This window comes from Lepus europaeus, chromosome 15 (assembly GCF_033115175.1).
Source record: "Lepus europaeus isolate LE1 chromosome 15, mLepTim1.pri, whole genome shotgun sequence".
Taxonomy (NCBI): Eukaryota; Metazoa; Chordata; class Mammalia; order Lagomorpha; family Leporidae; genus Lepus; species Lepus europaeus.
Genome location: NC_084841.1, coordinates 33,423,588 through 33,567,766, shown reverse-complemented (window position 1 = coordinate 33,567,766; position 144,179 = coordinate 33,423,588). Strand labels below are relative to the sequence as shown.

Genomic DNA, 144,179 nt, shown 5'->3' with positions numbered 1-144,179 from the left:
GTGTTATTTTTATTTATCCCAAGTTTTCCCTTTTAAGTCAATCATGTAGCCATCATTTTATTCATTTTTGAATACTTTTGTTCTATCATTTGTGAATCAAAGAGAAATTGCCTATAGATACTGAATATAGAGATCCAACTAGAGCAAAATATGCAGAAAAGAGTTTCTTTTTTGGAATATTTATTTATTTATTTACTTAAAAGGCAAAATGGGGGCTGGAGCTGTGGTATAGTGGGTAAAGCTGCTGCCTGCAGTGCTGGCATCCCATATGGGTGCAGGTTCAGGTCCCAGCTGCTCCACTTGGTTCTTTTACCTTTTCTGGTTCTAGATTGTGTTCTATCAAGAGCAGATCCTAAGACAATGAAGGGAACGGTATGTGTAGTTTACTGGGAAGGTGATCCCAAGAAAGATTGATAAAAAATGAAAGAAAAGAATGAAATCAAATAACCACAGTTGTCAATGTGGGCAAGTTTGTAATTCCCCTATGGATCTTTATAAAACAATATTGAGCGCATTTCAGAGATACTCTAGCTTAAAGAGATAGTGGGAATACTTTTCTATCAACTCCCCAGCTGTCCAAGGTTGAGTGTTAATCCTGCAGCATTATCTCTCTGGTGTTTCTGGCTTGGTTTTTCCATAACAGTTTTCTCAAGGCTATAAAGATCTCCAAGGTAGAGGGTATAATAGATTTCATTAAGAAGGCATGAGAGCTAAAAAAAAAAAAAAAAAAAAGCCACCCATAGCTATCACTACACCCACATTCAAGATGGAAAACAGACAAAACAGACTAAATAATGATGGCCATGTCTAGTTTAGTAAACACTCTTGTTGCTCCTAAAGCAGCTTTATAAATCAAAAGAAACTTCAAAAAGTACATGAGAGTTAAGACACCAGAGTCCCACTTTTGAGTGCTGGGGTTCAATTCCCAGTTCCAGTTCCTTCCTCTCACTTCCTGTCAATGCAGAACCTGAGAGGCAGTGGTGATGGCTCAAGAACTTAGATACTTGACATCTAAGTACAAGACCAAGCTTGTACTCCTAGCTTCTGCTCTGGCTCATTTGCAGTCATTACTGGCCTTTTGGGAGTGAACCAGCAGGTTAAAGGACTCTATCTCTCTGTGTCGCCCCCTCTCTCTTCATCTCTCTCTCTCTCTCTTCTTCTCAAATTAATAAATTTAAAGGGTTTTAAAGTTGCAAGTCATGGTACAGTGCCGCGGACCGGCTCTCGCGGAGTCACCAGACCCGAGGGAGAACGAGGGGCGAAAGCACAGGAGAAACAGGAATCGGCGGGGAAATGACAGACAGACACACACACTTCTTTGAGTATGCTGCTGCTGCAGTTGTCTGCCTGCAGTTTATTGGCGGGAAAACCAGAGTTTATATAGGGAAGCTTACATTGCTGAAGACAAAAGAAATTCTAAGATTACAAAAACTTGTTAAGGCTAATGGGGTTACATGATTAACTTTACAAGGGACACAGGGAGACATTGTAGTGATGATTCACAGTCCTACTTTTAAGAAAAGGTAAAGGTCAGGTTACTAGTTAACCTCTCATTAGGAGAACCTGGGACAGGGGAGTTATCAGATGGTGGTGCTTGTTAGCCCAAGTCCCATATATCACCTATGTAAGATTGAATGTAGTTTTCTCATCCCCATGCTGCCTAAACCTTTTGATAACCTGGAACCTAAATTACACCTCAGCTCTCTAAAGCTCACACCTCAGCTCCCTTTGTTTTATCTTGTCTAGGGTGTGCTGTTTCTTGTCAGTGTTTAATGCCTCCTCATAAATTGCCCTAATGACTGGTGGGCCAAAGTCTAAAGTGTTTTTTGTTGATTTTTGTGAAATGCTTATTGGCACTACTTGACTCCTTTGTCTCTAATCATGGTGCACTTGTCCTGACACACTACGTGGCATAACTACTAAATACAAAATCACTATTAATGTTGAGACACATTGCCTTATTAACCAGCAGTAATTAGGTCTTCCACTTCTTGTTACGTGCGTGAGCCGAGAGTCTTTACAACCCTGGGCTACACAGAAACCGCTCGAGGTTACACTCCACAAAAGTTCTCACCTCGTCCCTGCAGCGTGGACCCCCCAACGCAACAAAAGTTTGCTACGCGGGTGTCACAACAGCTGTGGGTCCAGCAGCTCCCCCTTTTTTTTTTATTTTTAAGACGAAGTTCGAAGACCTCCTGCTGGACATCCTGCAATGAGCTAAATAGAAGCTTTAAGATTCCAGGAAGAAAAAGAATTATTAGCAAAACTACTAATGCCACTATCCCCATATTTATGAGGTAGTTTTTCCAAGTTATGGGGTTTAAGTTTCTGATTCCTGCTTCTAAGCTTGTAGCTATATTCTGTAAATCCCCTATTTGCAACTTAGATTGACTAACGACAGCTATCTCCTTTTGCAAAGCATGTAAATCATGTGTAACCTCATTAGCCTTAACAAGTTTTTGTGATCTTGGAATTTCTTTTGTCTTCAGCAATGTAAGCTTCCCTATATAAACTCTGGTTTTCCCGCCAATAAACTGCAGGCAGACAACTGCAGCAGCAGCATACTCAAAGAAGTGTGTGTGTCTGTCTGTCATTTCCCCGCCGATTCCTGTTTCTCCTGTGCTTTCGCCCCTCGTTCTCCCTCGGGTCTGGTGACTCCGCGAGAGCCGGTCCGCGGCAGTACAGTCCATGGTACCACTACCAAACATGGAAGAATTACTTACAGAACTAGCTGGTTGAGTGAAGACAGGAAATAAAAGATTAGATATGGACACACTGCTCTGGAGGTGACAGGAAGGAATCAATAGATTTCTTAAAGCTTCGCAAGGCTAAGACATGTATTTAAAGGAAAATTCTTAGCTAGAAATTTACTTAGATAAGAAACATTATTCAAATAAGATTTTTCCAAACATTCTTCTCTTATATTTCTCAGAAGTGTGTTCTGACTCTAGAGGAACTGAAATTCACCTGTTAGAGTGCAGATAGATCTCAAAACTGTAACTTAATTTTCTGTGAGTACTTTTTTGACTTTTTGCCCATATCCCAATGCTAAAAGAATTTTAATTTTTCAGTTAATAGTGTTCAAACTATTGTATCAACTCAACATTTAAACTCATGTTTGGGACTGTTTTTAGCCTGTACTTGTTTTCTAAGATAACCCTTTATTTTTCAGGATCCATCAAAATGCTGACGGAGACAGTGAGGAGGAACCACTGACACACAGACTGCCATTTCCCACAGTGCTGGTTGCTATTGTGGTGTGATTCATCATGCTCACACACCAAACATCCTCAACCTGTATTCATCTTGGACTGGTCTTACGATCTGGTCTTCTGAGGCTTCACAGTAATACTCATATTGAAACCCATGTTCCCACTCACAGCATCTACTCAAGACCTCTTCTATTCTATATGCTTTCTCAACAGTTTCTTATCACCTCATCTGTTCACACAGAGCTTGTGACTACCACAAATGGGCTTCATATAATTGGGAAAATTATTCCAGATCCATCCATTTGATGACATTGCTGTAAGCCATCTTGTTTGATATACCATAGTGAATTCAAGGTGTCTCTGCAGTCTGTAACTTCTTCAGTCTTTATCCAGAGACTTTGAGTTTAAGGTTCAATATGTTTGCATCATTCCAAATTTATCTGGATGTATTTTCTTGCTCCCAAGGATTCAGCTCTAGGAGAGAATGTGAAGCCAAAAGATCTAATAACACATGACAGCCAGCTCCTACTAACTCATGAAAGTCATTGCTTGACTTCTTTAGGAAACTGTTCAGCCAGTTGTTAGAAAACCTAAACAGATCCATAACGGAGTCAGAAACTGAATCAGTAATACAGACCCTCCAAATAAAGAAAAGCCCAGGACTGGATGGCTTCACTACTAAATTCTACCAGACATTTAAAGAAGAGCTAACTCCAATTCTTAAGTTATTCAAAACAAGTGAAAGGGAGGAAATCCTCCCAAACTCTTTCTATGAAGCCAGCATCACCTTAATTCCTAAACCCAGAATAGTCACAACAGAGAAAGAGAACTACAGACCAATCTCCCTGAAGAACGTAGATGCAAAAAATCCTCACAAAATTCTAGCCAATTGAATCCAACAACACATTAGAAAAATCACCCACCCATAGCAAGTGGGATTTATCCCTGGTATGTAGCGATGATTCAGCATTCACAAATCAATGTGATATATCATATTATAAACTGAAAAACAAAAAAAACATATGATTATCTCAATAGCTGTAGAGAAAGCATTTGATAGAATACAACACCCTTTCATGATGAAAATCTTAAACAAATTGGGATTAGAAGGAACATTCCTGAACACAATCAAGGCAATTTATTACAAACTCACAACCAGAATCTTATTAATGGGGAAATGTTGGAAGCATTCCCACTAAAATCCATAACTTGACAAGTATGCCCACTTTCACCATTGCTACTCAGTATATTCCTAGAAATTTTAGCCAGAGTCATTATGCATTAAAAGAAATCAAAGAGATACAAATTGGGAAGGAGGAAGTCTAAATATCCCTAAATGCCAATGATATGATTCGATATATTTGGGTTCAATAGACTCCACCAAGAGACTACTGGAACTCATAGAAGAGTTTGGTAAAGTAGCATGATATAAAACCAATATACAACAACCCACAGCCTTTTTATACATAGAAAATGCCAAGGCTGAAGTTGAGCTTCTGAAATCAATCCCATTCACAATAGCTACCAAAAAAATCCTCTATCCTAGAACAAATTTAACAAATAATGTCAAAGATGTCTACGATGAGAATTACAAAACATTAAAAAAATAGAAGAAAATATTAAAAAAGAAACAATATTCCATTTTCATGAGTTGTAAGAATATCATCAAAATGTCCATTCTTCAGAAACTAACTTACAGATTAATGAGATACCAATCAAAATACCCAAGATATTCTTCTCAGACTCTGAAAAAATGATGGTTAAAATCATATGGAAACACAAAATACCTTAAATAACTAAAACAATCTTATACAACAAAAAAACCAAGCTGGAGCTATAACAATACCAGATCTCAAGACATACTACAAGGCAGTTATAATAAAAACAGCCTGGTACTGGTACAAAAACAGATGGATAGACCACTGGAACAGAATGGAAACATGAGAAATCAAGCCAAGCATCTATAATCAACTTATATTTGACCAAGGAGATAAAACAAATCCCTGGAGCAAGGACAGACACTTCAACAAATGGTGTTGGAAAAACTGGATTTCCACATGCGCAAGTATGAGGCAAGATCCCTACCTTACACCTTACACCAAAATCCACTCAAAATGGATTAAAGATCTAAATCTATGACCAGACACCATCAAACCATCAAATTATTAGAGAACATTGGGAAAACCCTGCAAGACACTGGCACAGGCAAAGAGTTCTTAGAAAAGAACCCAGATTTTTTTTTTCATTTTCAATTATCTTTATATACCGAAGATCGATTCAGTATATACTAAGTAAAGATTTCATCAGTTTGCACCCACACAGAAACACAAAGTACAAAAATACTGTTTCAATACTAGTTATAGCATCACTGCACATTAGACAACACATTAAGGACAGATTCCACATGAGATGTAAGTACACAGTGAATCCTGTTGTTGACTTAACAATTTGACACTCTTGCTTATGGCGTCAGTAATCTCCCTAGGCTCTAGTCAGGAGTTGCTAAGGCTATGGGAAGCATTTAGGGTTCGCCGACTTTGATCTTATTCCAATTGGGTCATAGTCAAAGTGGAAGTTCTCTCCTCCCTTCAGAGAAAGGTACCTCCTTCTTTGATGGCCCCGTTCTTTCCACTGGGATCTCACTTGCAGAGATCTTTCATTTAGGTCTTTTTTTTTCCAGGGTGTCTTGGCTTTCCATGCCTACAATACTCTCATGGGCTCTTGAGCCAGATCCGAATGCCTTAAGGGCTGATTCTGAGGCCAGAGTGTTGTTTAGGACATCTGCCATTCTATGAGTCTGCTGTGTATCCCGCTTCCCATGTTGGATCGTTCTCTCCCTTTTTGATTCTATCAGTTAGTATTCACAGACACTAGTTTTGTTTGTGTGATCCCTTTGACTCTTAGACCTATCAAAGTCATCAATTGTGAACTGAGATTGATCACTTGGACTAGTGAGATGGCATTGGTACATGCCACCTTGATGGGATTCTATTGGAATCCCCTGGCACATTTTAACTCCACCATTTGGGGCAAGTCTGATTGAGCATGTCCCAAATTGTACATCTCCTCCCTCTCTTTTTCCCACTCTTGTATTTAACAGGGATCACTTTTCAGTTAAAATTTAAACACCTAAGAATAATTGTGTGTTAATTACAGAGTTCAACCACTAGTACTAGAACAACAACAACAACAACAAATACTAAAAAGGATAAAACCTGGTGTTAAATTGGAAATTGCATAGAAAATTAATTAATTTTTTAAAAATATCATGTAGGATCTCTGTCTTTAATGTGCTGTACACTGTTATTTAATGCTATAACTAGTACTCAAACAGTATTTTTCACTTTGTGTTGCTATGTGGGGGCAAACTATTGAAATCTTTGCTTAATATATACTGAACTGATCTTTTGTATATAAAGAGAATTGAAAATGAATCTTGATGTGAATGGAAGGGGAGAGGGAGCAGGAAAGCGGAGGGTTGCAGGTGGGAAGGAAGTTATGGGTGGGGGGGGGAGCCATTGTAATCCATAAGCTGTACTTTGGAAATTTATATTCATTAAATAAAAGTAAAAAAAAAAAAAAAGAACCCAGAGACACAGTCAGTCAAAGCCAAATTAACAAAAATCTCATTAAATTAAGAAGTTTCTGTACTACATACAAATTATTAGAGAACATTGGGAAAACCCTGCAAGACATTGGCACAGGCAAAGAGTTCTTAGAAAAGAACCCAGAGACACAGTCAGTCAAAGCCAAATTAACAAAAATTACATTAAATTAAGAAGTTTCTGTACTATATACACACACACCCAGGAAACTGAAGAGGCAACCAATAGAATAGGAGAGATTATCTGCAAACCACACAACTGATAAAGGATTAGTAACCAGAATATACAAAGAAATCAAGAAACTCCACAACAACAAAACAAACAACCCAGTTAATAGATGCGCAAAGGACTTAAACGGACATTTTTCAAAAGAGGAAATCCAAATGGGCAACAGACACATGAAAAAATGTTCAGGATCACTAGCCATCAGGGAAATGAAAATCAAAACCACAATGATGTTTCACCTCACCCCAGTTAGAATGGCTTTCATACAGAAATCAAAAACAACAAATACTGGCAAGGAGGTGGAGGAAAAGCTACCCTAATCTACTGTTTATCGGAATGTAAACTGGTAAAGCCACTGAGTATGGAGATACCTCAAAAATCTGAATATAGACCTACCATATGACCCAGCCATCCCACTTCTGGGAATTTACCCAAGGGAAATGAAATCAGTAAACAAAAGAGCTTTCTGTACCTCCTTGTTTATTGCCGCTCAATTCACAATAGCTAAGAAATGGAATCAACCTAAATGCCCATCAACAGAAGATTAGATAAAGAAATTATGGGATACGTATACTATGGAATACTACACAGTGGAAAAAAATGAAATCCGGTCATTTGCAACAAAATGGATAAATCTGGAAAACATCATACTTAGTGAAATAAGTCAATCTATAAGGGACAAATACCATATATTCTCCCTGATCTGGGATATCTAATAGAGCACCTAAAAGGCAGTCTGTAAAAGTGAAATTGACACTTTGAGAAGGGATGACTTGAGCTGCCCTTGTCTTGACTGCCGAGCAACAGTTTCATTTTTTTGTTTTTTCATACTATTAAACTCTTTACTTAACAAGGAGTTAATCATATGTGTATAAATTCAATTGAGGATGGATCTCAGTAAAAAAATAAGAGTGAGGGAGAAATCCAAGATGGCGGAATAGGAAGGGAGCACATTGATATTCTTCGGCAAGACACAGGTTAATAAAAGTGGAGATACTGCAGGGTCAAGGAAGAGTAGGGGAAGAAACAGCAGAGGAAACTCTTCTGGAACTAGTGATTCACAGTGGACCTGCGTGGAGAGCGTGGGAGCCCAAGTTCGGGACACCAGCAGCAGACTCAACGCACCAGCGCTGGAACGCGAGGTGAGCCGAACCTCCATAGCCTGAGACACCAGCGGGCAAGCGGAAAGAGGAGGCTAGAGGGAACGAGGCTTGAAACTCCGTGGGGAAAAGTTCACCAGGCTAACTAGAAGAGAGAGAGGGGAAAAAAAAAAGTGACCGAAACGGACACGAGTTTCTCTCTCTCCGCTCACCCCTCAAGGGCGAGCAAGACAAAGAGCAGGAGCCATTTTGGACATACGTCATAAGCAGGGCGACCTCAGGTCTGCACCGGCCCTGAGCCTAGCAGAAAAACCTGACTCTGGGGGGAGGGGTAAAATAACTGGAGATTAGCATCTAACTTGGCAACCCAGTGGGAGACTGCAGGAGAATTGGAGCCCACACCGAGGGCAGCAGAGATTCCCTGTGTGGTCCTTGGGAAAGAGCTTCCAATCTCTGGCTCCTGTGGGTATATCATTTGCCTGCTAACTACCTCCAATTACATTCAGCTGTGCGGAATTACTTCCCTTTTGAATCAACAAAAGAAAGAGACATTTACCACACCTAACCTGGGAGTGTCATCTTGACACACCCTCAACCCTGAGGAACCAAACACAGCTCTCAGTCCACACCCATCTCAAGCCTCTAAGGCTCCACCAAAAGCAGACAGTCCACTTAATCTAGAGTCATAGTATAACAAGAAAAAAAAAAAAAAACACCACAGTGAAGAAACCAAATATCTCCAACATGCCATACAACAAACGCAAAAACTGAGGTAACAAGAACAAGGAAGACACTATGACGCCCCCAAATGAAAAAGACACCCCAACTCAAGATTATGAAGATGATGAGATAGAAGAAATGCAAGAAGCAGATCTCAAAAAATTGATAAGAACATTAAGAAGTTCTCAAAAACAAATTCTTGAACTACAGAAATCCTTAAAGGACAAGATAGAAAATCTCTCTCGTGAAAGTGAAATATTAAGGAGGAATCAAAATGAAATGAAACAACTAGTGGAACAAGAAATGGTGATTGTGACGAGAAATCATAATGAAATGAAGAATTCAATAGATCAAATGACAAACACATTAGAGAGCCTTAAAAACAGAATGGGCGAAGCAGAAGAGAGAATATCAGACTTAGAAGACAGAGAACAGGAAAGGAAACAGGCAAACCAAAGAAAAGAAGAAGAAATTAGAAATCTAAAAAATATTGTCGGGAATCTACAGGATACTATTAAAAAATCTAACATTCGGGTTCTAGGAGTTCCTGAAGGCATGGAGAGGGAGAAAGGATTAGAAGGCATTTTCAGTGAGATACTAGCAGAAAATTTCCCAGGTTTGGAGGACAGAGGCATCTTAGTACAGGAAGCTTATAGAACCCCTAATAAACATGACCAAAAGAGATCCTCACCACGACACGTCATAATCAAACTCACCACAGTGAAACATAAAGAAAAGATTCTAAAAGATGCAAGAGAGAATCGTCAGATTACTCTCAGAGGATCTCCAATTAGACTCACAGCAGACTTCTCATCAGAAACCCTACAAGCTAGAAGGGAATGGCGAGACATAGCCCAGGTACTAAGAGAGAAAAACTGCCAGCCCAGAATATTATATCCTGCAAAGCTCTCATTTGTGAATGAAGGTGAAATTAAGACTTTTCATAGCAAACAGAAACTGAAAGAATTTGTTGCCACTCATCCTGCCCTGCAAAAGATGCTTAAAGATGTGTTACACACAGAAACACAGAAACATGGTCACCAATATGAAAGAAGGTAAAGGAAGGAAACCTCACAGCAAAAGATCACAGGAAGCTCAATTTCTCTTTGACATAGAATTAAACTCTGATGCTCTGTTAAAGCAATGTGTTAAAGTAATCTATTATGTTCTCTTGATGTTTGTTAAATTCTAATTGTTCAAAAACAGCTGAATTTTTATTAAGAGCTATGGGTTATTTAACTATGTGCTTATTTTCAAAGACTTGAATAATCACCTTGTAACAATGATCAAATTTGGTCTATGTTATGTCATGATTTTAAGGAATCTTAGTTCAACCAGATATTTTGGATTTTGATATTGGTCTACTATGCTATGTTATATGTGCGTACATATTGTATGTCCACATGGGGAAATTTTATTAAGAGTTTTATTTTAAATGGCTTTTAGATAAGATTGTCCATAAATTTAAGCTGCTAAAATCAATCAAAGATACATTTTAATTTGTGGGACCTGAATCTGTGTATCATATGTTTTAAACTTGTTGGTAGAAAGAAACTAAAAACATTTTATATGGTTGTGCTTAAGTTTACTGGTTAAACAAACTACACCATCTTAGATATTTAAGAGGTGTTTTCAAATACATGATTCTTAAAATTTATAGAAGGCATTGGACCTTCTGGTAAATGTTTTATTAAGTTCTTATCTAAGGGTTGAAACGGTTTGCTAAGTATTCATGTAATATTGCTATTGTCAGCAAGTGATCTAGGACTTGCTCCCTCATTTCTCTATTCTAAGCCCAACTTGTTCTTTCATTTCTCTATTCTCTTCAAGGTAGGGAACTAATTCTATTATGAAGGAATCTGTAGGACGCACAATTTAATCTTTAGACCTTATAAGAGATGGCTAACATTTTTCTGTAATAGCATAGCCAAAATAAGAGCTTAAATAATAATCTCATAGCTAGATTCACATCGCCATCAGCGAAGTATACAGTAAGTAGAAAAAAAAAACCCTCCCTTTCAGACCAAAGGGAAAGAAAGTTTTAAAGTGAGAATATAATTTTCCTCATGGGCATTGTCTACCTTAGAAAAACTACTACAGAACATGCCTGTGACTATAGACTTGTAGTTCAGGCCACCGAAGATTAGAGATGGGACATGGGCACTCCCTTGACTTGCATCCTCTGGTCTGCTTTAACACAAACCAGGAGGAAAAGAAAGCTAGGCATCAGAAGCAATGGGTGGCAGGCCTATTAATGGCTGATCTGTACGGTGATCTGCCCTCAAGGAGACCCAACAGGCCAGTCCACTGCAGTGGCTTTCCATGTGGTAAGTCTGGGCTTCAGCAGAAGTCAGCTTGTGAAGAGCCCTGGCAGCTCTGCCAAGAGTTGGATCACTGGAAATGGACCTGCCCTGGAGTCGAAGGATGCCCAGGTCAGAGCCACAGATCTTATTGGCTCCAAGCTGAAAAGCCCTTCACTCAGCCCAACTTCCAAAGTGACCACTGCAACTGAGGGTATGGTCAAGTAGGGTCAGCAACATTGCAGGCAGAACTGTAAATTTCTTGTTAGAGATGCCCCCTGACTTTACCTGGCCAGCTCTCCTCCCAGGCCAGCCAAGTAATGAAAGTCAACAGAGTGCCTTCCCCTAGGAGGTTCACACCTCCCTTAGGATATACCCCATGTGAAGAGATAGATAGGTCTGGGCCTCTTAACTTACAAGGCCTAAAGCCCACCAGATTATTAGCAAGCCCCTTCTATCAGGTTCTATTTGCCTCTCAATCAGAAAACTTAATTGTAGCTTAGACAGCACCTTTCTTAGCTCCTCTAATAATGACTCTGTCCTTTGTTCTAGACCCTGTCTAGTGCACTTGGGCCTCATTCCTTTGTAATCATAACCTCTACTCTACCACCAATGGCTCTACTCCCAACCTGTGTGTACTGATGGTCCTCTTCCCCACTTAATGCTGTATAATTGTTCAGACCTGGTAAATGCCACTCTTAGGATCATTGGTTACTATCTTAACCCTGTCTTTTATGACCTTGTCTAAATATGATCAGAGTCGGGGAACTTGGAAGGCTTCCATAGCCTTGGCAACTCATGACGACAGCCTAGGGTGGTTACTGGTGCCATAAACTAGAGTGTCAATTTGTTGGGTCAACAACAGGAGCCACTGTGCGCTTGCTCCTGATGTGGGATCTCTGTCCTTAATGTACTGTACATTTTGATTTAATGCTATAACTAGTACTCAAACAGTATGTTTCACTTTGTGTTTCTATGTGGGTGCAAACTGTTGAAATCTTTACTTTATGTATACTAAATTGATCTTCTGTATATAAAGAGAATCGAAAATGAATCTTAATGTGAATGGAAGGGGAGAGGGAGCGGGAGAGGGGAGGGTTGCGGGTGGGAGGGAAATTATGGGAAGGGGAAGCCATTGTAATCCATAAGCTGTATACTGGAAATTTATATTCATTAAATAAAAGTTAAAAAAAAAGAAGTGAAATTAACTTCAAGATGCAAAATGAAAAAAAAATAATAAGAGTGAGAATAAGAGAGAGAGGAGGAATTTTGTAACTGTAAAGTTGTATAATTCTAAATGTCTTCCTACAAACTTACTTCTATGGGGACAGTTTAAAAACTTGTCAGGGGTTCCCAAATCCCATTAAGCTGGGTGGTAAAAATGCCACCTTAAGTGTTTAAGTGACCCATATTAAATGTTAAAGTGCACATATAGATGGTATTAAGTAATAAAGAGATCATATAAATAGGATCAAGTGTCTGGTAATAATATTAGATAGAATTAAAAAGGAGAGAATGTTCCAACATGGGAAGCAGTCCACACAGCAGACTCAGAATGACAATTGCTTTGAGTAATATTCTCACCTCAGGATCAGCCCTTAAGGCTTCCTGGTCTGGCTGAAAAGCCCATGAGAGCATTTCAGGCATGCAAGCCAAGAAACTGTGGCGAAAATTGTTACACATGAAGGATCTCTGTGAGTGAGACCTCAGCAGAAAGAAGTGGCCATCAAAGAAGGATGTACTTTTCTCTAAAGGGAGGAGAAAACTTCCACTTTGCCCATAGCCTTGTCTAAATACTGATGGAGTTTGTGAACTCAAAAGGCTTCCATATCCTAGGCAGCTCATGTTAAGAGCCTCTGGTGGTCACTGACATCATACATAAGCATGATAATTGTTAAATTAACAACAGGAGTCATTGTGTGCTAACTCCCCATGCAGGACCTCTGTCCTCAATGAGTTATGAGAGTTAACTGTAAAACTAGTTTTCAAAAAGTTTTGTGTGTGTGTGTGTGAAAATTATTAAAACCTTTACTTAGTACAGAGTTGGTCTTCTGTGTATAAAATTAATTGAAAATGAATCTTAATGGAGAATGGGACTGGGAAGGGAAGAGGGATGAGAAGGAGGGATGGGAGTATGGGAGGCAGGGCAGGTATGGTGGGAAGAATAACTATATTCCCTCAAATTGTACTTATGAAATTTGTATTGCTTAAAAAATAAATTAATTTAAAAAAAGAATTGTACCTATGAAGTGCATGAAATTTTTTCTCTTTATATTACTAAATTAAAAATATATATATTGTCCCCAAGTGCTTGGGCCCTGCACCCCGTGGGAGACCAGGATAGGCACCTGGCTCCTGCCATCGGATCAGCGCGGTGCACCGGCCGCAACGCGCCTACTGCGGCGGCCATTGGAGGGTGAACCAACGGCAAAAAGGAAGACCTTTCTCTCTGTCTCTCTCTCACTGTCCACTCTGCCTGTCAAAAATAATATATATATATATATATATATATATATATATATATATATATATATTGTCCTCGGGGCTGGTGCTGTGATGTAGCAGGCAAAACCACTGCCTGCTGTGCCAGCATCCCATATGAGTGACAGTTTGAGTCCTAGCTGTTCCACTTCCAAATCCAGCTCCCTGCTGTGTTTGGGAAAACATGAGAAGATGGCCTAAGTGCTTGGGCCCCTGCACCCATGTGAGATACCTGGAAGAAGCTCCAAGCTCCTGGCTTCAGATCAGCCCAGCTCCAGCCATTGCAGCCATTTGGGGAGTGAGCCAGTAGATGGGAGATCTCCCTTTCTGTCTATAACTCTACTATTCAAATAAATAAATCTTTAAAAAAATATTGTCCTCATATCTCAAATACTAAATTTCTTTCCAAACCTCATCTTCATAGTGAATAGAAGGACAAATCTCAGCCAAGACTCCAAGCCATCCAAATTAATGGAGTTCCATTAGTGAAGATTTATCATAGCACTAGTAGCAATAAATTTTCTATCTTAGGTTCTGAATAATTCACAGCCACAAATATGCCTCTATATTTTCCTACCTTGACATTATTGGTTCCTCCTAACTTTCTTAGCTTCTCATAGTAAAGCTGGTTTGGTTTAATTAATGATAAGTGAACATAAGTAGTTGTCTGCCATTCGCATATATAACAAGTGGAATCACCTCAGTACTGCCATCTCAATGCAGAGAATTTTCTGCTTTCCATTTTCCACAAATGGTATAGAGGAGGTAGGTTATTGCTTCATTAGTCACTAATAATCATTTATAAAATTGTAGAAGCCATAGACTAGTGAATGCTTCAACTTTTCCCAGCTCTTACACTCAGTCTTGGCCCAATTAAACTGTGTATTAAATCTCTGTTTTCTCACTCTGTTGATTAAATGGGCACTTTACCAGATAGAATTTAAAACAACAGGCATATGGGAAATATATTCCTTGCCAAATTCCTTGATAAAATGATTCTAGTTCCCGGAGTTACGCAACATTTCCAAGCAAAATAAACTTACAACAACAAAGCTTCCCACATTGGAAAAATCCTACATTTTTCTGAATGCTATGGAAAGTGGAATCTCTATTCTTAAGACAAAGAATCTAGTTAGCCTAAAAATATCAATATTGATACCACAGTACTACATTGCAGTATTACTTACTTTTCTTCTTCAAAACCAAGAATGTGACATTCACATGGGGTTGTTTCTTGTAGGAAAGCATTCTATAGGTGATATCACCCATGTAACTAGTTTTTGCAAATTCTGGCTACCAAATCCTTATCGTTAATGGTTAAGAAATCATTCCATCCAGATACCATATATCTGGATATGTTTCATTTTAATCTCAGGATTTTATCATGGAAACAAACATTTTGTGGGAGTTATTGAAGCAATATTTCATACTGATAATGTTACCATATGCTTACTATGACCCAAGGAGAATAATAAAACAATTTAATGAAAGAATAAATAAACTGTCAATGTATCCATGGAGTAGGTTCTGAGATCACCCCAAACTAACCCAGCAAAGATAGAAGCCATGAGGTGGCCTCATCTGGACTTTGAGGATTGTCTCACATTGCCCTTCTAAATTTTCTGAGACAGGATAGCTCTTTTTCCTTCTCAGCTCTTATTAGTAACTGCACCTGTTTGTGCTCGTGCACTTACTGAGAAGCAGCTGTTTATTACATTTTGGCAGATGCATCTGCTGCCTTACAGAATGCTCTCAAAAAACCTAATTTCCTACTTTGCCGTAATAGGAATAGCAACATCATGTTTTTATCTCCATATTGGCTTTAAAAAAAAAAGAAAATTTCTCCATGACAGCCATCCCCTTGCTATGATATAGTCTTTGTATGAAGAGATTTGCCACCTATGATGGGAAGGGAGTTATATCTTCCATAGAGATCTGAGAGTAGCATGGATTTCACACCAAACATATCAGTTATACTTTGTGCGGACCATCCCTCAAGTGCCAATGATGGCAACAGACTTAAGGCATCATTGCTTAACCATTTCATGTTCAGTGATTTTCACTCCACAAGTTCCTTTCAGATCAGTGATCTCATTTACTTTTGAAAATGATCAGAATGAGTACTGAGCAATTATTAAATGACTGATATTGACAGCAGAAAATGTTAATAGATATTTCCAAGATCAAATAATTGGTAGTTCAGGTAGCATTAGAAACAAAACCTCACATGTATGAATGGCAGAGATATGTTGTCAGATGAATTTTTAAAACACAGAAAATGCAAAATTACAATTAAAATTATATCCATATTAATTTAAAATATATACATACAAAGAAGAAATACTGGTACTAAAGCACATTTTATAAGTACCAAACACTTGGGGTCGGCATTGTGGTATAGCCAGTAAAGCTGCCACCTACAATGCTGGCATCCCATATGAGTGCTCGTTTGAGTCCCAGCTGCTCTATTTCCAATACAGCGCTGTTCTATTGGCCTAGAAAAAGCAGCTGAAGATGGCACAAGTATTTGGGCCCCTGTCACCCATTTGGGAGACCCAGATGGATTTCCTGGCTCCTGGCAGCAATCTGGGAAGTGAACCAGCAGATGGAAGATATTTCTCTCTCTGTAACTCTTTCAAATAAAATAAGTACATCTTTAAAAATAAATAAATAAGTGCCAAACATCTGCAATAGCCCAGGTTGTGATAGATACTGGGTTACAGAGATGAGATGTGTTCCTTGATACAGCAAAATTAAAAAACTAATGAGACAAAGGCTAATCAAGTAAACACAAAAATACATACATAATTACCCTTTGTGAAAAGAGTGAACAAAGAACCAAGGTTCTATGAATAGAGTCTAATTAATTAAATTAGGGCTGATTTGACTCTTAGGAAGTTAATTGAGGCTGAAAACAGAACAATGACTAGGAATTAACCAAGTGAAGACAGTCAAGAAAAAGGTGGATTTTTAATTTTTTTAGTCTCTTGAATTTCCAAATTTCTAAAATAAACACATTTATTTTACTAACCAGGAACAATGCATAGCAGCTACTTTTTTTTGTTGTTGTTCAAATTAATGGTTTTATTTCCACCCTTAACACTAGCAGAGGAGTCCAAGACAAACTGATGTTCGTGGATACAGTTTAAACGCAACAAAGAGTGAGCTGAACTATGTACACTGAAGATGAGAAAAGGGTTTTCTCACACCAGCTTTTTCCTGGTTTGCAGTTTCGGAAGAAACGAAACAAATTTTCCTCCAACTGAATTTAGGAAGAAGTAACACAACTTTTATGACCAACCACTTAAGTTGTAAGGATAAAACTTAAATTCTGAAATGGGTGTTACTGTATCAGTTAGTCAGCTGGCTGTATGGTTACCTTGACTCCTAGGTGTATCCTTCCAACACAACAAAGGAGCATTTCCATGAAGCCCAGAGGGAACTTAATGGCAGCGGCACCCAACCAGGGTGCTGACGAGCTACATGTCAAAATAATGGGTGCTGTGATCCCGTGCTCATTGACTCCAAGTAGAAAATTATTACTTTCATTCACACTAACTGCCAAGTGAGCCAAAAAGTTAAAAAGTCAGAAGGAAGAGTAAAACTGTTTTCTTCATACACAGGAGGGACACTCCGTCAGCCCCATAAAGTGAGTTCTGTACTGAGTCCCTGCTCCTTCAGAGCGGCGATCTGAAGGCCAGTTATTGCTAGCAAAGCCAGAATGGCCCCTCTCTCATGAAGACGTTTCACACGAAAAGGCTGTGGGTCTGGCTTGAAGCCCTCTGAGGAAGGGGAGGTACACAGGTGGAGGCAGACTGGCACTGCCAGGCCTCTCCCCTACCAGCTACCCCCATGCCCTGTGCTATCGGGCTGCTCAGGCCACACTGCTGCCCTCTGAGAGGACCTGAGGTCCCCACACGCCCGTGCACTGTTGTTACCTTGGTGTCTTGGGACAGATAAGTCGCCGTGGTTTGCCACCCAAAGTCTGTGTAGCAGTCAGAAGCCCAAGGACCAAAGCCTGCTTAGCCAGAAGAGCAGCTTCTGATATAAACACCAGCTGGTGGGGGTTGATGGGCAAGCCAAGCCAGTGCCAAGTCAGGCGGGCCACGGTCCTTGAAACAGGGAGTGACAGTGCCTTGGACAGGATGGAAGTGAGCGGCTGGCTGATTAAGGCCACAACACTGCCACCACCTCCCAGAGTCTACTGAACTTGGGCAGACACAGGCAGCTGGAAGCGAGGACTGGAGGACACGTGGTGGCAAACACAGGACAGATTTTATCAGAAGAGAGGACACCCAAATACGTGCCTGCCCTATTTACCTCCTAGTCCTGTGCCAGGTGACAAACTTTGGAGCATGGGTAAGGTTCCTGAGAAGAGTTGGTGAGCAGAGATAAGGTGGATGGGCACTGCTCCTCAGGAGACATCAGGCCTCTGAGGAGGACACTAACAGTGCTACATCTCCTGGGCTAGCAGCTACTTTTTAAAACCACACTTTGAACAATGAGTAGAAAACCAATATGGAAAGAGAATATTTGAACAACACACTACAGACCAGATAGACCTAACAATGCATTCCACTGAACAACATAATGCATCCTTCTCAAGGACACACAAAACATTCAATCATTAAGTCGTGTGTCAGGACACAAGAAGTCTTAACTCTTTCAAAAATATTAAAATCACTTGGACTAGTGAGATCACTAGTCCAAGTGATCAACTACAGTTCACAATTGATCACGCTAATAGGTCTAAGAGTCAAAGGGATCACACAAACAAGACTAGTGTCTGCTAATACTAACTGATAGAATCAAAAAGGGAGAGAACGATCCAACATGGGAAGCAGGATACACAGCAGACTCATAGAATGGCAGATGTCCTAAACAGCACTCTGGCCTCAGAATCAGCCCTTAAGGCATTCGGATCTGGCTCAAGAGCCCATGAGAGTATTGTAGGCATGGAAAGCCAAGACACCCTGGGGGGTAAAAAAAAAAAAGATCTAAATGAAAGATCTCTGTGAGTGAGATCCCAGTGGAAAGAACGGGGCCATCAAAGAAGGAGGTACCTTTCTCCGAAGGGAGGAGAGAACTTCCACTTTGACTATGACCCTGTCGGAATAAGATTGAAGTCGGCAAACCCTAAAGGCTTCCATAGCCATGGCAACTCATGACTAGAGCCTAGGGAGATTACTGACGCCATAAACAAGAGTGTCAAATTGCTAAATCAACATCAGGAGTCACTGTGTACTTACATCTCATGTGGGATCTGTCCTTAATGTGTTGTCCAATGTGAAGTGATGCTATAACTAGTACTAAAACAGTATTTTTACACTTTGTGTTTCTGTGTGGGTGCAAACTGATGAAATCTTTACTTAGTATATACTGAATCGATCTTCTGTATATAAAGATAATTGAAAATGAAAAAAACAACTTGGTTTTAAATTGGAAATTGCATAGAAAATTAATTAATTTTTAAAAAATATCATGTAGGATCTCTGTCCTTAATGTGCTGTACATTGTGATTTAATGCTATAACTAGTACTCCAACAGTATTTTTCACTTTGTGTTGCTATGTGGGTACAAACTGTTGAAATCTTTATTAATATATACTAAACTGATCTTCTGTATATAAAGAGAATTGAAAATGAATCTTGATGTGAATGGAAGGGGAGAGGGAGCGGGAAAGGGGAGGGTTGCGGGTGAGAGGGAAGTTATGGGGGGGGGGCATTGTAATCCATAAGCTGTACTTTGGAAATTTATATTCATTAAATAAAAGTTTTAAAAAAAAACTCCACTGCCACCAGCCACCAGGTTTTTTCCTCCCTCGGAGCCCCCTTGCATGTCGCTCTGGCTGGAGGTCTTTGGCTCTAATAAATCTCGCTTTTTAAAAAATATATATATATATATTAAAATCAAATATATTTTCTGAATAAAGTGATAAAAACCTGAAAATCAGTAACAGAAACAACATTCTGATGATATTGATGCTTCCAATCCATAAACGTGGAAGGTTTATCCATGTTTTTGTGTCTTCTATTCCTTTCTTTAATGTTTTATAATTTTTATCAGATTTTTGACATCTTTGATTAAATTTATTATAAGGTATTTAGATTTTGGGGAGCTACTGTGAATGAGATTGATGTTAGAAGTTCTTCCTCAGCCATGGCATTGTCTGTGTATACAAAGGCCATTGATTTTTATGTGTTAATTTTATATCCTGCCACTTTATGAACGATTTGAGTTCCAATAGTCTCTTAGTGGAGTCTTTTGGATCTCGTATATAGAATCATGATATCTGCAAATAGGGATAATCTGACTTCCTCCTTCCCAATTTGCATCCCTTTAATTTCTTTTTCTTGCCTAATGACTCTGGCTAAAACTTCCAGGACTATGTTGAACAGCAAATGTGAGAGTGGGCATACTTGTCATGTTATAGATCTTAGTGGGAATACTTCCAACTTTTCCCCATTCATAAGATGCTGGCTGTGGGTTTGTAATAAATTGCTTTCATTGTGTTGAGGAATGTTCCTTCTATACCCAATTTGCTTAAGATTTTCATCACAAGGCCGGCGCAGCAACTCAATAGGCTAATCCTCTGCCTGCGGTGCAGGAACACTGGGTTCTAGTCCCAGTCGGGATGCCGGATTCTATCCCGGTTGCCCCTCTTCCAGTCCAGCTCTCTGCTGTGGCCCAGGAGTGCAGTGGAGGATGGCCCAAGTGCTTGGGCCCTGCACCTGCATGGAGACCAGGAGAAGCACCTGGCTCCTGGCTTCTGATCAGCATGGTGTGCCGGCTGCAGTGGCCATTGGAGGGTGAACCAATGGCAAAGGAAGACCTTTTTCTCTGTTTCTCTCTCTCTATCCACTCTGCCTGTCAAAAAAGATTTTTTTTCATCATGAAAGGGTGTTGTATGCTATCAAATGCTTTCTCTACAGCTATTAAGATAATCATATGATTTTTTTTCAGTTTATAATATGATGTATCATGTTGATTTGTGAATGTTGAATCATTGCTGCATACCAGAGATAAATCCCACTTAGTCTGGGTGAGTGATCTTTCTGATGTGTTGCTGGATTGGATTGGATTGGCTAGTATTGCTAATATTTTGTTGAGGATTTTTGCATCTATATTCTTCAGGGATTGGTCTACAGTTCTTTTCTCTGTTGTATCTTTTTCAGGTTTAGGAATTAAGGTGATTCTGGCCTCAAAGAATGAGTTTGGGAGGATTCCTTCTCTTTCAATTGTTTTGAATAACTTGAGAAGAACTGGAGTTAGCTCTTCTTTAAATCTCTTGTAGAATTCATCAGTGAAGCCATCTGGTCCTGGGCTTTTCTTTGTTGGGAGGGTCTGTATCCCTGATTCAATTTCTTTCTGGATTAAGTGTTTGTTTAGGTTTTCTATGTCTTCATTGCTCAATTTAGGTAGTTTGTATGTGTACAGGAATCTATCAATTTCTTCTAAGTTTCTCGATTTGTTGGCATACAGCAATCTGTGGTAGTGAAACTGACACTGAGAAACAATGACTCTGAATGGCCCTGTCTTTACTGTGGAAGAGCAATTTTTTTCCATATCTTCATATTATTTGTTGAACTTTTTACTTAACATAGTGCCAATCATATATGTATGAAGTTAATTGAAGATAGATCTCAGTTAAAAAATAAGAGTGGGAAAAGAGAAGGAGGAGGAAGAAGGGTGGGAGTGTAAGTTTTAGGGCAGGCATGGTGGGAAGAATCACCATGCTCCTAAAGTTTTAATAATTAAATTTATGAAGTTTATACCTGTAAAAAAACAAAACAAACAAAATTGGCCTTTATTCCACAGAACTTTCAAGACCTTGAATGGCAATAAATGTTTAGGAATTGTTCCATATATCAAAGGAGATAGAAACAGTAATTAAATGGAACATGTTCTTGGGCTATATCACATGCAAGAGAGAAAAAAAAATAAAGTGTATTCTGGAAATTATTCACAATGTTGAAACATGAACAATATGAATGGTACATTAAGTAAACATACTGTGTTGGTTGCTACCTTTTCTAAATTTGATTACTTAGATTACCAGACTATGTAACAAGCTGTGTAATTCCTGCAATGAGGGGCCAGCTGTGTGGTGCAGCCAGCAAGGCTGCCTCCTACCACGCTGGATTCCCTTGTTACAGCTCTAGTTCAAATCCTGACTGCCCTGCTTCCCATCTAGTACCCTGCTAACATGCCTGGCAAGGCAGCAGAGGATGCCCAAGTGCATCCTCTCCCAGGGAGAAACCCAGATGGAGTTCTGTGCTCCCGGCTTCAGCCTGGCCAGCCCAGCTGCTGCAGCCTTTTGGGGAGTAAAACAGAGGATGAAAGATCTCTCACTCTCCCTCTAGCACTCTGCCACTCAAATTTCAAATAAATAAATAAATAAATAAATCTTTTTTAAAAAAGAAATCCCTGCAAAGAGGCCTATCTTTGTTGTCTTCTCTACCTGTAAGACTAAAGCAATGTAGTTTTTGTTACAATAAACTGCTTCTCTTCCACTTTCAATTTCCAATTAGAAAGGATTGCACCAATACAATTACAGAAAAGGGCCAATCAGATCCCATAATGTTGAGTAAAAGCGTTTTAAAAGCTCCCTTATCATGGGGTAGGATGATGAAGGTACCATGTCCATGCCATCCTGGGAGTTTTGCTTGGTGAGCTTGCCCCCAGGATTGCCTACCACTCAGCCTGTTACTGGTTTTCTTTTAAATCATTCCAGGGGAATGAACAGAAAAAGTATTTTTATTCAAGCAAAAATTTACTCGACCCTCCCCTGTAGAATAATGAAATCAGTTTTGTGACTCTAAATCATCAGGCTCTCCTGCTTTCCAGCTTCTTCTGATAATATATCTCCCTGGTGCCCAGTGTGGTAATGATACCTTTTAATCTCTAAACGTCACTTATAGGAGAAACCATAGAAACCAAAGCATTTGTTTATTATGGTAGAGCCTGAGGCAAGTTCAGTACCAGGCTGAATGCAAATCTTTCCCTCAAAGTAATAGAAATTGCACTTTTTAGTCCTGTGATCAAAACAGATTGGAAGGCTTAATTTACAATAAGAATTCAAAAGAATTCAAACACATTAATGTTTAGTGTTCATAAAATGGTAGGAGGAAAAGGAAATTATTAGGTTAAATGAATGTGATTAAGAAGTTAAATTTATTCCAATTTGAAAAGCTACATGAGTTTCTATGAAACATAGTGGTGGGGCATATGGGTTTATTTCATCAATTACCCTTTACAACAAGAAGAAAGAAAAACGGGGGGTGGGGGGAGTAGATGTTTGACTTAGCAGTTAGATCACCACTTGGGATGCCCTCGCCCCTTATCAGAGTGAGTGGTTCGAGTCCTGGCTATTCCACTTTTGATTAGACTTCCTATTAATGTGCACCCAGGAAGATAGCAGATAATGGTTCAAGTGTTTAGGTTCCAGCCACCTGCATGGGAGTCTGCCTGCAGTGCCAGTATCCCATATGGGTGCTGGTTCAAGTCCTGGCTGCTCCACTTCCAATCCAGCTCTCTACAATGGCCTGGGAAAGCAGTAGAAGTTGGCCCAAGTTCTTGGGCCCCTGTACCCAGGTGGGAGACCAGGAAATGGCTCCTGGCTTCAGATCAGCTCAGCTCTGGCCTTTGCAACCATCTGGAGAGTGAACCAGCGAATGGGAGACACCTCCCTTCCTCTCTCCCACCTTCCCTTCCTCCCTCCCTCCCTCCTTCTCTACTTCTGCCTCTCTGTAACACTGCCTTTCAAATAAATAAATGAATCTTTAAAAAATAAAAAATGATGTCGTAAACCCAAAGGACAAGGAGATAAGAGACAATCTCAGAGAAAGCAGATGAAGGCATAGAACCTGACTTCTAAGAGCTGAAGAAGAAGCTGTAAGGTAAATGGCATGCAGCAGTGAGTACGAAATCAAAACACAGTCTATTTTCACGTGTAGAATCCTGTAAGGCAGAGCACTGGAGGCATTGGTTTGTCACACTTAGGTGACTATTCTTCATCTACCCTGACCTGGAATTGCACACTCGAAAGTCAGATGTTACCTGAAAATGAATGGCATAAGAAAATGCACATGTGGAAACTCATAATAAACTATCCTCTAGTTTAAATCAAATTCTCAACCACTTTTTCATTATTAATCCAAAGAAGCCTTTCGGTCACTTTTTCACCCATTCATTCCATCCTCCCTTGAAATTCCTATACTCAAGATATTTTGTACGTTTGTGAACGTAAGTTCAAGAAAATGTAATTAAGAGGTAAATTTATTTTGTCGCAGAAAATGGAGATCCATGCATAGTTTTTTATGTAATCTGTTTCTCATGAACTTTTTGAAGACCCCTCACACATGCTTCATACATAAAAAGAAACCAATATAAAACTTAGCTTCTTCTTCAGTGCAGCATTCGGAATGACTAAAGTTTTTTAAGGTTTAAAGCTGCATTTGGACAGCACCGTGGCTCACTAGGCTAATCCTCTGCCTATGACGCCAGCACCTCAGGTTCTAGTCCCGGTTGGGGCGCCGGATTCTGTCCCAGTTGCTTCTCTTCCAGTCCAGCTCTCTGCTGTGGCCCGGGAAGGCAGTGGAGGATGGCCCAAGTGCTTGGGCCCTGCATCTGCATGGGAGACCAGGAGGAAGCACCTGGCTCCTGGCTTCGAATCGACGAAGCACGCTGGTCATGGCGGCCATTTTGGGGGATGAACCAATGGAAAAGAAAACCTTTCTCTCTGTCTCTCTCTCACTGTCTAACTCTGCCTGTCAAAAAAAAAAGCTGTATTTGAAAAATTTTAAACCTATGTACTTTTGTAACTATGATTATTGTAGAGCAGATATTAATGTTATGTATTTACTTATGTAAATTATAACTATATAATTATATATCAACATTACATATATAATACAAATATATATAGTATAATATATACAAATATATATAGTATAATATAGTATATATAGTATAAATATAATTATATAATATATAAATAATATAAAATAAAATATATAAATATAACTACAAAATTATATTTATAGAATATATAATTTATATTATATAATTTATAATTATATTTATACAATATTTTAAATATTTATGTAATATTGACATACAATTATATAGTCTCATATAGACTCATTATATAGACTCATAATATAGACTCATAAATTAGAAACAAATACACAGGGACAGCTTTAGAAAATATTTCATTTTGAGCAAAAGTAATAGAATTTAAATGTTACATTTAATAAAATTATTTTTAGTGAGCATCTGTGTTTGATATGAAAAGCAACTAGATGCTAGCTACTCATATAGATATTGTTGACACTGTTTTCTTTTCAACACTTGACTTAATGATGGGTTGGATTATTTATTTATTTATTTAAAAGGCAGAGCGATAGAGGAAGAGAGAGACATGGAGAGAGCAATCTTCCATCTGCTGGTTTACCCCCACAATGATCACAATGGCCAGGGCTGGCCCTGGCCAAAGTCAGTAGCCAGGAGCTTCATCTGGTTCTTCCATGTGGGTGCAGCAGCCCAAATACTTGGACCATCTTCTCCTGCTTTCCCAGGCACATCAGAAGGGAACTGGATTAGAAGTAGAACAGCTGGGACATGAACTCTGCCTATATGGGATGTCAGTGTTGCAGGCTGCAGCTCAACTGACTATACCAAAACACCGGCTTGAATGATTTTATACACTAGATTAACTATTCTGAAAATTTATTGAATAATTATCAAGTAATTATTTCCACTTAATTCACAAAGCTAATGCCACACAAAAAAACACTGAGTATTGGGGCAGGTATTTACCCTATGACAAAGGAACTCACATCTTTATCATGGTATCTGGGTTTGATTTCCAGCTTTGGTTCCTGCTTAGCTTCTTGCTAATGCAAACACTGGAAAGTAATGCTAATGGCTCAAGTAATTGGATTCTTGACATCCATGCAGGTAACCTGGGATCCTGGCTTTGGCCTGATCTAGCCTTGGCCATTAGAGGCATCCGGGGAGTAGATCAGTGGATGGAAGCTTGCTTATTCTCTGCCTCACTCTTTCTGCCTCTCAGATAAATAAAATAAAATTTAGTAAAAAAAATAAAAAAAGGGGAAAAAAACTTTGAGAATCAAACATAAACATCCACAAGGTAGGCAGTTGCAGTCAGTAAGCATGTGCCTTTGAGATGGGGCAATCAATTAAAAATAGAAAGGCATCCATTTTCTGTAATTTTTTTCTTATGCCAAGTACTTTATTGTTTATGTGGTTGCTTCTATTTTCAATTAACATAGTCATACATATTTATGGGATATATTGCGATGTACATAATGTACAATGATCAAGTTAGACTTAATTAGCATATCTATATTTCTTTGTTCATCATTGTTGTATAGTGCTGATCTCATATTAATTTTGTGAACTTTCCATGAACTTGATGTCAATGTTGCTTCTGTGCTATAAGACAAAATTTAACAAAATAAATTACATTTTAAGGAATAAGATTGCACCATGTAGGGCTGAGCTTTATAGGGCCCCTCCATTGTCACATTTAAGAATTTTTTTTATCATTTCCCCCTGGCAAATAATTTTCTGCCTTTTGAGGGAGATATCATCCTTGTTGTTAATGCATAAAGATTATATCAGTGTATTGTGGAGTCTCCACGAAAACCATAGCCTAAAAGCTAAAGATAAATTCAGTTACATGGCAGCAAGTACTAAGACATATGGAGATAGAAAGAAAACAAAATCCAGCTCTTGAAGGTGAGAGGTTTTGGAGAGTAGATTGGAGGGGAGAAGATGAAATAGTGATTCAGCTTTGCTGCTTTAAGTCTCGGGTTTCTACTCTTTTAACCTAGCTAAATAGAGGAATTTAATAAAATACAGGAAATGCTTTAATGAGTATTAAAAATTAAACTGCCAAGAACACGTATTAGATCCTTGCTCTTTGTAAAATCTAGTTTATACAAAGGCTTAACGTCTGATTAGACACAAAACGTTTTAAGTCTGTTGAAGGAAAATATGCATACCAACGTGTCTGAGGTGACCAGGGAATATTCAAAGATGTTAAGAAAGTCAAGCAAGTTCCAAGGGAGAGAGAACACTTCTGTAATTCTTTTCTAACATTTGTTTGTTGCACTTGGCTGATTGCTTATTTAGGGCAGTAAAACATAACCTGCATAAAAATGGGGGCTGTCACACTGAGGATTTCAATGTTCTTCATCGCAGGAGGAAAATACTTCTATAGCTCCCACTCTTTACCAGTCTCTCCACTCTGATTAGCTTTTTTGTTGCCTAATAGGTCTTAGAGTTCATTTATTTCCATTCTTTCAACCTCCAGATCTAATTGTATATCCCTTATATTTTCTTATAACACCCTATTATTTCTGCAGAACTTATATTTGTTAATACATATTTTGTGTATATTTAATATTATTAGTTTTACTTAGTATACTATAAGTATGCATGTGAGTTATCTTGTTTTATTCTCAATTATATTCCAGATTCAAGATGAATCTGAGAAATACACTTTCAAAATACTTCTAATTTGAAGGTGGATTGAAAACTATGTAGGACCTTCAAAAAGTTCATGAAAAATATGTGTTTTGAAAAAAAATAAGTGTGGATTTTAAATTTTTTGTACCAAAAAGAGCTTACCTTTTTTAAGTTAATTGTAGATTTATTGGTTGATAGGTAGAGACAGAGAAATGCTTACAATGGTCAAGACTGCGGCCAGCCAAAGCCAGGAACTCAACCTAGGTTTCCAATGCGGGTAGCAGCAACCCAATCACTTGAGCCATCACTACTGCTTCCCAGGTTCTGCATTAGGGGGAAGCTGGAGTCAGGAGCCAGACACTCTGATGTGGGACTCAGTCCATCTCCACCAGTGTCCGGGGGCCAGCACTGTGGCACAGTGGCTTCAGCAGCTGCAAGTGATGCTGCCATCCCAAATTGGAGCACTATTTGAGTCCTGGCTGCTCTACTTCAGATCCAGTTCTCTGCTAGTGTCTGGGAAGCCAGAAGTTGGCCCAAGTGCTCTGGCTCCTGCCACCTACGTGGGAAACCTGGAAGGAATTCTGGCTGCTGGCTTCAGCCTGGTCCAGCTGTGGGGGTTGCATTCACTTGGGGAATGAAGCAGCAGATGGAAGCTTTCACTCTCTCCCTCTCCCCACACCCTTTGTGTGTGTGTGTGTGTGTGTGCGCATGCACACACACATGTGTCACTTTGGCTTTCAAATAAAATTTTTTAAAAAATGGCATCTTAACTTTAAGCTGTTTGCCCTGAACTAATCTTTTTAATTCTAATTTCATAAACTTCTTGAAGCTCCTTCATAATTTGAGTTCTTTTTCTACTTTCTTGGAATATTTTGATAAATTGGTAAGGAGGAGTTGCTTTCCATCAGGTCAAAAAGAGAACAAATATGACTAAATGAATAGCTTAAGCTTTTCAGGTCTTGTTTGTTTTTTAAAAAGTAATTAGGAAACTCTCTGTGCTTGTATCACAGTTTTCTATGTCAACAAAAGATGAGGTTTTTATTACTATAAAACTGTTCCATCTTTATTTCAAAAGTACGACTAGCCATTAGCTTGGTTATTTTAAAAAAGTGACCTCCTCAAACACTTTTCAATTTATTCTGTTCTTTTTTCCTCTTTTTAAAATTAATTTACTTATATAAATGAATCGATCTCGTGTATTTTGTTATACCGCTTTAAGAACATAACGATAGTCTTTCTCCTCTTTGGCCAGTTCTGGTACTGTGGAGGGTGACTGGGAACTGCTCTGCTTCAGTGCCAGATTAAATATGCTGGACAAATGCTGCTGGTGGAGCTGTCAGGCCTCCGAGCATTTAACTGGGACAATCTCCCTCCTTGAAGAATTTGGAAAAAAAATGATCATTATTTTTGTTATCTATGTTTCAGAGAGAGGTTATGTTCTAGCTCTCACTGCCTCTCTCCCTTACAGTGCTGTAACATTTGGAGTTGTTTACATGCCCCAACAGAGCCTTTCCTGCTTTGCCTGGCAGCCACAAACCCAGCCAAGACTCTACTGATCTCTGACCTGGATTTACTTCTCGCTTCCCTTGCTTCAGGTATTGTCCCCTCCCCAGGGGAACACGTCACTGCTATCACTGACATTCAGGAGTTTTCCACAATGTCAGAATTCAGAATAAAAATTTCCCCTCCAAGCATTTCATCAGAGCTATTTCAAGGACCTCACAACTCCTTTCCCTGCTTTCATTGCCTCATTTATTAGCTACTCACACCCACCACCCAAATCTCTCTCAAAAGCCATACTTGAAAAATGTTAGCCATCTCTTTTATAAGGTCTAAAGATTAAATTGTGCATCCTACAGATTCCTTCATAATAGAATTAGTTTCCTACCTTGAAGAGAATAGAGAAATGAAAGAACAAGTTGGGCTTAGAATAGAGAAATGAGGGAGCAAGTCCTAGATTGCTTGCTGACAATAGCAATATCACATGAATACTTAGCAAACCGTTTCAACCATTAGATAACAACTTAAGAAAACATTTACCAGAAGGTCCAATGCCTTCTATAAATTTTAAGAATCATGTATTTGAAAACACCTCTTAAATATCTAACATGGTGTAGTTTGTTTAACCAGTAAACTTAAGCACAACCATCTAAAATGTTTTTAGTTTCTTTCTACCAACAAGTCTAAAACATATGATACACAGATTCAGGTCCCACAAATTAAAATGTATCTTTGATTGATTTTAGCAGCTTAAATTTATGGACAATCTTATCTATAAGCCATTTAAAATAAAACTCTTAATAAAATTTCCCCATGTGGACATACAATATGTACACACATATAATATAGCATAATAGACCAATATAACAATTTTAATAATAGTTTTTAAAATCTTTAACTTTTTTTGTAGATTAAAATAGCATAGCCAAAATAAGAACTTAAATAATAATCTCATAGCTAGATTCACTTTGCCATCAGCGAAGTATACAGTAAGTAGAAAAAACCTCCCTTTCAGACCAAAGGGAAAGAAAGTTTTAAAGTGAGAATATAATTTTCCTCATGGGCATTGTCTACCTTAGAAAAACTACTACAGAACATGCCTGTGACTATAGACTTGTAGTTCAGGCCACCGAAGATTAGAGATGGGAAACGGGCACTCCCTTGACTTGCATCCTCTGGTCTGCTTTAACACAAACCAGGAGGAAAAGAAAGCTCGGCATCAGAAGCAATGGGTGGCAGGCCTATTAATGGCTGATCTGTACAGTGATCTGCCCTCAAGGAGACCCAACAGGCCAGTCCACTGCAGTGGCTTTCAATGTGGTAAGCCTGGGCTTCAGCAGAAGTCAGCTTGTGAAGAGCCCTGGCAGCTCTGCCAAGAGTTGGATCACTGGAAATGGACCTGCCCTGGAGTCGAAGGATGCCCAGGTCAGAGCCACAGATCTTATTGGCTCTAAGCTGAAAAGCCCTTCACTCAGCCCAACTTCCAAAGGGACCACTGCAGCTGAGGGGATGGTCAAGTAGGGTCAGCAACATTGCAGGCAGAACTGTAAATTTCTTGTTAGAGATGCCACCTGCCTTTACCTGGCCAGCTCTCCTCCCAGGCCAGCCAAGTAATGAAAGTCAACAGAGTGCCTTCCCCTAGGAGGTTCACACCTCCCTTAGGATATACCCCATGTGAAGAGATAGATAGGTCTGGGCCTCTTAACTCACAAGGCCTAAAGCCCAACAGATTATTATCAAGCCCCTTCTATCAAGTTCTATTTGCCTCTCAATCAGAAAAATTACTTGTAGCTTAGACAGCACCTTTCTTAGCTCCTCTAATAATGACTCTGTCCTTTGTTGTTGGCCCTGTCTAGTGCACTTGGGCCTCATTCCTTTGTAATCATAACCTCTACTCTACCACCAATGGCTCTACTCCCAACATGTGTGTACTGATGGTCCTGTTCCCCACTTAATGCTGTATAATTGTTCAAACCTGGTAAATGCCACTCTTAGGATCATTGGTTACTATCCTCACTCTGTCTTTTATGACCTTGTCTAAATATGATCAGAGTCGGCAAACTTGGAAGGCTTCCATAGCCTTGGCAACTCATGACGACAGCCTAGGGTGGTTACTGGCGCCATAAACTAGAGTGTCAATTTGTTGGGTCAACAACAGGAGCCACTGTGCACTTGCTCCTCATGTGGGACCTCTGTCCTTAATGTGCTGTACATTGTGATTTAATGCTATAACTAGTACTCAAACAGTATGTTTCACTTTGTGTTTCTATGTGGGTGCAAACTGTTGAAATCTTTATACTAAATTGATCTTCTGTATATAAAGAGAATTGAAAATGAATCTTGATGCAAATGGAAGGGGAGAGGGAGCGGGAGAGGGGAGGGTTGCGGGTGGGAGGGAAGTTATGGGGGGGGGGAAGCCATTGTAATCCATAAGCTGTACACTGGAAATTTATATTCATTAAATAAAAGTTAAAAGAAAAAAAAAAGCCATACTTGAACTTAGCATGGCCTTTTTTCTCACCTCTTCTCTTCCATCCTCTAGGCTGTTCCTAATGACACCTACTGCAAGGAAGCTGTCCCAATTTAGAGCACAGTTTCTAGCTTCCTCTTTCCATGAGGTGGAGTAGAACATTTTTAGTAAATGTTTAAAATGTTAATTACTTTCTTTCTTTGTTGGTAGTTGTGTGTAACTAAGAGGCAGCAGATCAAGTGCACCTCTAACATAATTGTGCACAGAAGTCAGGGCTGACACAGATGGGACATGTGATTTGCATAAAGTGCACAGCGGTGCCATGCCACAATTTGAAAGTGCTTGAGTATCTTCTTTGAAATTGTTTGCAATTGTTTGAAAACTATAAAATATATCTTCATTTGGGATCACTTGTTTGTGATAAAAATGTATTCAAAATATCATGAGCAAGCAAAGATAAATTCATGAAAAGAATACGGAATACAAGGGAAGGAAATACAGCTGGGCCTCGTGAGGCAGAACATTTTTTTTTTTTTTTTTTGACAGGCAGAGTGGACAGTGAGAGAGAGAGAGACAGAGAGAAAGGTCTTCCTTTTGCCGTTGGTTCACCCTCCAATTGCCGCCACGGTAGCGCGCTGCGGCCGGCGCACCGCGCTGTTCCGATGGCAGGAGCCAGGTGCTTATCCTGGTCTCCCATGGGGTGCAGGGCCCAAGGACGTGGCCATCCTCCACTGCACTCCCTGGCCACAGCAGAGAGCTGGCCTGGAAGAGGGGCAACCGGGACAGGATCGGTGCCCCGACCGGGACTAGAACCCGGTGTGCCGGCGCCACAAGGCGGAGGATTAGCCTGTTGAGCCACAGCGCCGGCCTGAGGCAGAACATTTTTATTCTCAGGGGCCACATGGTCTCATGTTTTTTTTCAAGTTCCCCATCTCATTCTTCCTGCACAAAGGCATTCTCTGCTTCCCTCTGCATGTGGCTTTAGTGCCAAATTATGTTTGAGTAGTCTGAGTCCCACTCTCTAATCTTGGCGCAAGAAATCCAGTTGACCAACCTTTAAGCCTGGCCTCTTAGCCCTGTTCAAGAGCCAAGATCCTGAGACCTGGAGCCAACTCAGCAGGTATGGTAAGATGAGATTTTCTGAGATCAGACTGGATGTATTTTCACATAGGGTCAGCAGAAAACAGCAATAGGGAGAATTGCTTGCATTTTAGAGGACACACTATTTTAATAAAAATGGAATATATACTTCTAAGAAACAGCATTTGTTTATTTCTTTTCACCCCAATAGACTTTAACACATGGCAGTTTTTTGTTACTTCATTTACTAAAGCGCCTATAATAGTGCCTTGCAGTAAAGTTTTTGCAAAATGAGTGAATAAAAGTCTCTGGATAATGATAATGGTGGCGATTATAGTGGATGTGAAAAAAGAATAAGTTGACTGCATGCCCAAGGGATATTTTGATTTCTGTGATCAGTGTCTTACAATGTTTGGGTACTTCTTGCTTTCAATTTCTTCTCTAGCCAATTTTTGTTGCTTTTGAACTGAATTTCATGAAAGAACTAATCAAACTTACTTATCAAGATATCCTTGCTCCTATCTCACATTGAAAGTACTTTGCAAGCCATGAAATGCTACCCTAATTTTAGATTACTACTTTCATCATAGTAGAGATTTGGGGAAATTACCTTGGTAACCCTATTCAAGATCCAGGAGATAATTGGAAGTCAAGAAGAAAGGTTTGACTTCTTCTATCTCAAACTAGATTTCTATTACTCTGTATTAGACCCATTTTAGATTAAGATCGGAAATAATCTATTTTCTTCTCATTCAAAAAAATCAACAAAAGTTTATTCAATCTACTATCATGATACATTGTTCAACAATTCAGTAAACATGAAAATAAAAACAGTTCTTGGAGCACTATCCTGCAGGAAAGATTGCTGTCTCTTTTGCCAAACATGAAAATCAACATTGTGGAATTTAGTCAAGGCACTTATGTACTCAGATGGCCAGAATGCAAAACTCAGCAATTTGTGTTGGCTAAATAGCAGGCATATTATTAATCTCACAAATTCTTTATGTGTACACTAGTCAATATTTGTTAGCTTCTATATTTAATCAAATATAAATATGAATATTATTCAGGCCTGGTTATCACAGAACTTTGAATCTACTAGGTAGAGTGAGAAAGAATAAGCTTGTAATATAGTTTGTAAACATCATAATACCTAACAATATTAGGTGAGTTTCATATGAGATGTAAAAAAGAGCTATGTAAGTTTAACAGAGGAGTAATATAATATATGAATTACAGTCTGAAAGTGGTTATATTGTATAGAAAATATTTAGGAGGAAATAAATGTGGAATGTCCCTTGAATAAGCGATATACAATACACTAACATTTTAAAACTTGGGATTAAACAAAGAAAAGTTTCAAGAAGGAAATAGAATGGCAAAAGAAACTGTATCCCATTTTAGGACTAGTACATTTCCTGATTTGGGTGAGAGTAGAGTATGAACCAGAAAGGGAAAACATTTGAAAGAAGAAACATGGGGTTTCAGCGTTGTGGTGCACGGGGTTAACAGCCCCTGCTTGTAGTGTCAGCTTTCCATACCAGGGCACCTATTTTCCAATCCAGGTTCCTACTAATGTGCCTGAAAAGGCAGTGGAAGATTGAAGCAGAAGATGGTTTGAGTACTTGGGACCCTGCTACTAATGTAGACCCCAGAATGGAGTTTCTGGCTCCTGACTTTGGCCTGACCCATAAACTGGCTGTTGCGGCCACTTGGGGAATGAACCAAAAGATGGAAGATCAAGTGATCTGTGTGTATGTGTGTGTGAGTGTGTGTGTCCTTCTCTGTCACTCTGCCTTTTGGGTAGACAGATAAATCTAAAAGAAAGAGGAAGTATAGGATCAAATCAGTTCAGGGTATCAAATACATAGACTGTTCCTAATTTGGTGATTTTCTTAAAACAACAACACTGAGAGTTTGAAGAGAGTTGTGCCACTGAAAAGTAAGCTCTAAAATGAATAACTGGGCAAAGCAGTGTAGGAGGAATTATAGGAGGGGCCTCAGGCTCAGAGATCAATGAAGCAGATGATGTGATCTTCAAGACTTGAGTTCTTAAAGACCGGAAATGGAGCAGTAGCCACAGACATGTTGGTGAGATGGAGAGGAGTGCATAGCAAATAGAAACTTCAGAGATAATAGCTGTAAGATTTAGCACCTAGATGGGTAGGAGAAATAGGAGAGAGAGAGAAGATGTGATATCTGTGATACTGTGTTCTACCAGGATATTATCAGTGAACATTAGAATATTGAGACAGGTGGTCTAGGAAGCAATCAACATACAGGTGATGGAGAAACCCGTAAGGGTGGATAAGCTCTCTGATGAAAGTAAAGATACAAATTATAGGATCCCAGAGGTGTTTAAAAGATAATCATAGAGAAAAGCAAATTGTCCAGAAAAACACAAGCATTGTATTATGCTCAGGCAGTACCTTGCGTGTTCAGAGAAAATCATGGGCCCTAAGACGACGATAGTAGATAGAGAAAAGGTCATTCAGGCAACATGGGGGTTAGTGGTGATCACTGAGAGAGTATGTCATGTGGACTGGTTGTTATTTGTCAGCCAGACTGCAAAGAATGAAGTGAGTGAGGATTTGATAGCAGTATATTTAAAAATCAATTTAGAGAATCATTTTAATACATTTACTGGAAAAGGAAAAGAGAAAAGAAGCATGGTAGCCTGTGGTCCAAATCAACTTCCATTGCTTCCATATTTGATAGTTTTGATCAGTGATTCCCCAGGTGAAAGAGTTCAGTTTGCCATTTCTCTGAATCTACTCACATATTGAGCTGACAACGGTATACTCAGTATACTCTAAAGGGCTTGTGAAATAGACTGGGTCAGTAGTCTTGGCTCTAATGAGAAATTATAGTTTTACTGTAATGATCAGTTGGCATGTGAACACTTAGCATGTGAAAAAGCCTTCAGACAGTCAACAGCCTCCTCTGTTCATTATCTTATATCTGGGGAAGTTTCTTGGCAGAAAAAACCATTTGGCTATAAATCTGTCTTCATTAAAAGAATAATGGTTTGTAGCAAAATACATATTCTCCTTCCGGAAAAATGATAATTGCTCCATCTTAACTTTTCATGTCCTGGCTCTAATTTTCTCCTATACTCTTCTATTCCTTTATAATTATAGGCTTTTCTACTGGTCAGCCACTAGAAGTTTTGCTCTGGGAACATAGAGCATTTGTGTGTGTGTGTGTGTAAAGGCATTCCTTGTCACCAGCAAATGCTTTAAGGAATCCTGCAGTTCTTGAAATAGATGGTAAAGTTCATAGCATGCTTTGTTTCTCAACAGCATACATCCAAGTACTGTTTTGATGTCACCTATATTCTTTACATGCCCAGAAGCAGACCTGAGCACAATTGCACACAAGTACTTGCTTCCTAGCTCTGGAACAGTCACTACTCTTCAGTCCCATGTAGGACTACTCCTTCCCAAAGTCTAGGCACTGTAGTTGTATTTCTTAGACCAGAAATTCTCTTTGGGTTGCAACATTTTCTGTAAAAAGCAAGATATTAAAATAGCTTTAAAAGATCTAAAAGGTTTAACATATATTAAAGCTACTCCATTCTAGTGTTGTAGAGTGAAAGTAGCCATATGCCGTGACTAACTGTGTGACTTTATTCCAAGAGAACATTATTTACAAAAACAGACAGCAGGCCAGATTTTCGTCACTGGTTTGTGGTTTGCAAATCCCTGCTCTGGAAAAGGAATCATGATAGGCTATGTCATTTAGTCACCCGTGAGGACCTGTATGGATAACTCAAATTCATCATGGAAAAGATGCTAGATTCTCAGTTGATGCCAGGTTAATTTTGGTATTTGGATCACAGACATTTGTGCTCAATAATTTATCCATGCCACAACCAACTCCATCCCTCTGTGTTTCTCCTGTGTCATGACATACAACTTTCCCCCTTTCCTGTCATCTTCATAGTCCTCAACAGTCCTGTAGAAGCTCATCCTATTGGTTACTGACTGCATCTCTCTAGGTTATGACTCCTAGAATTTGCCTTCAGCTCCAAACACCCTGATCTCAGAAAAGAATGCATCGTATCTTAGGGTCTCAAAGATAACCAGACAAAGAAGTATACATACTTCAGTGATGCATTTGCTTGTGCAGTCATCACAGAGTCATTCTCTTATTTACCTTCTAAGATACTCAAGGTTGAAACTGCTTATGTTAGCCCTGCAGTGTCTGCAATACTGGTCTTAGCACATCATTCTGCTTTCATCCTTAACCTCGAATTGCATCAACATCATGAAATATTATAGAAGACAGAAAATAGACTACAAGTCAGATCATCTATGCTCTGGCTCTGACTCTGGCCTCGGCAAAGTTCCTGCCGTGCAAGTTGAAGTACGCACCTTTGAGTGGTCTCCTAGCTGTGCTTCAAAGAGTTCTTAGTTCTGCTGAGATCACTTCCTACCGCACAGTGAAACGTTGCCTGAGGAATATTTGTTTTAGCTAAGTTCTATATTGAAGATACAATGAATACATTTAAAAGGAGTTCTCAATGGCTTTTTAAGAAGTTTAAAAAACACAGTTTACAAATAAAAGATAAAAATACAATGTAGGAAAGCAATTTATTGACAACTTCATAGCTGCTTAATATACAATCAAAACTAGAATACAACTCCACATTCTAAACCTCCATAATTTTCTCTTTTCTATTGTACAATTTTGTTCCATTTCACTTTAGTATAATATCTATACTAGTCAGTCTCAATATATGTTGTGACCCTTTCAGAGAAGCATATTAGATATAAATATTCAAATTTTTCCAAATTAAGTTTTCTAATTGGTTCTGGTGGTATAGAGAAATATTTTCTTGTAACAAACTTGAATCCAGTAATATTACTAATTCAATTATTAATGCCTGTGCTTCTCTGTATATTCTTCTGAATTTGCTACATATAGCATCATGTCATCTACAAATAACATCTTCTATATCTTTCTCAATAAATATTCTATAATAACTCTCTATGTGCTAAAATAAGACTCTATGTATTTTAATTAAAGGTACACATTCCTAAGGATGAAGGCACTCTTAAGCAATTATTCTAACAGGTCTTTTAAGATGAAATCAGATTTATTTTCTCTACATTAGCAATGGCTATTACAATAGCCTTTCAATGGAAAAAATCACTAAAAATTCAGAACTCTGTGTAACAGAATTTCAGTTATTGCTGATTGAAGTAATCATTCAGAAATTCCAAACTTCCAAAGACTGTTTATTTTGACAACTTTCTAAGACTTATTGGGTCTCTATGATATACCAACATTACTGTTACAGAAACCTCCAGTGGGAAAACTCCCTCCAAACAGGCACCAGAGACAGTGGAGGATCAAGCAGTTTATTACGCCAGTGGGCTCACCTGGAATCACTCCCTGGGAACTGAGCAACAATCCCAAGTTTCTTATAATATTTATAGGTTCATCAGCATCATGCCTTAGCTGTTACAACATTGATGGGTTTAAATTGCAGCCTACATGACTTAGGACTATACCTCAATGGTCGGTGTATCTGGTATGTTTGTAGAAGAGATACCAGGGGCAGATTTATTAGGACAGATTTGACTGGAGTTTGCAGAAGCAGAACTTAGGACTTCTTCCCCCTCTAGACAACATAGCAGTGGGCAGCTCTGCTTCACTAGTTAATTGTAAGCAGCCACTGTTCAAAGTCTGTGTTTCGAGGAGGGTCTGCTTTTCTTTCTTTGTCTCAAGTTGAGGCTGTATTTCCTCTGCATTACCACTATACCTCTTGTTTGCCAATAATATGGAAAAAAGCCTTCTTTGAATTATCATAGAAATATTTTGCATACCTATTGTTTTCTTAGTCATTTGCAGGTTAAGTGTCTGAACACCACAAACTTTTTAAAGCTAAGGGGTATAATAATTGCATTTTCAACCTTAATATTTCAAAATTATAGGTCATGTTTCCAAAAAAGTTATCACTTCATGCATGGGAATATGTAATTCAGACTAAGGCCATTTCTTTTTCTTTTGAAATAAGAAGTAAATACTAACTGTTGAAATCTTTACTTAGTATAGAGTTGATCTTCTGTATATAAAGATAATTAAAAATGAATCTGATGGAACAATGACATAAGCCTCAGCCATTCTCCCTTATTGCCCAAAATAAACACTGGAATGTACTCCTTGCCCTTGAGATTCAGTTGGGTCTTATACCCTATTGCCTTCATACCCTACCCCTTACAGCCACCTCAAAGACCAGTTGCTCTGAACACCTCAAAGACCAGTTCCAGGAATTCCCCTCTGCCTGCTGCCCCCTACCCCAACCCCAGCCCCAGCCCTCCTAAAATATAAAAAGGCCTGGCCCCTGGGAGTCAGGGCCTTCTGCCACATGTTCCATCATGGGTACATGAGCAGTTAGTCACCCACCTCTATGGATTTTTCTCTGAATAAATTCGGTCTGGCTATAAATTTGTACACTGCCTCCTCTCTATTCTGCACTTCTTTTCCTAACATTTTGCACCCCATGTAATGAAGCACCAATCTGCAACTCTTCCCCTAACAGAATCTTAATGAAGAATGGGATGAGAGAGGGACTAAGAGGTGGGATGGTAGTGGGGGTGGGAGGGTGGGTATGGGGGGAAGAACTGCTACACTCCAAAAGCTGTACCTATGATATTTATATTTATTAAATAAAAGCTTTCTAAAAAAATTACTAAGAGAGTTACCTGGTTAAATAAAAAAGGTAAATACTTTGCTTAAACCTCCAAAAACACAAAGGTTCATGTAATTCATAGAAATGTTCTTTCAGAAGACATCTGAGATCAAGTTTCTCTATGAGTTAAACTACAGTTAAGAGTAAAACAGGGCCGGCACTGTGGCTCAATACGCTAATCCTCCGCCTAGCGGCGCCAGCACCCCAGGTTCTAGTCCCGGTCGGGGCACCGGATTCTGTCCCGGTTGCCCCTCTTCCAGGCCAGCTCTCTGCTGCGGCCAGAGAGTGCAGTGGAGGATGGCCCAAGTGCTTGGGCCCTGCACCCCATGGGAGACCAGGAGAAGCACCTGGCTTCTGGCTTCAGATCAGCGCTGTGCGCCGGCCGTGGTGGCCATTGGAGGGTGAACCAATGGCAAAGGGAGACCCTTCTCTCTGTCTCTCTCTCACTATCCACTCTGCCTGTCAAAAAAAAAAAAAAAATAGAGTAAAACAAACATACTCTTTAGTCAAGGGCAGTCATAGCCTGGACTTCCCAGCCTACTCAGGCACTGGTAAACATCACTTCCTGAGCCCCTGGGGCATGTACAACAGAAACAAACAATAGGAAATAAAAGATTCAAGGAGCATACAAGGAGAAGAAAAGAAGAACCTACAGCTGGAGATAAACTAGAGCTTCTGTTGAAACCTGCCAGGTAAGAGGAGCTGAAACTCCTTGCAGGCAAATCACTCCTGTGAGTGCAGCACTTCTGAACGTGACAGGTTCTATAGAGTAATTGGACTTTACTCTTCACTCAGATTCTTTAAATGCTCACAGAGCCATCTTCAGTGGTTCAGTGGGATCAATGATTTCTAGACAATTCAAGAGAGGATGAAAACTGCAAGAAAACAGGAATTGCTGCTCTACTACTATGGGACTAGAGTGGAAAATTTTCCCAACTACATTCCTCTATTCATAGAACATTCTTTTGTCCCAAGTTTGCATGCAAATTATAATATAATTGATAAAATGCTTGCATGAAATTTTAGATCCCTCCAAAATGCTTAGAGATGTTGGAAATTAATAAAGAAACAATATTGTATGCTGGGCCATAGTTAAAAAAATTAGGAAATAATTATCTTCATTTGAATGAAAATTATCTTTTTAACATAAAATAGTTTTCCTTGTAACAATAAAATGTTATAAAAGAAGCTACCAATCAGTTCTTTCATTAGCACCTCATCAAATAAGTTTTTATGTTACATTTTCATTTATATTGTTTTCCACCTTGCTTCAGAACAGTTACAGGAAAAGAAGAAATTGGAATGTTCTCTAAGGGTGCTGTTCTTGCAGTTTTTGATGATAATTGGAATAAAATTCACCTCTACTTTTTAAGCCTTTGAAGCAGTTAAAACAGGTAGCATCTGCTGAGAACTAAGAGTTGGTGGTCTCTAGCAATTAGACTTTTCTCAATCATTAACATGCTGATTGCACCAGTTGCCTTAATAAATGGTTTCTCTCTACAATGGAGAAAAGTGTTTGGAAAGTATTTATCTCTTCCATTCTCTAAGAAAAGTATAAACGATAGCAACAATCTATTTAGTTTCCTGGCTGAAAATGTCCCGGTATGGGAAGATCTCTTTGGTACTAGGGAAACGCGGGACTCTAGTCAGTCTAGTGATTGACCGGGGAGCTTCAGAGTATTTAGGAGCCTCATATTCCCAAGTGCCCTGAAGCTGGTGATAAACCCTTGAATCTGGACCTACGGTCAGACACCTAGGACTCACATCATTTTGTCTGATCATAACCTAAATTCTATCTGGCTATTCTTGTCCCAATGTCCTATGGCTCAGTGCTGCAGAGGAAAACAAAACAAAACAAAACGTGTTAGGAAGCTACAATCAGCAGGCAAGTGTATTAACCTTTAAAGGAGCAGCTCACTGTTTTATGATTGAAATAGCCTAGGACTATAGCAGCTTATTGGTAAGTTGGTTAAAAAGCTTGGATAAAAAGCATTGGCAGTGTCTTCAATTTCTGTCTGCCCTTCCCAGGCAGTGATCATCTCTTCCATTTCTTTGTTTCTCTCTCAATGCCTAGCAGCACATAATGTATATCCAAATGTGTGTCAACCTCATTCCAAATTGAAGGATACATTTAGCCATTAATCAATGGATCTGGTTGTTTTTATTACAGTGTTTTCAATGAATTGTAGAAAAATTCAAAAAAGCTCACTGATTTGTCAATAAGAAATGTCTTCATTTTCTAGCATATTGGAGAAACAATTCTTAAATTTGATTTCAAGCTCTTGTCTTGAAGTAACATTTGTAAAATGATGAACCCCATTTTCTTTTTACTGAAGTTTCTATTTATCACAACCAAGAAACACAAACTAACCACATCAAAACATAATCAGAAACTCAGCCTTTGAGATACTTGAGAGGGCAATAATCTGGCAAACATCTACAGAAAATTTTAAATGTAGATATTGTTTGAGCCATCCTTCTGCTAGGAACACATCCATTGGTCCCATGGATGTACTATGAAAGCATGCTAACAAATAATTGCAAAGGTATTGCAGTGTGTCAAGTAAATGTCCACAGTTATAATGAACAAATCCAATTGTGTATATCCGTATGGTGTAAAACTATGCAACCATCTAAAAGAATGAAGTAGAAATGCATCTACTGATATGGAAAGATCTTCAAATTATGAACTGAATGCTTAGAGTAGCATACAACATATTCTTTCTGTGTATATATTTGAAGAAGATTTACACAAATATGTGTGTAAGCTGATGTTTAAAAGAATTTCCCTTCCTGTAAGAAAGAGAAAATGGGTTGTATGTGGGGAAAGCCCCTGAAGACAGGTAGGTGAGAACCTAGGTCTTACATTTTTCCTTGTATTGTGTTAAAAATTTCAAATACAGATATGCATTATTCATATTTCTTTAACATCAATAGAAATTTTCTAGTTGGTTATATTATAAGCCACCTTAGTTTCTTCATATATTTCTATATTTTGGAACACAAAAATGTTATCAAATAAATCAAGTGCCCTAAATAAATTATAAATGTTTTAAAAATCAATCCAAACCTCAAGAACTAGTTTTTATTTTAATCAATTTTTACAAAAAAACTGGAGATTAACTAGTTGTGCTACTGTCACTCTTGCCAAACAATGGATGATGATTAGACCAATGAGTCAGATTCTAAAGACTAAGAAATATTTGGGGCAGACATTTGGCACAGCAGTTATGCCACTGCTTGGGATACCTACATTCCATATCAGAGTCCTTGTTCAAGTCCTAGTTACACTGCTGCCAAACTAGCTTCCTCCTAATGCACACCCTGGGAGGAAGCAATGGTAGCTCAAGGAGCTGAGACTGCGATCTATGTAGGAGACCCAGATTCAGTTCTAGGCTTGTGATTTGGCCTGACCCAGCTCTAGAGGTTGTGAACAACTGGGGAGTGAATCAGTAATGAAAATCTCTCTCCATGCCTATTTCTCTTTTAAATAAAGTGAAAATAAATGCATTTATTTTTATTTTATTTTTTTATTTTTGACAGGCAGAGTGGACAGTGAGAGAGAGACAGAGAGAAAGGTCTTCCTTTTGCCGTTGGTTCACCCTCCAATGGCCGCCACGGCTGGCGCGCTGCGGCCAGCACACCACGCTGATCCGATGGCAGGAGCCAGGTGCTTCTCCTGGTCTCCCATGGGGTGCAGGGCCCAAGCACCTGGGCCATCCTCCACTGCACTCCCGGGCCATAGCAGAGAGCTGGCCTGGAAGAGGGGCAACCGGGATCGGTGCCCCGACCGGGACTAGAACCCGGTGTGCCGGCGCCGCAAGGCGGAGGATTAGCCTATTGAGCCGCGGCGCCGGCAATAAATGCATTTTTAAAATTAAAAACTATTAAGCGTTCTTAATATGGCACAAATTTTAAGAATATTATACAGAAGTTACTATAAGCACGTACCCAAGTTACCTTGTTCAAATGTCATTAAAGCCCATTTCTTAAATGCTTTAGATTCAACAAATGTTTCTTCAAATACATACTGTGTTTTCTCTCATTCTTTTAAATGCTGAAATGAATTAAACAGAAAAGATCAAATAGTATGGTATTCACATTGCAATGAAGGAAGAGAAACAAAAGAAGAGATCTTTTGTCAGATTTGTACTTTCTAGGAGGGAATATTTAACAGGAAAATAAATAGGGAAGAGGCACAGTAACTAATAATGGGAAACTGTGATTCAAATGTGATGGTTAGGAATCTTATTTGCAAGATGCAAAGCAACTAAAGCCATATTTTTGGATATTTTGAACATGAATACCTAATTTAATATTGAAATCTATTCTCAATCTTCACTTGCTATAATATGGAGCGATCTTAATTTGGGGGAAAAACATGATTAAGTGTTACTATTAAATTTTCAACACTCTTAAAAGTTACTACTAAGTGAAAGGTAATTTTTTAAAAAATACTTTTTTAAAAAAAATTGAGGGGCCGGCGCCGTGGCTTACTTGGTTAATCCTCCGCCTGTAGTGTCGGCATCCCATATGGGCGCTGGTTCTAGTCCCAGTTGCTCCTCTTCCAGTCCATCTCTCTGCTGTGGCCCGGGAGGGCAGTGGAGGATGGCCCAAGTGCTTGGGCCCTGCACCCACTTGGGAGACCAGGAGGAAGCACCTGGCTCCTGGCTTCAGATCAGCACAGCACCGGCCATAGCGGCCATTTTGGGGGTGAACCAATGGAAAAGGAAGACCTTTCTCTCTGTCTCTCTCTCTCTCTCTCATTGTCTGTATCTCTACCTGTCAAATAAATTAAAAAAAAAAAATGAAAGGCGGAGTGACAGAACAGGAGAGACAGAAAGGGACTCTTCAACTGATGGTTCACTCTCCAAATGGCCACAATAGTTTGGACTGGCACAGGCCACAACTAGGAGCACAATAGATCCAGAATCCATCTCGGCCTCCCATGGGGGTGGCAGGGGTCCAAAGTCTTGGGCTGTCTTCCGCTGCTTTCCCAAGCACGTTAACAGGGAGCTGGAGAGGATGAAGCTCCAGGCATCTTGATGTTCCAGAACAGAAGGAGGTACCTTTCTCTGAAGGGAGGAGAGAACTTCCACTTTGACTATGACCCTGTCGGAATAAGATCAAAGTCGGCGAACCCTAAAGGCTTCCATAGCCTCGGCAGCTCATGACTGGAGCCCAGGGAGATTACTGAGGCCATAAACAAGAGTGTCAAATTGTTAAGTGAACAACAGGAGTCTCTGTGCACTTACTCCTCATGTAGAATCTCAGTCCTTAATGTGCTGTACATTGTGATTTAATGCTATAACTAGTACCCAAACAGTATTTTTCACTTTGTGTTTCTATGTGGGTGCAAACTGTTGAAATCTTTACTTAATATATACTAAACTGATCTTCTGTATATAAGAGAAATGAAAATGAATCTCGATGTGAATGGAAGGATAGAAGGAGCAAGAAAGGGGAGGGTTGCGGGTGGGAGGGAAGATATTGGGGGGGGGAGCCATTGTAATCCATAAGCTGTACTTTGGAAATTTATATTCATTAAATAAAAGTGAAAAAATAAAAGAAAGAAACTTAGCAAAGGGATGCCCTTCATGCAAGATGCAAGAATCCTGGACCTTTACTTGTCACGTAGCCTTCATGCTGCTGCCCCTCCTGGAGCCCCAATTTCATCTCCAGAATATGAGGGGATTTGACCTCCAAGCTCTAGCCCAGCTCTCACATCTGACTGCTCAAGGAAACAACTGGACAGTCAGTTTCCAAAAGATTGGTTGAAACTCTTTTCCCCAGTCCCAAGGAAGTAAAGAAAATCAGTATATGCAGTTGTTTTGAGAAGTAGGCGATTCTATTGATTTCAAGTACTTATGAATTGAGTTACAAATCTAAACAAGATAAAAGCAGATGTGTTCTAAGATCACATTTGAGTCTACAACTCAGGATTACTTGTAAAGTGCTATTCCCAGCAACTATTTGACTTATACTGTATGATTTCATTTTAGGGCCTGGGGGCTCTCCAGGCATGGCTGGACATTCTGTCTTGTATTTGATTCTGCTTAGTACTCTGGTCAACAAGGGCCAAACCTGCTTTTGTGATCACTACCCTTGGACACAGTGGTCCAGTTGCTCAAAAACCTGCAATTCTGGAACCCAAAGCAGACAGAGGTGGGTACAATCTGTGTTGGCTTCCTTTGTGCTCTCAGAAACCTTGAGGATGAAGTTGGCCATATCCAAAATGCCACAGTAAGCAGTAAGGAAAAATATCTATCTCAGAGTGAGAACTCATAAATTTGGATGAAACTTGAGGTCTTTTTCCACATAAGGTTAAAATGAAATCTGCTTTGATACCCTCTATAAAAACAAAGAATTTAAAAGAAATTTAAGTAGGAACCTATGCAATATTTTCAGTTGACTGTGTTGCTTAGAATCCCTACTCAAGCTTCTTTTCAATGGGCGTATAACTGCTTGTGAGTTAATTATAGAGAATTTTCTACTCATTAAACCAAGTCTAACAGTACTTCAATTGAGCAGCACTGCGAGCTGTTAGCTTAATTGTTGGCAGGTACAAGATGGCAAGAAAACTGTGTTTACTTGATACCATTTAATAATTCAGGCTTTTCACCAATTCAGACTACTCATCCCCCACACTTCCTTTAAATCTGTTAGCTGTTTCTATACCACAGAAATGTTGTCATGCCTTGAGGGAGAAAGGCATATATTTAATGTTTAAAATATTATAGCCCTTTCTAGAGACTTATTTTAGGAAACTGTTTTTTACATATGTAGTGTGGGTTTCATTAAAATCACCAAACGATTTCCAAATAAGCCATTCACAAATTCTGTGAAAACAGATTTGTTTACTCCGCAGCCCTGCTCAGGAGTCCCTTGGTAGCTCCCTGCTGCCCTCCAAATAAAGTTCCACAACATATTCCATCCCTCTGCACTTCTCCTTGGTTGGTCACACAAGTGCCTCCCTGCACAGGTCATGCTCTCCTCCGTCTCTGATCTTTACACATGTCATTTCCCAGAATACCCTTCCTTCTGTTACCTGGAGAATACACATACATTTTTCGATGTCTCCCGCGTGTCACTTTTTCTTTGAAACTTTGACCCTATCTCCATCATTGTACTTATCACATAGTGCTATCATCTTGTTAGCCATTTGCAGGAACTTTCTTTCCTTTCTCTTGCAGTCCTTTCTAAGAGACTTGTTAGGGCCTATTTCCTGAATGCGACCTTGGCAATCACACAGGTACCCCTGCTTAGAAGGGTCACATGCACAGCCTAGTGATCGGACCTGGCTGTCTTGAGATTCTTCATTTTGGAACAAGAGGTTCCTCCTTTTCATTTTGCACTGAGCTGAACAACAATGTAGCTTATCCTGAGTTCCACTGTGTGGTATGACCTGCATAGATCCTAACCTGTCGATGTTCTATGAAAACTTTCTTTCCTTTTATTCACCATACTGAATGCTCAGTATGTTTTTCCTATAAGACTTGAGCCACACTGAACTGACTCAACTCAGCAGCTTTTTCCTGACTATTTCAGGCAAATAGTAGCAGATCAGTACTACTGGGAGAACTCATGTGACCGGCTTTGCACCAAGCAGGAGACCAGAGGATGTAACTGGCAAACATGCCCCATCAACTGCCTCCTGGGAGATTATGGACCATGGTCAGACTGTGACCCTTGTGTTGAGAAACAGGTGGGTGACACACGGCATATCCAGGAAATGTGAATCAAAATAATGCTCTCTGATTACCTCACAGCTCAAAATGCAAAAATGCTGAATTTCTTTAACTTCTGAAAATAAATTCTCCCAGCTTTGAGAAAAATCCCATTTAGTAATTCTTTGGGGAAGAGGGGGTCCATTTGATATGTTTTACTATTACATGAACATCAAAAGAAAATCTTGTCCTCAATCTTGGTATCATTCTTACTCTTTTCTGTATTCCACTGCCTGTGCCATCTGTGAATTCTAAAAGCGAAAGCAAATACTAAAAAATGGAATTTCAGGCCAAAGTTTAAAGCCAGATTAACGAGGAAAATAAATCAAAAGTCTGACTTCTCACCCTGCCTCTAAATCCCCTCTCCCAGTAGGAAAGTCCCTCGATTTGTTTATTGTTCCCAGTTGCAATATTTACCCAGTTCAAGCTCATTCCTGTAAGTGCATTGGCCCCAGTCAACCCCAGTCCAAGTCACATGTGCTGAGTATCCACATATTATAGAGAAGAAAAAGAACACATTTGAAGAAGGAATGCTCTCCGAAAGGAAAAATGGTTGCAGGCCTCTTACGTGCATCGCCTTGTTCAGATTTCATATCAATTGTGTTTTTCTACTCATTTTACAAATGAAGTTACAACTCATTAGAGATTAAGCATTTTGCCCAAGACTACACCACTAATTACAAGGTTGGTTGCATTTTGAACTTGAATCTGAAATGAGGATCAGTGCTTTTTACCCCTGCCATTTTTCCTCTTCATTTCTTCATTTCATTAGTCACCACTCAAAATCATTTAAAGTGTGGAAAATATGTCAGCCTTTGTTTCCATGGTGACTTCCTTATACAAAAGAACCTCAAAATTCTTTCACATTTATCACTCTACTTGTCTACAGCGTCGAGGCATAGCAGGGCACTATTATTATTGCCTGGAAAGGTTTTCTGTGCTCAGGAGACTCTCAGTAAACAATTCTGAATTTGTTTTTGCTTCAGTGTAGAAATACATGATTTCAAAATTAGAAGAAACCTTGGAGAAACTTTTTGCCTCACATCTTCATTTTACAGGTTGGGAAATTAACCAGCTGAAAGACATAGTGGATTCCCTAAGGACGCACAATAATGGAATTGTTAATAAATTTAGGAAACATCACCATAAGAAAAAAATTGCACTGTGACTGAGGATCCTCGTGTTCTTAGTGGACTTTTGACCTTGACCTTGACTTTGCCTTGGAGTGACTCACCTTTTTCTCCTTTCCTTTAGTTTAAAGTTAGAGGTCTCTTGCGCCCCAGTCAGTTTGGAGGGCAACACTGTACTGAACCCCTGGTGACCTTTCAACGGTGCATTCCATCTAAACTCTGCAAAATCGAAGCGGCTGACTGCAAGGATGACTTCCGCTGTGACAGTGGTAACGTGCTTTCGTAAAATGCTCGGTCTCAACTAAAAATAATGACTAAATTAAGCTCTCCCAACTGACTGCCAAGCAAAGCCCTGATAAAATTCCACATTTTAGGTGTGGGGGGATGAGATGTAATACTACAAATTACCAAGCTAGTCATGTGTGAAATTACAGCTTTCAAGTTATAATCATCTCGATCACTTATCTGATTCATTTGCTCATCAAGTGGTGGTACCAATCCTTGCACTTTTCTAAAGGAAGTGGAAGAAAAAGTAGGCAGATATTTTTAAAAATTGACTATTTAAAAATAAACCTCTATCCAGGATAATAAAAAAGAAGTAACAAAATAAAAAGATTTCCAATATAGCTGAAAATAAGAATATTGAGATATTGTATCAAGTGGCTAACCACAGATGATATTGCAAATTTTCTTGCTTGGCTTCAAAGGTAATTCCTTTGATAAAAAAATTATTCAAATGATGGAAACATTACCTTTAAGTCCAATACTCAACCAAATAGCAAAATCTGGTATTTCAATTTTGGTTATAATAAAATATTGAGTATATTTGTCATATGCACTGTCTTGTTAATTAACAGGTATTTAACGCACACCAGTTTGAATAGTCTAGCTCATATTTTTGCAAACTTTTCAGTAAAGGAACAGATGGGAAATAATTTAGCTTTTGTAGGCCATATAGTAGCTCATGCAACCATTCAACCTGGCATGAAAGCTACCCTCTGTAGTGTTTAAACAAATGAGCATGGGTGTACTTCAATAAAGTTTTCTTTTCCAAAACAGATACAGGTCAGTTTTAGCACATGTGCTGTATTAGAACACTGAACTCCTTTCTAGTTGATTCTAAATTACAATAAAATTAAATTTCAGATGATTAAAATCCTTATCATTTCTATGTATTCCAGAATATACTGGAAAAGTAAAATATTTGTAACTGAATAGCAGATTTGAAATTGCTTAAAAAATTGACTCAAGACCTTGAAACTAATATTTGCCTCCTCTTACACCTTGCCTTCTGTCTTCAGTATTCCTGAACGTCAGACAGGACTGCTTATGTCAAAGATTTTCCTCTAGAACTCTCCAAACCTGGGATGTCAGGGCGAGATGTCAGTAGGAAGATATACATTATGCCTGCATCAATAAGATCTTGTCATAGATTAACAAAAGAGGGTGTCAACGTACATTAAAAGCAACAATCACAGAAAGAGAGTCTCTAAAGAATAATATTTATTTGGGAATTCCAGAGCATCTCAATTGGGAGTATGTGTGCCATAGTAATCTAGGGCATATTCAAAGGGGTTGAAGCAAGGAAAAATTCTTAAAGGCAAACAATGAGGAAGGTTATGTCAGATATTTCAAAACCAGAACCTTTGGTCACAATGATTAATAACGAGGTGACATTAATTCAAGGCTGAATACATGATTGCTAGGCAGATGTCACTGATTTAGTACTTCTTGTATAAGATTAGGGTGGCCTCTGTGTAGTGTGGTAGTTCTTGAAGATTCTTTTGTGATAGCTATTATCAGACAACTATGTACAAATAACAATCTCTTCCTAACCTCTCAGTTTTATTTATTTGGTTACTGTTGACACAGCAGTTCCATCTTGATTCAGACAACTTTCACATTCCTTTCACAATGGAATATGAGAAAAATCTTTATGACAATGACTGAGGGAAATGCAGACATGAGCAATACATCTAGATACTAAAATCAAGGTTTAGAACTAAACTACAGGCATTCAGAGCTTGAAAGAAGGTTGTTAAAACAAATAAGCAGGAAGAGCCTTTTATTCAGCAGATGATAACTTTACGAAATTATTACAAAAGAGCTTCATGAGGTCCAAAATATTCACAAATATGAGAGGCTTTAGATGAACTCATGGGCCTTCAAAATTTCAAAAAATCTGATAGTATAAATAGCTAATCTCCAGATCATCACCAATGTGTCTGTAGCCATTGATAAAAAACTGAATTATTAAAATTAATCTATAATAAGTAAACAGTTGCTATGCTAAGCTCCCTGAACAATCCTTTCTCCACAGCCCAGAGTGTTACCTGAAATTTCTAGCTCTGCCCATGATCCAACCATTGACTAATAAACTTTTTTTTTAATGCTACTGAGCTCAGTGTTTATTTTCCACTTCTTGTATGCTTCTCATAGTAATCCCAGAAGGCATGACCAAGCTGGAGGGTTTAAGCCCCTTCACTAGCTAGCAAATGGTGAGGATTCAATGTCTTAAACCTGAGCTGCAAGGCACCAAGCCCCAATTTAATCTTTTTTTTATTTTTTTAATTTCAGAAATGTGAATTTACAAAGTGCAACTTTTGTACTGTTGTGGCTCCCCCCCCCCCCCATCTCCCACCTTCCCCTCTCCCTCTCCCTCTCCCTCTGCCATCCCGCCCTTTATCGAGTTTCATTTTCAATTACCTTCATATACTGAAGATCAACTTAGTATACACTAAGCAAGGATTTCAACAGGCTGCATTCACACAACCGCACAAGATAAACTTTTTTTTAAAGATAAATTTATGTATTTGAAAGTCAGAGTTACACAGAGAGAGAAGGAGAGGCAGACAGAGAGAGGTCCTCCATCTGCTGATTCACTCCCTAGTTAGGCACAACAGCCAGAGCTGCGCCAATCCGAAACCAGGAGCTTCTTCCAGATCTCCCACGTGGGTGCAGGGGCCCAAGGACTTGGGCCAGGTTCTACTGCTTTCTCAGGCCATAGCAGAGAGCTGGTTCAGACGTGGAGCAGCCAGGACTCAAGCAAGAGTCCATAGGGGATGCTGGCACTGCAGGTGGAGGGAGGCTTTACCTGCTACGGCACAGCACTGGCCCCCTAATAAACTCTTGCACAGATGTGGTTGACAGCCTTTCTGGTTGAATAATGTCATATCCCCTTGGCTGTTAAATAGTCCATTGAAGATGTTATACTAGTGTACTCTCTTAAAACATTCACTAATGCCACACTCTTAATGGCAAAATGAAAGGTTGGATGCACTATCATCGTTCTGGCTCAGGATGATGTGTAACCATCACTTAACAAGGATTTAGAACTTACTGTTCCAAAGAGATTCACCTTCCTCCTTTTCCTTCCTCAAGACAGCTGTTCAGAGTCTCCTGAGGCTCTCCAAGACTAAATACATTATTTTATTGTATACATGGATTTTTAAGAATTAGTGATGAAGCTAATATCAAGGCACTGTACCAACTGTTCTCTCAAAGTTCTAATTTCAGGCATAGATTGAGACAAGACTAGAGGATCTGGAACTGGTTACAAAAACAGTATGCAGGGTGGACATTTGGCACAGTGGTAAGGCTGATGCTTAGGATGCTGGCATCCCATGTTGGAGTCCCTGGATCTAAGTCCCACTTCACTTCCAATGCCAGCATCCTGCTAATGTACATCCTGGCATTCAGCAGATGATGGCTCAAGTACTTGGGTGCTTGACACACACATGAGAGTCATGTATTAAGTTTCTGGCTCCTGGCTTTGGATTGGCCTAGCCCTATCTCTTTCAGGGATTTGGGGAGTGAACCCGTAAATGTAAGATCTCTCTTCTCTCTTTCTCATTTTCCCACAGTCCACTTTCCTCCAGCTTTTCAAATAAATTTTAAAAATTAAAATATTAAAAATATCATCCAGTTGCAGTAAAATTAATCAGCTCAAGTATTTAGGGGTAAAAATGTAATTTCTAGATGATTGTATAGCTCCAAGTGTAAATGTATATAATAGGTCCCCTCATCCACATTTTTGCTTTTGTAGTTTATTATCCGTGGTTAGTCAACCAAGGTCCAAAAATTATTCAATGGAAATTTTCAGAACTAAATTCAAAATTACCTGAGTAATTACTTAAGAATGATGAAATCTTGTATTGTCTTGCTCCACCTGGGACATTAATCATTCCTTCGCCACTGTATCTGTGCCGTATATGCTACCTGCCCATTAGTCTCAGTTATCAGATGGAGTGTTAAGGTATCCTAATGCATATGCTTAAGAACTTTCATTTTACTTAATAATAGCCCCACTATGCAATACTAGTAATGCTAGAAACTCAGGTATGACAAAGAGATGTCATAAACTGCTTCCGTTAAGTGAAAAAGTCAAGTTCTTAAAGGAAACATGGGGCCAGCGCTGTGGCACAGCAGGTTAAAGCTCTGGCCTGCAGCACCAGCATACCATATGGGCGCTGCTTTGAGTCCTGGCTGCACCACTTCCTATCCAGCTCCCTGGGAATGTGGTCCTTGGGCCCCTGCACCCACATGGGGGACCCAGAAGTAGCTCCTGGCCCCTGGTTTCAGATTGGCTCAGATCCTGCCATTGCAGTCATTAGGGGAGTGAACCAGTGGATGGAAGATCTCTCTCTCTCTCTCTCTCTGTCTCTACCTTTCTCTGTAACTCTTTCAAATAAATAAAATAAAACTTGAAGAAAGGAAAAAAAATCCTAGGCTAAGATTTCTAAGATCTACAGTAAGAATGAATATTCTATTTGAGAAATTATGAAGTAGAAAAAAAGGAAACCCACGTTAGCTCAACTGTCACACCTCAAACTGAAAACACTGAAACAAAGTGTGTGGTAAAGTGCTTACCTCAGAAGAAAAGGGCACTAAATTACAAGGTTCTGTAATGTGTGGGGCTTCAAGCATTCACGGCAGTCTTGGAATACATCCCCGGTGGAGAAGAGGAGGACTATTATATATGTATGTTCTGGCTAAAGCATAGTGAATTTCATAAGTTCTGCAGTATTCAAACCACCCTTCACCTGTTCCATCCCTTCTTCCTGTCTTGTTACTCATAGCTATAATTCTTCATAATAGTAATCCCAACACAATGGAAGATCTTGAATAATCAAAAGAAGAGAATTATTTTCATTACAGTCTACCTTCCAACCGAGAATTAATTACCAAAAGAGTTGATACTAAGTGCTGTTGGGGCAGGCATTATGCTGCAGCAGGTTGGACCACTGCTTGGGACTCTGACATTTCATGTTGGAGTTCCTGGGCTGGAGTCGTTTCCATTTCCAATACAGCTGCCTGCTAATGTACATCCAAGGAGGCATCAAATAATTGGGTCTCTGCCACCTACGTGGGAGAACCAGATGGAGTTTCTGGCTCCTGGTTTCAGCCTGTACTGGTTCTGGTTATTGCTGGCATTTGGAGAGTAAACTAGGTGAAGGAAGATCTTTATCTAACTATGTCACTCAGCCTTTCAAATATAAGTAAACAAACTTCTAAAAAGAAACTAAGTACTTTCTTGGGGGCCTTCTATAATTGAAAACATTTAATTAAGAAAAATACCTAATTTCCCCCAAGGATTTCAGTTAGTCAAAATTATCATGCATAGATGTAGTGAGACACTGATCACAACTTCTACAGTCAACCAGCAAATCTTGAGTAAATCATTTAGTCACTGTCAGTTAGATTTGTCTATGATGGTAAGACCCCAGCATCCCTGAATACAGGCCAGGCAGGCTGAAGGACTAGAGAGGGGATGTCTGTCATTATAGCAACAGCATTCCTATTTCTGTGCTACATAATTTAACACTTGCTCAAAAGATTTTTATGAAATTCAGAAAGCCAAAAAGGGGAGAGAACATATGGAGTTTGTACCATTTTCTAAGTTCACTCACTTAATTCACTTAATATTATAGTTCCTAGGCACTTAACCAAAAATTACTTAGGTATAGTAAATTATATGTACTAAAATGGTAATACATGATAGTAAATATAAGATACTAAAATGATGGTACATATAGCTATTTATAGTAACTATATATAGCAAGATATAGAATTTATTTAATAAAATATAAATGTGCTTAGAAAATAATCACTTGTATAAAATATACCAATTCAAAATGTAGAATTTTATTTTCACAAAGGTATACGTCCATGCAAACCCCAATCAACATATAGGAAACTTCCATATATTCAAAAAGTTCCTTCTCACTTTTTTGTTAATCCCACACCTGTTCTCAATCTTAAACATTGTATAAAGTATTCACATGGCAGGACTTGTGTCTGACTTCTTCTAAAGACTCTGCCATTTTACTGTGTTCACCAGTAGATGTGTGTGTGTGCATATTTGTGTAACAAATTATAACTTTTTAAATAAAGACAGTGATTCTGAACCTGCCACCTGGATTAAAAATGAAGTTTTGAATCTATAGTTTATTTTCTCTTATATACCATCATCTGTACAACAAGCTCTTTGTATTGAGAATGAGATTCTATATCTTTTCTTTTTAATACAATCATCTCAATGGCAACAAAAGCATTTTATGCTGATTATTCTAACCTTAAAAGTTGAGGAAAACACTAATTTCTCATACCATTTTCATATTCTCTAGACCTTTATCAAAAACAGTGAAAACTTGTTCTCTTAAAAGTTAAAATATTTGCATTCAAACTTCCCTAAATGATAATCTGTTGCAATGTTGTTGCTTTCTTTCCTTGTCCAGGCCGCTGTATTCCCAGCAAGTTAGAATGTAATGGAGAAAATGACTGTGGAGACAATTCAGATGAAAGAGATTGTGGGAGAACAAAGAAAGTATGCCCACGGCAGTATAACCCCATCCCTAGTGTACAGTTGATGGGCAATGGGTATGTAACATCTTTTTACCAGTTGGGAGATAAAGATATCACAGCACTAATGAGTTACAGCAGCAATGACACAATCAGACACATTACTGTCCACTTTCCTCATTAACTTCTTACTACTCCCACTAGCCTTGTCTCTGGTATTTGGCTACCATGTTCAGTCAACACGTGGACAAGGTCCTCACTCCTAGAGAATAAAAGCATTTAGCATTTTCACATTTAGTTTATATCAGGCAATTCTATAGACCCTCTTAAATACTGTTTGCTTCGATTCTCATACATTCCTCTGAAGGCTTGGAATGGATCAGGCAGACTCATAGAAAGTCAGGCAAGCTGAGAGAGGTCAGTGGATTACTGGGGCTAGGATTTAAATGCGTGAGGAACTACTCAGAAATGCCTTGATCAAGTTGAGGAAAATGATGTTAGAAAAGTCCAAACGCTAGAGAAGCAAATGAGGTTTTTCCTGTGAGAAGTGAGCCCAGGGGAAATTAGAGGAAAACAAAGCCAGCAAGAAATGAGCTAAGCAAACATGGGAAAAAGAAGGTGCTAAAAATTAATGATGTGAGAGCTGGCGTGAATAGGAATAGAGAGCATGTGATGTACAGGTAAGTCAGAATCACTTCAACACGGAAGATCACACTTATATCACTATCTGGTCTCTACTTATAAACAGGGAAACTGAGTCTACAGTGTACAAAGTAGTTAACAAGAGGACCAGGGTTCAAATTAGTTTTCAAAATCAGGATTCTTGCACTGATTAAGGATACTGTGCATTTTAAAGACAAAAACATAATGGAAGAAACCTCAGGAACCAGGCTGACTTATCTTTCAGCAGTGCTAAGAAATCCTAATGGTTCTGTTTCAGTAATATCCAGTCAGGTGGGCATTGTAAGTTTAGCAAGGGCCCTAAATTCATTATACTGAGCCAGTGTCTTACAATACTTTGGGAAATAGAAGAGAAGTCAACGACAGCAGAACTAAGCCTTGGTTTGAAACATAAAAAAAATCATGTAAAACAATCTCCTGTGCTCTACCACGCCCATAATAAGAGAATAGCCCCCTTGAATTGTTGACCAAAGGCAGTTTGCACTCAGCCTCTAATGCTTCATACTGGACTTTTTCCTTTAATTCTTCACTACTATCTGAGTTGCATTACATGAAATCTTAAGGCATAAATGACAAAGAGCCATAGCTGCAAATACAGTTTCATTTTTAGGAATAAAAACCCAGAGGGCATTGAAGCAAACTCAAGGACATCAGTAAAACGGAAAAGCCATTAGTCTGGAAGTAAGTGGAGCTGAGTAACAGAGCTAGTTCTATGTTAACTCACTTCATCAAGTTTTTCATCATTCCTGGGCCACAGTTTTCTCATCTATATGCTGGATGACTATGAATGAGTGTGCAATTCTGTCCTAAAATGCCCTAAATTGGGGCCGATTTCAAGAAGAGTGCTTCAACATCATGTTCTTATCAACATGAAGAAATGCACATTGTTGGAAAGCCTCAGCCAAAACTCCCACTGATAATGGCATTTGCCAGTGTTCTGACTGATGAAGGCTGACATTACAAACTCACCTCTTGTTCTAGACTCAAGAGTTACAGATGGAGAGGGCCAGATGCTACATGTACTTTGGCAGAAAACGGTATGGATGTCTGCCAACCAGAGCTGTTGTCCCAAGGATTCTCAGAAATGAGCAAATCCTACTGGCTCTGAGACAACCAGTCCTTTTGCCCTCCGGGGGAATACAAGTTTGGGAATTCGGGGGAATACAAGCTTGAGGAATACAAGTTTTAGGAATATCTTCCTAATTTATAGACTTATCTCTGTCTCTCCCCATACTCTGATCCCCAACACATTTCTAACCAAAAAGATGGCTTCTTGGGGGCTATCCCTCTTTTTAAGTGACATATCTCAAAGAAAATATTAATAAGACACTCAAATTTCTACATTGCCAATACCAGTCACCAGGCCTTAAATCTGAAGCAAGATTATGTAGCATTTGGTTTGTTTTTTAAAAGGATCAACCAAGGTGCAAATATATACCCAAGTATGTATATGCACACACACATACATGTACACACTGCATACACATTTATGTGGTTTTAAACTTGCTTTTTAAAGTCCAGGCAATACAAAGCATAACATATAAACCAAATTAGATAAAAATACACTGGAAGCCTAATGTACCAAAGACCCCTTTGGTTTGGAAACACGTAAGTATTTAAATTCAATCTTAACATCCTAGGGAAGGAGGGAAAGAAGAGAGCAATAAACTGCTATGTAGTTGCTTAGCTCCTGGAAGATTCTTAGGCATTCTCTCACAGGGGCATCTTCATTAAAACAAAAAATCTTTTCTTTAGGCTTTCTACAAACAGCTTGTACCTTTTATATTCTATTATCCTGGGAGTCATTTTTCTCAAGCTCTTTCTTATTTGTGACAAATATAAAAACATAGAAAAAGGTGGTAAACAGTTCTTTTTCCTCTTCAATCTCTCTTAGCTTAGACAATACAAATAAATGAGTCTCAAACATTCTTGCTTGATCTATTACTTCAATACTTTAAAATTTCCTCTCTGATAAGCTGCTCATACTTCCTCTCTCCCGTATCTATTGATACAACTTCACATATGAATGAGTATAAATCTGAAATTGTGTTTATAGCTATCTGAGTGTGATTCACATCTTGGAAAACCATCAGGAATCATTCCTTTTATTAAATATCTTTATTGCCATAAAACAAAACCTCTGCATCTATTAGATGTGAGGCTCCATTCCCTCCTAATTCTACCTGACTTCTAGCCCAAGGCAATCACTAATTTTTTTCTGTCTGTATAAATTTATTTATTCTAAAAATTCTATGTAAATGGAATTATATAGTATGTAGCTTTTTGTGCCTGCTTTCTCCAATTTAGCATAATATTTTCAAGATCCATCCACCTGAAGCATATATCAGCACTTCTTACCACTGTGTTGTGAAATAATGTCCACTTATGTCTAACATTGTGTTTATCTATTCATCTGTTGATGGGGATTTATTTCTACCTTAGTTAATAGGAATAATTCTGTGATGAACATTCATGGGCAAGTATCTGTGTGGAAATACATTGTTTTAATTCTCTTGAGTATTGTATTAGTCAACTGGTCATCATTATAATGAAATACCTGAGGCAGGCGTTCTTTATGAAGAACAGAGACTTGTCCAGGCTCATGGTTCCGGAGCGTCAAAGTTGAAGGACAGGAGGCCTCAATGTTTTGGCCTCTGGTGATGGCAGAGTACCAGGGCAGCTAGGGCACCACCTGGCAAAAGACAAGGAACCCATATTTACGTATATATGTGTGTCTCTCTCCCTCTTCCTATAAAATCTCCAAGATTCCATTAGGAGGGCTTCACTCTATCACCGTATCTAATCTTAATCACTTTACATAATCTGTACTTCTAACCACCACCACATTCCCTTAATATCAGTAACATATGACTTTCAGGACTAAATGTGTGCATGAGTTTGAGGGATAAAACCATGTTGAAATACATGTGTGTAACATCGCAAGTATATATCTAGAAATGGAATTTCAGAAACTTATAGTAATTCTATGTTTAAGTTTCGAAGTACTGCCAATTCTTTTCTGAAGAGGCTGCACCATTTTACTTCCCCACTATTTATGTATAACTGAAAGTCAGTTTCTCCACATCTTCATCAACATGGTTTTGTCCTTTTAATTAAAGCCAGGCCAATAACCACGCAAATGGTTTCTCACTATGCTTTTGATTTATAGTTCCTTAATGATTAATGTTACATATTTTTACATATATTCATTGGTCATTCCATATCTTCTTTGAAGAAATATCTATTTCAATATTCAGATCCTTTGCCTATTTTTAATTGGATAATTTGATTTTTTTATTACTAAGTTCTATGAGTTCTTTAAATATTTCATTTGTAAGCCTGTTCTCATTTATGATTTACAAATATTTTTCTCCCATCATGTGAGTTCTTTCACTTTCTCAATGGTGTCCTTTGAAGGGAAAAATTAGTTCTGATAAAATTCAAAAGTCTTATTTCTTTTGTTGCATATGCTTTGGATGTCATATCTAAGAAGGCTTTGCCTAAATCCTATGTTTCTAAGAGTTTATAGTTTTAACTTTTAAATTTAAGTCTACAAAGCATTTTGAATTATTTGTATCACATGAGAAGAATATTTGTATTTATTAAGATCTCATTTTTTATACTTTTCTGTACATATGTTTAGACTTCTTTGGTTGTGTATCCATGAGGATTTAATTTTTTAGATGCTACTTTAAATGGAATTGTTTTCTAAAGTTGTTAATCATTCCTGTATAGAAATATATTTGATTCATTCATTTGCATATAACTTTCAGGTTGTCCCAGAGCTCTCTTAAAAAGTCTATTTCCCCTTATTGAATTATCTTGGCACCCTAGTTGAAAATCAGTTGACCACAGTTATATGGATCCTTTTCTCTATCCTTATGCCAGTATCACACTTCCCGATTACTCTGGCTTTGAAATAAACTTTGTATCAGGAATTGTGATTCCTCAAATTTTGTCCTTTCTTTGCAATATTCTTTTAGCTATTCTGAGTCATATGAACTTTAAGAATTTGAAAAAAGTATTATTATGTGGGAAAAGTTTTTCATCTAGTGCAAAACAATATTTTTAAATATGTGATTTGTGTGAAGCTAATTATTCTCTACATACCTCAACTGGTTCATTCTTAAAATGAGTATAATCATTTTATCAACATATTTATTTAATGTTAAGCTAATATTTGTAAAGTACTTAATATTTGTAAAGAGCTTACTATTGTTTGGTCTATCATAAATAGTATGTAAGCATTTGTGAGATATGTTTTAAATGTTATAATTATTAAAATATAAAATAAAATTAGAAAGTAACAAAACAATGATAGTTTCATTAAAATATTGCTACTGCAATTTCATGATTAGCTCTCTATCAGACTTCTATAGTATATCATATTGAAAGAAATGGAGTCAGAGTGGCATTTATTAGGTAATAATTTATTTCAAAATCTGCTTCCAAAGTTTGTGCAGGCTTTGTAAGTCATGAAAAAATTCTAAATCCAAATTTTAATTCTTTTTCATATTGGAAGTTCAGAGCAATTAAGTGAGTGGAACAGGAAAACATAATAGAGCCACTAGGGTTGAGCTTTGACTTCCAGACATCTTTGGATTCCTCACCATGGACAAGAAAACAAGCAGGCTTTCCTTCAAGTCACTTGTCTTCAGTCAAAAACAACTATGAAAAGAATTTCTTTCATATAAATAATGAAAACTTTAAAGATTGATCTACATCTAATGAATTCCTGAAAATTAATTTGTTTCTAGGTTTCATTTTCTGGCAGGAGAGCCCAGAGGAGAAGTCCTTGATAACTCTTTCACCGGAGGAATATGTAAGACTGTCAAAAGCAGTAGAGCAAGCAATCCATACCGTGTTCCAGCCAATCTGGAAAGTGTCAACTTTGAGGTATGACAGCCTATCACAGTGGCAGTCCCAACACCAACAGTGATTATAAAATATATTGCTAATGAAAAATTAGTGATGCATGAAGGAACAGAATGAAGAGGAAATGAACAATTTTCATTGTCTATTATGTACTTTAAGTCTTTCCCTAACCCAGTGAGGTGAGTACCATTATTGTCAGCTTACAGAGGAAAACTTAGGTAATCCATTGTGCCAAAATCAAACAGCTAGGAAGTACTGAATTAGAGATTCAAACCCTGGTTTCCCTAATACAAGCTCAGATTTTCTCTCAACCATACAGCTCTAACATCCCCACCCAGATAAATTATTTGATTTATTCAGCATTTCCTCTTACATAGCTAGTTCTCTTAGATAATGATGAAATTTGGACATAGAAAAATTACACATCTCTTAAGAAATACCATGATGAGTCTAAGTATAAGAAGTAGTTCCACTCACTTTCCTTATTTCACTTTGGCTTCTTTTTTAATAAATGGCAATGAACAGCCTTCTGTCTATTCCCAGAGTCTACCCCTGTGCCCTACACTTGCTGCGCTAAAGTAAGTAATCAAATTATTTTAATTTGTAACAAGAAAAAAACAGGAAGTATACAGTTTTAATGGTGACATCCGTGCATACAAATTTGAATGCTAAGGATAATTTCAGGTCCGATGATTTCTGAGAACCGCTTTATGAGTAGTATAAATTCAGCAACTTCTTCTGGCTCATAAGAGCCAACTGTTAAATTTTCAAAAATTTTGCAAGCCCGTTAAACAGCATTATTAAATATTTAATCGGTAATAGTAAAATTGAACACATTATATTAAACACTAAGGTTATAACTACTCAAAATGTGTCTCATCATAATTGTTTCTTGCATTTTACCATTTTGTCATTATCTTTTTGAAGTTCTTTACATCTATTGTGTCTGTAACACAAAAATATTCTGCAGTTTTCTACTGGGCATCTTTTTCCAGCTTTGAATTCAGGGTATCATATAGGTAGCTTGACATCAACCATAGCAGGAATATTATACACTATGGAAAAGATAAATGCTATACTTTTTTTTAACACCTCTTGCAGAGCTGGTTGTTAAATGTTTACTAATAGATGACTAGGGCTACCCACAGGACTTAGGAACTCAAGCTTGGATGGCAACTTCAACTGGGAAATACAGCCTGAAAATCCTCATTCACATGCAAATAGACTCCTTTCATTATCAGTGTAGTCCTAAAAGGTATCCAACTTTAGAAGCTACCTGAGTTAATCTCTAACAATATATGGGCAATAATATGTAAAACCAGCAGGAAAATATTTTCTCCAGGCTCTTGTCAGTGTCATGAAGGAAAATGAAGTTCCTTGCACCCCAATGAAAAAACCCACCTTGCTCCTTCCAAAAGTTGCCTTTTAATTTCTAACTTCCATTCACAGAACAGCATTCCATCACCCTTTACACCCTGCCCCCTCTCCCGACATCTACTTAATCTTCAACTTCAGCCGATTTACCCTCTGAATATCTTTGCAACCGAATCTTGGCAAAACACATGTCACAGTGACACTCCCAATTCTTCATTTATTCTGTTATTAAGAACTTACTATATGTAAAATTTTACCATTAGACTAAATATAAATACTTCAGCAGGACATATAAGACTCAGCCCCAATTTCCCAGTCTAATTTAATTTTTTACCACTACTCACTTCTAAACTGCCCCTCTCCCTCAAGTAACTTATAGGGTCAGATTTTTTCTGAGTTTTTGCCCTGGGTGCCTAGACCCTCTCTCCTTACATGTTCATTTCTTTTTATTTAAAGTGATATATCTTATCTTGTGTGAGAGCTAACAAAGAAAATATTTTGTAGTCTGAGTTTTTCAAAAAAATGATAAAGATGGCAGTATGTGAGCAGTATGTTTGTGATAACATGATTTTATTTATTATTAAGAGTTTCATTTTGTGGACATTCGTAATGCTAACTAGAATACTGTAGAATATTTTATACCTGGGTTATTTTGTCTTTCCTTGGCTGATAACACAAGTTATTTAATGGTGACATGGTTTATCTCTCAGTGCATTTTAATATTGAATATTTTAAAACAAGAAGAGATTTTTCCATTGCAAACAATTTTTTAGATTTGGTTTATTTATTTAAAGGGCAAAGCAACAGAGAAGGTCAGGGAGAGAGCTTCCACCAGCTGATTCACTCCCCAAATGAGGCCCAAGTTGGGTTCCAGAAACTCAATCTGGGTCCCCCAGATGGGTGGCAGGGACCCCAGTATTTGAGCCATTATCAGCAGCCTCTAGGGCATGCATTAGCAAGAAGCTAGATCAGAAGCTGGGTTGGGGACTCAATTCCAGGCCTCACTACTTACCACCCCTTGAAGTTCAGTTTAAGTGTCATTCACTTGAGGTAGATGTTCTCAACCTTGCCTCTCTGGGTTATATTTTATCTGTAGCATCTCGTTGGCAGCATAACATCTACCATACTGAATTAAATGTTTATGATCATCTCTTTCCCTAACCAACCTGCAAACTCCCTGAATTCAGGAACTAACATTAGTCCCTGCTCTGTAGAAAAATGGTCTTCAAAGATTGTTGAGGGCATAAATGAATGGATGAATGATCGTGCATTAGATGCTCATGACTAGCTCTGAGTTTCCTAAGTTATGTTTTATTTCATGTGTATTTTCCTCCAGGTAAAAACTGAAGAAGATGATTTGGAAACGGATTTCTATAACGATTTAATTAGTCTTGAAAAGAATAAAAATCAACAAAGTTCATCACAGGGTGCAGGGCAGAGCTCTTTTTATGTCCCAATTTTTTACTCCTCCAAGAAAAGTCGAAATGTCAGACATAATTCTGCCTTCAAACAAGCCATTCAAGCCTCCTACAAAAAGGTAATTAAAAATGGTTTCCAAACTTTTTATTCTTTCTTGAAAATTAACACCAATACCAGCAATCATGAAATGAGAGGAGAGTTTTGATATCTTATCAGTAGCATTTCTAACAAACATTCATAGTTTTATTTTTGTTGTATCCTATTGTTAAAAGTTAGAGAAATCATATGTATAATGATAGCTCCTTTTTATATTTGACTTTATGTGTTTTATTTTCTTTTATCTTTGTTTTATTATTGTAGGTATATTTCCTATATGCCATGTATAATGACTTTTTAAAATGTAATTTGCTAGTTAAATTCTAACAAGTTAGCATACTCACTCAAACATTTGATCACATTACTTCCACTTTTTATTTTTCATACTCATTTTACTTTGTTGCTACCTCCTATTTCTTTGTATCTCCTATTTTTGTCACATTTATATCTATAGTCTTTGTTCCTCTAATCATTTTGAAAGTTTGCTATACTTTATATTCTTTGTGTAGTTAACAAGCCTAACTCAAGCTATATCTTTATCACTCCAAGTAGCATGTATGGTCCCCCAAAAGATTTTTTTCTTACCTATTCCAATCTGCCATCTCCCCTCTCCTTGAGCATACATTTGCATTCCTACCCACCCCATGGTCTAGTTGTCCTGAGGTAGTTCAAAACTGTTGTGTTCCAAGTCATCACTAAGATCGCTGTTTGCTTTTATATTATGCATATTAGCTTGTATTTTATTTTTACTTATCTTCTCTATTTACTCAAATAATACTGGTACTTTCCAAGTTTGTAGTTTATATATTTGTGCTATATTTATGTACTTTATATATTTATACATATATAATGTATGTGAATGTGCACGCACGCGTACACTCACACACACATTTGTGTTCTCAGCATCACTTCCTTTCCTCTTTTCCTCACTTTCCTGAGATCCATGTTCTCATTTGGTTGTCAGTTCTTTTAGAGCTTTCCTCAGCTTCTATCTGAGCTGAGAAATTTATTCAATTTATTCAGGACAAGAAGATAAAAATGAAGGAAGCAGAAAAAGAGAAAGACAGAAGGAAGATGGATGATAACTTTCTTCAGTTTTTGTGATTATTTTCTGTTATGTTAGTCATTTTGTTCTATACTTACAGCATACAGGACATGCCTGTCGAGTATTTAATAGTTACAATAAAGTTCATATGCTAAAATAGGGATCTCATTCTGTTACCATCACTCAAATATTACAATTCATCAAAATTGAGAGATCAGATAAATTACATAAAATTTTTAAAATGGGGGGGGGGGGTGGCAGTTATGGCATTGTGAGTTAAGCTATCCCCTGTGATGCTGGTATCCCATTTGGGCACTGATATAAGTCCTGGCTGCTCCACTTCCAATCCAGCTCCCTGCTAATGCACCTGAGAAAGCATTGGAAGATGGCCCAAGTGCTTGGGTCCCATGTGGGAAACTTGGATGGATTCCAGGCTTCTGGCATCCGACTGGCCCAGCCCTGACTATTGCAGTTATTTAGGGAATGACAGAAGATCTCTAGCTCTAGCTCTAGCTCTATTCTCTCTCTATCTGTATATCTTTCTTTCTGTAATTCTACCTTTAAAAAAATAAATCTTTAAAATTTAATTAAGTGTAAAAAGCAGACAATTTTCACAAATGAACTCATAAATTTTAGTGGCTGCATAGAACAAGCTTAGCAATTGACATTTTAAATCATAGTACCAATCATCTAATCAAAAACTAACCTAATAAAACAAGCAAATAAAAATCACATCTTTATACATAGAGGTAAAAGAAATAGCACAGAAATAATTTAAATTTCTCCTCTCAAGTAATTTAGAATTGTAGCATTTTTGCGGTTGAAAAGGAGTGTGAAATGTCACTTGGTAAGCAGACCTCATCTTATCATTTGACAAGGGAAATCTGGGGAATTAAAATGCTTTTTTCCAGTTAGTGACAATGCTGCAACTTGAATCTGAGTTGCCAAACTTCCAGCTTAAACTTCACACAATCCTTTTTCAATTATTTTGGTTAGCGGGCATTCAGAATAAAAACTCAGTAGGGATGCAGCCATGGTGGCAATCAGAGAAAAATTGACTTTTCTGATTACTGATCTCCTCTTTGTTCAAGAACATATGCTTCAGTCACATAGTTTACATTACTGAGACTCTTGTCGGCACTTTGAACATCTCAGGAAAATAAAACAGCAAAGTGAAATGAAATTATAATTCTGTGAGAACTTCCAATAGAGAGTTCCAATTGTTGGAATACTATGGTAGGAATGAAAATAATGACACACTGATGATATGTAAATGTTTGATACATCAAGCTTTCATTACCTTTAGTCAACGTTTTTTACTGTTGTCTCTTCTTTCATTCAGGATTCTAGTTTTATCAGGATCCATAAAGTGATAAAAGTCTTAAACTTCACAATGAAAGCTAAAGATCTGCAGCTTTCTGATGTCTTTCTGAAGGCACTTAACCATCTGCCTCTGGAATACAACGCAGCTCTGTACAGCCGGATATTTGACGAATTTGGGACGCACTTCTTTGCCTCCGGCTCCCTGGGGGGCGTGTATGACCTCCTCTACCAATATAGCAGTGAAGAACTGAAGAACTCAGGTATATTTTCTCTGGCCCTCACTTTTTTTAACCAATATGATAGCATTCAATACATTTTTTCTCTTCCTATCATTTTAATTATGCTATTCAATATTCTTTTTTTTTTAACTTTTATTTAATGAATATAAATTTCCAGTGTACAGCTTATGGATTACAATGGCTTCCCCCCCCCCATAACTTCCCTCCCACCCGCAACCCTCCCCTCTCCTGCTCCCTCTCCCCTTCCATTTGCATCAAGATTCATTTTCAATTCTATTTATATACAGAAGATCAATTTAGTATAAAGATTTCAACAGTTTGCACCCACATAGAAACACAAAGTGAAACATACTGTTTGAGTACTAGTTATAGCATTAAATCACAATGTACAGCACATTAAGGACAGAGATCCCACATGAGGAGCAAGTGCACAGTGGCTCCTGTTGTTGACCCAACAAATTGACACTCTAGTTTATGGCGCCAGTAACCATCCTAGGCTGTCGTCATGAGTTGCCAAGGCTATGGAAGCCTTCCAAGTTTGCCGACTCTGATCATATTTAGACAAGGTCGTAAAAGACAGAGTGAGGATAGTAACCAATGATCCTAAGAGTGGCATTTACCAGGTTTGAACAATTATACAGCATTAAGTGGGGAAGAGGACCATCAGTACACACAGGTTGGGAGTAGAGCCATTGGTGGTAGAGTAGAGGTTAGACTTGTTGGTAGAAAGAAACTAAAAACATTTTATATGGTTGTGCTTAAGTTTACTGGCTAAACAAACTACACCATGTTAGATATTTAAGAGGTGTTTTCAAATACATGATTCTTAAAATTTCTAGAAGGCATTGGACCTTCTGGTAAATGTTTTCTTAAGTTGTTATCTAATGGTTGAAACGGTTTGCTAAGTATTCATGTAATATTGCTATTGTCAGCAAGCAATCTAGGACTTGCTCCCTCATTTCTCTATTCTAAGCCCAACTTGTTCTTTCATTTCTCTATTCTCTTCAAGGTAGGAAATTAATTCTATTATGAAGGAATCTGTAGGATGCACAATTTAATCTTTAGACCTTATAAAAGAGATGGCTAACATTTTTCTGCAATAGCATAGCCAAAATAAGAACTTAAATAATAATCTCATAGCTAGATTCACTTCGCCATCAGCGAAGTATACAGTAAGTAGAAAAAAACCTCCCTTTCAGACCAAAGGGAAAGAAAGTTTTAAAGTGAGAATATAATTTTCCTCATGGGCATTGTCTACCTTAGAAAAAGTACTACAGAACATGCCTGTGACTATAGACTTGTAGTTCAGGCCACCGAAGATTAGAGATGGGAAACGGGCACTCCCTTGACTTGCATCCTCTGGTCTGCTATTCAATATTCTTTGACTTTATTTAGATCTTACTTCCATTTTCAAAATGATATGAAGAAATGTAAAAATATATATATACTCTAATAAATACAATTAGAAAACTAGGACCATAAAAGACGTGAGAGGTTGATAAGCCTCTTCTTTTATGACTGGGCATCATGTTTTTCTCTAAATACCCTGATATCTGGAAGCGTTATAGGCTACAGGGTAGTGGCTACCTACAAATAGAAATGCATGTCAATACCTCGAGGAAGGCAAAGTTTGTCCTGGATCAAAGCTATTCTCAAGATAGCTTACTTATAGCATTTTTGCAGGAGATAGTTTTATAGAGCAATAATTTATAGCACATCTAATAGCAATCCTTTTTTAACTACAAGTCAATGAATAAGATGAAAAAGCAATTAGGAACTCGACAAGGGGCTAAGTTAATGTGATAATAAAACCAAAATTCAAAGGTAAAAAGCACTTTTATTTGAGAAAAAGAACTTTATGCCTTGAAATATGCAGCTGACATTTTCCTGCCTGCATATAAAATAGTGATATATAAACCAAACATCTTGGTTTCTAGAGCAGTATCTTATATTACAAATAGTACTTATTATTATAGCTTAAGCACCAATTCATAATTTTTTCAGGGTCCTGCATAAAATGACAGCGGGCCCTCCTGATAACCTGTCATGTGTTTCTTGAAAACAAAGTCAGGAAACTGTATAGTAATCTGAACTAAACTCACCAATTCTCTCAAGAAAATTAAACTTTTAAACCAAAGAAACCAGGGATTAATGTGAAAACACATCAGACCATCCCTGAGCCCACTCGAATTTCAGACCCTCTGTTCTCAGATCTCATTATGATAAACGTTACTATCTAATATGGCTGCCCTGGGTCCTTCTAATTCCTTAGGGATAAGATGTCCCTCATACAACTTCCTAAGAGAGGAAATAAGATACATACATTTCAGAAGAATTTTCTGTAAGAAGGCCTTAGTTTTTTTTTTGTTTTGTTTTTGTTTTTCACCTGACATGTTTACTAGATCCAAAGATCCGTGCTGCGATGGGTTTCCGGGCTGCCTGCCCCTTACACTCCATTTCAGTTAACCTTTCCACTGAAGCAATGCTCCTATGATGAATCTGATGTCGTCTACCACTGTGCATAGCCTCAATATTAATGCTACGCAAAAATGGTCGGAGGAAATCTCTGGCCCTTGGCTTGGTTTCATCTCACCCTTCACATGAAATTATTCTGTTCACTGTTGCCGTGGCCTAGCAGCATTTCCCACTTCATGAGCTCTCATCATACTTTCAAAACAAAACTTTTAAACACTTGGAAATCAGGTCACGTAAAGGGTTCTGTAAATCCTGAATCAATTATCAGGCATTTCAACAATGGAAAACCATCCCAAATGAACAGCGATGACCATGCTTTCCTAAAAGAACATTCTCACCTTGTATCTCTCTAAACAGAGGTAGGGATTGACACATACATATACAAAAGAAAGGCAAGAAGGAGAGGTTGAGATGTGATAGGAAACTTAAATAAATGTGAAACTAGAGTTCAGCAAAGTAAGTTCTAGTGTTCTGCAGCACAGTGGGGGACTATAATTTATAATAACCTATTATATAGTTTATAACTAGAACAGATGAACTTGAAGGCTCAAGCATACAGAAATAAAAAGAAAATGTGGTGACAAGTTTTTCACACAATAAATTTAACTTTTAATTCTATTTTTCCACAAACTTTTTAAAATACCCTTGTAGCAATAGCATGTGTGTATATGTGTGTGTGTATGCTGTGTGTTATTCAGTGAGAAATGTATGTTTGATACTCTCATTTTCTACGTATTCCTATATTCAGTACCTCTGTATATGTGTGTGTATATGTGAGTATTTTCTTCAGTCACTACATTGCTGTGCAATTTTAATTGTGGTTAGGTGAAGCACACCCAAACAGAAACAAATACAGTAACACAGAATTGTCTAATGTGTAGTTTAACTTTCTGTATCCTATCTCTAGATAAAAATATATATCTAGACTCCTCTCTTCTTTTTTTTTCCCCTTTCTTCAAGATTCATTTAATTATTTGAAAGAGTTATATAGAGAGGGCCAGTTCTGTGGCATCTCAGGTAAAGCCACCGCCTGCTGTGCAGGCATCCCACATGGGCGCCAGTTCAAGTCCTGGCTGCTCCACTTCCAATCTAGCTCTTTACTATGGCCTGGGAAAGCAAAGATGGCCCAAGTCTTTGGGTCCCTGCACCCACCTGGGAGACCCGGAAGAAGCTCCTGCCTTTGGATAGGCATAGCTCCAACCATTGCGGACATCAGGGGAGTGAACCAGCAGATGGAAGACTACCTGACTCACTCACTCACTCTCTCTCTCTCTCTCTCTGCCTCTCCTCTCTCTGTGTAACTCTAACTTTCAAATAAATAAATAAATCTTAAAAAAAAAAGTTATAGAGAGAAGGAGAGACAAAAGGGATCTTCAATCTGCTTGTTCACTGCCCAAGTAGCTGCAATGTCAAAGGCTGGGCCAGGCCACAGTGAAGACACAGGAGCTTCACCTGGATCTCCGATGTGGGCAGCAAGGGCCCAAGCATGGGTCATCTTCCTCTTCTTTTTCCAGGCAATTAGCAGGGAACTGGATCAGAAGTGGAGCAGCCAGGACACAAACTAGCAACAATATGGGGTGCTGCTCTTGTAGGCAGTGTCTTTACCGTCTACACCACAATGGCAGCCCCAAATTCTCTCCCTATTACTTCTCCCTTTACCCAACCATAAATGCTATAATGTAGATTATTTTTTCTATAGAATGCTTTGTTCAGTAAGAATACCACCATTGTCAATAGTTTTGAAAAAAAAATGACTTGATTATTTCATAGTACTTTCTCTCCACAAAGAATCAACTGCTTTTTGCTTGCATCCTTTGATTTATTCTGTTGTTCCATGTCCCTTCAACACTCAAGTTAAAACCTTAAATAAAGTTGACATTGCTTCAGTGTGCAAGAAAAAAACAATGTGGAGAGCATAGGAAAATCATTAAACAACCGAAATATGACATGCAAGATGGTAACTTTAAAGTCCTTTTGTTGGGAAGTCATCTACTCTGCTTTGGAAATGAAGAAAATTCTCTCCACTATTTATCAGCATGATATTTTGAACTAAGATTTTGCTTTGCTCAGTCATAACAGCTGAGGTCATTGTGGACATCCTCACCCCTGCACCACAACAGACACACCCCGGCTTGTTGAGAGTCAGGTGCTGTAGCATCCAGTAGCTCCATAGTTAAAGTAGGTTGGGGGCAGGCGGCAACCAACAAGGCAGAGGTGGGGAATAAAAGGCTTGATAAAGCCCTACTATTCTAATCACTGTATGTCTAATACCGTAAGAGAGATCCATCCTTAGATTTAAGGTTTTACTTTTAGCCCTTAGAAAATAATATTTAAAAAAAACAACCTGGTGTTAAAATGAAAATGGCATAGAAAATTAATTAATTTGAAAAAAAATTATGTAGGATCTCTGTCTTTAATGTGCTGTACATTGCTATTTAATGCTATAATTAGTAATCCAATGGTAGTTTTTTCACTTTATGTTGCTATATGGGCAAAATGTTGAAATCTTTACCTAATATATACTAAACTGATCTTCTGTATATAAAGAGAATTGAAAATGAATCTTTACATGAATGGAAGGGGAAAGGGAGCGGGAAAGGGGAGGGTTGCGGGCGGGAGGGAAGTTATGGGAGGGGGGAAGCCATTGTAACCCATAAGCTATACTTTGGAAATTTATATTCATTAAATAAAAGTTTAATAAAAAAAGAAAAGAAAATAATATTTAATGCCTCACATTTCAGTTAATTAGCTGATTATAAATGATAAAACAGAAAAGAATAGGAGTTGTGCACCATACTGCTTTAAGCTCCTTGCGTGGTCTAAAAATTTAACTGACTCACTGATGTTAAAACAATGCTTCCAGGTGAACCATGAGCTACATATTCTCAGCAAGACTGAAACAGCCACATTTTCATAAAGTTGAAGATGCAAAGTAAATAGGAAGTAATTAAATCATGTAATTCCTACTCTAACTAGCACTGCATCTCTTCAAATGTGTCCAACTGTGAAAGAAGACCCAGTCATATCCACCCAGCCTCTTTCTCAGCAATCCATGTTTCAGGTTTCCATTTCAGCATCGAATCCCATTACAGCCTCAAGCTCTGGAAACACTCTTCCTCCTTAGTGTAAATGGCAATCCCAAATGTCAATATTTGGTAAAGCATTTTGCTTCAAGGTGTTTAAGAGCCAACATGAACAGCTGTTTCTCTCATGTGCTTGTATTTTAACTCACTATCAGAAGATATGGATTTTAATTTTAGAGGATCTGGAAGTGAGTCGTGTATCTTAGAAGAATGTTAAGGAAAAGGAAACAGATTCCCCACAAATGACTCCAGGATCAACTCACCCTGCAAATATGCTGGATCTATTTCACTGCACTGCCGTCCACTTACACATTAGGTTTTGAGGCCATTGAGAGTGTTCATGGGCATTGTAATGGGAGTGAGTCAGATGACCAACTTGTCAATCAGTGATGCAGCAGCATTTGATAAAGGATGAGAACTAACGGCATTCTTACTGATGGCCTGAGTCTCAGAACAACAGGGCTTTTATGCAACTTTGAAGGATGTGGAGGGTCACCCAATGGAAGCAGCCCTAGGTAACTAGGACAAAATTCATCCCAGCTCCCACACTTGAACCAGGTGGCAGTGAGGTTGTATCTCCCTTCCCTATTGATAACAGGGGAGACATCAAGTAGGGCTTGAGTGAAGGTGAGGAGATAAAGAGCGCGACCTGAGAGGAGGTTGAGAATAGTCCATGGGTCATCACGTCAGAAGTCCTGAGGTTAACATTGAAGGTTTGAGAGGGAAGGGTGAAGTGAGTGGCCGAGCCAGTGGGGAAGGCACAGAGAAGTATGAAGATCAATGTTGAGGGAGTGAAAGATGGGCAAAAAAGTTTTACATTTCAGGGGCTGTTGTGATGCAACAGGTAAAGCTGCTGCCTGTAATGTCAGCATCCCATATCAGAGCGCTGGTTCAAGTCCCAGCTGCTCTGCTTCCAATCCAGCTCCCTGCTAACACACCTGAGAAAGCAGAGAAGTCAGTCCAAGTGCTTGGGCCCCTGCCACCCACGTGGAAGACTTGAATAGAGTTCCCAGATCCTGGCTTTGGCCTGGGCTAGCCCCAACCAATGCAGTCATTTGGAGAGGATAGAAGATCACTTTTCTCTCTCCCTGTCACTCTGCCTTTCAAATAAATAAAATAAATCAATTAAGAAAAAACTGTTTACATTTCAGGTGATGATCAGGAAAACAAATAGAGTCAGGTGTGACCCATAAAGTAGGCCTTTCTATGGGGAACAGAACATGTTAACCTTTTGAGTACAGTGGCAGTGCCAGTAGAAGGGCAAGTTTAGAGGTTCATTGTGTTGAGTGGTAGCCAGAAGCAGGCAATGGGGAGAGGCCTGTGCCATCTCCATGGGATGGGCCACAGTGGCCTCATGGTTTAGCATTGAAGGACTACTGGCAGGGACCCACATATACCTCTTCGGTTTGAGATCACCACAGACCCATGCAGGACTGAATCTGGGGGAAGCTGTTTACTAGGGAGAAGGAAGACAGAGCTGATGGATAGGACCCTCATATGCCTTTTCTCTGTTTGTACTCCATTAGGTTTAACAGAGGAAGAAGCTAAAAATTGTGTCTCAATTGAAACAAGAAAACGTTATGTGTTTTTTACGAAAACAAAAGTGCATCACCAGTGCACCACTAACAAGCTGTCGGAGAAATATGAAGGTAACAGCACTTTTTCTTAGCAGCCTATCAGATGTGTCCTGAGGGTGACTGTAATTTAAGTACCACCACTGTGATGGGTGGGGGTGGGGAGGAGACTGCAAGTAAAATTATCATTAGCACTATTTAAAATGGGATATGATTAAGCTTTTCTTCATTTTATTAGGTTGTTTAATTTAATGAACAATTTAGTGATATTTCCCATCCGCATAACTCAGTATTAGGCAATGTGAAGTAAATATGGGTGTAAGCCAGGCCTTCTTATTGAGAACCTTACCAAATGCTAATACATATAATCTACTATTAGAAATACACACTATGGGGATAGCATTGTGAAGGAGGAGATTAAGCCACTGCCTGCAACACCAATATCCAAGTAAGAGCACCTGTTTAAGTCTCTGCTGCTCTGCTTCTGATCTAGTTCCCTGCGATTGTGCCTGGGCTTGGGCCCCTACCTCCCATATAGGAAACCCAGATGGAGTCTCAGGCTCCTGATTTCGGCCTGACCCAGTCCCAGCTCAGCCCCAGTTGTTGCAGCCATCTGAGAAGTGAACCAGCTATCTCTTTTTGTGTCTTCACTGTCATTCTGCCATTCAAATAAAGGCAAACAAATCTTTAAAAAAAAAAAAAAAAAGACAAGACAGACTGGTAAATGTCTTAGAGAGATCCACACATGTTTCAAAGAAGGCTATGGGGCCTTCAGAGCAGAAGGAAATTCCGAAATCAACACACATCAAGTTTTGTGATGAGAGTGATTTAAGGGGTTGTTCATTGATTGTGGAAGACAACTTTGGAAAAGGGAGACAGAGAGAAGCAAATCCGGTCCAAACTACTGAAGAAAGAACACACAGGTCAGATTTTATAGAATGATAGCATTCCTTCAGAGTTTCAGCCACTGCCTGTGGGCTCACACTCACATCCTAATCCCCAAGCCAAATACCTCTCCCAAGCTCAACCCACCTACCTATCAGTAAACCTCTCTACCTGAATATCTGTAAGCACCAGTAATTCACATATTCTCTCCCTCTTGCAAAAGCTTCTTATCATATCTGACCACATGGTCTTCACTCTATAGTCTAATGGGATTGTTGTGAAGATTAAGTGATGTGGCATTTATAATAAGCCTACCATAATGACAAACAACTCTTGATTCCTTTCACCTTTTCACTCCTTTACCAGTACCAATTTTAATGAATGGCATTACCATCAAGTAAGGAAAGCAGGCCAGAAGTCTGGATATTATCTTTAATGTTGCCTTTCCTTTCACCTTCATATTCAATAAATAACCATGTGTAATCCACTCTATTTCCTGAATACCTCTTCAGGCTGCCTCCATCGCTTCCACAGGCATACCCTCCATTCACCGTTTCCAACCTGGATCCTCACAACAGCCTCCTAATCAGTCTTCTTGCTTCCAGTCTTACTGTTGCTTTCTTCCAGTCTGTTCTACACATTTCAGAGGGAGGCATGTTCTCTATGGAAAATCTTATTTGTGAAACTCTTGTGCTCTAAACATGTCATGGATCCGCATGGGCTTAAGATTCTGCATAGCTGAACATCAGGCACTCTCTGAAACAAGTCATGCTCTGTCTTAGGACTGGGCATTACAAACAACTTCTCCCTCTGTTTCAAGTGTTCTTCTTACCTTACTCCACCAAACTGATTTCTACGCATTCTGTCCAGAATAATGGACATAGAATCACAGAACCTCCCTTAGTTAAAGCTTATATTTTCCTGGAGAAGATAGATAAGGAATAACTAAAAATATAATACTTAATATAAAAATGGATCATTATAAATATAGTATCAGAACATATGGATGGGCTGCACACTTTTATTAATGCTTGTGTTAGGCATAAACCAAATGAGAAGACCTAGTTTGACAATGACAAATTCATAACAAAAAAATTTTAAAAGGCCAAAAGGAAGAAAACAAGCAAAATAAATAATCCAGTCATGTATCAGAGTGGGTACAGATTTCATACCAGTTTTGTTCATGTGATAGAATTTAATAAAAGAGTTCAATAAATCAAAAGCTTCATATAAAAAGGTTAAATATAAGAATTGATTGAAACAGATTTCAAACATAAGGTATAATTTTAAAAATTGAGAAATATCACTATTATGACTATAAATAAATCATAGACATTGCAAGGACAAATCTGTATGAAAATAAATAAATTAAATAAGGAAAAATCTAAGATGATCACAACAGACACAGAAAATTCAGACATCACAGAAGAAAATTTAATAGAACTATAATGACAAATATAATTCAATACAGGAAATTAGAGACCCAAGTAAATGAAATATAAAAACCCTATTTTGAAAAGTCCAGATTTTAGAACATGTCCTTGGAATAAAGCAGGGAATTTTTCTTGCTTAAACGTGTGTCAGAAATATTGTTCAACTGGAGATTCCAAAGTGGCAGAACGGGGAGGGAGCTTACTGCTCTAGGTTAGGGGAAGACAGTTTAAAAAAAGTGCGGAGTACATTCTCAGGGGAGAGTTAGAGAGAAAACTGCAGAGGAAATTCTATGGAAGGAAGAGGGACCCCTGGATCTATGTGGAGAGTGAGGACCCACAGCACAGGACCCCAGCAGCCGAGAGCCTGAGAGAACGCCAGCTTTGGGGAGTGAGAGGAGATCAGACCGCAGCAGCCTGTGCCACTAGTCATACAGCTTCAGGGAGACCTTGGCATGGGTCTGGCCTGGAGCCCTCTGAGGGACAGGATGCCTGCTAACATAGCTGGAAAAAAGGGGGCACATTTCTCTCTCCTGGTCCCCACCACCATGGCACATGAGAGAGGGAGGGTACCACTTTGGACATATGTAAGAGCTATGCCAGCTCTACTGCGTCCACCTAGCAACTAGCTGCGAGGAGATGAACGCCATCTTGTCAGTAGCTGCGCAGAGGCTGGGGTCTGCGCTCCAGGCAACGGGTGACAAGAAAGCACCACTGGGAAATGAGAAGGCTTCGCAACTCACTACTCTTGTGTGCACGTTATCCAGGAATTTACCTCAGGGAAAAGTTCAGGTTCCTTATTGACTTCGAGTCTAGCTGCAAGGATTGACGGGGGCTGGGCACCCACGTGGGACTGTGAGGGACCCCCAGCCTCTAAACACATCACAGACTCTGAGGCTGTAACCACTTAGGTGGAGTACCCACAGGCAGCTGGTTCTGGGAACTTTCTCTTTCTCTCTGTGGACGAGACAGTCTAGTGGGGCAGGGCAGATCCTCTGCTCCCCAGACATGGGAACTTTGTGTGCTGAAACTGAGGGAACTCTGACTGCACGAGAGGATGCAGAGTGCAGCTGGGTTTCTGGGTGATCACTGTGAGCAGCTCCACATGCCCAGAGCTCCCTGATGACCTGGGACGAGTCACTGCAACCAGATCCATGCTCACATTTAAGATTGCACAGATCCTTTGGGTAGTTCATATGGCAGTGCAGTTGAGTATTACACACACTGAAGGCTAATACCTGGGTATTGGTCACCTTGGAAGAGAGAAGGTGAGGATGTGATTATGCCAATACAGGTGATCAAACGCTCCCTTCTGATGAGAGAGAGAGAGATCTATCACACTCATTTTGGGTGCCGCCCTGCATACTTGTCCCACCCTGGAGCACTGACCAGAGCTCCCTGGAACCACCCAGCACACAGCTCCGGATATTCATTGAAAAAGCAGACATTCCATTAAGCCATGGAAGCATAGTCCAAAGATAAAAGCCATTAGAGGGAAAAAAATATTAAAAAAAAAAAAAAGTATCTCCACAAATGCCTAAAAACAAATGGAGAAATTCAAGAAACAAGAATAAGGAAGACAACAAGACTACCTCAATGGAACATAACAACACTTCAGTATTAGGATGTGAAGATGTTGAGATTGAGGAAATGCCCGAAACAAAAATCAAAAGACTAATCATAGGATTAGTCAGTAGCAATGAGAAACAAATAGACATTTTAAAGAAATCTATATGACATGAATGAAAATTTTTCCCATGAAATTGATTTTAAGAGAAATCAAAACAAAATACTAGAAATGAACAATTCAATGGATAAAATTTAAAATGTGGTAGAAAGCCTGAACAACAGACTTGGTGAGGCAGAAGAATGAATATCCAAACTAGAAGATAAATCTTTGGAAATTTGTCAGACAAAAAAAAAAAAAAGAAGAAGAAGAAATTAGAAAAATCCAGTGTTGGAGATTGATGGGATACTATCAAATGACCCAAAATATAGGTTTTAGGAGTTCTTGAAGGTGCTGAGAAAATGGAAAAAAAAAAAGAAGAAGAAGAAGAAGAGAGAATGGATTAGAAGATCTATTTAGTGAAATAATTATAGAAAACTCCCCCAATTTGGAGAAAAAAGGGACGTCCAAGTAGAAGAAGCATATAGAACTTATAATTGACATGAACAGATGAGATCTTCACCACCACACATTGTAGTCAAACTTTCAACAGTAAAACAAAGAAAAGATTCTGAAATGTGCACAAGAGAAGTGCCAGATTACTTTCAGAGGATCTCCAGTTAGACTCACAGTGACTTCTTATGGAAACCCTACAGGCTAGGAGAGAATGGAGAGAAATAGTACAAGCCTTAAACGTAAAAAAAAAAAAAAAAAAAAAAAAAAAAAAAAAAAAATCTGTCAGCTGAGAATACTGTCTCCTGCAAAGCTCTCATTTATAAATTAAGGTGAAAAAAGACCTTCCATAACAAACAGTAACTGAAAGAACTGGACTAATCCAGCCTTACAGAAGATGCTTAAGAATGTGCTACACAAACACAGAAAGATGGTCATCACTATAAAAGAATGTGAAGGCAGAAAATCTCCCAGTGAAAGTACAAACGAAATCCAAATAAACAACCGGAATGCTTATGGAAAAACTGGCAGGGACAAGTCCTTACTTAACAATAATAACCATGAATATGAAAGGCCTAACTCTCCAGGTGAAAGTTACAGATCATCTGAATGGATTTTAAAAAAAAGACTCAAGTATCTGCTGCTTACAATAAACACATGACACCAACAAAGATGCCTGAAGACTGAAAGTGAAAGGATGGAAAAAATATTACATGCTAACAGAAGCCAAATAAAGCCATCCTAATATCAGACAAAATGGACTTTAACACAAAAACTGTTAAAGGAGAGGAAGAAGGGGATTATGTATTGACTAAGGAATCAATTCAACAGAAAGATGTGACTATTATAAATGTAAGTGCACCTAATTATGGGTCACCTGGCTATTTAAAAGAAATGTTAATGGATCTAAAGGGAGACAGATTCCAGTACAATACAAACGGGAGACTTCCTGTCTAGACAGATCAACCAGACAGAAACAGAGCTAATCGAAACTATGGACCAAATGGTCCTGTTATCTACAGAATGTTTTCATCCCACAGTTGAAAATACACATTCTTCTCACCAGTGCATGGAACTTTCTCTAGGATAGCTTATATGCTAGGCAATAAAGCAAGTCTCAGCAGATTAAAAAAAAATGGAAATCATACCATACATCTTCTCTGACCACAATGAATGAAGCCAGATATCAACAACTCAAGACCCTCTAGATTGTATGCAAACACATGGAGATGAACAACATGCTCCTGAATGAGCAGTGGGTCATAGAACAAACCAAGAGATCAAAAAATTTCTGGAAATGAATTAAGAGAATACAACATAGGAAAACATGGGATACAGTAAAATCAATGTTAAGAGGCAATTTAATAGCAACTGGTGCCTACATCAAGAAATCAGAAAGGTACCAAATAAATGAGCATTCAGTGCATTTCAAGGACCTAGAAAAACAACAGACCAAACATAAAATGAGTAGGAGGAAAGACATAATTAAAATTAAGGAAGAAATAAATGAAATTGAACCAAAAAAACTACCAAAGATCAGTGAAGAGCTGATTTTTCAAAAAATTAAACAAAATTGACACACCTTTAGCCAAAATAACAAAAAAAGACTACTCAAATCAACAAAAAGAGATGAAAAAGGAAATATAACAACAGATACCACAGAAATAAAAAAAATCATCAGGAATTACTACAAATCTGTATGCCTCAAATCAAGAAATCTAGAAGAAATGGATAGATTCCTAGACACATATAAGCTACCAAAATTGAGCCATGAAGAGAGAACAAAAAACCTAAATGGACCAATAACGAAGAAGGATATTGAATCAGTAATCAAGACCCTCCCAAAAAAGAAAAGCCCAGGACTGGATAGTTTCACTGCTGAATTCTGCCCCACATTTTTCTCAAGCTATTCAAAACAATTGACAATTGAAAGGGAGGGAATACTCCCTAACTTACATGAAGTCAACATCATCTTAATTCCTAAATCAGAAAAAGATACAATACAGAAAAAGAACTAGAGATCAATTTACATGATAAATATAGATGCAAAAATCCTCAGCAAAATACTAACCAATAGAATCCAACAACACATCAGAAAGATCATTCACCTGAACCAAGTAGGATATATCCCTGGTATGCAGGAATGGTTCAACATTCTCAAATCAATAAATGTGATGTATCACATTAACAAATTGAATAACAAAAACCACATAATTATCTCAATAAGTTCAGAGAAAGCATTTGATAAGATACAACAACTTTCATGAAGAAACCTTAAGAAAATTGGGTATTGAAAGAATATTCCGGGGCCAGCGCTGTGGCGTGGCAAGTGAGGCCACTGCCTGCAGTGGCAGCAATCCATGTGAGCACCATTTGAGTCCTGGCTGCTCCACTTCCAATCAAACTCTCTGCTCAGGCTTCTGAGGGCAGTGGAGAATGGCCCAAGTCCTTGGCACCTGCTTGGGAGACCTGGAGAAGGCTCCTGGCTTCAGATTGGCACAGCTTCAGCCATTGCAACTATCTAGGGAGTGAACCTGCAGATGGAAGACTTCTGACTCTCTCTCTGCCTCTGCCTCTCTGTAGCTCTTTCAAATAAATAAATCTTTAAAAAATATATCTTCCTCAGCACAATTAAGACAATCTATGACATTAGCACAGCCAACATCTTACCAAATGGAGAAAAGTTGCAAGCATTCCCACTACAATCCAGAACCAGACAAGGATGCCCATTCACCATTGCTATTCAATATAATCCCACAAGTTTTAGCCAGAGCCATTGGGAAAAGAAAAGAAATCAAAGGGATACAAATTGCAAAGGAGGAAGTCAAACTAGCCCTATCTGCAGATGAAATGGTTATATACAGAGGATTCAAAATACTCCACTAAGAGACTACTGGAATTCATAAAAGGGTTTGGTAAATTGGCGAGATATGAAATCAACACACAAAAATCAATAGCCTTTGTATACAAAGACAATACCATGGCTGAGAAAGGACATCTAAAATCAAGCTCATTCATAATAGCAACAAAAAATCAAGCATCTTGAAGTAAACTTAACCAAGTATGTCAAAGAGCTCTACAAGGAAAATTACAAGATATTAAAGAAAGAAATAAGACGCCCAAAAAAATGGAAAAATTTTCCATGTTCATGGATTGGAAGAATAAATATCATCAAAATGTCCATATTACTGAAAGCCATTTACAAGTTGAATGTGATCCCAATCAAAATACCAATGACATTCTTCTTAAATCTAAAAAAAAAGTATGCTTAAATTCATACGAAAACATGAGACACCGAATAGCTAAAGCACTCTTATACAGCAAAAACAAAGCCAGAGGCATCACAATACCAAATTTCAAGACATACTACAGGGCAATTGCATAAGAAAGTCTGGTACTGGCAAAAAAAAAAAAAAAAAAAAAAAAAAAGATATGTAGACCAATGGAACAGAATAGAAACTTCAGAAATCAAACCATGGATCCACAACCAACTTATCTTTGACAAAGGAGCTTAAAATCAATTCCTAGAGCAAGAACAGTTTCAAACAAATGGTGCTAGGTAAACTGGATCTCTGCATACAGAAGTATGAAGCAAAACCTCTCCTTACACTTTAAACAACAATCCACTCAAAATGGATCAAAAAATTAAATCTACTACCCGATACCATCAAATTATTAGAGAACATTGAGAAAACTGCAAGACAGTGGCATAGGCAAACCTTTTTGGAAAAGAGCCCAAAAGCACAAGCAATCGAAGCCAAAATTAAATGAGATTACGTCAAGCTGAGAAGCTTCTTCACTGAAAAAAGAATACCCAGCAAAGTGAAGAGGTGACTGAAAAAAATGGGAGAAAATATTTACAAACTATACAATTGATAAAGTTTTAACATCCAGAATCGATAAAGAGCTCAACAAAGTCAGCAACATCAAAACAAATAATCCAATTAAGAAATGGGCAACAGACTTGAACAGGCATTTTTCAAGACAGGAAATTCAAATGGCCAACAGACACATGAAAAAATGTTCAAGATCACTAACCATCAGAAAAGGCAAATCAAAATCATAATGAGGTTTCACCTCACCCCAATTAAAATAGCTCTCATATAGAAATCAACAAATAATAAATGTTGGAGAGGATGTGGGACAAAGGCATCCTAATCTACTGTTGGTGGGAATGTAAACTGGTGCAGCCTTGTAGAAGACAGTATGGAAATACCTTAGAAATATGAATATAGATATACCATATGATCCAGCAATCTGACTCCTGGGAATTTACCCAAATGAAAAGAAATTAGCATATGAAAGGGTTATCTGTATCCCCATGGTTATTACACCTCAATTCACAATAGCTAACATATGGAACCAACCCAGATGTCCATCAGCTGAAGATAAAGAAATTTGGTATGTACACACTATGCAATAGTATACCCTGATAATAAAAAATGAAATCCTGTCTTTTGCTACAAAATGGATGCAACTAGAAGCCATTATACTTAGTGAAATAAGCCAGTTCCAAAAAAGACTAATACCATATGTTCTCCCTGATCTGTAGTAGCTAATAGAGTACCTAAAAGCTAATCTATAGTAGTGAAATTAACACTTTGAGATGCAATGATTTTGAACAGCCCTTGGTCTCTACTGTTAAGGAACAATGTTTTTTTTTTTTTCCCTTCATACTATTTGTGCTACTCTTAGTGTAGGGTTAATCTTATGAGTATAAAGTTAACTAAAAATAGATCTTTGTGAAAAAATAAGGGGAATAGGAAAGGGAGGAACAAGAAGGAGGGGATTGAAGGCAGGCAGGTAGGTTGGTTGGGAATCATCACTATGTCCCTTAATGTGTATTATAAATGCATAAATGTTATAAAATGCATAAAGTTTGTAGGCTTTAAATTTAAAAAATTAAAAAGAAATGCTGTTCAACTGAGACACTTCAAGAAAATGGACTCATTTATCATATTTAAGTATTTAAAAAGTGAATTCTTCAAGTTTTTTGTCTCTTAAATCAAGTTTACTACAAAATAATAGCAACAATAAAATCTGACTGATCTCAAAATTCTCCACAAACAATGCATCGAAACAATAGAGAAATGTCCACATATTCCTGAAAGAGGGAAAAAAAAGTGTTCATATGTAAAAGTGACAACAGGTAACAAAAAAGACATTCTATAAATACAAAAGAATTCTGGAAATATACACTATTGAGAAATTACTGGGGGGAGGGGAACTACAGTAAAATCTATGTGACAAAGAGATAAATGAAGAAAAAAGCAGTTGAAATCATTCACATGCTCAAAGATGGGATTTTTAAAAATTTCTCTAAAATGGATCTCAACATATCTTTCAAATCTTTGTTTCTTTTAAATAGTGAAAAAAAAATGTCAATACAATGTTACCCGTCATTCAATTTTCAATTTTGGATTTCAATTTTCAGTTCTAATCCAAATTTGGGATGTTCTCACTTTTCTGCTTCCCAGAGATAATCTAAATGTACATGTTTGTGTGTAAGTATTAATATTGGTGAAGGCGGACTAGGTTCTTCCCCTTTGAATCTTTCTCAATTGACCCAACATCAGTCCCATTTGTATCTCAATTTCCTCACCCTCTTAGGAGTTTAAGGAATCCTTCCTTGTTTTCTGCACTTATCACCATAAAGCATGAAGGCTTTTAAGGCTTGCCAAAGGACCACTTGCTTGGGTGCCATGCTAGATATAAAAAATTCTCTACAAAAATAATAAAAACAAAAATCCTCTCAAGTCTTACCATCCTCATCCTACTAGAAAAAAATTAGATACAAATGTTTATGATTTTCTGTTAAATTTTTCTTGAGCCCACATTCCTACCAAAACCACACCTAAAGTGTCAGAATTATAGGAATGCATTGATCAAACCTCCAAATCTAACTAAATCTTTATTACCACATGTCAAGATATTCCCATTCTCCCCAATGCTCAAAAATCTTCTCCCTTTTAAGACTAGAGAGTGGATCTTATGTCATTATACATCCTTTATCCTCCTGTGGTTGAAGTTGTAAATTCAATGTTCTGAGTCCTAGCAGCTTTGGCTCGGGATATTTAAAGTCAAGTAGTCAGAACTCAAGAATTTTTCTCCTTCAAGAACCTGGCCATTGACATTGAAAACCATGATCTTTAAATCTATGATTTCTGTTATATTTACTAAAGTGTAACTTGAGAACTCAAGAATGAAAATTTGACCCTTTTCCTAAGTCATTTCTTACCTGAGACTTTTCATAAGGGAAGCACATAATGTAGCTTGAGTAATCAAAGTATTATTAGAGAGATAAATGGAGTTTAAAAACACAAACAAAAGTTAATACTAAAATATTCCAGTAGACAAATATAAAACTCAAGAATGAAGAAACAGTGGGCAAAGACAAGGCAATGATAATAAATTCATTTAACCTAGATAGCTAATACCAAACAATAAGAGAAATAATAATTGTATTTTTCTGTTTTGCTTCACTGTTTAATATGCTAAATATGTGACACTTATTTTAAGGTAACAAAACCTGGAAATTATAATTCTTATCAGACAGTAGAAGAAGCCTTTCCTGACTACTTCTAATGTTTTTCATAATCAGGATTAGATGTTCTCCAATCTATTCTTACTGCAATGTGTAATCATATCCTAACACATCTAAGATTGTACTATGTTTACTTTCTGTTTCTTATATTAAGTTGTTAGAAAATGTAGGACAGTGAGATGATCTTCAAGTCTTCAGTATTCAACATCATGCCTATTAAAAACTTAACAGATGCAGCTCAATGAGCACATGAATGGTTGAAAGGAAAAAAACAGATAATCAGCCTTTACTTATACTATGTTCCAGTCATTCTTCTGCTTTTTTGTATTAATTTTTAATCCTCACAACAATCCCCATGACAGCAGTGTAATTATCCTCACTTTATAGATGAGGGAAGAAAGGAACAGACAGGCAAGAAAACAACACACACATGAATGTATTTCAACTTGGCTTGAACATACATGTGTGTAATAAAGCTATGAAGGAATGCTTGGTCCAAACTAAACTGGATTTATATGCCTTGTTAAAATACTTGGGATTAATCCTAATAAAGATTCTCACTATCCACCTGCTAGCTGCAGGATGTTAATAGATGTTAGGTATAAAAAAGGGAGTTCATCAGAACATGCCTGTGACTGTAGACTTGTAGTTCAGGCCACTGAAGATTAGAGATGGGAAACGGGCACTCCCTTGACTTGCATCCTTTGGTCTGCTTTAACACAAACCAGGAGGAAAAGAAAGCTCAGCATCAGAACCAATGGGTGGCAGGCCTATTAATGGCTGACTGTACAGTGATCTGCCCTCAAGGAGACCCAACAGGCCAGTCCACTGCAGTGGCTTTCAATGTGGTAAGCCTGGGCTTCAGCAGAAGTCAGCTTGTGAAGAGCCCTGGCAGCTCTGCTAAGAGTTGGATCACTGGAAATGGACCTGCCCTGGAGTCGAAGGATGCCCAGGTCAGAGCCACAGATCTTATTGGCTCTAAGCTGAAAAGCCCTTCACTCAGCCCAACTTCCAAAGTGACCACTGCAGCTGAGGGGATGGTCAAGTAGGGTCAGCAACATTGCAGGCAGAACTGTAAATTTCTTGTTAGAGATGCCCCCTGACTTTACCTGGCCAGCTCTCCTCCCAGGCCAGCCAAGTAATGAAAGTCAACAGAGTGCCTTCCCCTAGGAGGTTCACACCTCCCTTAGGATATACCCCATGTGAAGAGATAGATAGGTCTGGGCCTCTGAATTTACAAGGCCTAAAGCCCACCAGATTATTATCAAGCCCCTTCTATCAGGTTCTACTTGCCTCTCAATCAGAAAACTTAATTGTAGCTTAGATAGCACCTTTCTTAGCTCCTCTAATAATGACTCTGTCCTTTGTTCTAGGCCCTGTCTAGTGCACTTGGGCCTCATTCCTTCGTAATCATAACCTCTACTCTACCACCAATGGCTCTACTCCCAACATGTGTGTACTGATGGTCCTCTTCCCCACTTAATGCTGTATAATTGTTCAAACCTGGTAAATGCCACTCTTAGGATCATTGGTTACTATCCTCACTCTGTCTTTTATGACCTTGTCTAAATATGATCAGAGTCGGCAAACTTGGAAGGCTTCCATAGCCTTGGCAACTCATGACGACAGCCTAGGATGGTTACTGGCGCCATAAACTAGACTGTCAATTTGTTGGGTCAACAACAGGAGCCACTGTGCACTTGCTCCTCATGTGGGATCTCTGTCCTTAATGTGCTGTACATTGTGATTTAATGCTATAACTAGTACTCAAACAGTATGTTTCACTTTGTGTTTCTATGTGGGTGCAAACTGTTGCAATCTTTATACTAAATTGATCTTCTGTATATAAAGAGAATTGAAAATGAATCTTGATGTGAATGGAAGGGGAGAGGGAGCGGGAGAGGGGAGGGTTGTGGGTGGGAGGGAAGTTATGGGGGGGGGAAGCCATTGTAATCCATAAGCTGTAAATTTATATTCATTAAATAAAAGTGAAAAAAAAAAAGTGAAAAAAAAAAAACATCAAAAAAGGGAGTTCAGTCTTTAGATTGAAAAATTTGAATGTTATAGAGTTAAAAACAACTTCTCAAACCTTTTAGTATTATGAAAAGTACTGTGGGTTTTTTTTTTTTCAAGAAGCTGATGTAATATACCATTTCCCCCAATAAGTTTTTATCAAGAAATATATAGATTTAGCAGAACTAATATTTTATATATATATTATATATATATATTAGAAACTCTACTACTGGGTAATACATCTGTTTCTAACACAACTATATAGCAAAACTATACAGCAAAAAGAATGTTCAAAGCAGTATGTATTAACTGGATACAATTCAAATATCCAGTCAAAAACTAGATACAACTCAAATATCTATCAAAGGTACAACAAACAAGTTCTGATATGAATTAATTGCTGCTATGTACAACATAGGTGAATCTCACAGATATCAGGCTGGGGAAATAGTTCAGACACAAAAAGGTATATGCTTAATAATTTTGTATAGAAAATTCAAAGATAAACAAAGCTAGTCAATAGCAGTAAAACTAGTAGCTGCACCTGGGGATGAGTAAAGACTTGATAAAGGCAGGAAGGAGGCTGTAGGGCTGTGGGTGTTTGATATGCACTTGTTCACTTTTCAAAAATTAATTTATCTGCATGTTTATCTTTGTATATTTTTGTGTGAATGTTATCCTTCAGTAGAAAAATTCACTAAAAAATATGAAGCCATACTACACTGGAATCAGTTCTTAAGAAAATGATTTGAGAAAGAGAAATTGCGTTAAGAAAATGTCAAGTATGAACCCACAGTTTTCAGCTTAGAATAGTTTCCAAACAGGTTTTTACACCATCCATTGCTACTCAGCTGACACACCACTGCTAACATTCCTCAGTCGTGTCAACTTCGCACTTCAGATTTTTCAGTTTCTAGAAAATGATTTCCAGGCCAGAAAATGAAGTCTAGTTTCCATGGTTTTCCATTCAGATCCTCTCAACACTGTTCTTACCTGAACCTTCATCTTCAATTCAAACTGATGCCCATGTGCCTGTCTTCAGAACATGGCGCATCTGCCCTATTTCAGGTCTTTGCCCAGGATGTTTTCCCCACTTGCATGGCCAGTGTCTCCCTGGTAAGTCTTCCCTTTGCTTCCAGATCCCTATCAGTACTCCTTGTAAAGTGCCACCCCTCCTAATTGTCAAAGGTCAAAGAATTCTTCTACATCCTAACTCAAGAACTTTTCAGTAACATAGCAAAAACTTCTTTTTTCCTTTCCTTTTCTTTCCTTTTTCTGTCTCCTTCACTCTCACCCATTCTCTCTCTCTGTGCCTTCCTTCTGTTCTTCATCTTCCCTGTGTTAATTCTCCATAGTTTACAGTAGTATATTTATGCACCTATCATATCAGTTTTCCATTGTCTTCCTCATAGGGATACAGCATACACTTAGGACAAGATTTATTGTTAATAATACATATATGTTTCATTTAAAGTCCTTGAATATCAGACATGTTTTGGGCAGCAAAGGTGGTAAGCCATGTTGTAACACAAAATAAATAAATAAAAGCACAATACACAATGCATAAGAATAAAACTGACATCTTATAATTTGATTGTTGTTTCTAGCCCTTGTCTATACTCCTGTGGATCAGTGGTCTTTCTACTGTTTACTTGTTGAACATTATTGTTAATGGTGCATTAATTCTGCAGTTATAAAATAAATTAAAATTATCACAAAAAGTAAAGAAAAAATGATAGAAGGGCAGATTGAAAAAGGGAAGTATGGCTATCTTCTTAGAATTGCATCTATTAAATACATGAAATCTGTTCCTTTATATTAATAAAAATTTTTTAAAAAGAAAAAAAAATTTACAAAGTAGAAATATGCATTTTGTCTTGTAATACTTGTTTTTTGTATGCTTGTCTTATTGGCTTCCCCTTCAATCCATTTTTTTCTGGAATCTTTTTAAGCTACTTGTTCATTTCTAAGAGTTGGTTACATTCAGTAAACTAAAGAAACAGTATATATGCTTAACTCCCACTTTATCATCAGGATCCCATTCCTGTCACTCAAAAACTTTCCTATATCAATCCATTTATGAAACACATGTATTAATCCAAATATGAAAAAACATACAGGTCCACTATCAGTGGTATGTGACACTAATTTTTCTCCTATATGAAAAATAACACAAAAACTTTTCAAATTATCCTCTTATACCCTTCTGTATTTTTTATGCACTTTACTTTGAAAGCAACCATACTACTTTTTCACAGGGAAAGTATCTCAACCTGTTCCTCCAATCATTCTAGACTATCTTATTGTATAATTTATGAACAGCAGGGGCAGGCTAATCCTTGCTAGCACCTCAAAACAGATGCCAAGTTAACACCATTAATTATCACCTGTATTCCCTAGCCTCCTTTTCATTTGATTTGATTTTCACTGTAATCTCCTTTTATTTAATTTCTACACATATTAGTGTTACCATTAATTAGTATAAATTGCTATTGCATTTTCCATAAAAGATTTGTGTTATTTTGTTCAACATGAAATGTCATTGCCTCTTAGAAAACATTGTGCTAGAGGTCAGCTTTGTGGCATAGCAGGTAAAGTCTCTGCCTGCAATGCCCACATCCCATGTGTGCACTGGTTCGTGTCTCAGCCGCTCTACTTCCATACCAGCTCCCTCCTAATGGCCTGAGAAAGCAGCGGAGGGTGGCCCAAGTGCTTGGGCCCCTGAACCCAAGTAGGAGACCTGAAAGAAGCTCATGGCTCCCACCAGAATCAACTCTGATTGTTGCAGCCACTTGCTGAGTGAACCAGTGGATGGAAGACGAATCTTTCTCTTTCTTTCTCTCTCACTCACTCTCTCCCATTCCTATAGGAATGAGGAGTGCTCTAGCTCTTCACTTGGCTTGATCACTCGAAGAACTACAGAACTGTAGCATCTACTTCTTCCGGTGCAAATAGGTTTTCTTAAAATATGAATTCGCAACAAAATTAAATGGGAATTTTCTTAAAACATTCTTGCAGGTTCATTTTTGAAGGGAGCAGAGAAATCCATATCTCTGGTTCGCGGTGGGAGGAGTGAGTACGCAGCAGCTTTGGCGTGGGAGAAAGGGAACTCTGGTCCGGAGGAGAAGGTATTTTCTGAGTGGTTAGAATCAGTGAAGGATAATCCAACTGTGGTTGACTTTGAGGTAAGATTAAAAAGCATGATGGGTAAAAGAGCTGAACTAATTCTCTAGCAGCCCAAATTACACAACTCCAATTTTTTCCTCAGATGTTAAATAAACTGCCTTTCTTCAGTATGCATGCATACTGTACCTTTACTTACATATCAAATTGCACATCTAGTTCTCCTGCTCTTCAAACAAGAGTTCTGTAGCACAGTATTTAGAATTCCTAGCATGCATCAAATTTAGTGAATCCAACTGCTCCTATCTGCCCTTACTAGTACTCTTATCTCCCCAGCTGTACAAGCAATGTGGTTTCTGGGTTTTTCTTGCAACTCTTTATTGGATGAGCACCCCTAAATTTTTCACTGACAGTTCTGTGGGATAAATGGGATTTTAGATACATTTACTGCCTGTTCTTGTCACCATTGGTTCAGTTTGCCAGTTTTGAATTTTGTAATTACATAGAATGGCAATTTTTGTTATTTATGGAACATTTTGCCCACACATGGGTCTTATGCCATTTAGAACCAGTTTTATCTAATACAAAATCACATTTTTTAAAAAACTCCAAAAAGGCTATTATATTTATTTTATTTCGATGGAAATAAAGATGTTCAATCAGTATGGAAATGGAATCATTTACTTGTTACATTAAGAATTGAGTTCTTTAGTATTTGTTGTTGTTGTAGTTGTTCTAGTACTAGTGGTTAAACTCTGTAAATAACACACAATTATTCTTAGATGTTTAAATTTTAACTGAAAAGTGATCCCTGTTAAATTTAAGAGTGGAAAAAGAGAGGGAGGAGATGCACAGTTTGGGACATGCACAATCAGTCTTGCCCCAAATGAAGGAGTTAGAAATGTGCCAGGGGATTCCAATACAATCCCATCAAGGTGGCATGTACCAATGCCACCTCGCTAGTCCAAGTGATCAATTTCAGTTCACATTCGATGGCTTGGATAGGTCTAAGAAACAAAGGGATCACACAAACAAGACAAGTGTCTGCTAATACTAACTGATAGAATCAAAAAAGGAGAGAAAGATCCAACATGGGAAGTGGGATACACAGCAGACTCATAGAATGGCAGATGTCCTAAACAACACTCTGGCCTCAGAATCAGCCCTTAAGGCTTTCGGATCTGGCTGAAGAGCCCAAGAGAGCATTGTAGGCATGGAAAGCCAAGATACCATGGAAAAGAAAAAAAGAAGACCTAAATGAAAGATCTCTGTTAGTGAGATCCCAGTGGAAAGAACGGGTCATCAAAGAAGGAGGTACCTTTCTCTGAAGGGAGGAGAGCACTTCCACTTTGACTGTGACCCTATTGGAACAAGATCAAAGTCAGTGAACTCTAAAGGCTTCCATAGCCCTGGCAACTCATGACTAGAGCCTAGGGAGATTACTGACGCCATGAACAGGAGTGTCAAATTGTTAAGTCAGCAACAGGAGTCACTGTGTACTTACATCCCATGTGGGATCTGTCCTTTAATGTGTTGTCTAATGTGCAGTGATGCTATAACTAGTACTGAAACAGTATTTTTACACTTTGTGTTTCTGCGTGGGTACAAACTGATGAGATCTTTACTAATTACATACTGAATCGATCTTCTGTATATAAAGATAATTGGAAATGAAAAAAAAAAAAACCTGGTGTTAAATTGGAAATGGCATAGAAAATTAATTAATTTAAAAGAAATATATTATGTAGGATCTCTGTCTTTAAAAAAAAGAATTGAGTTCTATAGATAGTGATCAGAAAATGACGCCCAGTCGCCCAACTAAGCACTTTGGACTCATATGTGCACAGCACTAAACAATCACTTCTTTGGAGTAGTTCATTTCTCTGCTTTCTCCCACTCCATACTTTCTCAGCTGGCTCCACCAAAGTCAGTCCTGCCCTTGAAAAAAAATGAAGGATATGAAAAACCTCACTTCATCCTCTCTAGATTTTTCTACTGGAATCAAACTACAGTGAAGTTTCACAGCGTATCAATGAGCTGCTCAACTTTTAGTCACCTGAGTAATTTGATGCATGCATTTGATTTGGATAAATATCATGCTGTAAATCTAAGTAAATGACACCTCACAGATCACTTCCTTCACTATAGAACTGCAGGGAGGTTAAGTCCTGGATAATCACACCTGTCCTCAGCTGAAGGGCTATTGTCTACTGGTTAACTAGGCAACTATACCGTATTCTACAATAATTCCTTTCAGTGTGTGATTTTCCAAGTTTTGCATTTCATTCTATGAGAATTGTTCAGCAATAGCTGCTAACAGGTATGTGACTGGACCTCCTCTGTCTTCTGCTCTTAGCTCACTCCCATTGCAGACTTGGTGAGAAACATCCCCTGTGCAGTGACAAAACGGAACAACCTCAGGAAAGCTTTTCAAGAATATGCGGCCAAGTTTGACCCTTGCCGGTGTGCTCCATGCCCTAATAACGGTCGCCCCATACTCTCAGGGACCGAATGTCTGTGTGTGTGTCAGAGCGGCACCTATGGCGAGAACTGTGAGAGACGGTCTCCAGATTACACATCTAGTAAGTGTGGGGAACTCACTACAACAAAAGATATTTTAGGTTTTCCCCACCAACAATATTTTAGGTTGTCAATAAAGCAAAACAGAAGTTCTATTAGCACCCTCCATTTTAGGCAAACTCATAGGGAAGACAAACGTGCAAAAAGTTATACTGTAAAATCAAACAGCCCTGAAATGAGGCTGAGCTAGAAATCTATCAACGTGTAACCTTGAGTAAGTTACCATCCTCTTGATGCATTAATCTGTTTATCCATGAAATGGGATAACAATCGTATCTATCTACCTGAGGATTTGGATAGACAATAGGTAGGTAGTTAGGTGGAGAAATAGATCGAAGAGTAGTTCAAAGAGTTCATGGAAAATGGAATTAAAAGAATTTCCTTTGCAAACAATTTTGACATCTGTGCATAGTTTTGCATACTGTTCATTTTCCATGAACTTTTAGCACATCCTGTGTGTATGCATGCATGTACACAAAATATAACACAATTCCAATAACATAAAACATTCTACAAGATACAAGATGCTGTTGTTACAAGCCTCTTATCTTGTAATGCAGAATGATATGGGATTAAGTAATGCTCATAGTTACTTCATATCCTCTTTAGAAAGATGTGGCAAGGCGTTATAATATATTCCACTTTTAAAAGGTAATTTGTTATATATTCTATTCAGAGTATGTTCATACATACACATAACACATGGATATAAATATATATGAGGGGTCTTCAGAAAGATCATGGAAAAGCATATTATGAAAAATTATGCATACATTTCAAAATTTTTTGCACCAAAATAAACATCTTTAATTCCATTTTCCATGAACTTTTTGAAACACTTTGATATATGAATATGTATATACATATACAACATGTTTCCTGACAGTTCAAAGTCTTGCTTTGTTACAATTTAATTTAGGCTGTGGAGAAAAGAAAGGGAAATCAGGCAATGCATCAGAACCCTCGCAAGAGTAATTTCTTTTCTACAAATGATCCTATAATATTCCACAAAAGCTAAATTGAAACCAGAGTGGCTTAGTTTCAAGGCTCAGATTCTCTCTGCTGCACAGTGATTGCAGGTGTGGGTTCCTTCATTCCAGATGCAGTAGATGGGAACTGGGGCTGCTGGTCTTCCTGGAGCACCTGCGATGCTACTTATAAGAGGTCAAGAACCCGGGAATGCAGTAACCCTGCCCCACTGCAGGGAGGAAAACCCTGTGAGGGGGAGACACGGCAAGAGGAAGACTGTACATTTTCAATAATGGAAAACAAGTAAGGCTGGGTAAGAGGAAAGAATAGGTCATTCCCATCACTAACATAGATAGTTGACAGATTTACATATTCTACTGCTAGGAAAAGGACAAAGTTGAATTTTATTATGCCAACAAACCTATTAGTGAGGCATTGAATCTGCTGCTATCCCTTTCTGTGTAATGTTTTCTGTTAGCATATCCACATGTTGTAATATGTACTTACGTGTGTATATATGTGGCAAATATAAAAATTTTATTAATGTAAATATACATTTATTTATCTCTTTTAGTGGACAACCATGCATTAGTGATGATGAAGACATAAAAGAGGTAGACCTTCCTGAGACAGAAACAGATTTCGGGTGTCTTCCCCCAAGGCCTCCAGAAAATGGATTCATCTGGGTAAGCTTCCTGACCTTCATTTGTAGTTTGGAGTTCAAAAATAAGAATTTGAAAAATATTATTACTTCCTGTTTTAGTAATCTCCTATTCACTTTAAAAGTATAAAGTAATATTTAGAAATGTTTTGCCACACTTTGCCATCTTAAATTCCACACAGATAATTTCATACTTGTTTTTTGGACCAAGTATGTGTTCCTTGGTACTACTTAGTCCACATGATAATAGTGTAGCTATAGGAGTAAAAATTAGAACTTCAACATTATACAGAATTAGATGATTTGCAAGGATCTACAGTTAGGAACTGTTTTTTTTTTCCTGAGTCATATTATCAGAGAGACAAACTAGACATGGCTATAATCATAGGAGATGTGAGTCTGTATTGTCTTAATAGGTTAAGAATCTGCCCATGTATAAAGTACCATGCCTAAAGATTTAGGCATGGAAATATTTTGAAAGGAAGCAGTTTCAATTATTTGTTAGAATGGAAGTTCTCAAACTCAACAATGCACTGGAGTTCTTATTAAAATTCATATTGCAGGATGCTACTTCTAGAATCTCCGATGCCATTGGTCTTTGGGCAGAGCCCAGAAATGTCCCTTTGTACCAGGTTCCCAGGTGATGCTTCTAGTTCAGGAGCCACATTTTGGAAACTAACCCGTTAAAACAGGGATCAGAAATCTACGGCCCAAAAGCCAAATCTGGCCTATCACTTAAAAAAATAGTCTTATGGGGCCAGTGCTGTGGCGTAGCAGATAAAAGCCTCTGCCTGCAGTGCAAGAATCCCATATGGGTGCTGATTCGAGTCCCAGCTGCTCCACTTCGGATCCAGCTCTCTGCTAGTGCCTGAGAAAGCAGAAGACGGCCCAAGTCCTTTTGCACCTGCATCAACATGGGAGACCCAGAAGAAGCTCCTGGCTCCTGTCTTCAGATAGGCACAGTCCTGGCCGTTGCAGCCATCTGGGAAGTAAACAATAGATAGAAGACTTCTCTCTCTGCTTCTGCCTCTCTGTAACTGCTTTTCAAATAATAAATTTTTTAAAAAAAGTTTTACTAGAACCACATTTATTCATTTTCATATTATCTGTGGTTATTTTCACGTAATAATGGCAGAGGTAATTGCAACAGACACCACATGGTTTTCGACAGTACAGGCCCTATAAAGAAAAAGGTAGCTAATCCTGGCTCTCAAACCGTACCCTCAAAATTACATGCTGTATCTACATGAGTAGATGTAGAAGTGAAAGAAAAAAAAAGAATCTAGCAATGTTTACAGATGATTATTGGTGTCCATTTTAATTCCAGAATGAAAAGCGACTGTACTCAGTTGGAGAAGAAGTCGAGATTTCGTGCCTCACTGGATTCAGAGCTGTTGGATATCAGTACCACAGATGCTTACCAGACAGGACCTGGCGGCAAGGGGACGTGGAGTGCCAACGTGAGGACTAGGAAAACGCTCTTGACTACACTACAGAATGAATGTTCTCAAAATGAAGAGAACAAACGTGCACCCTCAGATCAGGATATTTTATGATCTTTTAGTAATTCCGGTGAAAAAGATTTAGTGATGCCTTATGTAGAGCTAATTGCTAAAATCTCCATATTTCAGTTCATTAACCTCATACACACAGAACTGGGGAAAACCCACTTAAAAAGAAATCCAGGAAGTCTTCAGATTCTATCTAACCGCAGTCATCTGCCTTGCCTGATGTACAAATTGACATGCCCCTACAAGATGCTGTCTACCCTCTAAGTGTCAGAAAAGGGATTTTAGGCGAGATGTAGTTTTCTGCAAGACTCTTACTTGGAACACATTCATACCCTTTGCTGAGAAACAGTGAATGAGCTTGTAGCACACATACACACCCATGCTTCAGTAAAGTAAAAAATGAGATTCGAATCAGGCTGAAATGGGGATCTCAGAGACTTGTTATGGGACACCATGAAGCAGAGGAGAGACCAGCATTGATCTGAACACCCTACTCATGGTGTGGTCCTTTGCTTTGGGGAAAGCTTGCTGAAGAGGACAGAACAAAAAATATTATTTATTTCTTTAGGACCAGGTCCCAGCGATGTGATGAAAATTGGATGTGTCTGGAAAGTTGGATGTTCCTTAACAAGAGAACCTCAAAGAATGCAACAAAAGGGAACTTTTTGGTGGCAGGGTCTCAGAGGGGAAGCCTGGGATCCATAACCTTCAGATTTTCTGAACAACATGAGGCACAGAAGCTGAGCATAGGCAATACATCTCGTTAAACGCACCTCTTAGATTGCATACACTATATCTGCATTTGTTGGGCATTCTGCTCCACTAAGCACCTCTGAAGTGTTGCTCTCCCTGCAGGGATCGGATGCCTCAAGCCAGTTGTGCAGGACATCCTGACGCTCACACCACTTGAGAGACTGTATAAGATTGGTGCCTCCATTGAGCTGACCTGCCCCAGTGGCTATGTTGTTGCTGGGCCATCCAAGTACACGTGCAGTGAAGACTCTTGGACACCACCCATTTCAAACTCACTCACCTGTGAAAAAGGTGAGTAGCAGCACAGGATTCTGCTAAGATAATGTCCCCCAAGACTGGAAGCATTCACCAGTGATGTCATTCTTTAAACACGTTTTAGAGGGAGCAAACCGAAGATCCTACTGAAAAGCTAGGTTGCATTTCAGCCTCTAAAGGTGATGAGGGAGGCTGGGGCTGAGGCACAGAAGGCTAAGCCTCTGCCTGAGGTTCCAGCATTCCATATGGGTGCTGGTTCCTGTCTTGGCTGTTCCTCTTCTGATCCAGCTCTCTGCTTATGGCCCAGGAAACTAATGCCCGAAAGGGGTGCTGGTACTTCAGGCCAGGGCTTTAACCCTCTGTGCCATAGCGCTGGCCCCTGCTTTTTTTTTAAGATTTATTTATTTACCTAGAAGTCAGAGTTACAGAGAAAGAGGGAGAGACAGATCTTTCATCCCCTGGTTCATTCCCTAGATGACCGCAATGGCCAGGGCTGGGCCAGGCTGAAGCCAGGAGCTTCATCCAGGTCTCACGCTTGGGTGGCAGGGACCCAAACACTTGGGCTATCTTCCACTGCTTTTCCCAGGCCATTAGCAGGGAGCTGGATTAGAAGTGGAATCCAGGACATGAATTAGCACCCATATGGGATGCTGGCATCATAGGCAAAGGCTTTACTTGCTACGTCACAACGCCGACCTCCAGCCTTCTTTCAGTTCTGGGAAACTCATGCTGCCTCTCTTTTGAACATTTTCATTGCTGTGCTGTTTACTTTGCTTCAAATAGTGTCTCCTTTTTCTTCCCATTTTACCATTCCTAACCTTCCAAGCTACATCAATTTTCCTGATTATATGCTTTCTCTTTAATATCACTAATGGCAGCAATGCTATATGTATTATTGTGTGTGTTTGATCAATGTCTGTCTGCCCCCACAAGGCTATAAACCCCATGAACACAGCGTCTGCATCAAATTTTACTCAACTCTCTATCCTTAGAACCGAACAGACTGCGGGGAATATCCTAAGTGCTTAATAAATATTTAAAAAACAAATTAATAAGTATTTGAAAATCAGATTTGACCACTTCCGTTGTCTTTAGTTCTCTGAACTTAAATAGAACTTAAGTCGGAAAATGACAGCTCTAGTGGGCTGGAAAGGATCTTACAGGTGGAATATTTCATGAAAATACGTTTGAAGAAGCCAAAATGAAGGATCTAATTCCAGGAGAAAAATGAGAACCTTCACCCCTGCCTCTTCTCCAGAATTCAGATCAACCATCTGGGATCCGCGTTGTGCACCACTGTTTTCTTTTTCTTCTGTTTCAGATATCCTAATGAAATTAAAGGGCCACTGTCAGCTAGGACAAAAGCCGTCAGGATCTGAGTGCATTTGTCTTTCTCCAGAGGAAGATTGCAGGTAAGAGATGCTCTATGAATGGTGTTTTGAAAGTAAGGGAAACCAGTCTAATGTAACCCAGCTTGACAAAAAGCTGAAATTCTTGAAACACAAATGGAAAACATTAATTTCTCACATAACTTAAACTCCTGTGCCATGCTGAATTCTTCCTTCCCCACAGGATAACAACCTTTGATAATTATATCCCAGCCTATTACCCTAAATTTGCATTGCCTTTGTTTATTAAAACAGTACATTTAAAAACTTCAAGCACAGTTATATCAAAGCCTTCCTTTCCCACAGACACCCAATTGCTCACTTCCCAAATGCCTGCAGCAATCAGAACCATGAACTTTGGCCAGGACAAAGGCAGGAGCCATGAACTCAATCTGGCATTCTGACATGGGTGGCAGGAACCCAAGCAGTTGAGCCATCACCTGCTGCCTCCCAGGAGGTACATGAGCATGAAGTGGAACTGGATCAGAGCCAGAACTCCAACCCAGGCACTCTGATATGGAACAAAGATACCCCCAAGTAGCGTTAACCACTGCACCAAATGCCCACTCTCAAATCTTTAGAGAGACCCATTTAATTTCTCTTTGGACAACACTTCAAGGTCTTGTTCTGTATTGTTTGACTAACAATTCAGCCACAGGTGACTCAATCTACCCTCCTCATTATTCACCACAAGTGATCCTCCAGCAGAGGACTTCATGGGGATCACTTACAGCATTCACAGTGTCACTTAACCCAGAAGAAATGTCTATCTGTGTAATATCAAATCATGGGAACGCAGACTATTTCCCGGAATTCCTAGTTCAGTTCTCCCACAACTGCCCAGCCTTTTCTGTGTACCTCCATTCTCCTTTATAGATGGAGTTGAAGGTATTTGTGGGAGTAACTGACCCCACAGTTTAAGTTCTCTGAACTTAGAAAAGAGCCATTTGTTCTAAGCTGTAGGTTTCAACTCCTGGACATAATCTAACACTCTAGTATACTGATCATTAGCTCTAAAGTTGACATCAGAGAAGATGATCAAGGTCACATTTGGAATGATGAATGAGATCTTGTCCTCTCAACAAGAGAAATGCTATGGCCATTTGTTATCTCATGGTAGTAGAATTCATCCTTCAAGTTACCCAAATGACTTAAAGCTCATTCTCTAAATAATGGTATAAATACACATGTGTGTATATGTGTGTACAATGATATGAGACTCTATGACATGTTCGAAATTGATGTTGAATTATTAATGAGTGTTTCAGAGTTCAGAAGAACAGAATACCATGGGCTATAAGCTTCCAAGCATAGCCAGGAATTGAGCTAAAGGCACAGAAGAGAGACAATACAGTATAATCAAACAATGGATGACAGCAAAGGAAGGATCATCTTATTTTATAGTTCACAGTTTTATAGTTCAGAAAACTATCAATAAAATTGTCAGGTGATAAAGAAGTGTGGAGGATGGGAAAAATATTAGAAAATAAAGCTGATCAGAGTCATACTAATGGAAAATCTTGAGTATGAGAATTTAAGAATTCAATTTGATGGTAATTGGAAAAAACAAGATTGAGATGAAATTTTAGGAGAATCCTAGCCAGCATGCAAAATGAAATAACAACTGAAAGAAATTAGAAGAAAAAAAAGCAGGGAAAAATTAAGTTAACATACCATATTAAATTGCCTATCAGAAAGTCTGTTTTATTCTGGTCTTTGTATATTAATATTTCCCCTCCTTTCTTGGGCAGCCATGATTCTGAAGAGCTCTGTGTATTTGATACAGACTCCAGCCATTACTTTACTTTATCCAGTTGTAAGTTTTTGGCTGAGAAATGTTTAAAAAATCAGCAACTCCATTTTCTACATAGTGGTCCCTGTCAAGATGGTCCACAGTTAGCATGGAGTCTTGAAAGAACAAAACTTTCGTCCAACAGCACAAAGAAAGAATCCTGCGGCTATGACACCTGCTACGACTGGGAAAAATGCTCAGGTATGCTCCAGTAGTGCCATGTAGTAGATCTGCTCACTCAACATTCATCACAGCTGATGTATCTCATTTGTTTTTATACATCATCATGCTTAAAAATCAACCTTTCCTCAATCAAAGACATTTCACTTTGACCATAAAAAATTGGTTAAATGACTTAAGGAGAAAAAGATAAAACCACCCACTACTACTTGTAGTATTTTTACTGCATAGCATTCCAACCTTTTTCCCTCTGTGTCTGTGATCAGTAACACCCTCAGACCCTGGTGAGCAGGCACCTGCCATCAGCTCATGCTTTAGCCAACTTTCTTCATCCCCAGTTCTGGGAGGCTTTCTTAAGAATGGCTCGAGTTTCTCTTTGGTGGTTGGGACCAGCTATCCAAATAGGGCCAGGTTTCATAGAGACACCAATTTCCAGGACACCCCCCCTTAAATTTTATGAAGTCCTCTTCTAGTGTCTGGGACTAGCCAGGGATAGCAGAGTTATTAAAGTAGCATTCTCTGAACTTAGGGTCTGACATGAACTCGAGCATGATTTCTCTCTTGTGGAACACTCTGATACTCTTCTGCCCCTCTTCCTCGTCATGCATGGGGGTAACCAGATACACTGGAGTCCTCTGGGATTAGTGCCTGGAGAGTCATCTCTGGCCAAGAGCTAAATATTCACTCCCAGAGAGCTGCCTGGTGAGCACATTGCTCCCACCAGACAGTAGAATATTCCTGTTCAGTATAGCTTGAAATTGCACTACCAATACAATGCTGCAACTCTAAATTGAGTGATTCCAATGTTTACACAGACAGAAACCCCTCATCCAAGAAATTCTTCCTTGCAGCCTCATATACCAGTGGTGATCTTAAAAAAGTATGTAAATAATATTAAAATATATAATAATTTAATTGAAAATAAAATGCTATTTATATATTGCTTCCATGTCATCACATATTATTCTGTCATAAAATTGTTTAATTTTTTAAAACAAATTTTTATCTGACACATTAAAAATTGTACATATTTATGGGATACTATGTGATCTTTCAATACATGTACACATTTTGTAGTGTCTAATCAGGCAATATATACCTGTATCTTAAAATATTTAATGCTTCTTTATGGTGATAATACTTAAGGTCCTTTCTTCAAGATTGTTCCATTTTGGAGAAATATACAGTATATTATGACTATATATAATCATTCCATTAGGCAATGGAACCCTAGAATGTCTGTCTTCTTTGTAACAATAACTTAGTACTCATTAATCAAACATTCCCATCCCTCCTCCCTGCCACGTACTTTTCATTGTCTGAAAAAGTCTATATGGCTATTATGTGATTTATTTAACCAGACTCTGGTTAAGCATTTAAAATAAATTTTCCCTTGTATTCTGTTATTATAAACAGTGCCATAATTTACAAAGGTATCACAGGTAATTTATATTCTAGACTATTTTCTTAGAATATGAGAACTTCTAGATAAATATTTTAAATATAAAGTTTTTATTGATACAATACATCAACTCTCTTTTTAGAAATGTTTTCACCATATTATATTCCAATCTATAACTTATGATAAAAATTGCCATTCACACCCTCTCCAAACTTGGAGTTATCAGGCTTTTATATATCTGCCAATTTAATGCTTGAAAAGCATTATCATTTCCATTTTCAAAAAAAATAGATTGTCTGCTGGCATTACAAGTAAGGAATTTCTTGGGAGAACTTCATTTGCTCTAAGATGAAGGCTGATCCCAAAATAGCCCAACTAAACTTCACATGATTTGTAAAGATGGTTGGAGAGTAGGATTTAGCAGAACTCAAATAGGCAGCTCAATTTCCTTTGTGGCACATTTTCCAAGAACTCATCTTAAATTGGGACATAAATTACAGAATAGAGACTTGTTGAATTGTCACATCTAACTTTTGCTAAATAAATCTAATTTTTGCCAACGAGAAAGCAAAAATCACATTATTCCTCTTGGCCCCTCTTTCATTTTTCTGGTCCAATATTTTCTTTCTCAGTCCTCGAAAGGGAAGAGATCTTACTGACCAAATCCAGGTCTTTACTGATTCACTTAAAAAACTGATGATTAAGCCGGCGCCGTGGCTCACTAGGCTAATCATCCACCTTGCGGCGCCGGCACACCCACCGGGTTCTAGTCCCAGTCGGGGCTCCGGATTCTGTCCCGGTTGTCCCTCTTCCAGGCCATCTCTCTGCTGTGGCCCGGGAGTGAAGTGGAGGATGGCCCAAGTGCTTGGGCCCTGCACCCCATGGGAGACCAGGAGAAGCACCTGGCTCCTGCCATCGGATCAGCGCGATGCGCCAGCCGCAGCATGCCAGCTGTGGCAGCCATTGGAGGGTGAACCAACAGCAAAGGAAGACCTTTCTCTCTGTCTCTCTCTCACTGTCCACTCTGCCTGTCAAAAAATAAATAAATAAATAAATAAATAAATAACTGATGATTATCAAGATTCAACTCCTTTGATAGGCCACTAGATTGATCTTTCACAAGTAGGAATCAGATAGCAACTCAGGAGGTAATTCCTGTGGCATTGTTAAGAACTGAGTAAGACATCCGATGGTGCTATAGGTAACAATTTTCAAAGCATCCATAATTTTCTGGAGGAAAAATCACATGAAAATCTAATTAACATTAATATATAAAAATGTCAGATATGGTATTGAAAATTTTGTATCATTAAAGTTTAGTTATAGAAAAGAACAGAGCAGGAGTAGGAGGCAATGAAATGCACCATGGAGAAGGTGAGGCTTCTAGAAACTGGACACGTGGGGAGTAGTAGGAAAAAGGGCATTAGTCTGTCTAAAGATGAGACCATGAAGGAAAAAAGCTGCAGAACCTTTGGGGTCTTGCTTGGGAAACAGAGAGGGTCAATCTACTGAAAATAAAGTGGAAACCAAACCGTGGAGCACTGAATTTTTTCGTAAAACATGTACATGTATAAATGAGCCTGCATCCTTCAACTCAATATTGATTTAATATCCTTGGGTTTTATAACTTTACACCTAAATTCTTGTTTTAAAGCTATTTCATAAATGCAATGCTTATATAAATGAGACTGGGTGTTTCCAAAACCAGGCATCATATAAGAATCACCTAATTTAATTGTTCATGGAGAATACTAATCTTCTAGAAAGAAACAAATAAATATAGGATTGAATTAAAGAGCCCAAGCCAATGAGCCATTTATTATTTAAAATATGTCTCTCTAACTTACCCATTGTTTGAACATGGGCCAGTCACTTAACCCCTCTAAGCTCAGTTTTGTCAGCTATAGAATTAATATGATAGAATAATTCATATTTGTTGTTAACATTTAATAAAATAAAACATGTAACACACTGGGAAGATTGTGTGTGTTCATAGTACTTGTTCAATAAATAATACCTATAACTGTATGTAGGCAGTGAGGAACAGGCTGAAGACATTGTAGAAATGGATTTAAAAGCTTAGTGACCAATTGGATTTGTGCAATGAGTGAGAGAGAGGTGCTAGAGATAGCTCAAATCCTGTTAAGACATGCACAGTGAAAGAAGGGGTGGTATCAGAGATAGCCCAACTGCTGAATCCTACTGCTTGCCAGTGAATTCTGCTCTCTTACATCCAGGTCTCTCCATTCAGTCATAGTTGTGTCTTTGGGGTCATTGCCTTGTTTCAGCATTCTCCTCCACTGCCAGCAAGGGGCCCACCACTCTGGGGATCCTGTGCAGCTTGTGGCTAGGTAAAACCAAACTCTGCAGTATTCTAGCAAGTCATTTTCTCTCTCTCTCTCTCTCTCTCTCTCTCTTTCTCATTGCAGCTTCCACTTCCACATGTGTCTGCTTATTGCCCCCCCAGTGCTCCAAGGGTGGAAACCAACTCTACTGTGCTAAAATAGGATCATCGACTCGTGAGAAAACACTGAACATCTGTGAAATGGGAGCTATAAAATGTGCAAACAGGAAGGTGGAAATACTGCATCCTGGGAGGTGTCTGGCCTAGCACAGTTACTGACTTGACCTGTAAAAGTAATCCCATGAAAGGGTAGCCTGTACAAACTACAGACTGACATGCTCGGGATCTACTGACAGCAATGTTTTGTGCCAGTTTCATATTAAAATCTCCCTTGTTCTCTTGTTTTAGCATCCTCTGACCAGTTCCTGCCAGGACATCCTGTAGCTACCCTTAAGTAATAACATCTATGCTGGTCTTCTAAGTTCTCCTATCCACTTCGCACAAAAGTAATGGAATTTCTAATAACCTTATAAAGCCTCTAGTATTCAGCATCCTCACAATTTAAAATAAAAAGAGTCCATTATTTTCTTCAATTAAGAAACAGAAATCTACAGAACCTGTAAAACACAATTCTTGAAACTCAGCCTTTATGTATTCATTCAACAAGTAATGTCTGAATGTCTACAATGTGCCAAGTATTGGCCAAGGTCCAAGGAAATCAACAACAAATAAAACAGACAAAAGCCCTTAACCTGCATGGGGCTCACATGCATATGTGGGTAGACATACAAAAAGAATAAGCATATAAGATACACACGATGTTTGATGGTGCTAATTGCTATAAAAAGTAAAATAGGAAAGGGTGAGTCACATACTTATGCTTCATCTTCTGGAACAAAGTAGGTCATGATATAAGCATCGCTGCATAGGTGGGTGTTTACAAGGTTAAGACACCCACATCTCATGTTGGAGTGCCTGGGTTTGATTTCTGGTTCTAGCTCCGGACTCCAACTTCCTGCTAAGGCAGACTCTGGCAGCCAACTCAAGTGACTGGATTCCTGCCACCCACATGGAAGACCTGGATTGAGTTCCTGACTACTGACTCTGTCCTGTCCTCACCCTTGGTCTTGGAGGAGTGAATCAGCAGAATGGATGGATGGATCTCTCTCTCTCTCTCTCTCACTCCCTCCCTCACTCCTCCTTCCCTCCTCCCCTCCATTTATGCCTCTCAAATATATAATTTTTTTAAAAACTCACTGTAGGGATGATTAGACACAGTGGAAACTATCTTTTTGAAACTAACAGAACAAACCTGTGGAGGTTCATTCTCTGAAGAAATGGGAAGATATTCTCTTTGCTTCAGCTAAAACCATCACAAAGCTTTTAAGCTATAGTGTGTGATGGACAGAAAATTTTCAGAGCTTTCTGAAGGAACAGTTTTTAAAGTCATATCTTTGTATGGGGCCATATGCTTCTTAAAGAGGTTATGGTGTTGCTTTCATTTGGAGAAGCGAAACATCTTTAGAACAGTGGTTCTCAAACATCATTGTGCCCCTAGAGGTTGTGTTAGTACAGAAGACTGGAACTCATTCCCAAAGTTTCTAATTCAGTAGGTTTGGAGGGAGGTCTGAAAATTTGTATATGTTTTAAATTTGTATTTCTTAAGATTTATTTATTTATTGGAAAGACAGAGGCAGAAAGGGGGTGGGGCCTTCTAACTGCTAGGTCACTACTCAGATAGCTTCAACAGCCAGAGCTGCACATGGATCTGAAGCCAGGAGCCAGGAGCATCTCCCAGGTCTCCCACATAGGTACAGGGGCCCAAGGACTTGGACCATCTTCTACTTCTTTCCCAGGCCATAGCAGAGAGCTGGATTGGAAGTGAAGCAACTGGGACTTGAACCGGCACCTATGCCAGCACTGCAGGCATATGCTTTACTCACTATGCCACAGAGCCAGCCCCAAGAATTTATATTTATTAAAACTCCTCAGCAAATGATCATGAAGGGATCACATTTTAAGAAGACCTAGTTTAGAGATGGAATCAAACAGCTTTCTTTGATTAAGTAATTAACCTCTAAACCTTAGCCAGCCAATCCCTAAGCAGGTAAGTAGAAGCAGACCCCCTTCCTCTAAATCTGCCTGGTATTCTCACTGTGGAAGGAAGCTATGAGCTACAGCCATCCAGATCTTGTAGAGTAACACATCTTTTCCCCAGTCACACCATCCATCCCCTTTCCCCTGTGAGAGTGGAACAAGTTTTCCTGTAACCAGCCTGCCTTTAACATTCCCAGGAGACCAGAGGGCCAATAAACACTAGGTACCCCCACATCCTAAAGGATCCACTAAAAACTGGGTCAAAAACCTTCTCTTAGGAATGAATTGGTTCTGCTCTATCCAACCACTATGCAGCTGCCACATCTTTCCAGGCTATAAAATGAGACAAAGAAGGAGGGAGGGAAGTCATGGGAGTCCAAGGCACAGGAAGCAGTATTCCTACCCAGAGTCCTGTTCCCCCTAAGTCCTTTTCCTTGGCTCGATGAGGAGGAAGATGCTGCTGAAGTATCCACTGAAGGCAACTAAAAGCCCAGGTGAGTCACTCCCAGGCTGTGGGGCATGCCTACAGGCTGTGGTGTGGCCCTTGCTGGCTGGCTGCCATGGAATCTAGGAGCTGCCACGGGTAAGGTTTCTGGGGCTGTTCTCAGGAGGCGCTGAGCTAGGCCAGAGCAGTTCTCCCTTCTTCACAATTCAGCTTTCTCCCTAGAGAGTGCAGGAGGCAGGATGCAAAGAGCGGCCTGTGACACTCTCAAAGTGAGAGGGGAGTAGAACAAATGACTGGGGAAAAAGTGGGTGCAGCCCTTCTCCACCTGAGTCCCCAGGCACAGGGCAAGAATGGAGAAATGGGTAAGTCCTGGAGCTGCCCGTAAAGCATGCCAAAGGAGAGAAAAGGCAGGCACTGGCTGGAAGCAAAGCGATGTCTTTCAAAAGTGAGATTAAAGACCCATACTGGATCAACTTTGAAAAACAGAAACTGACCAGAAATCCATATGATCTGCCCCAGACTAAATTAAGAAAAGAGAAAACTGGAGTTTGGCAGAACATAATGAAAGCTGGGGCTTTCATAGCAAAGTACCACAAATTGGGTGGCCTCAAACAAGTTTATTATCTCACAGCTCTGGGTGCCAGGAGTCTGAGATCAACATGTTGGCAGGGCTGAGATCCCTCTGAAACCTACGGGAGAGAATTCCCCCTTGCCTTCCAGCTCCAGCTGTTGACCAGAAACCCTTGGCATTCCTTGACCTGGAGATTACACCACTCCAACCTCTGCCTCCAGCATCACCTGGACACTACTATCTTCCTCCTGTGTGAGTCTGCCCAGATTTCAATCATCTTCTAAGGGCACTAGGCATATTGGATTACTGCCCCAACTGGATTACATCCTCAAAGACTATTTTTAAATAAGGCCATCTTCACAGGTATCAGAGATAAGAATTTAACATATTTTGGGGAGCCAGTGTTGTGGCACAGCTGCTTAAGCTGCTGTGGGTTAAGCCAACACCTGCGATGCCAGTATCCCATGTAGAGCCAGTTCAAGTTCTAGCTGCTTCACTTCCAATCCAGTTCCCTGCTAATGCCACAGGAAAAGCAACAGCAGATAGCCCAGGTGCTTAGGCACTTGCCATCCATGTGGGATACCCAGATAGAATTCCAGCCTCCTGGCTTCTGCTTGGCCCAGTCCTGACCATGTGGCCATATGGGGAGTAAACCAGCAGATGGAAGATCTCCTGGTCTCTCTCACTCTCTCCTCTTTCCTCTCCCCTCTCTCCCTTCCTCTCTGTAGCTCTGCCTTTCAAGTAAAAATAATTTTTAAAAGATCTTTTTGGCAGACACAATTCAGTCTAAAACATGGTAACTGGAGAAAACAATTTCCTGTTTATACCCCATAGTATAATCAAAGGGTTATACCAGCCATTCATTCACATTGTTGTGTTAAAACCAGTCATACTGGCTTTGAAGTGCTTGATTCATTAACTTATAACAGTCTTCTCCTTTGATGGTGATGTGTTGGGTTTTTTTCAATCACTTTAGTTACCTTTTGTTTCAAAGAATTTATTGAGCACACTAATCCATTAAAGTTTGCATTAGGCTAATTTGCATACCATTTACCAGTTGAATTTTTCACACTCTGACATTAATATTAATAAAGCAATTTGGTATAATGTATCAAGAGCTAGTGATAAAATTATCATCATCAAGGAAAGAACAAAATTGGAACATATTAAGTACCTGAAATTTGGGCGAAGAATCTACAACTCTGTCCTAGAAGATTAAATAAATTCTAGATCAAAGGTAGAAGATTTATCCTCTTAGGGTACTACAGTTGAATACTAAGCATTCATGCTTGTCACTTAAGTAAGAAGAAATCAATTCAGGTCCTTTATTTTAATTTTTTTTGGTTCTGCAATATGTTAACAAAATAAGTGAGACCCCCATTTAAAGAACTTTGTGAGCAGACATTTCCATGTCCCAGGTGTCCTAGATGCAGAGACACAAGGACAATTCTGAGATATGCTTCTGCTAAGATGAAATTCAAGCTTCGACAAAGCTTTCCTTATTGGCAGTTGACAGTAAAACTCAGTAGATTTTAGAATGTCACTGTTTCTTCTCTTTCAATGAAAGGCTTCCACTCCCACAATTGACACTTAGTTTTAAAAATTGAGCACCTCTGTATTCCCCAAAGAAATCTCACAAGTTCAACCTCATCTACATCTCTTCCTAAATTCTGAGTAGCAAGACTCTGATAGATCCTGCTGCTCCTATTTGGCATTGAGAGCCAAACTACCCTGAAGCTTGGTTAATTGCATTCTAAATGGCTGGCTCTAAGGTCACCTTCATACTTTTGGAATTCATTGTGTATGGAATCAATGAGGCATCAAGCTTCTAACCAAACAAATGGCCTGCAAAATTATGGTTGGATCCAGACTGTTTTATGAACATGAGACAGGGCACTGCTACCCTATTTGTCTTCTTGACAAGTTCTAGCTGCACAGCTTCAGTCTCACACATCAAGTGTCAGTTAGTAGAGGTATGTGTCAGCAATCAAGGGACTCCAAGGGACAAATGGTGCACTGAAAAGAAAATTATGCTCAAAGATTTATATAGAAAGATGTTCATCACAACATTACTTAAAGAGCAAAAAATGATAGACCTTAAATGTGCAATAATAAATTATAGCCTGACCATATGAGGGAACAGTATAAGGCCAATGAAAATCATTTTTTAAAAAATGATTTTAAGAGGCACAATAAAAAGTGAAAAACAAGACTAGAAAACTACAATTACAGTTATGAAAACTATGTACATTTATAAACACCTTTAAAAACAATGATTGGTAGGGCATGGTGTTATGATACAGCATGTAAGAGATTGCTTACTGACACCAGCATCCGAAATTGGACCACCAGTTTGAGGTCCTGCTGCTCTGCTTCCTGCTAGTGCACATAGGAAAGCAGCACATGCTGGCCCAAGTGCTTGGGCCCTGCTGCTCCAGTGGGAGAACCAGGTGGCGCTCCAGGCTCCTAGCTTTGGTCTGGCCCAGCCTTCACTGTTGTGGACATTTGGGAAGTGAACCAGCTGATGGAAGAACACTGTTTCTCTGTCTCTCCCTTTCTCTCTGTCACACTGCCTTTCAAATGAGTAAACACATCTTAAAAATGATTAAGAAAACAGAATCTATTACTGGAATTTGGAATGCCTTTTATGGGTAGTATTTTATAGATTTCTAAGTAGGTGAAAGCAAATGGTTCATCCCTTTTTTATAGACTCATGGATGGCTTGTACAATACAGACATCTCTGGTCTGGACTTGAGGGAGGTTTGGCAAATCCCAGCCAAATTTATGAGCCACATATGCATCATTTGTTTATTCCCAAGAATTTTTTATAGCTAAGTCACAGAAGTTAGATCTAAAATCATGTAGAGATTTTGAAGTCACTGATAGTATAATGGAAGTGTTTTAAAGATGTCTCTAAGCCAGTACTACACAAAGTAGAATGCAGTGAGTTGTTATTTAAAAATTAGTTATCATAAGTGAATTAATTTTAAAAGCTACAGTTAACAAAACCAAACCTAAACACTCACAGTGTGATAGTAGAGATATAGAGAAGCTATGTATAGTTGGACAAACCTCTCTGAGACTCATTTTTATCATGTGAAAAATGGAAACAATATCAGTCAATCCACTCTGTTGAGGATTGGTGGAAGTAAATATCAATTATATGTGTGTATAATTTTGTATATAAAATTTAAAATTGTTGCTACAAATTTATAATATATATTATTCTTATATATGCATAATATATATATATATGTATGTCACAACTACTCCTAAATAGTCTGGAATGTAGTATGCATTCCACTACTTGGGTATTATTATTTGACACCTATGGAAAATGACTAGACTTATTTTACCTGCTGTCATTTAACAAACTTCCTCCATTGCCAATTTTTCCATAGAATCCTCATTTATTAAGGAACCCACATGCTTCCTCAGACTGTTTAAGGTAGAGAAATTATTAGAGTTTCAGAACTCATAGCAAATTAAGCTGATGGATGTATTTCTTCACTGTGATCATGCAGGCACAACCACTTTGATCAATGACAGCAATAAAATGTTTAAGTTCTCTGTAGAATCACTTATGCCAAGTAGACATGGCCCAATGTTTGCAATGAAAAAAGCTGGGAAAAAAAATAACCCTAACAACTTATATGTCAGAGCAATGTGGACAGAAAACCCATGAATAGAAAATGAAGCAGAAATTAGATTGGATAGTTGGAAATATATTCCAAGGAACCCCCAACAGGCAGGAACATAGTGGGTTTAGAAGAAAACTCCATTTTACTATAAAGCATGACTCTTAAAATAAGAGTATAAGCCATATCACAGTTAAAATCCATGAGACTAGAATCTGCTGCCTCTCACAACGACTGATTTGTAATAACATCAGATTCTAAGGCAACAACCTAACTGGAGCATTTCCACTTTGTGTAAAATTAATTGTTGCTTTGGGGCATGTCCCTGCTTCTGTTGAAAGGCAGTGATAAACATCAGTATGCCTTGGCAGTTGTCAAAAATACTACTCACTAGTATTGGTAGATTTCCATCCCCCAGGGACATGGTAAGACCATATTTAGAATTAATCTTATGAGTATAAAGTTAAATCAAAATAGATCTTTGTAAAAAAAAATGGTACTGGGATTAAGATGGTAGAATAGGGAAGGAGTTTACTGCTCTAGTCTAGGAGAAGATAATTTTAAAAAACATGGAGAGAGTGCAGCCTCAGCGAATAGTTAGGGGGAAAAAATGGCAGAGGAAACTCCACACAAATTAGAGGGACACTGTGGACCTACATGGAGGGTGTAGACATGCACAACTTAGGACCCCAGTAGCTAAGAACCTCAATACCAGCTCTGGAGTAAGGTGAAACCACTCTGCAACAGCCCAAACCACTGGCAATAAAACTGCACGAAGGGCCTAATGGGAATCCAGCTTGAAACCTCATGGGGACAGTGTATTTTCCTAATTAGAGGAGGGGAAAAAGGGGACCTCGTTTCTCTCTCCCTAACCACCATGCAGCCAGCATCCCATAACAAGCCAACAGAGGGTGAGTGCCACTGTGTACATATGTAACAGCTGCACCAGCTCGTGTCCACAAGCCCAGCAACCAGCCGAGTGGAGACGCCTGAATCTGGTGGGGAAAACTGACATGGAGCTGGGTGCTCGTGACTGTGAGAAGCTTGTGTGCTGGGACTGTGAAAAACACTTCTGCTCTGTGGGAGGGCTCAGGGTATGGCTGGGACTTTGGACAGTCACTGTGGGAGGCTCCAAAACACCCAGGAATCTAGATTTCCTAGTGATGGTGATTGCTGCAGAATCAGTGCTTACACGAGGACTGCACAGATCCTTTGTGTGGTTCTTATGGCAGGCACTAGTCTCCTTTGAGGAGAGGTGGTAAGCTGAGACTATGCAAACAAGCTGAACAACCTCCCTTCCATACCCAACCTGGGTGTCACCTTGGACACTCCCTTTACCCTGGAGAACTGAACAGAGCTCCCTGGCAACACCCACCCACCACATGCCTCGAGGTATTCACTGAAAAAGTGGACACTGCACTAGTCCACAGAGGTATAGTACGAAGATTAAAGCCATCACAGAAAAAAAAAAAAAAAAAAACAACCAGAATCCAATGAGTACCTCCATAAATACCAAATAATAACCACAGCCACAGCAAGTAAGAAATAAGAATTGAGGGCAACATGACACCACCAGAAGACCACAAAATTTCAATACATAATGTGAAGATGAAGAGATTGAAGAAATGCCAGAAAGGGGATTCAAAAAATTGATCATAGAATTACTTAGAAGTAATCAGAAGCAAATCCATGAACTAATGAAATCCATACATGACATGAAATAAAGTTTTTCCCACAAAATTAAGATCTTAACGAGAAAGCAAAATGAAATCTTGGAAATGAAGAACTCATTAGAACAAACAAAAAATGCAGTGGAAAACCCTAACAACAGAATCAGTGAAGCAGAAGAAAGAATATCCGACGTAAAAGACAAACCGCAGGAAATTTTACAGTCAGACTAGAAACATGAAGAAATCACAAAACTAAAAAACACCACTGGAGATAAACAGGATACTACCAAGTGACCCAACACATGGGTCTTAGGAATTCCTGAAGGCATGGAAAAAGAAAAAGGGTTAAATGGCCTTTTTAGTGAAATAACAACAGGAAACTTCCAGAATCTAGAAAAAGAAAGGGACATCCAAATACAGGAAGCACATAGAACTTCTAATAAACATAACCAGAAAAGATTGTCACCATGACACATTGTAGTCAAATTCTCCACAGTAAAAAATAAAAGATTCTAAAATGTGCACTAAAGAAACTCCAGATTACTCTCAGAGGATCTCCAATTAGACTCACAGTAGACTTCTCATCAGAAACCCTACAGTCTAGGAGACAACAGCAAGATATAGTCCAAGTCTTAAGAAAAAAAAAAACTGTCAACCCAGAATACTATACCTTGCAAAGTTCTCATTTATGAATGAAGGTGAAATAAAGACCATCCATAACAAATAAAAATTGAAAGAATTTGTCAGTACCCGTCCAGCCTTACAAAAGTTGCTTAAGGATGTGCTACACACAGAAATATGGTCATCACTACAAAAGAAGTTAAAGGAAGATAATCTCCCAGTACAAGGACAAAGGAAATCCAAAGTAAAAAATGGGAATATTTATGGCAAAATGGCAAAGTCATCATTATCAATAGTCACCTTGAATATAAATGGCCTCAACTCTCCAGTTAAAACACACAGAGTGGTTGAATGGCTTAACAAAACTCATCTCTGCCTACAAGAAAGAAAGCTCACCAAGAAAAATACTCACAACTGAAAGTTGTGGCCCAACTCCTTGGGCCGCTGCATCCACACAGGAGACCAGGAAGAAGGGCCTGGGTCTTGGCTTTGGATCAGCACAGCTTTGCCCATTGAAGCCATTTGGGGAGTAAACCAATGGAAGGAAGACCTTTCTCTCTGTCTCTCCATCTCACTGTCTGTAACTCTCTCAAACAAAATAAATAAAATCTTAAAAAAAAAGTGATGGTGAAATAAGGTATGTTTCACATTCTTAATTGGTATAACATGTAACTCTTCAAAATAAGGAACAGCAGTGATGGGTTTGGTAATTACAGCTTGCAGACTGTGAAATAAAACCTCTTGGAAAAAAAACAGGAATTCATATGAAAACAAAGGATACCCCAAATAACTAAAGCAATCTTATACAACGAAAGCAAAGCAAGAGGCATCACAATACCAGATTTCAAGACATATTACAGGGCAGTTATAATCAAAAGAGCCTGGTACTGGAACAATAACAGATGGATAGACCAGTGGAACAGAATAGAAATGCCAGAAATCAATTCAAGCATTTACAACCAACTGATTTTTGACAAAGGAGCTGAAAATCAATCAATCCCTGGAGCAAGGACAGTATCTTCAACAAATGGTGCTTGGAAAACTGGATCTCCACATGAAGAAGTATGAAGCAAGACCCCTACCTTAAACCTTACACAAAAATCCTCTCAAATGGATTAAGACCAAAATCTACAACTCAATATCATCAAAATATTAGAGAACATTGCAGAAACTCTGGAAGATATTAGCATAGACAAAGAGTTCTTTGAAAGGACCCCAGAGGCACAATCAAAACCAAAATTGACAAATGGGACTGCATCAAATTCAGAAGCTTCTGCACAAAAAAGAAACAGCAAAATGAAGAGGCAACTGACAGAATGGGAGAAATTATTTGCAAACTATACAGCTGATAAAGGATTAATAACCAGAATATATAATGAGATCAAGAAATTCAACAACAAACCAAACTACTCAGTTATTAAATGGGCAAAGGTCTTAAACAGGAATTTTTTAAAGAGAAAAAAATGCTCAGCCATCAGGGAAATTCAAATCAAAGCCACAGTGAGGTTTCACCCCACCCTTAAGTAGTACTCTGACCTCAGAATCAACCCTTAAGGAATTCTGGTCTGGCTACAAAGCTTGTGAGAGCATTTCAGGCATGGAAAGCCAAGACACTGTGACAAAAAGTGTCTTACATGAAGGACCTCTGTGGGTAAGACCCCAGTGGAAAGAAGCGGTCATCAAAGGAGAATGAACATTTTGCCTTGTCTAATGATGGAGTTTGTGAATTCAGAGGGCTTTCATGGTTGATGCAGCTCTTGTCAAGAGCCTCAGGTGATCACTGACGTCATACTAAGAGTGTTGTTAAATTAACAGGAGTCACTGTGCACTAACTTCCAAAGCAGAACCTCTGTCCTCAAAGAGTTGTATTAGGAGAGTTAATAGTATAACTTGTTCTCAAAGATTTACTTTGTTTTAGTGTATTAAGTGGAGGATATTTTATGTTTCATAAGTTTTAGTTATGCCCAAGTGTCTAACTCCATAGTTTGTTATTGTCACATCTAAGTGCTCTCAAAAAAATGTATTGTTTCTAGGTTCTTATTTAAAGTTAATTAAGTTTCTCAAAAAAATGCTTAAAAATAAAAAATCAAAATGTTGAAATCTTTACCTAATATATACTAAACTGATCTTCTGTATACAAAGAGAATTGAAAATGAATCTTTACATGAATGGAAGGGGAAAGGGAGCGGGAAAGGGGAGGGTTGCGGGCGGGAGGGAAGTTATGGGAGGGGGGAAGCCATTGTAACCCATAAGCTGTACTTTGGAAATTTATATTCATTAAATAAAAGTTTAATTAAAAAAAAATGAAGTGAAATCAACTTCGAGAAGCAATGACTTTGAACAGCCCTTGTCTCAACTGTTGAGGAACGGGGTTTTTTTCATACAATTTATTGAACTATTTACTTAGTATAGAGTTAATCTTCTGTGTATAAAGTTAATTGAAAATAGATTTTAATAAAAAATAAGACTGGGAATGGAAGAGGGAAGAGGACGAAGGATGAGATTATGGGTTGGAGGGAGAAAGTTGGGAACAATCACTATCTTCCTAAATGTGTATGTTAAATGCATGAAGTTTGTATTTCTTAAATAATTTTTTTAAAAATGATTGTATTTCCTGGCTCCTATGGGTAGAGGTACCACACAATTAATTCAGATCAATGAAATGTGAGCAGAGGAACAGGTGTAGCTTCCAGACCAAGCATTTATTTGATGGTATCAAGATTCTCCCAAGTTTTCATTTCCGTGTGACCATATTCTCCGATGGCTGCACTATCAACCTGAGTCCCTGAATTACGAGAGAACCTCCTACTTGCCACTGAACTTTGTTGGTAATATGGCATGAAAAAAGCAAACCTTTCTTGTTTGAAGGCACTAAGATTTGAGGATGATTTGTTTGTGACATCATTACCAAGCCCACCTTTGTGATACTGTGAGTCTAACAAATGACATGATGCCATTAAAAATTGATCTCTTTCACTTTTCTCAGTACATTACTGTGTAAGTAGGAATTGCCATTGCTTTCTTATAATCACTAGGGGAAAATATAAAGAAAATTTAAAAAGGAGGAAGACTGTTTAATTTTTAAATACATCCTGGAATGCAACCATATTTTCATAGGGAAATTTATAAGGATAAATTTACAAAGACAAAATCCTTTTATTTAGAGTTTTCCTGCTAATAATATAAAGAATCATAAATACAAAAATGGTGACCACTCTAAGAAACACTTTACTATCTTGGAGTAATTTCATAGAATCTTGGACATGTTTGTTATTTTTAAAAGCATTTCCAAGTTAATTAAATCTGGTTCTTACTTTTTTTAAAAAAATATTTCTTTGAAAGTCAGAGTAACACAGAGAGAAAAGGAGAGGCAGAGAGAGAGTCTTCCATCCAGTGGTTCACTCCCCAATTGGCCACAACAGCCAGAGCTGTGCCAATCCAAAGCCAGGAGCCTCTTCTGGATCTCTTACGCAGGTACAGGGGCCCAAGAACTTGAACTATCTTCAACAGCTTTCCCAGGACATAGCAGAGAGCTGGATGGGAAGTGGAGCAACAGAGACTCGAACCAGTTCCCATATGAGATGCCCATGCAACTGCTTTACCCACTACGCCACAGCACTGGCCACTGGTTCCTACTTCTTGATTATTAAATTATTCCCCATATATTTCATAGAATTTGCTTGTCAAAACAGCACTCCAAAGAATTTGAAGCATTTACTAATGCAATATACAAAAATGGATTCTTCATTCCAATTTCTAATGCTTTGATACAACTTAAAGTCTGTTAGTGTATTATAGCAGGTACTATTTACTGCCCTTACCACCACCATCAAATCTATTCATCCTCCTCCAGTGGCCAGTATTCCAGGAGAAGCTAGTTCAAATCTCAACCCAGACACAGGGAGTGAATCCAAACCTGTTTGAGTCTGTTGCTATGGTCCTACTTCCCTCCCCAAAATAGTACAGACTCCTGTGTTTGATCCAAGTTTCCTGAATGAGAGGTGAGGGACATCTTCTGTAGAACTTTTGAGGATTTTCTCACTCTTCAGGAATTTACAGGAAAGAAATGATCTCTCCTTCTGAACATTGTCTCAGTGTAATGCTTTGAACTGCTATAGCCACGCTGTGAGGAGATTCTCATGTGTGGAATAGGCCAACATGTGGAAGGAATTATACCCTTTAAAAAAGTGTTTATTTGTTTAAAAGGCAGACTTATGGAGTGTGAGGAGGGAACAGAGAGGGAGGAAGGGAATGGGGAGAGAGAAAATCTTCCATCCACTACTTTACTCCCCGATGGCTACAATGTCCAGGGCTGGGCCAGGCTGACATGAGGAGTCAGGAACTCCATCTGGGCCCTCCATGTGGGTAATAGGGGCCCAAGCACTTGGGTTATCTTCTGTTGCTTTCCCAGGTAAATTAGCAGTGAGCTGGATCATAAGTGGAGCAGCTAGGACTAAAACCTGCGCTCATATGCGATGCTGGCAGAGAAGGATGGCCCAAGATGGCAGCTTAACCCATTATGCCACTGGCCCCCAAAATTGTATTTTAATGCAATCATTGTATTGCTGAACTGACCAGCTTTGGAATGTCCATGCTTCTGGCATTCATGTTATAAAATGATAGATTTTCTCTAGCGTTTAAGCTATTTTTTAGTTTTCTGTTTCTTGTGACCAAAGGTATCTTGCTTAAAAGTTAATCATATTCTAGGGTACTCCAGTGGCACAATTGGTAGCATGTGGTACTTATAAGAAATTAATCATGTTCTTGAAACTTGTACAGTTACCCATCAGTACCCACAGGGATATCCAGGAAGCCTGCATTCCTGACCAATACCAAAATCTGTGAATGTTCAAGTCCCATATATTAAATGGTATATTATTTGCATATAACATATTTATGTCCTCTCCATTATTTCAAAATCATCTCTAGATAACTTATAACACATAATACAGGGCTTGTACTGTGGCATAGTGGGTAAAGCTGCTGCCTGCAATGTGAGCCTCTCATTGGGGCACCAGTTCGAATCCTGGCCACTCCACTTGTGATCCAGCTCTCCCTGCTAATGCACCTAGGAAAGCAGGGAGGATGGCCCAAATTATTGGGCCCCTGCACCCATGTTGGAGACCTGAAAGAAACTTCTGCCTCCTGGCTTCACATAAGCCCAGCTGCTTTCATTGAAGCCATTTGGGGAGTGAACCAGTGGATGGAAGATCTCTGCCTCTTCCTTTCTCTCTCCCTCTCCCCACCCCACTCTGTAAATCTGCCTTTCAAATAAATAAATCTTAAAAAAAATACTCAATACGGAGAGCGGCAAGATGGCGGAATAGGCAGGGAGCACATTGATAGTTCGGAAACACACAGGTTAATAACAGTGGAGATACTGCAGGGTCAAGGAAGAGTAGGGGAAGAAACAGCAGAGGAAACTCTTCCGGAACTAGAGATTCACAGTGGACCTGCGTGGAGAGCGTGGGAGCCCAGGTTCGGGACACCAGCGGCAGAATCAACGCACCAGCGCTGGAACACGAGGTGAGCCGAACCTCAATAGCCCGAGACACAAGCGGGCAAGCTGAAAGAGGAGACTAGAGGGAACGAGGCTTGAAACCCCGTGGGGAAAAGTTCACCAGGCTAACTAGAAGAGAGAGAGGAAAAAAAAAAGTGACCGATACGGACACGAGTTTCTCTCTCTCCGCTCACCCCTCAAAGGCTAACAAGACAAAGAGCAGTCGCCATTTTGGACATACGTCATAAGCAGGGCGACCTCAGGTGTGCACCAGCCCTGAGCCTAGCAGAAAAACCTGACTCTGGGGGGAGGGGTGAAATAACAGGAGATTAGCATCTAACTTGGCAACCCAGTGGGAGACTGCAGGAGAATTGGAGCCCACACTGAGGGCAGCAGAGATTCCTTGTGTGGTTCTTGGGAAAGAGCTTCTGATCTCTGGCTCCTGTGGGTATATCATTCACCTGCTAACTACCTCCAATTACGTTCAGCTGTGCAGAATTACTTCCCTTTTGAATCAAAAAAAGAAAGAGAGATTTACCACACCTAACCTGGGAGTGTCCTCTTTGACACACCCTCAACCCTGAGGAACCAAACACAGCTCTCAGTCCACACTCATCTCAAGCCTCTAAGGCTCCACTGAAAGCAGACAGTCCACTTAATATAGAGCCATAGTGTAACAAGAAAAAACAACACAGTGAAGAAACCAAATATCTCCAACATGCCAAACAACAAACGCAAAAACCGAGGTAACAAGAACAAGGAAGACACTATGATGCTCCCAAATGAAAAAGACATCCCAATCCAAGATTATGAAGATGATGAGATCAAAGAAATGCAAGAAGCGAATCTCAAAAAATTGATAAGAACATTAAGAAGTTCTCAAAAACAAATTCTTGAACTACAGAAATCCTTAATGGACAAGATAGAAAATCTCTCTCGTGAAAATGAAATATTAAGGAGGAATCAAAATGAAATGAAACAACTAGTAGAACAAAAAACTATGATAGTGACAAGAAATCATAATGAAATGAAGAATTCAATAGATCAAATGACAAACACATTAGAGAGCCTTAAAAACAGAATGGGTGAAGCAGAAGAGAGAATATCAGACATAGAAGACAGAGAACAGGAAAGGAAACAGGCAAACCAAAGAAAAGAAGAGGAAATTAGAAATCTAAAAAATATTGTCGGGAATCTACAGGATACTATTAAAAACCTAACATTCGGGTTCTAGGAGTTCCTGAAGGCATGGAGAGGGAGAAAGGATTAGAAGGCATTTTCAGTGAGATACTAGCAGAAAATTTCCCAGGTTTGGAGAAGGACAGAGGCATCTTAGTACAGGAAGCTTATAGAACCCCTAATAAACATGACCAAAAGAGATCCTCACCACGACATGTTGTAATCAAACTCACCACAGTGAAACATAAAGGAAAGATTCTAAAAGGTGCAAGAGAGAAACGTCAGATTACTCTCAGAGGATCTCCAATTAGACTCACAGCAGACTTCTCATCAGAAACCCTACAAGCTAGAAGGGAATGGCGAGACATAGCCCAGGTACTAAGAGAGAAAAACTGCCAGCCCAGAATACTATATCCTGCAAAGCTCTCATTTGTGAATGAAGGTGAAATTAAGACTTTTCATAGCAAACAGAAACTGAAAGAATTTGTCGCCACTCATCCAGCCCTGCAAAAGATGCTTAAAGATGTGTTACACACAGAAACATGGTCACCAATATGAAAGAAGGTAAAGGAAGGAAACCTCACAGCAAAAGATCACAGGAAGCTCAATTTCTCTCTGACATAGAATTAAACTCGGATGCCCTGTTAAAGCAATGTGTTAAAGTAATCTACTATGTTCTCTTGATGTCTGTTAAATTCTTTTTTTTTTTTTATTTTTTTTTTTTTTTTTATTTTTGACAGACAGAGTGGACAGTGAGAGAGAGAGAGAGACAGAGAGAAAGGTCTTCCTTTGCCGTTGGTTCACCCTCTAATGGCCGCCGCGGTAGCGCGCTGCGGCCGGCGCACCGCGCTGTTCCGATGGCAGGAGCCAGGTGCTTATCCTGGTCTCCCATGGGGTGCAGAGCCCAAACACTTGGGCCATCCTCCACTGCACTCCCTGGCCACAGCAGAGAGCTGGCCTGGAAGAGGGGCAACCGGGACAGGATCGGTGCCCCGACCGGGACTAGAACCCGGTGTGCCGGCGCCGCAAGGCGGAGGATTAGCCTGTTGAGCCACGGCGCCGGCTGTTAAATTCTAATTGTCCAAAAACAGCTGAATTTTTATTAAGAGCTATGGGTTATTTAAATATGTGCTTATTTTCAAAGATTTGAATAATCACCTGTGACAATGATCAAATTTGGTCTATGTTATGTCATGATTTTAAGGAATCTTATTTCAACCAGATATTTTGGAGTTTGAGCCTTCTTGGCATTCTTGACAGGCATTTAAAAAATCAAAGTTTCAAACAATCTGGACTCTAAAATTTCCAGTAAATCCTGGACTTTGGTTTTTCCAGTTTGGGCCCAACTGAAAAAATCGAAGGACCTATGTCTCTCATCTTATAGAGACACCAACTGATCAGGCTATTTGGATTATATTAGAAGTACTGTCAAGATGTGACATGGTACCAAACTTTAAGTTTCTATAATGGAAAATGCTATTAATACAAATGTTTGAGAATTAAAAAGTCTAATGATCTTGTGTTACTAGACATGATAGTTATCTTAATGAGAAAGCCCCAGAGGCCTAAAGGGTTAAATACTTGTAAAATCCCACAGGTGCTTTCAAAAATACTGTGAAGTAAGCAAGTGCCTCTTGTTGGTTGATGAGTTTATAATTTTAAACATGGCGACTTAAAGTCTTTTGCCATCCATAGTTATATATGATGTGCTGCTCATAAAACTAAAGCGTTGTTGGTTCTGTGTTTAGCTGTCCTCCTATAGGTTCCTATGGGCTTTTTCCAGCCACTTCTATTGTATTCAGTACTTTGGGATGGCTCTGTAAAAAGATGAAGCAAATAATGTATTGACAGTACCAACTGAGAGAAAGTATGGTTAACTGAGGTTACTAAAAACAAAAAGCAATTCAAATCAATTGGCAATCTACAAAAAGAGTTAAAGATTTTAAAAGCTATTATTAAAATTGCTATATTAGACTATTATGCTATGTTATATGTGTGTATATATTGTATGTCCACATGGGAAAATTTTATTAAGAGTTCTATTTTAATTGGCTTATGATTAGATTGCCCATAAATTCAAGCTGCTAAATTTAATCAAAGATACATTTTAATTTGTGTGACCTGAATCTCTGTATCATATGTTTTAAACGTGTTGGTAGAAAGAAACTAAAAACATTTTATATGGTTGTGCTTAAGTTTACTGGTTAAACAAACTACACCATGTTAGACATTTAAGAGGTGTTTCCAAATACATGATTCTTAAAATTTATAGAAGGCATTGGACCTTCTGGTAAATGTTTTCTTAAGTTGTTATCTAATGGTTGAAACGGTTTGCTAAGTATTCATGTAATATTGCTATTGTCAGCAAGCGATCTAGGACTTGCTCCCTCATTTCTCTATTCTAAGCCCAACTTGTTCTTTCATTTCTCTATTCTCTTCAAGGTAGGAAACTAATTCTATTATGAAGGAATCTGTAGGACGCACAATTTAATCTTTAGACCTTATAAAAGAGATGGCTAACATTTTTCTGTAATAGCATAGCCAAAATAAGAACTTAAATAATAATCTCATAGCTAGATTCACTTCGCCATCAGCGAAGTATACAGTAAGTAGAAAAAAAAACCTCCCTTTCAGACCAAAGGGAAATAAAGTTTTTCAGTGAGAATATAATTTTCCTCATGGGCATTGTCTACCTTAGAAAAACTACTATAGAACATGCCTGTGACTATAGACTTGTAGTTCAGGCCACCGAAGATTAGAGATGGGACACGGGCACTCCCTTGACTTGCATCCTCTGGTCTGCTTGAACACAAACCAGGAGGAAAAGAAAGCTAGGCATCAGAAGCAATGGGTGGCAGGCCTATTAATGGCTGATCTATACAGTGATCTGCCCTCAAGGAGGCCCAACAGGCCAGTCCACTGCAGTGGCTTTCAATGTGGTAAGCCTGGGCTTCAGCAGAAGTCAGCTTGTGAAGAGCCCTGGCAGCTCTGCCAAGAGTTGGATCACTGGAAACGGACCTGCCCTGGAGTTGAAGGATGCCCAGGTCAGAGCCACAGATCTTATTGGCTCTAAGCTGAAAAGCCCTTCACTCAGCCCAACTTCCAAAGTGACCACTGCAAATGAGGGGACAGCCAAGTAGGGTCAGCGACATTGAAGGCAGAACTGTAAATTTCCTGTTAGAAATGCCCCCTGCCTTTACCTGGCCAGCTCTCCTCCCAGGCCAGCCAAGTAATGAAAGTCAACAGAGTGCCTTCCCCTAGGAGGTTCATACCTCCCTTAGGATATACCCCAAGTGAAGAGATAGATAGGTCTGGGCCTCTTAACTTACAAGGCCTAAAGCCCACCAGATTATTATCAAGCCCCTTCTATCAGGTTCTACTTGCCTCTCAATCAGAAAACTTAATTGTAGCTTAGACAGCACCTTTCTTAGCTCCTCTAATAATGACTCTGTCCTTTGTTCTAGGCCCTGTCTAGCACACTTGGGCCTCATTCCTTCGTAATCATAACCTCTACTCTACCACCAATGGCTCTACTCCCAACCTGTGTGTACTGTTGGTCCTCTTCCCCACTTAATGCTGTATAATTGTTCAAACCTGGTTAATGCCTCTCTTAGGATCATTGGTTATTATCCTCACCCTGTCTTTTATGACCTTGTCTAAATATGATCAGAATCGGCAAACTTGGAAGGCTTCCATAGCCTTGGCAACTCATGACGACAGCCTAGGGTGGTTACTGGCACCATATACTAGAGTGTCAATTTGTTGGGTCAACAACAGGAGTCACTGTGCACTTGCTCCTCATGTGGGATCTCTGTCCATAATGTGCTGTACATTTTGATTTAATGCTATAACTAGTTCTCAAACAGTATGTTTCACTTTGTGTTTCTATGTGGGTGCAAACTGTTGAAATCTTTATACTAAATTGATCTTCTGTATATAAAGAGAATTGAAAATGAATCTTGATGCAAATGGAAGGGGAGAAGGAGCGGGAGAGGGGAGGGTTGTGGGTGGGAGGGAAGTTATGGGAGGGGGAAGCCATTGTAATCCATAAGCTGTACACTGGAAATTTATATTCATTAAATAAAAGTTAAAAAAAATACTCAATACAATTTAAGTGGTAAGTAGATGTTATACCCTATTAATTAAGAATTAAAATAAAAATGTATATACATATTCAACATATACCTAATTTCTTACAAAAATTTTTGATCCACATTAGGTTCATTCTATGGATATGGAAAGAACAAGTTCAGAGGGTCAGCCATATTTTCATGATATTGATAAATTAGCAGCGTAACTTTTTCTCTTAAAATAATTATAACTCACAGAGAGAATGAGCATTCCCTCTCTTAGTTGAAGATACTTATCTTATATCTAACAAAAGGAAGATAATCTTCAGAAATGGAAACTATTAAGGCACCAATTATTTTATACTGAATCACTTCACTATTTCTTAGAAAGCTAGTCACCTCTAATGTTTCCCAAATAGTCAATAATTAATAAGCCAATTGGGCACTCAGCACCATATTTAATTCTCTGAGGAGAGACTTGAGGCTTACTAATCCCCACTAGGTGCTAGTCTCATCATGCAATTATTTTATTTAGGTCTCACAGAATCTTTAGCAGACATTAGTGGTACTAGTCATATTTTGTGAAAAACTAAGGATTAGAGACAAAAATTACTTACCAAAGGGCCTATATCTTGTAAATGGCAGGGATATAACTGAAGCCTAACCAGTCCAACTCAAGAACTCTGGAGATTACTGAACCATCTAGATATTACATTTATTGATTCTATAATTTTACTATGATTATTGGGTTTATAAAGATGGATATAAACTATTTGACACTTTCCTAATAAGATGTGAGTTCCAATTCTCCTCCCCCTAAATTATGGAAAGTTCATGAATGCCTTGACTAATTAGTATGGCAAAAATTACACTATGTGACTTCTGAGGTTTTCAGAAAATTCTTGAAGTCTTTACTTCATTAACACAAACACTCTTGGTGCCCTAAACTGCTGTAAGTCAGTAAAAGTCCAGTGACTGAGGCCACCATTCTATAATGAAACCAAAGACTCATGAAGAAGCTATGTGCACATGTGCTGGTCAACAGCCACAAATTAATTTAGATGTTGAGAAATTCTAGTCCAGACACCGGATTTATAAATGAAGGTTTCAGAGGATTCCAGATGCTTGAAAGCACTTGGAGGCTTTGAGTCTCTGCAGCTGAGGTTCTGGTCAGCATACAGCAGAGACAAGCCATCCCCATTGTTCTTCCACATCCCTGGTCCACAGGCTTCATAGCAATACAAGGTAACTGTTTCATACACTAAGTTTGATTTAGTTTGTTATACAACAATAAGTATACAAATACCGTTACATAACAGAACATCTTTTAGGAAATTTACACTAATATATATATAGGGATTGAAGGATATAATATCCATGTCTTATTCTAAATTTGCTCAAGTAAAAAATATATGAAACATATTCCATGTATATGCATATAGTTATGATATATAGTGAAAGGGGAGGGTTGACATCTATAAAGTTCTTTTTGTAATTCTTTAGAAGTTCTGAATTCTTTAAAACGAAGTTTAAAAGGAGAACTCATGGGCTTTCCACCATAAGAGATGAAATGTCATAGTTGTATAAAACTATAGCTAACAACCCAAAGCAGTATCTAATTTCCTGTTAAGTCATATTGCACAGACCACTTCATTCCATTTTGCTGCATCAATATTCACATGGGAGAGAGATATTCAGAAAAATAGAATTTTTCTCCATTTCACACTGAGTAATAAAAATCCCAAGAGCCTTGTGATCTTACCCAGAATACAGGATATGCTTTCACATGTATTCATTTCTTACTCAAAAGATGGTTTTGTAGTAGCAAGACACAGTCATGGTTTGTTCTCCAAAACACCTGTTTGTGTAATTATGTAAAAGATAATAAGCACCAAGGGAACTAGGTATACTTAGTGACTCTTTAGGCAGAGTCATCATTTTGGCAAGTTGTATATGCTCCTGCAACGCGAAAACCTAGGTGAAAGCAGATTGGAAAAAACATCCGAAACAAATCCCATAGAAACTGGGTTCCATTAAACTATGATCAAAAACTATTTTGTCGGCTGGCACTGTGGCTCAATAGGCTAATTCTCCGCCTGCAGCACCAGCACACCAGGTTCTAGTCCCGGTCGGGGCACCGGATTCTGTCCCAGTTGCCCCCTCTTCCAGGCCAGCTCTCTGCTGTGGCCCGGGAGTGCAGTGGAGGATGGCCCAAGTCATTGGGCCCTACACCCGCATGGGAGACCAGGAGAAGCACCTTGCTCCTGGCTTCAGATCAGTGCATGCGCTGGCTGCAGCAGCCATTGGGGGGTGAACCAACGGCAAAGGAAGACCTTTCTCTCTGTCTCTCTCGCACTGTCCACTCTGCCTGTCAAAAAAAAAAAAAAAAAAAAAAAAAAAAAACACCTATTCTGTCTTTTTAGATTGGATGCACTTAACAACAGTTTATCAGGTACACAGATCATGCCACACCTTTTCTGGACTTGTGTCAATGCAATGAGATGACACGGCTACCAATACTTTTTTTTTTTTTTTTCAAATTTGTTCCTTTAACTATCATGATCAAGTCCTGTGGCTTGATCTACTGCATTGTCCAATTCTAACTTCAGTTTTAAGCTCAGAAATCACACAAATCCACATCTACTTGCTAAGTGAATTGTTTCATTACTGTCCATTATTTCTATACTGTTTATTAATCTAATATAGTGAAGCATTGGAAAAACAAAAGAAAATGGTAAAGATAGAATAAAATAAGAGTACTATTACAGGGAACAGGAGAGAGAGGAGGAAGAGTGGTGACAGAGCAGGTACAGTGGGAAGTATCACCACATTCCCAAAGTTGGAATTATAAATATCTGAAATTTGTATTCCTTAAGTAAAAGTTGTTTGGGGGAAAAAAAGAGTACCATTACAAACTGAGGTCATGTAAAGGGGTATGTAATGTATCCCATAAATAGTTCTTAAAGATGGTGCCAAGAACAGCTGCATCAAAATCACCTCACATAATGCTACTCAACATGAACTCTCTATGCATTATTTATTACAGTCTCTAACAAGATTATGAGCTAGCACCAGAATGTCAATCAACAAATTACTTTTCTTCATCCATGAAGTTCTGCTACAACAGCAACAACAAAAATAAATTGGCTGAGCTAACCATATAATTAGCGATGAACTTGATATATATTCTATCACAGGCTCCTTGTTTGGTGACAATCTTCAAAAATCTGTTTTCAGAAAGGTATTGTAAGCATATTTAATCTAGGGAACTTTCTAAGGAATGATAGCAATAATACTGTACTTAACATTTACCATATGATAGGTTCAGCTTTAAGGATTTTCCAAGTACATTTAATACACTTAACCGTAGTTAAAACCCTGTAAGTTGGGTAACTGAAACAAAAATAACTCAAATAATTTGCTCAAGGTCACACAAGGATAAGGCTATCCATCACTGTTATTAAAAATCTAATGGGCTGGTGCTGTGGCTCAATAGGCTAATCCTCCGCCTGTGGCACCGGCACACCAGGTTCTAGTCCCGGTCGGGGCACCGGATTCTGTCCCGGTTGCTCCTCTTCCAGTCTAGCTCTCTGCTGTGGTCCGGGAGTACAGTGGAGGATGGCCCAAGTGCTTGGGCCCTGCACCCACATGGGAGACCAGGAGGAAGCACCTGGCTCCTGGCTTCAGATCAGCATGGTGCGCTGGCCACAGCGTGTTGGCTGCGATGGCCATTGGAGGGTGAACCAACGGTAAAGGAAAACCTTTCTCTCTCTCTCTCACTGTCCACTCTGCCTGTCAAAAAAAAAAAATCTAATGAATTAACACTTCTTGTTTAGAACCCAGAAATTCTGATTTTAAATAGATCTCTAAACACTGGGGAAATGCTGCAAAACACTGGCACAAGCAAACACTTCTTGAAAAAGATGCCAGAAGCACAGGCAATCAAAGCCAAAATAGACAAGTAGAGTTACATCAAGCTGAGAAGCTTCTGCACTGCAAAAGAATACTCAGCAAAGTGAATAGGCAAAACGGATAGAATGGGAGAAATTATTTGCCAACTTCACAACTGATAAAGGTTTAACATCCAGAATCTATAAACAGCTCAATAAATTCAACAAACAATCCAGTTAAGAAATGGGCAAAGGACTTAAATAGGCATTTTTCAAAAAAAGAAATTCAAATGGCCAACATACATTTGAGAAAATGCTCAGGATTGCTGGCCATCAAGGAAATGCACATCAAAACCACAGTGAGGTTTCACACTTTGTTCCAGTTAAAGTGGCTCTAACACAGAAATCAACAAATGACAAATGCTGGCAAGGATGTGGAGAAAAAGGTACCTTGGTCCACCATTGGTGGGAATGTAAGCTGATGCAGCCACTGTGGAAGACAGTATGGAGATACCTCAGAAATCTGAATATAGATCTACCATACAATCCAGCCATGCCACTCCTGGGAATTTACCCAAACCAAAAGAAATTATTGTATGAAGGAGTGATCTGTACAACAGCTAAGATATGGAATCAACCCAGATGTCCACCAACTGTTGCCTAGATAAAGAAATTATGGTATATATACACTATGGAGTACTACTCAGCTGTAAAAAAAAAAAAAATGAAATCCTGTCCTTTGCAACAAGATGGATGTAACTGGAAACCATTATATTTAGTGAAATAAGCCAGTACCAAAAAGACAGATCTCATATGTTTTCCCTAATCCAAGGTAACTAATAGAGTACCTGAAATGTAATGTATTGGAGTAAAATAGACATTGAGATTTCATTTTGTTTACAGGCCTTTTCCCTTGATCGATATTTCTTTTTCTCTTTGTACTATTTGTTGAATTCTTTTACTTAGTGTATGGTTAACTATACAATCACTAAGTAAACTGAAAATAGAACTTTTTAAAAAATTAAGGGTAGAACTGTGAGAGGGAGGAGGAGGAAGGGTTGGAATGTGGGCAGGGGGAAGTGTCACTATGTTACTAAATCTGTACATATGAAATACATGAAACTTATATAACAAATTTTTTTAAAAAAATACAGACTCCAGATGTCAACTTTATACAAGTCCTTGGATATGATAAAGCAGGGGATAAAAATTTTGTTTTTTGGTAAGTTAACTGTTGCCCTAATGTGAAAGGCTGGTTGGAGGCAAGAAAGATGGATGATAAGAAGACCTGTCAGGGGACTCTTAAAATAAATCTATGCAGAAGAAGAGGATCTCTAGGCAGAGGAAATCACAAGGAAAGGACAGCTTTCAGAGATGTGCTGAAAACAGAATTTAGTTGGATAATTAATTAAATATCCAATAAACACCAGGCAATGCATTAAGCACCTTCTACCTGTAAACCTGATATTACCAGACTACATACAGACAGGCTGATATTACTCTCTGCTCACCTTGAAGGAGAAAACAGCACACTGACATGTCTCCTCAAACTATCACCAGTGTTTATATTCTTTCTTTCTGCATCTGTCTTTCAAGTAAATAAATAAATCTTAACACACACATACATACATCAATGACGTGTAAGATTTTGCAGGGCTTGGGTGTTACACTTTAATCAGTGCATTCTAGAGAGACTGAGACACAGTCATGTCTGCACTCTTTCAAAAAGCTGCGAATTCTGTCTCCATGCAGCAACAGTCACAGACTCTATTTGCTGGGCTAGCAGAGTTGAGCCCCTGTCCTCCTACACTGATGTCACAATGCAAAATGGGCCACGCCAGGTTTGAATCCCCCAGCTCTGTTTTCTAAGTGGCAGGTACATATTCCTGTGCTTTTTTTTTTCTTGGACACAACCTGGATCCAGGCTTGCGTTTCAATTAAGCCTTGAGAATTATTTTTCATAGCTCAGGATGGATCCACAACTCTGCTGAACTCTTCCTAGCGAGTTTGTCAAACCTGCAGATTAACCCAATCATGTGAGACGTTATGTATTTGGTTTTTGTTAATCTTGCCATACTCATAAAAATATTTTTCTTACATATTTCACATCTTATCTACATGTTAATCATGCTAATTGGCGTTTAATATCCTCATTAATTCTATGAAAGTAAATAACTTCCTCAAACATGTGAGTGAGCCAGTTAGGATTCTAATGCAGTGTCTTTGGGCTTTGGAGAGTGTGGAGGATTGAAAGACTTGTGCTTCAGTGGCTGAGACAATGACAAATATTTGTGTAGAGATATGGATTATAGGAAGAGAGTGCTTTAAGATGAGAAATTAATTTAGTTTGAGAGTTCTTGTGTGTCACATAAACAGGAAGACTGTAAACTTTACTAGCTGTATCTCCTAAGATTGATGACAATCTATATGAGGAAGGGAGCTATGCTAAAAAATTTTTGTTACCTCTAATCTATTTATTTATTTATTTGAGATGTAGAGTTACAAAGAGAGGGAGAGACAGAGAGAAAGGTCTTCCATCTACTGCTTCACTCCCCAAATGGCACCAACAGCCATAGCTGGGTCAATCCGAAGCCAGGAGTGTCCTCCAGGTCTCCCATGCCATTGCAGAGGCCCAAGCACTTGCACCATCCTCCACTGCTCTCCCAGGCCATAGCAGAGAGCTAGATCAGAAGAGGAGCAGCCGGGACACGAACAGCATCCATATGGGATGCCAGCAATGCTGGCGAAGGCTTAGGCTACTATGCCACAGTGCCGGCCCCTTTTGCTTACTTTTTAAAGATGGCACACAGTATTTACAAGTGATAAAAGTACATTTAATTCATTAAACTAAGAACATAGAAAATAAAATACTGCATCATAAATTTAAATGGGGTAGTGGATATTTAGTGTAATGGTTAAGGTGCTGCTTGGGATGCCCACATCCTGTATTGGAAGTCCTGTGTTTGAGTCCCAACTCTATTTCTGATTCCAGCTTCCTACTAATGCATACCCTGGGAGGTAGCTGATGGTGGCTGAAGTACCTGGGTCCCTGTTACCCACATAGAACTGGATTTGGTTCTTGGCACCTGAATTCAGGCTAGCTCAGCCCTGGCTATTGCAGACACTTTAGGAATTAACGAGTAGATGAGAGAATTCCCTCCCTCCCTCCATCTCTTTCCCCCCTCCCCTCTCTTCATACACTATCTTTTTACTTTTTGATTAGAAATAATTTTTTTAAAGTATAAATTTGGGAGCCATTTACCAGTGACCCAAAACAAAACTAAATAAAAAAGTCTCTATAAGAGATTGAAGCCTGAATTTTTTTTTATTTATTTATTCACTAATTTATGCCAGCATGTATTTATTCATTGAGAGTTTGCCAAAAGCATTATTAGGGACACATACAAATCTTATTCTAATAGGACAGGAGGTTATCTCCTCTTCATTGTGGTAAAGACAAAATAAATTACTAATTATTAATAAATCATCACATGAATGTTATAGAGGAGAAAAATCTGAGGATGCTGTAATAGAGAACAATTGGGATGAATAAACACCACCTTTAAAGATTAGTCAGGAGACCTGTCTTTAAAAGGAGATATTCAGGCTGAAAACTCAAGAGTCAGAAGAAGTCAGACACGGGAGTTCTTCTGAAGACACACAGTGTGAGCAGCACATGAAGACTCCCAGGTCAGAGAGAGATGGACTTCTCAAAGAAATGAGGCTAATTTCACCTCTGCTATCAAGTAGATCAATATGCTGCTCAAAAGAAAAAGCACACAAAGTTTAAAATCATATACTTAAAGCACAAGAGGATTGTAACAGCAGCCAATAGTAAAGGAGATAACATTTCAGAAAAAATAATCTTCAAGAAGTGGGCTGAGGGCCCATGCCGCAGCTCACCAGGCTAATCCTCTGCCTGTGGCACTGGCACCTCGGGTTCTAGTCCCGGTTGGGGCACTGGTTCTGTCCCGGTTGCTCCTCTTCCAGTCCAGCTCTCTGCTGTGGCCCAGGAAGGCAGTGGAGGATGGTCCAAGTGCTTGGGCCTGCACCCACATGGGAGACCAGGAAAAGCACCTGGCTTCTGGCTTTGGATCAGCGCAGTGTGCTGGCCGTAGAGGCCATTTCGGGGGATGAACCAACGGAAAAAGGAAGACCTTTCTCTCTGTCTCTCTAACTCTGCCTGGCAGAAAAAAAAAAGTGGGCTGAGAATATGTTATCTCAAACAAAGACAAGAATAGGAGAAAGAAGGAGGTTGGAAGTAAGAGAACAAAAGGGAAAGAGGGAACGAGGAGGGGAACATCGTGTTCTTAGAACTGTATCTACAAATCATACTAAATCTGTAAAAAAGTAAAATTAAATTTAAAAAAAAATTTCTTTAGGGGCCGGCACTGTGGCTCAGCAGGTTAACATCCTGGCCTGAAGCACCAGCATCCCATATAGGTGCCGGTTCTAGTCCTGGCTGCTCCACTTCCAATCCAGCTCTCTGCTATGGCCTGGGAAAGCAGTAGAGGATGGCCCAAGTCCTTGGGCCCTTGCACCCTTCTGGGAGACACGGAGGAAGCTCCTGGCTCCTGGCTTTGGATCTGCACAGCTCTGGCAGTTGCCACCAACTGGGGAGTGAACCATCCGATGGAAGACCTCCCCCACCCTCACTCTCTCTGCCTCTCTCTCTAGGTAACTCTGACTTTCAAATAAATAAATATCTTTAAAAAATAAAAATAAATTTATTTAAAAAGTGCGCTGAGGATCCACCACTCTCCTGAGAACACACTGAACCTAGACATAGGCTAGCTGCTATGAGCAGGGCTAGGCAGCGGTTTAGGGCTACTGCTGAGGGACAGAGCAAATAGTGGGGTCTTTTGGTTGTGCAGGGCTAGAGTGATAAAACTGGAGAAAGGAAGGGCTTCAAGCACATGGCCGCTTTCTCCCTCAAAACACTAACTGAATTTTATTTCTATTTATTTACTTCATTTATTTGGAAGGCAGGAAGAAAAGAGACAGGCAGGCAAGCAGGCAGAGATCCCCCACCCACTAGTTCACCCATTAATTGCCTACTGAAATTGGGTCAAGCCAAAGACAAGGGCCAAGAATTCAATCTAGGTCTCCAACATGGGAGACAAAGGTTTCAAGTTATAAAGAAAGAACCTAATTCACATTTTAAAAGCAGAATCAAGGAAGTCATTTAAGTAGCTATACCTCTTATCTATCTGAGAAATTATGGTAGCTTGAACAATTTTTGTGGAAGAAAGATAGTGAAGTAGCTAGATTCAATATGATCTTTTAGGTAGAATAAATCAGACTTGCTGATGAATTTATTTCAATTGATTGGAGAAAGAAAGGCACCAAAGATAACTCTCATATTTCTGGACTTAGCAATATGGGGTAGAATGGTGGTATAATAGGTTAGAATGCTAAATGAAATTCCATTTAGATCCAGAGGTTTTTATAAAACTAGAAAGCCACAAAACAGGGACTAGAATCCAGGTCTTCTGACTCCTATTCTAGGAATAATAATAATACCATAAATAATTCCATTCAGTAGTATTTTGTCTATCTGAATTATACAGATACTACACATGAAAAATTTGCATTTAGAAATCTGGTTTCCAAGAGTGGTCAAATATTAATATTGTGGTTTTCTACATGGATAGTAAATGAAAACACTTTCTGGGCCAAGAAACAAGGTGGATGAAGATCAAGTTGTATGATCATAGCACATCTGAAGGGGACTTTGGTGAATATTCAGTATATTCAAATTTAATTTTATTTGAAACTTATTTTTAAAAGTCCCCCAGGGGCTCAGACTCTTATAAGGTAGGCTCCCTGTGTACCTGTAGTCCAGACATCCTTCACTTTAGAGGAGCCACATGACTGTGCCCAGGCAATTTTTTTTAAATTTTTAATTTTATTTAAACAAATTTCATGTAATTCATATACAGATTTAGGAACATAGTGATATTTCCCTACCTTCCCTGCTCCCATGCTCCCACCCTTCTTCCTCTTTCTTCTCTTATTCTTTCTCTTGATTTTTACAATGATCTACTGTTTACTTTATACTCATAAGATTAATCCTATACTAAGTAAAGAGTTCAACAAATAGTAAGAAGAAAAAACACTGTTCCTCAACAGTAGAGAAGAGGACTGCAAACAATCATCGAATCTCAAAATGTGAAGTTCACTCCTACACATATATTACATTTTTGGTACTCTGTTACCACAAATGAAGGAAAACAAAACATTTTAATCATGTGCTAATTAAAACATATTTACATTTATATTTTGCCAACTTTTGCTAATTAGGTACAAATGTTTGGCAACACATTATTTTTCTTTGGCACATAAGCAAAAGATAAGCAGTTCCTGTCCAAGAATTGTCCTCCTCGGACACTTGCTGAAAAAACAATACTTTCCTAATTGCATGAATATTTCTATGTAAAAAATAAATTTCAATTTTATTCCATGAGCAAACAGAAAATCCAAAAAAGGCTATGCCTGAAATATTGGCCAGAATTTATTGTGATCCAGGATCACAAACTTTTGACAACTAAAATCTAAATAAATTAATTGGATTATGGTGCATGTTGCATTTATTGCAACACTGAGATGTGATGCCTAGAACAGTCAATTTCATCACCCTGGGAATAAAAAACAGGAAGAAGAATAAAAGGATGATCACAAAGTAGAAGCTATCAGTCATGTATTAACACACTGGGATTCAATCAACAAAAACTAAGAAAGGAAAAATTGTGACACAAATAAACATTTTGTACTTACTTCATAAAATCACTTAATGCTTAAGGAAGATGCTTAATTATATATTTTTCAGTTGGGAAGCCGCTCAGTTTAAATATTTCTTGCTTTCAGTAATTTCTAAATGTGTTATTAATATAGACCAAACTTGGCAGGATAGGAGTGTAGTATGCCTTTGACAAAATGCCTAAATATCCTTTGTATGTTTAATTTTTAAAAATGTATAGTACTGAAACAGTATTTTTACACTTTGTGTTTCTGTGTGGGTACAAACTGATGAGATCTTTACTAATTATATACTGAATCGATCTTCTGTATATAAAGATAATTGGAAATGAAAAAAAAACCTAGTGTTAAATTGGAAATGGCATAGAAAATTAATTTTAAAAAAAATATTATGTAGGATCTCTGTCTTTAATGTGCTGTACACTGTTATTTAGTGCTATAACTAGTACTCCAACAGTATTTTTTTCACTTTGTGTTGCTATATGGGGGCGAACTGTTGAAATCTTTACCTAATATATACTAAACTGATCTTCTGTATATAAAGAGAATTGAAAATGAATCTTGATGTGAATGGAAAGGGAGAGGGAGCGGGAAAGGGGAGGGTTGCGGGTGGGAGGGAAGTTATGGGAAGGGGGAAGCCATTGTAACCCATAAGCTGTACTTTGGAAATTTATATTCCTTAAATAAAAGTTTAATAAATGAAAAAAAATGTATTTAAAGAAAAGATTAAAATGCAGTCAATTATGTTGCCCTCAAAGGAAAATAAATTGCAATATAATATCTTGAAAGCTTATGACCCACAAGACTATCATTATCAAGTTAGCATTTTAGAATTTGTATCACTTCTGCATATGCTTTTTCATAACCTTTCACACTTTTTGCTCTTTAATCATCTGTTGTGACTTGATTAATTTATTTCATTCCAAAGCCTTACTGATTTATATCTTCTGCTAGTTTGTTATAAATGATAGTATTAATATAACTACATAAATTTGGCATGCCTTTACTGGTGAGAAAAATATAATGTACACCTAAATTATTGTTGGTTATGTAGAAAGTCAAACACTGGCTTTGGTAATGGCTCTTTGCCATCTCCAAACTCAAAAAATCCATCCTAGCTATAGATAGATTCTGAATTTGAGATCCCAAACTTTGGTCAAGCTAGCTTAAAAAATGACTATTTTATATTCCTCCAAGAAGAGAGACCCTTGCTACCAGCATAAGGTCTGGTTCCAAGCTGAGAATGAAAACAATGGGTAAAGACAATTGTAAAATACTAACAAAGACATATATATATATATATATATACACACACACACATATATATACACACACACACACATATGCACAGCACAAGAAAAAAACACACAAGTGTACAGTTAATACATGTATAAATCCTATATAAGATGACCTTGTAAACAAAAAATTTAAAGAACAAGAGAACAATAAATATCATATAGCTCAAGATAAATTACTCAAAGTAGCAAATAGTGAATTTTTCCCGAAAATTACTTTAAAATCCTATAGGTACGGCCGGCGCCATAGCTTAACAGGCTAATCCTCCGCCTTGCGGCACCAGCACACCGGGTTCTAGTCCCGGTTGGGGCGCCGGATTCTATCCCGGTTGCCCCTCTTCCAGGCCAGCTCTCTGCTATGGCCAGGGAAGGCAGTGGAGGATGGCCCAAGTCCTTGGGCCCTGCACCCGCATGGGAGACTGGGAGAAGCTCCTGGCTTCGGATCAGCGAGATGCGCCGGCCGCAGCAGCCATTGGACGGTGAACCAATGACAAAAAGGAAGACCTTTCTCTCTGTCTCTCTCTCTCTCACTATCCACTCTGCCTGTCAAAAAAAAAAAAATCCTATAGGTATGAAAAGGAGAACTATGATAATAATAGCAACAATATCTACAACAAAATTATAGCAGCTAAAATGCCTTGAGTATACCTGCCACTATTCTAAACCAAGCTGGTTCATTTAATACAACCCCTATCTCAGGTGAAATAAAAGGGTACAACTGAAATTTTTACCTGGGTTTAGCCAACTCCCTGAAATTCTGCTTAACTTCTCAATGTCTTGACTTTGCAATCAGAAAATGCCTCAAGAGGAAAAAAATGGTGCCAAATTCTGGGCACTCCTCTGTGAATATCATTTCCCTCCCTTGATTCTTGCTCACACCTCCATAAGACAAAATCAGAGCTAGAGGAAAAACTGAAATCACAAAGATGAAAAATACAATTGATGAGACAAGAAAAGATAGGACAAGAACTCAAATGCTGAGAGAAATGGTGAATTGCGGGACAGTAACTAGAAATGCACTCAAAACAAAACTGAGGGAAAAAAAAAGAAAAGATGAGCTAACCTATCATTTACTGAGGTAAACAGAAGAAGAAAATTAGGGAGACCAACTATAGCCCCTTTCTTTACAGTGGATCATGGGCCACAGCTGGTGTTCATTGTCTCCCTGCTTGACTATCTATTCTCTCTTCCCCTCACACTCAGCTATCTTCTCTGTAGGTTTAGTGCTTCCCTAGTCATACCACCCAAAGCCTCATTGGTGGAGAGTCTGTGATGTTTCTCAGAAGAGTGTGACTGGATTTGTACATTCACAATTATAATTGGGGATGAGAGTAACAAAATAGACCCAACTAGATAACTTCAATTCTACACATAGCCTTCCCTGTTCCCATTAGGTAAAAGCAGTCCTTCTTGCTAAATTCTGACCACATCATTTTGATCCCTACAGTCTCAATTCTGGACATACTGTTTCCATCTTATGACAGGCTACTGCTTGGCTTCTCTGGTTTCTTTGTTTCAGCAGGTCTGACAGAACCCATATCATAATAAGAATTTAGGGCTGCATGCTTACTTGGTATCCATGGTCAAGTATGCTACCAGGGGCTGGTGCCCTGGAACAGGTTAATCCTCTGCCTGTGGCACCAGCATCCCACATGGGTGCCAGTTCCAATCCTGGCTGCTCCTCTTCCAATTCAGCTCTCTTCCGTGGCCTGGGAAACCAGTAGAAGATGGCCCAAGTGCTTGGGCCCTTGCACCCTCATGAAAGACCAGAAAGAAGCAACTGGCTCCTGGCTTCAGATCAGCACAGCTGCAGCCATTTGGGGAGTGAACCAACAGAAGGAAGACCTTTCTCTCTCTCTCCCTCTCATTGTCTGTAACTCTACCTCTCAAATAAAATCTCTTTAAAAAAAAGTATGCTACCAGGACTCAGTAACATGTCAAGAGCTGTTTCTCAAAAGGCATGTAATTCCTTACCACAGATGACTTGGCCAGAGGCTTGCACTATAATTCTTCCACTGGGGCTGACTATAAATTCCATAATCTTTTTCACCTTGGACACTTCCAGTACTATGTTGTTGGCCAAATCATATGTCACAGGTACAAGGGTTCTTGTGTCAAAGCTGATACCATATCTTGATAGAACAAAGTCTCAGATACACACTATGTGACCTATTTTTTGGCAAATATGTTCTCTTTCATTCTCAGTAGAATAGAAATGTTTCACACATCTGTGAGCAATTCATTTACACTTTTGCTTCAGAACTATGTAGTCTGTCTCCTCTGTCATAGCATTGTCAAAAAAGATCTGGATCACCTGGCTATTTTAGTATCTCACAGAACACACACTGATCCCATTACATTGGTAGGGCAAGATGAGGAGAGGAAACCAGTACACCAGAGGCCTTGGGACTCCAGCGGATTGGAGATAACAGCTAATAGAAATTCAGGGAGCTGACACTTCAGTAAAGCTTTTCAGAGATGTAACTGGGTGGTTACAGGATATGCATTTCAAAGTTAAAGACAAATTCTTGTACAAGGCCTGATGGGTAGGTTCTGCCAGACACATATTTAATACCCAGGAACTGTGCTCTGCCTCCTATACGTGAACACAAAGGTTAGACTGGGCTAATTAGAAAGGCATGCTACAGTCCACCACCTGTGCATCTATGAGATATTTAACTCTGACATTAATTGCCACAGAATATCACACCCATGATGGCTTTATGTTTAACATCTTATCTGTAGCTCTCGATGTGAGAATTATTCCAACTGCCAGGTGGGTCAATCACACACTCCTAGTGACAAGGAATGGGCTCATCCTAAGGCAGGTATTAACCAGATCTCCATGTATCACTTGCCTCCCAGTTGTTTCCATTCTAATAAATGCTGTAATAATCCTTTGACTCTCTAGGTACCCACATCTCCTGATCAGATCCTGTGTTCTAAAGCTCCCAAAATACTTTAAACATTCTCATTTCTTCAGTGTAAAATATCCCAAATAAATGGCCATAAGTACCTTTGGGGAAGAACTAGAGTTATTTTTATAACACATACTTGTCTTTGCCAAGGTGTTGTAGGGTCATCCTTTTCATGTGCTCACCCCTAGGTTCACTGGGCTCCTTATCTGACAATTAGCTGAGAAAGGAAAAGATGAATAAGAAGGGGATCAGGATCATTCATTGGGCAACTGGTACAGACTCTTGCTTCTCTATCCTTTCCCTCTTCCAATGAGAGATAGAAGTAGTAGATTCATGAGCGGTTCCCTCAATCATACCTGATGGTCTTAATGAATAGAATGTCCTCTGAGTCACCTTATCTAACTCAGTGTTCGGTGGTGATAGACACCTGGCCAGGGAGACAGGGTTCAGGGGGTCCCCTCCCATTATCTAGAGGTAAGAAATTTCAAGCAAAAGCTTCTGTGAGGGATGTTGATATCTTGTGCTAGTCCTTGCAATCAACATTTTTCTGAGCTATTGTAATCCATCTAGGTAATGAGAATTCTATGAATATTGGAGGAAGGTTCCATGTGTTTTCTGTTGAGCCTCTATTGGAGTTACCATCCAATTAATACATGAAAACTGTCCCTTTCCTTGTCCAATCATGAGAACTTCCCCTTTTACAGTCTATAAAACCCTAGACAATCAACCTGCAAAATGGCTCCATCCTTTAGGGACCTCTCAGTTTTTTTTGTTTTGTTTTGTTTTTTTTTTTTTTCATTCATTTTCTGAAGTCTTTAGGGGTCCCTCTTAGTCCTGTTGAGTTTTTTCACCTTTCTCTTGTTTTTTTTTTTTTCTTAAATCACTTCTGCTTTACACACCCTTCCTTGTTCATGCTCCTCATTTTTTGTGAGCACAAGACACAAACTTGGCAGAGAGAAAATGAATTGTAAGAACTGCAGACTGGGGCTACCACCTTGGCGCAGGATAATTCTCCGCCTGCAGTGCCAGCATCCCATATGGATGCCAGTTCTAGTCCCAGCTGCTCCTCTTCCAATCCAGCCTGGGAAAGTAGAAAATGGTCTAAGTGCTTGGGCCCCTGCACCCGTATGGGAGACCGGGAGCAAAGTCCTGGCTCTTGGCTTCAGAAGGGCGCAGCTCCAGCCATTTGGGGAGTGAACCAACAGAAGAAAGACCTGTCTGTCTCTTTCTCTCACTGTCTGTAACTCTACCTCTCGAATAAATAAAATCTTTAAAAAAAAAAAAAAAAAAGAACCGCAGACTACCACAACAGTGAGCCTTCGGGCCTCATGGTGTACCCCTGCAACAGAGTCACTTCCCTCAGTATCCCTCCCTTCTTTGCAAACTCCCTTAGCAACTTAATATTTGCCCAGCAAGACCCCCTGCTTTCTCCCAGCTTCTAAGAATCACTCTGTTAACTTTCACCATCCCTGAGGGCCTCACCAAGAAGTTAAATCTTATGGTTGAGAAGGTGCTCCCAAGTCACTCAATTCTTGCTTATGCTCTTTATGTTCCAGCCCACTAGACTCAATACCCTAGGGTAGAACATTGAAGAATCTTTGAAAATATTATCAGTTACAAACTAAAGTGTTTACAGCTGAAATGCATGATATCTGGAACTGTCTTTGAAGACTCCAACAAAAAGATAAATGAAATAAAATGTGTGGACATGGAAGGTACTGTGTGAAGTTTGAATACCAAAGTCTGGTTAAGTATTGAAGCTGGTTGATAGGCATGAGGGAGTATGTGTGAGATCATTATTACAAATTCTTTTTTGTGTATGTTTTTCCTCTTTCTCACCCAGCAATCTATTTGGAAGACTTCTGGGATCTCAAAAGATATGGGGATTTTTCTTTTCTCTCACATGCATCAGTCAACTCTGTGGTAGTCTCCAGTGAGGTCGCTAATCCAACTTAGTTCTGACCCTGCCTGTCTAGAGATAACATCAACCAGATCCCACAGGCTGAAGGCTCCTTATTACAAAGGATACAAAGAGATGCATGGGGTGAGGTATGGGAGAAGCAATGAACTTTCATGCCCTCTCTGGGTGCCAACCTCCAGGAACCTGCACGTGTTCAGCTATCCATGAGCTCTCCAAATCTGCTCTTTCAGGGTTTTCTGGAGACATCATTGCCTAGGTAGGATTGTTGATGGACTGGGTTGAGGAATCCATATGGTCTGTCTACTCAGATTCCTTCTAGGCCTCTCTGTATAGCATTCCTTCTTCAGGGCATGGAAGACCCTCAGGCCTGTGGGATCCGATGCTATTCCTAGGTATATAGGGTCAGAACTGAGTTGGATTGTAGACCCCTCTGGAAGGCAGGGGGTCTTATTTACCATCATAGAAGGTAGAGTGGAGAATGGTGGCAAAGGTTAGCATTTCTGTGACCCACTTTGGGAAACAGTTATAAGCCAGGAAGTGCAGATGAAAACTAAAATATGTATCAAAATTTTCTGTGTCACTCATATCATAATTGTATGTATTTGAAAATGTTCATAACGAAAAGACATTAAAGAGATCTTTTTTCTGTGGAGTTTGAAGGTGGACAGATGTGAGGATTTTTAATGCAAAATAGAAAGGAAAGTTCAAATGCAATGGAACTGGGCAATGAGAGAGAGAATGAACAAGCAAAGGAAAAGGAGAGGAAGAGGAATGGAGGAGGAGGAGGAGTGGGAAGGGAAACTTGCACGTAATAGCAGCTGGTTGAGATCCAAAACTTAATGTACCTTAAATGCCACCTGTCGAACATTTCCTGCCTGCCTACACATTATTTGAAAGAACCTGCTCCCACATACGTGAGTGCCATGTGCAAAATTCAAGTGATAAGATCACTTTATTCATTTCCTTTGATATACTTTAGTCACTTTTCAAATGATTATCTAAATGAAGAGAATTACATAAGTGACAAGAAAAAAGTAGCAAATAACTTTTGCAGATTAAGAAAAGGCAAGTCTCCAAAACCACAAAAAAATTTGTCCTTATTGCTGAGTTAATAAGACTGCAAATTAAAATTAAAATGACCCAAAAATGCTTTTTTTAATCACTTGGCCCCTCACTGCTTCTTTAGTGAATTTTTTTTTCCTTTATAGTTGAAAAACTTGACAAGTAGTATTTAATAACACATACTATAAAAGATTTGAATCCAAAAATTTAAAGACCTTGTTTTCCATTCCTCCTCTAAATTCCCACCCTTGCTTCTTTAGGTAATGAATATCACAAAAGAGAGTATATGATCTAGGTAAATGATAGATTGATACATAGATATAAATATAGGTAAAGATGAAAACTAGATAGTTACAGACTATATAGGTATAAAAACAGATACTGGGCCATTTTTCCTGATGGGTAAGATATGGTTGGGATACTCACAAACCATATGGGGTGCTTAGGTTCTAGTTCCAGCTCCACTCTGAATTCCAGTTTCCTGCTAACATATTTCCTGGAAAAAAGCAATGATGGCTAAAATGGTTGGGTCCCTGCCACTCTTGTGAGAGACCCAAATTGAGTTTCTGGCTCCTGGCTTCAGCCTGGCCCAGGCCTGGCTGTTGTGGGCATTTGGGGAGTGAACCAGTGAACAGGAGCATGCTCTTTCTCTATTTATCTCTCTCCTTCTCTGTCTGCCTCCAAAATACACAAATTTTTTTTTAATTTTTTCACATAGATTATATTTTATGTTTTAGCCCACAATCTTTTCTTCCTCATTGATAACGAATCTTAAACATTTTGTCTTGTTGGTATACATATAGATCTATTTTGTGACTTTTTATCGTAGAAGTATAACATGCTTTACTTAACCATTTGCAAATCAATAAATATTATAGATTGAATACATGTATTTGTGTTGGTCAAAAAGATCTGCTAAAGTTCTACCCCCTCAGCACTGATGAATACTCCTTCCACGTGTAGACAAAGTGAGGTCACACTGACATAGAATATGCTAATTTATTTTATTTCTCTATAAGAGGAGATGAGACACAGAGATGCAGGCATGGGAAGGGAGAACACTATGTAACAGTAGAGGAATAGATGGGAATGTGGCAGCTGCAAGCCAAGGAACACCATGGACTGCTAGCAAGCCATTGGAAGCCTGGATCAAGCAAGGGAATATTCTGCACTGAAGATTTCCTGGGAGCGTAGTTTTGCTAACACTGTGATTTTAGACTTCCAGCCTATAAAACTGTAAAACAATCCATTTTTGATGTTTTAATCCACTCAGTTTGTGGTGATGGCAGCCCTAAGAAAACTTTTACAATGAATATTTAGGTATTTGTAAATTTTCACATTTAAATATATTCTACATGGACAGGTAATATCTCTATTTAACTTATGATCCAAACACAGTTAACAATTCTAAAACATTTCAGCAGTATGTATTTGAAAATGTTCATAGCAATAATAAACACACACATAGGAGCCATTATTGTGGGGTAGTGGGTAAAGTCATTGCTTGTGATACTGGCATCACATGGGTGCTCCAGCTCAGGGCTAATGGCTTGGAAAAAGCAGAAGATGGCCCAAGTGTTTGAGTCCCTCCCACCCAAGTGGGAGACCTGGAGAAAGTGCCTGGATCCTATTTTTGGTTTGGATCAACCCTGGATATTGCAGCCATCTGGGGAGTAAACCAGTGGGTGAAGATTCTCTCTCATTCTCTCCTTCTCCTTTTCCTCCTTCTCCTTCTCCCCTCCCTCCCTTTCTCTGTAACTCTGCCTTTCAAATAATTAAATAAATCTTCTTACAAAATAAATATGCACATAATCTCTTCTGTATAGTACTCATATTTAAAGGTAGTATAATTCCCTCATTGTGAAGAGATAGTTGTGTTAAATTATTGATACATCTAGGGGTTTTTGTTAGTTTGGGTTTTTTAAAAAATGATTTATTTACTTATTTAAAGGCAGAGCTACAGAGGGAGAGGGAGAGAGAGAGAGAGAGAGAGAGAGGGAGAGAGATCTTTCACCCTCTGGTTCACTCGCCAAATGATAAAAGCATTGAGCCTAGGACTCAAGAATTGCCAATAAAATCTTTGAGATATGACTACACACCTATTGTGATAATGGTGTCTTCCCTGCCAGGTAAGGATGACTACACAACTATTAAAATGACTAAAATCCAAAACACCAACACTAAATGCTGGCAGGAGACCTCATTGACAACATTGCTAGTGGGAATGCAAAATGACACAGCTAGTTTGGAAGACACTTTTGCAGTATCTTACAATGATAAACTTAGCCTTATTATATGGTACAGCAGTTGTGTTCCATGGCATTTCCTAAAGGACCTGAAAGTTTATGTCCACAGAAAAACCTGCTCACAAATGTTTTAACACTTCTGCTCATTATTTCCGAAACTTTCCAGGAACCAAGATGTCCTTCAGTAGGTGAATGGATAAGCAATCAGAACATTCATGCAATGGAATTTATTTTTCATCAATAAATAGAAATAAGCTCCATTCATGAGAAGACATGGAAGAAACTTAAACGCATATCACTATGCAATAAAAGCCAGTCTGAAGAGGACACAATGTAAGATTTTAATTATATGACATTATGGAAAGGCAAAGCTATGAAGTCAGTAAAAAGATCAGTGGTTGTCAGAGGGTTGGGAGAGGGAAGGATCAACAGGTGGAACACATGGGGATATCTCAGACAATGAAAGGGTTATGTATGATAGTGTAAAGGCAGATTTGATATTATCCACTTGTCAAAGAGCCATGGAACTCTGTAAAACAGAGTGAATCTTAATGTAAACTGCATACTTCAGTGAATAATAGTGTATAAGTGGCTCAATTACAATAAGTATACCACACCAATGCAACATGTTAATGAGAGGAAACAAATGGAAGAAGATATGAGTCTTTCACAAAGTTTATAGAAAATGCACATTATATTTTAATTCAGTTTTGAACAAAATTTTTAAGGAACGCTTTGTACTTTCCACATAAATTTTATGTAATCTCAAGATGCTCTAAAAATAGCCTTTTGATTTTAAAAAAAGGATGCTATTCTTTTAATCAACACTGCCAGTTGCTCTTCATTTTAAAGGCTTTAGTTTACATTGCCTGATTTTCCACTCTACATCCTCTTACATATTGTAACTTATTTTTTATCCTTGCCAATCTGAGAGCACAAAGGCATCAAGAGTTATTTTGGTTGCATTCTTTTTTGGTTGCATTCTTTTTTTTGTTTTGTTTTCAGAACATTTAATATGTGAATGAAAGAATGTTTATAAATTCTTGCTATGTATTGATTTTTATTTTTTTAATTATGCACTATTTGAAAATAAATATTATTGATGCTGCTTTGAAGGAGAGAAAATTTCAAGGAATACCCATTGTCCATCACTATAAATGGCTTACTAAAGCCGCAATCAATAAATAATAGCACAGAAATAAAAATAAATTCTAAGCATATTAAATAATTAAACATTTTTCATTATAGTTGTAGGAAATATTTGGAATTATCTAAGCAAAGGAATTATTTGGAAGCACAAAATAAATGATGAAACTATGAAGACAGTTACTTTATTCAAAAGTATGCAAAATTTCTACTACTGAAAAAGAAAAAAAAGGAAAGAATTGCCCAAATAAGAGGTAAAGAATTGCCCAAGTTATGGTCCACCTGACTTTCTTGGCTACGGTTCACCACCTCTTTTCTTATTTAACTCACTGGATTTGAAGCTTATCTAATAACACAGTGTCTAGAAAAGCTTTAAGAAGTAAAGCCTCACAATGTCCAAAAAATGAGAGATTTAAGGAACACAACTACTTCCAAAATAGGAGGGTGGGATGGGCACATTTACCAC

At 38.7% G+C, this 144,179-nt stretch overlaps 1 protein-coding gene across 1 annotated transcript; it reads left to right on the top strand.

Annotated features, from left to right (window-relative positions):
- Nucleotides 1-39,400: 39,400 nt before the first annotated feature.
- Nucleotides 39,401-103,086, top strand: C6 (complement C6). Its single transcript, XM_062211864.1, has 18 exons — nt 39,401-39,582; nt 44,893-45,055; nt 46,439-46,595; nt 47,872-48,016; nt 54,485-54,626; nt 59,987-60,125; nt 62,815-63,015; nt 65,381-65,621; nt 72,685-72,807; nt 88,745-88,911; nt 91,206-91,431; nt 92,530-92,701; nt 92,973-93,084; nt 94,387-94,519; nt 95,426-95,614; nt 96,900-96,990; nt 98,718-98,959; nt 102,770-103,086. The coding sequence occupies exons 2-18, from the start codon at nt 44,913-44,915 to the stop codon at nt 102,949-102,951; spliced, it is 2,805 nt and encodes a 934-aa protein (XP_062067848.1). The 5' UTR covers nt 39,401-39,582; nt 44,893-44,912; the 3' UTR covers nt 102,952-103,086.
- Nucleotides 103,087-144,179: the final 41,093 nt, after the last annotated feature.

What these genes read in the sequence shown, in the direction of transcription:
- C6 (XM_062211864.1), top strand. Translation starts at nt 44,913, where the DNA reads ATGGCTGGACATTCTGTCTTGTATTTGATTCTGCTTAGTACTCTGGTC. An exon ending in ACCCTTGTGTTGAGAAACAG is followed by an intron (nt 46,596 to 47,871) that starts GTGGGTGACACA and finishes CCTTTCCTTTAG; the next exon opens with TTTAAAGTTAGAGGTCTCTT. An exon ending in TTTTCAATAATGGAAAACAA is followed by an intron (nt 92,702 to 92,972) that starts GTAAGGCTGGGT and finishes TATCTCTTTTAG; the next exon opens with TGGACAACCATGCATTAGTG.